Source organism: Podarcis muralis, chromosome 9 (genome assembly GCF_964188315.1).
Source record: "Podarcis muralis chromosome 9, rPodMur119.hap1.1, whole genome shotgun sequence".
Lineage (NCBI taxonomy): Eukaryota > Metazoa > Chordata > Lepidosauria > Squamata > Lacertidae > Podarcis > Podarcis muralis.
In genome coordinates, this window is record NC_135663.1 from 38,659,366 (window position 1) to 38,803,544 (window position 144,179).

General features: G+C 40.8%; 1 protein-coding gene across 1 annotated transcript; it reads right to left on the reverse strand.

Annotated features, from left to right (window-relative positions):
• Window positions 1-24,602: 24,602 nt before the first annotated feature.
• On the reverse strand, window positions 24,603-100,788 carry IQCM (IQ motif containing M). The gene is made up of 10 exons (XM_028744559.2): window positions 100,500-100,788; window positions 97,650-97,740; window positions 93,654-93,724; window positions 84,111-84,235; window positions 81,182-81,252; window positions 73,433-73,622; window positions 70,918-71,062; window positions 65,240-65,374; window positions 41,372-41,530; window positions 24,603-25,105 (listed from the first exon to the last, which is right to left on the reverse strand). Exons 1-10 carry the CDS (start codon window positions 100,786-100,788, stop codon window positions 24,972-24,974), a joined length of 1,410 nt encoding a protein of 469 aa, XP_028600392.2. The 3' UTR covers window positions 24,603-24,971.
• Between the last annotated feature and the right edge of the window lie 43,391 nt (window positions 100,789-144,179).

Consider the following 144,179-nt stretch of genomic DNA (forward strand, 5'->3'; position numbering starts at 1 on the left):
CAGAAACACCACTTGTAAAGAACCTACAAGAGTCTTTTGGGGGAAAGGGGTAATAATAAATCTGAACTTAAAACACAAATATTAAATAGTGCAAAGAACCTACGGATCATTTTCTTTTTGTTTTTTTTAAACCCTTTGGAAATAAAAACAAAAGGTATTGAAGGAAGTATAAAAGTGTGAGCAAAGCATGCTGTTCCTTGTGCTCCTTAATATGCACAGGCCTATTAATTGAAGCCCTACATAGCATAGTCAACACCATGTTCCCCCTAGCAGTAGAAATTCTTCCCCACAGTGAACTCAATGAGTTCTACCAGGGACTTGAATATTGTTTTTGTGTTGGAAAAGCACACAGCTGATTCAGGAACCCAGTGTTTTCACTTCAAGGGTGTGCTGTTCTTATAGAGAAATTACACTTTCCCAAAAACCAAACACAGTATTTTGTTCCGATTCTGCCCCCGCCCCCCACCAATTAAGGGACCTATTTGATAGCTTGTGCACCATCTTTAAATACAAGTGCCAAGGACAACTGTTGCCTACAGTACATGACATCATGTGATATAATTCCTCTTATTCCTCATTTTGTGGTTTTTGTGACTATATATGAACATGAAACACATAATACAAATGAACTGCCTTATCCAGTCTTAGGGAAGTCCTGTCTACCATTGTAAATCCCCCTTCTGCTGTAAAATTGCTCTAAAAACACCTTAACGGAGAAATGTGGTGCATGTATAGACCACCTAATTTCAACTACCTATGTTTCTTTTGAGTCTTTTGGGGGAAAGGGGTAATAATAAATCTGAACTTAAAACACAAATATTAAATAGTGCAAAGAACCTACAGATCATTTTCTTTTTGTTTTTTTTAAAACCCTTTGGAAATAAAAACAAAAGGTATTGAAGGAAGTATAAAAGTGTGAGCAAAGCATGCTTCATGTAGGCAACAGTTGTCCTTGGCACTTGTATTTAAAGATGGTGCACAAGCTATCAAATAGGTCCCTTAATTGGTGGGGGGTGGGGGCGGAATCGGAACAAAACAGCGGCACACAGCTTCAAAAGCCTTCAGAAACTTGAGCACACCTTAATCAGCAGAGTGAATAAAACGTAACAGAAGTGGCGGACAGAGGCATATGTGAAGCACCCCAGCAAATCCCATTTCTATCAGCCCAAGGCTTTTTAGTTTCCGTGAGTCAAATATTTTGTTGTAGCTGTGCATTGCTTGCTCTATACTGGGCAGGGATGGATAGATCTTTTGAAAGGGAGATCTCAGAAAGCTGTTCCCATTTCAATTTGATCCAGAGACCCATGCAAAACTGGATCAGGTCTTATAAGGGAAGGGGCTTCCTTTCCACCCCGCAGACTGGATGCAAGCATCAACTGGTGCCAAAGAAAAAGCACTCCAGTTTACAACTGATAAAAGTACACTCAGTCCATACAACGTGCTCTCAAACCTTATGACGTGTTGCAATTATATGGAACAAAGTACCACTATCCTCTGTTTTATGTGCAATGCATTGGCTACAGAGGAAAAAATGCTACTTAGTACTTAGAAATATCCTTCCATGTTTCTGTAGCCAAACTCTACCCATGTAAATACTACTGCATTCAGTGGGGCTTATTCCCTAGAAAGTACACACAGAATTGCAGTGTAAATGTCTCTTTCAGTTTCCCTCTAAATATCTACTACAGTTCTGGTTGATGTTAGAAACTGCAACAAAGGTGAGCTCAGCTGGAGCGGACAAAACACCCATCAAGTCCAGCATCCTGTTCTCACAATGATCAACCAGATGATTCTGGGAAGCCCAGAAGCATGACCTAAGCGCAACAGCACTCTCCCCACTTGTGTTCTCCAGCAACTGGTGTACAGAAGCTTACCGCCTCCAATTAGTAGCCATTGATAATCTTACTCTTCATGAATTTGTCTAATCTTTTAAAGCTATCCAAGTTGAAGCCATTCACATTCCAACATTTTGTGGTAGAGAATTTCACAGTGTCATTCAGACAGATGTTTTCCCCAGTCCTGCCTGTGATGCTATGGACTGAACCTGATATATTTTGCATGCAAAGCATTTTTTAAAAGAAGTTGTTGTTGTTGTTGTTGTTGTTATATTACTTTAAAAAGGAGATGAACTCAAAGTGACTTACAAACACATATCCTGTCCTTCATCATAGGTGATCTCAGGGCATGTAAGAAAATTTAAGATACAATGAAAGAGAAAATAAGATCCCGTTAAAACAAGTATAGTATAACTCTCCTCTGTTGTCATGCTGGCCATATGCTCTACTGCTGCACAATAGCCCCTAAAAAAAGTGTTTGAAGGCTGACCTAAACAAACCTATCAGGCACATTTTTACTATAGTGCTCCAATATAGAATATAACACTAAGTGGTTTAACTGAAATATAGACATTTCTGAGAGTGGTTAAGTTTGTTGTCTCTGGCTACAAACCCAGATTATAGAAACCTCAGTGGGCTTGTCACACATCCAGGGAATGAAAATCTTAAACTCCATTTGCTATTAAATCCAGATGTTGGTTAGCTGAAAGTGCATAAACTGATTATTCCTCTTTTCCTTGTGGTGCATAATATATTAAATCCTCAACATTGTTTTTTAATAAATGGGCATAGCTGCAATACAACAGCAAATGAAATATCTTGAGAAGAAGATGCTTTTGAAACATACATGCAATCATGCAAAATGGAATGACAAACCTGATCATGGTTGGATAGAACAGTAAGAAATTCCTGAAATAACCCAGTGCTACATCTTTAGCTTGTCAAAAGAGATTGCCACATAGCAGAGGAAAGAAAGGTACTTATCTGGTCCAAAGGCATGGTGGGAAAATGAAGCCGCTAGCCTCTGGCTAAGGATGCTGCAGTTATCTGTGAAAAGAGATATTCATGGTAAAATAGGAAGTTTTACTGGGTCAGGGTTCTTCTCTAGATCTTTGGCCCACAACGTAGGATGTGGGCTTTGGGATGAAGAAGCAATACATGGGTGAGGGGATTTTTGCCCCAGTCCTCATTAAAATTTTCCCCTCCAAAGCTGCTGCTTATCTCAGAAAGGAAGCATCCATTGGTGGCAATGGAAGAGGGCTCTCCTAGGACTAATAGCAACTTTGGAGAGGTCATGGACTTCATCAGGACCCTGGCAGGGAAGCAAAGGCTCATTCCCCTGTTCCCCACACGATGTTGTCCTGATACAAGTCCCACCTCCTGCAGTGACTATTAAAAGTGCCACACAAATGCAACGTCAAGTGACCCATTTAGCATTATGTATGGTTTAGCACACACGTAATGTTCTCGTGAAGTCTAACTATAACTGAATTTGCTCCCGTCCTTCCCTTGCTATCTTTGTTCCTCCCCTCTTTATGTCCTCTTGTCTTTCTCTTCCCTCTCCTCCCTATGTTCATCTACTCTTCTGTCAAAATTTAGACCCTAGGTTCCTTGGGGCAAAGACATTTTTATTCATGAAAACGCATTATATAGTATATAAGTAAGTAAACTGCTTGATATGTTTCAGCCGTTAGGGGTGTTATCCACTGTTATCCTCAGAGAAGACCCATCAATATGAATGGTCTACTCTAATTTAGTTGGGTATCATCCTAGATGTACTGGAAGACGCAGCATGCTATGCATCTGCTCAGACCCAGTACAAATCTTTGATCTGTGTATCCCCAGCCATATTAGCAATTACAATGCAATAAACGTTATGGAACTGCCAGCACTTTCAAGTTCTTGCCAATCCTTACAGCTCTCTGAGATTCATTCAGTAGATTAGTTAAAACATTATAGAGAAGTTGGAGACGATGACAAAAGCTGATGACAACAACATTTGTCTGGCCCTCTTGAAATCATTTGAAAAACTGGAGGTCGTGTACGGTCTTGAAGCAAAAGTTTTATTGCTTCTTAAGGAAACATTTGCATCTCTAATAGCAACCCAATTGTGTGTCACTAACTCAACTGACTGAGTCAGATTTGTGCATTGATTCTGTCCTCATCTGCAGACCCAGAGCAGAGGATAGTTTGCAATCAGTGTTTTACATGAGAAAAAGGTAGGGCAGGTGGTAAGCCAGGAGCCAATGCAATTGAATACATGTCTATGTGCATTCAGGAAAGAGCTTTCAGGATGTCACAACTGCTGAAACTCTTTGGCTATGCAGTAGCATTCTGGAACAGCTGGTTGCAACTTCCAGTAAAACCCTTGCCAAAAATAGGGAGGGTGCTGTGTATTCCTTTACAGATCAGCACTAAAGGGGGGGGGAGAAAAACTTCTTTTTCTTTCTATAGCCATGGTCTGATCCTAGCAGTCTACATTCTTATGCTGAGAACTTTGTTTTGAATTTGATACTGTTGTGATTTTCTGTGGTTATATATGCTTTTGAAATGTTTTCACCTTTGTTAATTAGGCACTGGTTTTGCCTTGGTTTTGTCAGCTGCACTGGATCTCTTTAATGAGAGAAACGTGGGATACAAGTATTTTATTAAACTAACAAAAACAACAAGCTTTTTCATCACTACCAGTTGCCTGGGAACTTGGGCATTCCTCAAAGGATGGTGGCGATTCACAAGGTAATCTGCCCTGCGTGTTATAGCCATGGCACAAAGCACTTGCCACAGAGAGTCTGTGATAAGTATAATGTGCTCAAAGGCCTTTAGATTTCAGAATCCTTTTTGGAGTGCTACTGCTAATGAAATAGAAGAAGGTCAGACAGCTTCTTCTGAATGATAATTTGCATTATTAACACAGATTCAAATGCAGTTGAAAGGCAAGGAACTTGGGGCAAATAAAAAATAATCCATATGATCTAGCATTTCCTTTAAAGGCCTCTTAACGTAAGCCATTCAGACACATCAGGGTGGTTTCCATCAAGCCATAGATCACTGGTGGTGAATGATGCACAAGCAGAGGTCAGTGCATGGGTTAAGAACTCACCAAATATAATGCTGGACTGCATAGAAGTTATTTATGTGCACATAGTGTTTTATTTAAACTGGCTCTAACGCTCCTAGTTTTACTGTTTTCATGGTCTTTCCACAGAAAGTGGTAAACCAGCTGTGAGTAGAGAGAACACCAATTTTACTGGGAAAAGTGTATTCAGATTCTCAGCTGTCTAAAGTATGCATAAAATCCAAACTGTAAGAACACTGCACTTTTAAAGCCAATTTTCAGAATATTAAATGAATGTTTTTGACAGAGATTTGAGCTTATGGTGGGTATAAGTGTTCATATCAGTGCTCAGCTTTTGGTGACATAGCTTAAGAAAATGGGTTGGAACTCAAATGTATTATTTACTTTGCAAAAATGGGAATTCTGAATTTTAAAAATGTGAGATGTAATATTTACTTACTTACTTACTTACTTACTTACTTACTTATTCATGAGATTTACTGCCCTTTACTAGATGGTATCAGGGTGTAAGTACATAGATTGTTAAAATGACATAGTGTGATTGCTCTTTTGGGTGGCCAAACATTGGAACAGGTTTTCTCAATGTCTTCATATATAATAAAAATATAAGGCTGTCACCATATTGGCTTGTTTGGACATCAATAGGCTGCTATGCCAAATCTAGGTGATGAATGGCAGATGGGCAGGTGAGTAAGCAAGCAGCATGTTAGAAAACCACTAAGGTTGGGTTGGGTTGGAGTGAGCTGTGAGGCATTGATGAGAGGCAGATTAGGTGTAAAGAGTAGAATTATGTTTTATATACTATTTTCGGATGGAGATTCTTTTAAAGTTTAAAAGTGTATAAATCCTGAAATGAATTAAAAATACCTCCTTTCTCAACTAACTTGAAGTCCCGTTGCTCATGGAGCCAAATTCCCTAGTCAGTCAATGAGTCCCTCCGATATAGCACACTTGTTTTGTATCAAAGATCATCAATTTCGTGCATGAAATGTATGCAAATGCATGTGTGAGATCAAATTAAGGCAAAAATTTTGTTGAAAAAATACAAGGTCTGCTGGATGAGTCCAATTGCCCATTTTAGCCCAGCACCCTATTCTCACAGTGGCCAACCAGATGCCCTAAGAAAGACCCAAAGCAGGACCTGATAGCAACATCACTCTCCCTACTTGTGACTCCCAGTAATAGACACCCAGAGGCATATTGCCTAGTAGCCATTGAGAGTCATATCCTCCATGAATTTGTTGAATCGTCTTTTGAAGCAATCCAAGTTGGTGGCCTTCACTACCTCCTAAGGGAGCAAATGCCATATTTTAACTATGTGAAAAAGTCCAATTATTGCCCAATGAATAAGATGAAACAGTAGCTCCTCTAGTTTGTGCAATTCTTTTGTGCTTAGCTAGTTAGTTCAAACACAAAGCACAAGAACATAGGAAGCTGCCTTATACTCCTGATCCATCTACCTCAGTGTTGTTCACACCGACTGGCCAAGGATTTTTAGCAGGGTTCTCTTCCAACCCTACTTGGAGCTGCTGGGGATTGAACCATGGACCTTCTACATCCAAAGTAGATGTTCTACCACTAAACCACAGCCTTTTCCCAACTAAACTGCATCTATTCCCCCAGGAGTCTGCAAGGACCATCACTGCCCTTTGTAATTTTATTCAGGGTATAGAAACTTCACTCACAAGATCATTTCTCCTATTAAATTAAGCATATAATTTTATGCTGATCACTTTGACTTTCAGTCATATGGCATCTGGATTAGATTTCTACAGTTTCCCAGATATTAAATCAAAGACAGTGTTAGTAACAAGAGACGACATCTGAGCCAGATTTGGAAACCAAGGTGCCCCCAGTGGCTTCCTTAACTCCTGCAAAATGAAAGCTATTTGCTGAACTCCTTTTGAAACAATGACATTTTCCTTCCAAACATTTTGCATGATGGGCATGCATTTGGGGGTGTAAAGACTTGCAGAATAGGAGCTATTTTGCAGCATTGTAAATGGGTGGAAAGGAACTTGCTTTCCTTAAGATGGGTATGTTCAGTGATTTTTTTCTGGGGGGACACAAGGGTATGCATACCCCTATTTCAATATGAGTAGGAAAATGAGAGTACCCCTAAACATTTTTTTAGAAAAAAGAACTCGGTATGTTACATAGAAGCCTCCAGGGAACTATGATGACCAGAGAACTGTTTCCACCCAACTTCATGTCATGAGTTGGAGCCAAGAGAGATAATAAACTTCTTTGCTAGCTTCCTCACTGGTGACAGAAGACCTGGATTAAATGAGACAACAGCCACATACAGCAACACATTTAAATCATACAGATGCTTCCCTTGAGACAATTCTCTTTTATGCTGAGAGTCCTAGAGAAAGTGAGAATCTGGATGCACAAAATCCATATTTCAGCCTTGCCTTACTGTCTCACCGGAACCCAAATTCCAGTTCTGCAACATCTCTATTTAAAATTGAAACTCACATGCTGGTGAGGTAAAACCACCAACTTTGGACACTCTGCTGTAACGTGACAATAGTTTCTTATTAGCTGTACAGGAAACCATGCCAGGCTCTCTCTGAAAATAGTGTAGTGAAATATGAACAGGAAATAATGCATTAATATAAATTACAAACATAAAAATATTTAGTGAAGAGCAACAAACAATCTGCTTGCTCAGACATGGATTGGCTGCTCTATCAAACGAAGGACTTACAATTATCACACTATGAAAACTATCAGAGCTAAGAGATGTCTTAAAAGAACTGCAAAATGCAATCTGTTCACAAAAGCCTTATGATGCTTCTTCCAAGGTATAACATAATAACAGCTGCACAATTTTTATGCAAGGCTTTTAATAATAAGGTACCATGTGTTTTCTACAAGCAAGATTTACTTAAATAAACTTGTTACAAACCCTGCAGGAGCACTTAGACAACAAGCGGAACATCAACAGAAGGGAAGGTGTTCTCTGATGGACATTCAAAAGATCAGAACCACAGAACTATGAAATTTCAGAGATATCTGAAATGTTAATTTTCTGATTTCTCTGTTACTAGAGTTTATGTAGCATCACCGTCCATTAAAACATACCTTTAAATGTGTAGGAATGTGTGAATATGCCTCTGAAAAGCTGAAAACATCTTATTGGAAATTAAAGAGAGGAAGAAAATAAGAAAATGGGGATAAGAACTAAGAAAGAAAAACTAATATAGCAGCAGCATATTCAATTTAATTCCCAGTTTGAACATGGAGACTATTTCACTTATTTTCATTTTCATTTTATTTTTTGCTTGGGTATTTTGCCTTCATAGTAAGGTTACCAGACATCCCCGTTTCCCGGGGACAGTCCCCGGATTTACAAATCAGTCCCCATACAAAATCCATTGAAGCTGAAAAGTGTCTCTGGATTCATTGGGGGGGAAATCTGGTAATCTTACTTCATAGGCTACCCACACATTGATTCCAAAATGTTTTATTCCTTGTTCTAGCATTGACAATATCCATTTGCCCACAGCCAGCTGAGAGACAAAATGATCCATCATGTTAGAATCATTATTCTAGATTACATGACAAGAATGGAGATCAATGTAGTTTTCCTACTAGACGTGGCTAGCAAACAATAATCCACCCGAGACTTAAATGTGTTTATCCCATTGAAGCCAATAGGTTTACCAGTCAATCTTATGAATGCCTACACAGAAGTAAACCCCATGATGTTTAATGGGGCTTAGTCCAAGTATGTATAGGAGAGGAGCCTTAATTGCAATTTACATTAGGGGTTTTTACTGGGACTCTGCCCAATGTTCTCCTGTTTCAGTTTTCATGTGAAACTCAAGTGCTTTAGGGAGGCAGAAATGTTCTTTCTAAAACTTCTTTAATTGTGGGGCATGTTCACATTTTTTTAATGAAAATCCTGATAACGGCCATTATTTTATCTCTCTGTTCTTGCTTTGGCACAATTCCTCCTGTGTAATTACTTCATAGGGACGCGGGTGGCGCTGTGGGTAAAAGCCTCAGCGCCTAGGGCTTGCCGATCGAAAGGTCGCCGGTTCGAATCCCCGTGGCAGGGTGCGCTCCCGTTGTTCGGTCCCAGCGCCTGCCAACCTAGCAGTTCGAAAGCACTCCCGGGTGCAAGTAGATAAATAGGGACCGCTTACTAGCGGGAAGGTAAACGGCGTTTCCGTGTGCGGCTCTGGCTCGCCAGAGCAGCGATGTCACGCTGGCCACGTGACCCGGAAGTGTCTCTGGACAGCGCTGGCCCCCGGCCTCTTGAGTGAGATGGGCGCACAACCCTAGAGTCTGTCAAGACTGGCCTGTACGGGCAGGGGTACCTTTACCTTTACCTTTAATTACTTCATAGACTTCTTCTAGAGCAAGGACTCACCCACACTTCAGCTTTTCCTGTGCCTCAAAAGCGCAGGTCCAAGTGGTTTTCCACTTGACCCACACTTTCTAGACACAGATCCAAGCAGATTTGACACAAAACAGTGAATTGCTGTTTGCTCCGATTGATGGGAGCAGAGGGGAAGCAGCAACACAAGAGGAAGTGTGGATAAACCCTTAGTAATATAGGTAATCCCAAATATTCTGAGATCTCATAGCAAATGAGAGGATGTTTCTGGTATTTAGTAGTTTGGTACAATTAATGAGGCACTTGTATGTGAGTTCACACATGCAGGCACATCACACAATGGCAACAATGGCAGGCAGTGACTGACTGTGTACATACCTCAAACAAAATGTGATACAGTAGTCGGAGAACCTTTAGACCAGAAATTTGTATATTAAAAACATTTAGCCTTGTCTCAGTTTCCAATGAACCTGCATACAAGTTCTCCTAAGAAATACCAACTTTGATTTGCTAACAGAACGATCTCGTTCTCATTTGCTTGTCCTTAAGAGTCTCTGATGCAACTGAATACAAACATTAAGCTTTTGTAAAGAATACAGTGTGTGAATGGCGAAAATGTAGAATAGGTGGTTTTTGCATATACAGTACTTCCATTGACAAACCAATCTGGAAACTGATCAGATATGAATGGAAGGCTCAGAGCAAATCAGGTTTTCATGTCCTCAATTGAGTCTGGATTGGCTCCAGGAGCTAATCTGATGTCAATGAAAGGACTATACTGTATTCATTTGGAGATACTATTGCTGTAAAAGCTGCTTGTCTGGATTTTAATTAGGGAACTAAAAACAACTTGGGTGGATTATATTTTAATGCATCTATTGAAGCTTTATTAAAAGATTGTGTGGGTTTTTTTCCTAATGATCAAAGGTCAGAGGTTAAGCAGGATACTATTAAGAATATTTTGGGTTTTATTTTATTTTTTAAAAAATCACTTGTTTTCGTTTTGATCTTGGCCTTTGCTTGTCTTTAAGATACCTTTCTTTCAAACATGATTCAGCATTTATAAGGTTTTAAGTCACACTCAAAACCCAAAGATATTTCCCATGGGAAAAGAAACATACCAAGATAAGCTATAAATCAGTACTTTGTACCCATAGTGCAGCAAAGGCAAAAATAAGAAAAATTACTGACTAGATGGAAGAAAAATAGGCCACAAATTTATTGTAACTTTCAACACATTGCAGTTTGGCAGCACAACAGGAGCCGTGGACCACCTATTGGTGGCACCTGGGGGAAAGAGTAGCATATATTGCCAATAATAAATGTTGGAAATGTAATGTGGCTGAAGGTACCTTTTACCACCTCTGGTGGACCTGCCCGAAGATTAAAGCATTTTGGGAAATGATCTATAATGAAATTAAGAAAGTCCTTAAAAGGACCTTTCCTAAGAAACCTGAGGCTTTTCTCTTGGGCATGGTGGGCCAATTGGTGTTAAAGAAGGACAGGACGTTTTTTATGTATGCCACTACAGCAGCAAGGATCCTTTTAGCAAAGTATTGGAAGACACAAGAACTACCCACGCTGGAAGAATGGCAGACGAAGGTGATTGACTATATGGGACTGGCGGAGATGACTGGCAGAATCCGTGACCAGGGGAAAGAGACAGTGGAAGAAGACTGGAAGAAATTTAAAATATATCTTAAAAATTGTTGTAAAATTGAGGAGTGTTAAGATGTCAAGGAGTTGGCAAATAGAGAATTGCAGCTGTAATCAATAAGTTAAAGAAGAACTTAAAAGAAATTTAATTGAATAATTAGTTAATTGGAGGAGTTGCTGAAGAAATGTAAAACAAGGATGCAGAAAAGGGGAGGTATGGGGAAGTCCGGGAAGTAAGGTGTATGAAAATAAGATTATGAAGTTATACATGTTTATATGTTTGTATGTCTGTGTATTGTGTATTGTTTGTTTTTATTTTGTGTTTGGAAAACCAATAAAAATTTATTTAAAAAAAAAAAGAAAGAGTAGCATATATTGAATGCCCATAGTTAGTAGGCACAGTTAGTGGGCACAATGGCATTTGGAATTATGGCCAGCTTCCCTCTCCTGCATTTGGTGAACACGTGAGAAGGGTGATTTGAACGTCTCTTTACTCTCCTGCTGTCACTTTAGCCTTCTTCATACCTTAGAAGCCTGACTAGTGAAACTGGGTGGGAATCATGAGGCCAGGCAGGATGGCCCTACTCACCTGCCTACAATATAGCGAAAGGTATTCCAGTAGACAAAGTTCCTGGTTGCATGAAGGTGTGTATTCATCTTCAAATGAACACATATACAAGCTTACTTCAGTATTTACTACTGAATGTGCTATGTGGGAGAGGAAGGGACTACAGCCCCACAAACTGGAAACCTCATTTGCACAGTGTTGGCATAACTTCTCTAACTCCTTTTCCCCCTAAGCCATAGAGGCCGGCCTTTTAACCATTGCTTGTCATTTCTCAGTTCTTGTTAGTCTTATCTGCAATCTTTTAAAAAATGGAACACTGCACCGATAAATCTAGCTGCCTTTATTTGTATTGCAACAATGCAGCATACTGCAAAGGGATGCCTTTCATTGTACTGTACAATGATGCTACTTGCGAGTAGATGAATTATAAAGAGTACATTAACGTCTTTCTTTCAAAGATCCTTGTGCTCGTGGAACTAGCAAGGGAAACCACCCAGTCTAGAAGGGGATTGTTGAGGCCGTTTCACCATGGATTCCCCTTACTGGATCAAGCTGCTCATAAATATCACCATTTCCAAGGAAGGAAATAATATTGTCATAGGTACAGAGTAGTATTCCACTACGTTTAACACAGATTAGACCAATTAAAATTAAGAGGCCTAACTTAGTCATGTTTATTAATTTCTGTGGGTCTAATATGAGTAAAACTTACTTGAATACCACCCATAAAATTAAATTTTGTAAACTCTCATTGCATTATCTTTCAAGAAAATGTGCATTTAATTGACTCATTTTTAGCAATTTCCTTCTTCTGAATTTACATCTAACATGTTTATGTCCTTCAAAGCTTTCAAAATAACCATAACTTTAAGTAGTTTCTCTGGCCTGTAGACATATCCATGCTTCATTGTTATTGGAAACATATCATTAAATTAATCATGCTAGCTTTATGGAAGCAAACACCATGTTGAGATTTCAATAATCTGGCATAGGGTAACCAACTGTGCTGAAAAAGTAAGCCAGAACTGCTGCTCTCATGTGGCAGCTTGGTATGCTTAAAATGCAGGAATTAGCAGGAGCAAACACATTTTGGGGACTTTGCAGAGAAATCACTTTGGAGTGGCAATATGAAAGAGGGAAATAGCAGGTGGGGAAGGGGCCAAGCAGCTTGACCCTCCATCACTTCTCTGCTCTGAATTTTCCACTGCTGGAGTTGCTTTTCATTAAAGACAGCATTAGCCGGCTCAGATACCCATGCCCATGCGTTTAGACCTAAAGCCTAGAGTGAGCGCGTTTGCTGGTATTAATCGCTATGTTTGCCTGCTTTTTGGCTCCTTTTCATTTGCTATCACCCCCCACTCTCCAGCTTCAGACTCTTTGCTCCTTGGAGCAGTAATTTGCCTTTCTTTGTTCATGTGCCTCAGTAAAATTTAAAACTCATATGTTGCTGGTGCTAAATGAGTAATAATTATTTGCCTGGTTTAATGTTGTCAGTATTTTTCCTTACAGCAAACAAGTTTCTCTGAAAGCAGAGCAAAAGAAAGAAAGAAAGAAAGAAAGAAAGAAAGAAAGAAAGAAAGAAAGAAAGAAAGAAAGCAAGAAAGCCTACCCTGGCCAACACATGTATCCATTTCAGCACTTAAATCTAAGCATAATTCTTTACAAGCACCTTTGTTATGCAGGGCTGGATTTTTATGGGAGCAGAAGAGACTGAGGCCCTCTGGTGTTTGTGATCTGTGAATATTTATACTGTACTCCTGAAACTTTTTACCACCTTTACCATGCTGACTGTTTTCTAGTTTCAATCAATAACTGAGGGCTGCAATATAATACTTAATGGAAGTGTACTGGACAATATTTTTTATTTTTAAAAATCCTGTGCATACACGCTGGAAATTTTCAGTACAGAACACAGAAGATTTCTTACCCATCCACCTACAATATCTGGCACTGTGTTTTTCTTAGTGTATGACCAAATCCCCTATGCCCTGATTCCAGAACTTGCTGCACCAGTATAGCCTGAACATTATGTAATATATACTTAATTTATTTGCAGAATCTAACTCCTTAAACTAGTGGTTATGAAACATTTTAATCGTGTAGCCTCCCCCTTAGCAAATGGTCTGATACGCATTGTGACCACACATGGACACAATAGGTTAGGTCACTGGGTCACATTTATTTAAACCCCAAACAGATCTGCATTGTGGGTACAAGGTGTGGGATCTATATCTAACAACCAAACTTTGGGCAAGCTCGCCCTCCCTTAAGCCCCACTCTTTCAGCTGAGTAGGGAGGCCTTCCTGCTACACCTCCTCCTTCTGGGGCCCCATAACTCTAAGCAGGTGTTTACAGCTTGGCCTCAAAGGTGCTCCCTAACCATGTCACACAGCCCAACAGTCCTGGAGGCGGGTCTTGGGTCTACATCCTTCCTCTTTAAAGGTGCTGGGAGGAGCACAGAGAGAAGAAATGCTATGGTGCATCTGCTTCACCACAAGTGGACGTCTTCACTGCAACAAAACATGTCTCTCCCTTATTAGTCTCAGCAGTCACATCAGGCGCTGTAACCTTCCTGAAGTTTGACTTTACCTCATAACTTCCCACACCTGTCTGCCACAGAAGCTTGGTCACCTTCTTCATACACAGAAATAATAATTTCAAGGAGTCACATCATGTCTCTCCCCCTTCCTTCAAAAGGGCCCACAAACCAGTAGGCGGACATAAATACTACTCTCTGGTGGGGCAATTTCCAATTTCCCACCCATTGCTGCTGTCAGCACTAGCCTTCTGGCCATCACCACCTTAGATGAGGGAAGAGCTGGTCTGTCCAAGCAGAAGAAGGAGGAGAAGGAGGCTGAGCAGAATGGTGCCCAGTCCATTTAAAGGGCCTGCCACTCCACCACAATGCTGAGCCCCAATAAGATCCTATTGGAGTATTGTCCCCCTCCAACATGGCAGCCAACACTCACTTCAATGTACTTGTTGGGCTGTAAATAACAAGCTATGTGAAGAAACCATTGGAAAGGTATGTTATAGACAATTCACCACTTCCACAAAACCGAAAGCTCAGTAAAGTGAGGTGAATGTGGGGCACCTTTTCTAGGGACACCAGTGAGTGAGATTTCAGTCAGTAGTTATTTTATGTCTAAAGAAAAAGCGGTTTCATACTTTGTCCTATTACTCACCTACAATCAGTACCATATATGTATCCGACAACAATAGTTTCATAGATACCATGATGTTTTAGTTTTATAAGTCATGCAGAACTCATAAACGCTCTTATGCTATTAACAACAGCAGAGTGCTGTACTTTATCTCTATGAAATAGATACACAGAAATAGTTATTATTTAGGTATTTTTAGTGATGTACTATTACCCCATCAACCCCAATTGCTAATACCTTTTAATACCTTTTCTTAAAATCAAAGAAAAACAAGCAGTTCATGAAGAAGAGCCAGCTTGCATTTTATTAGGATGGTTACCTTTCCTTTGTTAATGATCTTAGGAGGACTATTTTGGGAGGCTGTTGTGAGAGAAAGTGATGAGAAGAGATACAGCCAGACATCAGCCCTCACAAACACACTTGAAACAATGTGCTCTCACAGTTGCTTAAAAGTCATGGAGCAGCTGCACTGAAACTGTAAAATCTGCAGTTTCGGTATGCCAACGATTTTCAGTTGGCCTTAATCAGAAAATAACACAATTTTCATTGAAGTTCTCTGCAAGCTAGAAAAACACATTAGGGCTGATGAAAATCCAGCCCAGAAAAGAAACCATCCTGCTGAATGAAAGTTATCAGAGATCTACAAGTGAGACACTAAAAAATGTGGCAGGGTGATGGTGCTCCAGGTTCAAAATTCCAGGCAGCTGCTTACATTCCCCCTCCCTCTTGGTTTTCTCCCTACTCCCACATTTAGAGAGCATTCCATGGCCACTGAGCATGATCAGCCCTCACTGGGTTATTTTTGGGGTTCTCTTCCCTTAGGGTTCTCCCCCTCCTAAATCTTAGGGAGGGCACACATTGCCTATTCCTGATTTACACAATGACCTATTTTCAAGTTATCTCAGCACTATGTTTCCTCAAGTTAATAAATTTTATCCATAGATAGAAAAATAGCTGGCAGTGAGATTATTACATATTCTTATTTTACCACATGGGACGCGGGTGGCGCTGTGGGTAAAACCTCAGTGCCTAGGACTTGCCGATTGCATGGTCGGCGGTTCGAATCCCCGCGGCGGGGTGCGCTCCCGTTGTTCGGTCCCAGCGCCTGCCAACCTAGCAGTTCGAAAGCACCCCCGGGTGCAAGTAGATAAATAGGGGCCGCTTACTGGCGGGAAGGTAAACAGCGTTTCCATGTGCTGCGCTGGCTCGCCAGATGCAGCTTGTCACGCTGGCCACGTGACCCGGAAGTGTCTGCGGACAGCGCTGGCCCCCGGCCTCTTGAGTGAGATGGGCGCACAACCCTAGAGTCTGTCAAGACTGGCCCGTACGGGCAGGGGTACCTTTACCTTTACTATTTTACCACATAATATATGTGGGTGAAAACCCTTAATGAATGGTATATAAGTTTGCCATCAAAAGCAGGATTTTTGATCTAAGGTCTGCTTCTCTCTCTCTCTCTCTCTCTCTCTCTCTCTCTCTCACACACACACACACACACACACACACACACACACACACACAATTGCTGCCACATGGAAGCCACTTGAAATTGCAACCATGTGATGTAGCAATTGCCCACAAAGTGACACCATTTTATGACATCATAAAATATTCTTTGTTGGGTGGTCTGTGGGCAGCAGCATGAAGAAAACTGTATGGTAATTAGCCATCTTTTTGAAGTTAAGTTTAAATTGTGGCAAAATTGTAACATACAAGCATGCAAAATCCTAAGGGAATGCTGATATTATTTAGTTGTCTGAAGAAACTGTATGACATTGGCTTCGGAACTGGACCTATCACCCCTTCCATTCCAAATATCAGTGACAAAGCCAAGAGTAGTGGCTGTAAAGTTAATTGACTATTGAACTCCCTTTGGCTGCAATCCTAGGCATATTTTCTTAAGGGAGTAAGTCCCATTGAATTTTGTGGGGTTTACATCTGAGCAAATGCACAGGATTGGGTTGAATCCTCAGCTTGGGTCCAAACTTTTGTCCACTACAAATGATCACTACAGGAAAATATTCTCCAAACTAATCCTAAAGTTCAGGTGATGAAAGTTGCAATGGCTAATCCTGTCACTCACCTCCAGATGTTCAAGGGGCTTGTTTACATGGAGGCTGGCCTAAATGCATAGACTTCTCTATGAACTATCCCTGAAAAATGAAAGGCCAGAGATCATACATAACACCCCATGTACAAGAACCTATGCATACTTGAGTGCATGCAAAAACACTCAATGCAAACAAGATCTTTTAATATGTGGAAGTTTCTGATCTGAATGACAAATCAGGTAGCAGGATTTTGTAGCAACCTGAGACTTGTGGCAACAAGAAATAGCTTAGGATGAGCTGTACTAACTGTTGCACTAGTCTAATGTTGCAAACGGTGGATGAGATCCATTGGATCTTCACTGGAGGAAGGTGGGATTTTTGCCAATTCCCACTGCAGCCTGCAAAAAAATTATTTAGCGGGTTGGGAGGAAGCCTCTGAATTAAAAAAAAATTAAAATTGTTTTTATAGATGACACTAGAGTAAGGAGAGAGAATTGGCAAAAATCACCTCTCCTCCCATTCCTCTAAGAGGAGTTTCTACTAGATTCTTTACATGCATAATAGGACACCTTCCTTTCATGCAATTAGCAAGTCAGGATCCTTCCCTTTGACATTATGGGCATATTCATATAGGCAGGAGAAGTTTGTTTTGTGTTATGAACAACATACCAGTTCCTGATGCTCTGCTCATTCTACTCTAGTATTAGAAACATTTCCCAAGACTGGGCTATTCTGGGGCAAGTAGAGATGCACGCCAGTGGTTTGCCTGCTGACATACATGAAATGGCTCTCTATGTGCTAGAAGTACAGTTTCCTATCTTATGTATTACATTATTGTGAAGAACTTAAACACACACAGACACGCAACAGCAGTTTCCAGCAATCAGTGCAGGTGTTGCAGCTCACCATGCATGTTGCAGAGGAGACCTTGGTAAAGTCAGCTGAACAAAATCAGCACGGGAAGAAAAAACTAATAAATACACTGCAAACTGCTGTGTACAAACAGAGTGCAAGGTGCATCCATCAAGATACATTTTTATTGCAACAAATACAATATGGTAATTGTTGCTGGCAAGCTGAGACAGCGTACAAGCTAATCACTTGTAAATACTAACTTTAGATTTTTAAAGAACAAGAGAAAAACAGCGTCTAATTAAACTTAGAAGATTTTTGTTGTTGTTTCTGTAGTGTGTACATAAAGGACACGATAAGGTTTAGTGTACTGTGCGCTTTGAGCAGAGTACTAGATGTTCTAAATATAGTACCTACTTGAACACAAGATAGATGTTGCAGAAGAGTGTGGTGCTTGGAGGCACAGTGTCAAGGAATCAGTGGGAAAATCTCTTGATGCAATTTTTCTGACAACAGATTAAAACGTTAAGGGTACTGAGATAGGATTGTAAATAGAAACGTGTAACGTTATTCATGCAGGTTTACCTTTTGTCTTAAAGAACCGAAACGATACAAATCTGCTTATTTTAAAAGGAAGACTGCTCTGTGCCTGTGTTCTATAAGAAGACACTAAAGGTGCCATCCTGATCCACAGAGCTTACTAAAGTACCAGTATTTGCTATTGTTATCAAGATTGATGCTGGTAAAAAGCTTGTATGCATGAAGACTGTAAAATGCGTCACTGGCACTATAACTAATATACAATGATCTGCATAAAAGCACACTTTCCATTAGATGATATTCCTGTTCAAAGAATAGTGCACTGCAACATGCTATACTTGATTACTAACTTTTTGTAGTAAATCTTCAGGCTTCTGAGGCAGCATGATATTGATTTTTTTATATATTAGTGGATCCGTTACTATATATACTAAAGTAACATTTTTACATGTAACTGTGTGTTTTGTACTATTTTGTTTAAGTTGTCTATTGCTACTTCAGTTTTATGTACACCGCTTAATATATATAAATTATATAATCTAATCTAATCTCAGTGTCAACTGCTGGGAGCAACAATGAAGGAGCTATATAGCCTTCCTGTTCTGACCTATCTGGATCAGCTACTTAGGGTAGCAGTGGGGAATCTTCAGCCCACAGGCCTAATTAGACTTTGCATGGGCCTCAAGTGTGGAGAAGGTAAGGACAACGCTGAAGGTGAGCTTTCAGTTTTTCTTTTGCAAGTGAGGCTTTCTGACAACACCAATCAGCTGATTGGCACTAACAGGGAGACCCATGGCAATCAGCCCCTTGAGAACTCTGAAGTGCAGCTGAGGGGGCTGTCTTTTCAAGTGGTTTGCCTTGAAACCACCAGCTGAAAGTTTCAATTTAGCAAGTGCCTTCAATGCAAACTGCTTCTTGCTAATGGCCGTTCCTCACAAACCACATCTACCTGCCCACGTGTCGTATGCAAGCACCTTTGAAGGCAGGGTCCCAGCACCGATCAGTTGATTGGCAGTGGGAGTGCACATGCAGAGGGACTTGCTCCATTAGTGTGAAGTGGCTTGCATGGAAACGAAATGCAAACACTTTCATGTATCCAATCTAGTTTCACCAACAGTTCTTCAATCGTACCTGGATTAAGCTTCAGTTAATAGGCTCTCATCCATTACTGAGAGAATACATCAATATAGCACATCCACTGCTGTTCATGCAGATTTGGAGCTGTGTGTCATCAGCATATCGCTGACAAGATACTCCAAATTTCTGGGTGATCCCACTCAGAAGTTACATGTTAAACAACACTGGAGAAATCCACGTTGCATGAGAAATGGGGAGAGGGATAGGCCCAATGGTCAGTGGTCCAGGACGTCCTGTACGTTAAGGAAGCAGGTTCGGAGTTTTGTTAGTAACTGTACCAAAGTCATAAAAAAGAAATGTGACTGTAGATAATTTGCATAAACCACCAGTTTCAGTTCATGCAATAAATTCGTTTTAGAAACTCTTTTGCCTTACTCATAGTATGGATATTTATACCACTAGCGACATCCAATATTATGATACAGTTATATTTCTCTCAGCTGCAGGGGTAAGACTTGAACAGCTCCACTATAAAAACAAACCCAGGAGTTCTTCTGTCGGTATAGTTCATGGAATCTTAAGCTAAAAATAGCTTAAAGGGGTTCTTGTTTTGTTTTTAAGACTGTTTGAGTCCTTCACAGCAGAAAAATAACAGCTTTGCTGAGAAACTAAACAATGGGCAAGTGAAGAGAATATTGGGAGATGATATCTTGCGGGGGGAAATAGAATTACATCTGCACAGAAAAGCAAACAGCTCAAAGAATATCTCAAAATAATGATACCATCTGCACAGGGGAGTATAAATAGCTCAAGGGATATCTCAAAACAAGAACAGAATTCTGCAACAGGCAGCATGGAAGAAAATATATTTTATAGGTATTTTATAAAAGGATAATATACTGCTGTGGAACATGAGTGTGTACAACTCGGTGAAATCACTGAAAGATTAAACTGAGTTTCTGCCCCACAGGCTGAAATAAACTAACAGCACTTGGTAAATTTATGTAACGAGGGTCTTATGGTGGTTTCTCATAAGCTGAGCTGCAATATTGGTAGGAAACACAAACAAGAGGAAAATGTACAATACATGAAACATAATCTCTTCCAAAACTGTAATTCATGCTGAAGCAGTAGCAAAAAGAACTAAAGAGTCTATGAAGAGATTGCAGCTGATTTTGCATGGACAAAGAGGTTGTCATATGAAGTTCACTTGTGAATGTATCACAGGGGACTGTTTTCCATAGTATATTTGTTGTTGTTGTTATTACTATTATTACAATTATTACAATTTATTACTGGTGCACAACAATATTGTTTTTCCTAGCACAGCAATATTTTTATTATTATTCCTATTACCATTACCATTATTACTGATTAAGTAATTAATTTAGATTCCACTTAATGTCCAAATAGGCTTCTAACCCCTTTATGAAGTATAAAAACCAATTCTACAAATATTGAAATATAAACATCCTTAATTAAATACACAATATAACAATTATATTATTGAGATTCGCAAGTATCCGTGCCAATAGAATGGAGCACAATCACCAATCCAAGCTTTGTGTTTCATACATTCATTGCAAAGCTGGGGACCCTTTTTATCAATTCTATAGCAGCACTTTGAGAATACATGAAGTCCAACCATTGCACTGTGGGTAGAGGGAAGTGAATGCATTCCTGTGTTGACTAGGAAACTAGGGAGTGCTTCCTTCTTTCCTTCCAGCACAGTGCTAGAAGAGACAAAGAGTCACTCAACTGCCTATGTGATATTAGGTGTGAGGCAGGTACAAGATATGGCTGGGCCAATCTGATCAGAGTACCTGCAAAGCTCTGAGCATGGCACCATGAGTGAAAGAGCTGTGAGCGGTGCCAGGAAGCCTTGATGATCAGCTGATTGTCTGGGCTTCAAAGTGCCACAGACCAGGCTAAAATGAGCCACCTGATATTATTGTTGTGTCCCAGCCACCTGCTGAACTTGGTCTGCAGGGGACAGGGGAGATAAGGACCCAGTCTACCAGACAAATCTGGTTCCTCACCCCTGGTTTCTGCAACATGAGGGACACTTCCATTTCTTCCTGCATCATACAGCTGTCTTGAGAGCCACCATATTGCAGCACAGCAAGATAGGAAGAGTCACCTGGTCCAAGGCTCTTGGGCAACTCACCCTCCCCTGTGCTGCAGCCTATGGGCCACCGCAACATGCCGTGGGAATATAGGAAGAGTTCTCTGGCTGTCTAAACCATTGGAATATTCTCAGTTATGCCACGACTCACTTCTTCTGTGGCTGTAATGTTTGTAAACAGCACAGAAACAAATTAAAGGCACAGCTGGAGGTTTCAGGAGAAATGTGCCTCCCTGCTTTCCTCTGAAATATCACCTTAGCAAAAGCTCAGCTCTGTACTATGTGCCAGTGCATTAGGAGCAGAGCGAATAAAGTCTTTTAACAACCAAGCAATACCTCTGAAGACAGATAACCATGGTTATAATATTATTTCCTGGTTTTACTATTCCAATCCTGTTAACCTGTTCCGTTACAATAGAGTGAAGCTGTTCATTTTATATATATATACACTCCTTCCCTTCCATCCATTGGTGCTTTTCTTTGCTCTTTTTTATTATGTAGGTACTCATATTTCTGTCCTTGGTGTGTTAAAAGATAATTCATACTGATAACAGCATTGATGGGATTGGCTTCCAAATTCAACATATAATGTTTTCAATATATTTGCCTGGTTTTTTGTGGTGGTGGTGTAGTGGATTGTTCTTTTTTAAATATAGCTTTGAAAACAAACTTCTGTCTTTGAAAAAAAAAATATTGCTTGCACACCTGTTCCTGTTTATTTATTTTTTTTTAAAAAAAAAATGTTAGCAGCACATACACACAAATCTCACAATGGGGGGGGGGGAGAGAACAGTGGGGTTGATCCAGACTTTACCTTATACGGATGGAAAGTATTTTTCTTCACATGGAAGGCTTTGGATACAGAGGGAAGATCCCACCAATGTGGGGGGAGGGATGTGATATTTGAAATTCTCCTTCCCTCCACAACTCCCAGCACCACCAGCCACACCATACCATAAACCATCATTTTGGTATCAGTTTTCTTACTCAGTCTTGTCTCCTATTTAGGCTCTAGATTAACAGAGGCACTAAAATCTCAGGTGGTCAATGTTTTTGTTTGTTATTGTGTCATGTATTTCTTCATTTTTATATTGTAAACCACCCTATGATCTTCGGAAGATGGATGGTATAGCAATTTAATTAATAATAAAAAATGATGAAGCAACCATGCAGAAGAAAACCAACCGTTCAGTTTAAAAGGTAGCACAATTCTAATCATCTTCACTACAGTATGTTGTACTGTTTCCAAAAATACTCTGTAGCAGAACTCAATCACAAACTGTGGAGACAATCTCTGTGGGCAGTCAGTATATCCCAGGAGTGTGCCTGTGTGTGCAGCAGGAGGGCAGCCTGGTGGGTGAAGGATGTGTGGAGAGGGGACTATAGCTCAGAAGTAAAGAAGATGCTTTACACATAAATGTTCCTTGGGTGAATTTTTCACACCTCCAGTCATGAGGATCTCAGCAGGGCTCCATTAGACCTCTGCAGAATCCCTGATAGCAAATAGTTATGGGCTAAATGAAAAAATAGTCTCTGATGCAGCTCCTGATCCAATTCCAGTTATTTGGGGTCGGTGGCTTTTTTAAATGAGTAGGTTGAATAATACATTTAAAAATGCATGGGTTAATCCTGATAAGATCATTTTAAATGGACAGTAATTTAACTCTAGAATATGGATGGGGTTGAAATTTGATTCTGTTCACATCTGAAGGCAAGCTTATCAAATTTGCATTTTCTGAAACCATACTTGAGACAAAACACTGCCTTCCTTCAAAATCTGCACTTGAGATGCAGTTCTTCAGCAAGTAATACATATAAAAATATGTATACTGGGATAAAACGTGTAAATAAATGTGTATATTAGTGAAGATAACATTCAAAAATGCATTACATTGGGGAAAATTGCTTTGTAAGGCAACATAAAATAAAAATGTGTATAGTAGAAACACACAGCAAAAGATTGGTAAATTTTCATGAGGACTTTTTTAAAAAATCACAAAACAATGTAGAAATATGGAGAACAGAACTTAAGATTGGAAAAATGAGGAACTGGGAGAAATAAAATTGATATATTCACCCATCCCTGCTTTAGAATACATAGCTGGCTCTTTTTTTCCATTGAAGAGCATTCCATTCACATTTCTATGTTAATGGAATTTGATTCAGTATGATTTCATCCCCCCTCCCATCAGAACTATTTGTAGAAAAGTCGACTTGGAATTTTGAAAGGAGAAGCTCTTAAACTGGAAAATTATTCAAGTTGCCTGCCATCCATGGCCTTTTTATGTTGATACAATCTCATATATTTTTTTAGTACTGATCAGGAAAAAAATTTGGTGAACTGCAACTTTGGGTGCTTCCAGGCTGTTGCATCTTTGGGCAGGATCTAATCACATACCATCAAATTCAGGTCACACAGTTGCGATTGATTGGGAGGTCTGGCACAACGAACTCACTTCCCCCAAAGACCTGATTTTTTGCGATAAGGATCACGACAGGAACATGTGCTGGAAAGTGTGGGAGAACACTTGCTTGACATAACAGTATCTAACCTCCCCGCAAACAAGTCAGGACAAGTGCTCCCTAAAAAGCCAACATTGTCTAACCTCCCTGCAAACAAATCAAATGAATTCTCAATAAACACTGCCCTTCAAAACCTTGGGCATAATGCTTTGTTTTGTTTTTTGTTTGGAGGGGCTTGCTTGTGATCTTACCATGTCTTTAGGCTTTGGGGGGAAAGATCAGTGGGAAGCAGTGTTTTTGAACTCAGTTGGGTCACTGGAACTTTCTCTGCACTCCATTCTAATTTGCAGTTTTGCTATAATAAAAGCCCCAGATATATTGCTACTGTCTAGACATTTTATCTGAAACAAGTGTCCTTCGTAATCCCAGAGGACTTTTCTATTTTATTTCCAGTAAATCAAAGTCTGTGAAGAGCTTTGGTTCTTATTAAGACATACCCTTCACAGTCCAGTGATTGCCAACAGTGGCAAACCATTGACAGTTCATTTACATATAAGTGATGACTTCCATCAGGTAGTTGGCTCAAAAAACTACAATGGACACTCAGAGAGCATATCCAATATTTCTTGCTCTTTGATGAGGATCAAGTGCCAATTTATTTATAGAAAAGTGACTATTGAAAGGTAAAGGCTTTCCTTTACTGACCTTACACCGTCTTTTTGCAGATTTGGGGAATATATTGTTAAAGCGCTTGATGCAAGTTAGTTTGTTTTGAAAAGCACACAGAACAACTTTGAGATCAAAAGGCACCAGAAAGGCTGTAAAATTTCTCGGGCAAAAAACACTGACACATTTATTTGATGTTAGACGCTGCCATACAGAATACAGAAAGACAAAAACAAAAGAACAGTGCCTATTATGATCCAAACAAATAAGCATGGGATTTTTTAATTTTAATTTTTTTACACATTAGGTTTCTAAATCCTACTGAAATTACGGTTTCTAACAGTATAGGAATCTAGTGTATAGCATGGGCTCAAGAGTGATGTTTCTGTTATCTTCTGTCTACATCTGATGATTTAAAGATGAAATGCTTTCCATTGTATACTGGGAATTTTCATCAGAGGAAACTGAAGTTTGTTTACAATCCAGTATCTTTATAATCAAATTGATGATGCCATTTATTACAACTGGGCATGAATTGCATCCTATGTTAGACACTGTTCTCTGTTACAGCAGCAGCTTGGTTTGCTTCCTGTTCTTTGCTCTTCCTTTCTCGCATTGATGCAGCTACCAAAGCTCCAGCGACTCGAATATCAGCTGCCTTTAATATTGGATGTCCACCCACTGTAACACAAAATCAATAGATTTATTGGTATATTAAGAGCATACAAATGAAGATCCATCTCAATTGAGGACAATGCGGACAAAGGTTACTGTGGTGTGTTGTTTTGAGTTTGTGGGTGCCAAACTCGCATTTGATCCCTGGATCCAGCAAGCGTTAAAAGCTAGTCAAACCAACCTAGCTTCCTGAAGCCCTGGATCCAGTAAATGTTAAAATACACGCCAAGCTGGCTTCCTCTTGAGATAATGGGCCATTAAGAGCACAAAGGGGGTTACAGATGTAGATACATTCTGTATAAACTCATTCCAAATGTTGTCATATTTATCCAAACAAAGTCTATGTCTGTAAGAAGTCCAGTCAAAAGTTGTGAGTGCTGCCATATTGTTGATCCAGTGATTATCTTTATTCTTCCAATTCATCAGTATCAGTCTTTTGGCCACTTTACCTTCTTGACAATCCTGTGAGGACAGGTTTACTCTCCCAACGTAATCCAGTGAGCTTGCTGGCTGGGCAGGGATTAAAACCCACAACCCACTATGCCACAACTAGCCGTGTGTGTGTGTGTGTGTGTGTGTGTGTGTGTGAGAGAGAGAGAGAGAGAGAGAGAGAGAGAGAGAGAGAGAGAATATAAACTTTAGTCCCCATGGTCACTTTAAGATGCATCTTAAAGCAACTTGTTATCCTTGATTTTTCCATGAGCTATTTTGAATATAACTTTTTAGGAAACATTTTTTTAGGAACTTTTTAGGAAACTTTTTAGGCAACACAAAAACACCACCACCAAAAGCATAAATATTACTGTAAAATTAACAGAGAACACCCTAATAATGCAATGACTATCATCAAACTATTTGATAAAGAAATGATGCAGCAGAAAAGCTGACAACTAGAGGGCAGGAGAGATTCTCCAGACATAGAAAACTAGTGAGCCCATGTTGTGACAGCAAACTCTAAATAATTAAAATTGGCCGCAGTCGAGCAGAGCAAAAACCATGCACAAGCACAGTTGGAGCAGAAAGAGAGTTTGGTTGTCCTCACTTCAAATGCTTCAGGAATACTTCTCCCATGAAGATGTAAAGCAGAAGAGGAAGTCATAGAACCATTCTATAACCATTTAAATGTGGCTATCCACCAGAAAAGGAAATATTCCATCTAACTGCTAAAAGGCCAGACATCCTTTACCTTGGTGAAGAAGTAATCATCTCAGCAGAAATGAAGATGTAGCAACATAAAATTACAGCTTTCAGAAACTGAGTGTCCAAATATTGTGAGTGGCTATGAATATGTTCCCCCTGTACATTCCTGCTGACAATAAAGCTCTCAAACAAAAGCAAATTTGAACTGTGGATATGTAAGTCTGCAGTCAATTTGTTCTTCACAAAAAGAAAATTGTGAAGTAAAATTGCAGATATGTCCAGATGGTTGTGATTTACCAGTACAGTTTGAAGTGTCATTTTAAGGTCATCCCAGGAATGTAAACTGTGTTAAGGCTCTGAACTGAAACTAATGTGGCTTGTGGGCTAGAGCAACCAGATTGGTCCTGCAGCAGTACAGAAGAACAAGCCTTGCTTAGGAAGAATCTGCATGGCTTCTGTAAAGGTGGCTGTTTCCTCACTAATCTTTTAGAATTCTTTGATGTGTCATTAAGCATTTAGATTGGGCTAAGAAGATTACATTTGTATTCAAAGATGAGAACATTTCCCCAATAATATTAAGTGGGATTGGTGCCATTTTACTTTATAAGGAAAGAAACTAGGAGGACGCACCATTTTAAAATATTTTTTATAAGAATGGCATGGGAAAGTGAATAAGGAATATTCAGTGTTCAGTACTTCAAAACACTCTTCTCCTTCTTCTTGTTCTTTGGCGATCTTCGTAGCCTAGTAAGATTGTCTTCCATAAAACACAGTTTTAACAATGAGTCTGTAAGTGCCTGTGGAGGCCAATTCTGGAACCACACGTCCTTCAAAACACTACACCACAACCATCCAATGAGACTGATTAAACATACAAAATAGAAGCATTTCTTCATGCAATACATTAATAATATGGTTGACACACCCCGCCCCCCGCCCCCCGCCCCCCGGTTGCTGTGATAGGCAGTAGGTTAGATGGGTTTAAAAAGGAATGACACATTTATGCACAAGGGGTCTAATCAGTTCAGATTCATCATGATATCAAAAAAATGGAACCTTCACATTCTGGAGCAACCCACCCCTGTTTAGCAGATGCCGTTATTATATCTGATTTGCAAATTTCCAGGGACATTTGTTTGAAGAGTGTCATGGGGTAAAGTGCTGGACTATGTGGGATCTTGGCCCAAGTTAGCAGTTTTCTAACACAAAAAAGTCTCTGTAAAAAGCACCCTAAGCCAAAGGGGGAAGCTAGAAACCAGAATGATGAAAGAATAAAGGAAAGGAAACAGATGGAAGACATAACTGGAAGAAGCCACAGACTGAAAAACCTCTTTTGGCAGTATGCGTGGAAAACCTAACAGAACTGCATAAAAGATTCTAGTTACAGTTATGAAGTTATAATCTGTTACCACCTTCTATTCTCTCTGAGAGAGAGAGAGAGAGAGAGAGAGAGAGAGAGAGAGAGAGAGAGACTTGAGATATGTGAGAAGTAAATTTTACTTTGTGAAGAAATTAGTTAAAATTCTTACCGGGTATTTAGGGTTCAATTGAATAAATTGTTCATCAGACTTTGATGCGAGAATACAAAGACGTTTCAATTTCTAAGTGGGTTTCACATACTAAGCTGTTTTTCCACTGAAGTGGAAAACAGCTTGCTGTAAGTCCTGAATAGGATCTAAAGATCAATTTTCAACAGCAACAGAAAGGGGGTCCAATCTTTTCCCCAAACTCTTCCCCTTAATATTAAGGCAGAAAATGTGCTAGCAGCAGTAGGAGAAAGAGAGGATTCTCTCCCTTGCACCAATATTCCTCCTACACCAGGGTAGTCCAGTGTGCATGCTGCCCTTCAGGCCTTTCCTGGTGGCCCTCAACAATATTTGATGCTCTCCCCAAAAATATTTGATGCCTTCCCAAAGCCGGGTAAGCAAGGCGCTGGTCTTTGGCAAGGAGGCGTGAGGACTCTGGCAGGATCCTAAAGTCCACCCACCTCCTTCTCAAAGCCTAGGTAATGGCTGAGGGCTGGGTGAGACGTCAAATTATGGCCTTGCTTCCCACACACCATGCACAACAAGGCAGTGTACGGCCTGCGGGTTCTCTGTCAAAGACTCCATTAGCCAATTCCCCACTTTGCACTCTTGGATGCCACTGGCGAATACATATGCCCACTGCTTATAACAGCCTCTACTCACAGAGGCTACAAAACTATTTCTGTACAGCTTTGGACCAAGATATCTGAAAGATTGTCTCTTCCCCTTATATACACAACAGGTCACTGTTCTCTGTGAGAACAATTCTCTAGCAGATATCATCTTATCACAATGTAGGATTCAGGCCTTCGGTGTTGTGGCACCTCTCCTTTGGTATTCCTTCCCTTTTAATATGAAACTGGAGCCATCTCTGTGGTCTTTTTGATGCCTACAGAAGACCTTCCTCTTTCTACAAACCTGTCAAGTGGAGATATTTCCCAATCTGCATCTGGTTTGCAATTGATTGTTAATTGTTTTATCAATTCTTATGTGTGGCCCTGGGCTTCTTGGGGAAGAAAGGCAGGATATAAAACAAATATATAAAGATCCTCTTCGCAGATCCCAAGAGAGCCATCTACAGTAGCTATTCCTTCACCCCGTCTCCAGTGCAGAGGGCATCCATTGACTGCTCCTCTCTCACGAGCTCTCCTAAGCGAGCCTCACTTCCACAACACACCATGGCAATTCCGCCTACATCATTTGTGGGTGTGTAGGTGTACATGCCAACCTAGCAGTTCGAAAGCACGTCAAAGTGCAAGTAGATAAATAGGTACCGCTCCAGTGGGAAGGTAAACGGTGTTTCTGTGTGCTGCTCTGGTTCGCCAGAAGCGGCTTAGTCATGCTGGCCACATGACCCGGAAGCTGTACGCCGGCTCCCTCGGCCAATAAAGCGAGATGAGCGCCGCAACCCCAGAGTCGGCCACGACCGGACCTAATGGTCAGGGGTCCCTTTACCGGTTACCTTTAGGTATACATTTATCTATAGTGTTATTATATGGTTTTGTCACTAGATGGCACTGGACTTAGTTTATCTGCTAGAGTCAGAAGTTACCTGTTGCTATTCTATTTTTGCTTAAGAGAGGCAATCAGGAAATGTATATATTTCACCTGATGATCACAGGGTGGTTTACAACATAAAACGTGCAGCTAATGTATATTCTTAGCCTTCTGTGACACAGAGTATGTAAGCCCATGAGATGGTTGAGATGCCTTGGAAAATTCTGCTGGGATTTACACACTCAGTTTTCAATGCCAGCCACTATCTATCTTCTTCTTCTTGGTTGGTTGGTTGGTTGGTTGGTTGGTTTGCTGGTTGGTTTGCTTGCTTGCTTTATATTCCACCCTTCATCAACAGATCTCAGGGTGGTTCACAAGATAAAGGCTCAAATAAAGAGAAACAACAAAGCAATAACCTACCACCCACCTCTGGGACACAAGGCAGGCACCACCAAACGCTTAGGGTTTCTTGCATATGGCAGGTGTGAGCAAACTCCCTTCTCATGTGTTAGCAAAGTCACTTAAATAACAAAGAAAGAGTCCAGACACACGTCTCTAATATTGTCTCCTCCACTGTGGTGAGATATATTGGAGTATTATTTAAACCACATCCACTTCTGTGACAATCCATAACTAGCCACCCCATTTGGGGAGAGTGAGTTGATCCTTAAGCTAAAAAAAGTAGCTGTTTTATATAGTTGAAAAGGTAACCCATTTGAAAATGTATTAATGAAAAATGCTAAAATTCTATTAATCTTAATAGGATATCTACAAGGAAATTCAACGCTTAGTAAGGACACAGCACAGCATTTAGAATGTATTAGCAAGAGGAGAAAAAAAGTAAAGACTTGTTATTCTTTAAGCAACTCAAATGCAAGATAAGATCTCTATTTATTAAGAAATAAGGTGATAGGTTGTGTAGCACTAATTAGCAAATAATTTGGAACAGAATAGCAAGGCATGACTTTGGCTCCAGTGCAGTTCTTATGCCAAAGTATCTTGTATATATTATCACTTGTTCTAGTACAAAGTCAACAAACAATTCAGGCCAGCTCAGGCATGCATACATAAATACACTAATTTTTGTATGCCTCTTCTTTCTATATTTTCCCAATGAGAAACTTTGCCATTGAATAGATATGTCTCCCATATGTTGGGTGTTGCATCTCCCATTTTCGTCTATTTCCCCAATGATAAACTTTAGCACTGAGTAGATCATAAATTCTACGTCAACGTTTTTGTTGTTGTTGTTGTTGTTTTAAATGCAAATGATATTTCTGGATCTCTGAATAAGAGTTTAAAGCTGTGATGTTGGTGGCCATTTTTTAACCACCTTCACATTTTGAGATTTTCGGGTGGCTCACAGGACACAGGTGGCGCTGTGGGTTAAACCACAGAGTCTAGGACTTGCCAATCAGAAGGTCGGCGGTTTGAATCCCCGTGACAGGGTGACCTCCCGTTGCTCGGTCCCTGCTCCTGCCAGCCTAGCAGTTCGAAAGCACGTCAAAGTGCAAGCAGATAAATAGGTACCGCTCTGGTGGGAAGGTAAACGGTGTTTCCGTGCGCTGCTCTGGTTCGCCAGAAGCGGCTTAGTCATGCTGGCCACATGACCTGGAAGCTGGACGCCGGCTCCCTCAGCCAATAAAGCGAGATGAGCGCCGCAACCCCAGAGTCAGCCACGACCAGACCTAATGGTCAGGGGTCCCTTTACCTTTACCTAATTTATTACTATATAGTTTTGGGTGCTAAAATTCTGATGCAATCCAATAGGAAGTACAGCATATGAAAGAACATGGCTAATCTCTACGGATAAGTTTGCACATAATTCTGAAGTACTTCTGTCCATCCTGCAAAGCTGCCCTAGTTCCAGTAGTTTGTACTGCCTTGACATCTGCCAAGCAGCTAACCAATAATTTCTTTCCAGCCCTATTCTCTTGGCCATTCTGTGGCTCAGGCTGATCCCAAGCTGGTATCCACATCCCCAGGAACAAAGGAGATTCAGAAGGGTGGTGAGCATCATAACCTACTGTACCAGAAGAACATGCAAAGACTACTTGCTGACCCAAACCATTTATTAACAGGCGTTATCCAAACCTATATAAAGCATGTTTCAAAGACAACTTTCAATTGCCAAAAGAGAGAGCATGCAATTAGTATTTGAAATAATTGTGATTACATTTTGTGCTAATATTAGCATTGGGGGGAAAAGAACAACAATCTCAAATGGCATTATTATCAAGGCACTCAGCTGGTGACACAAAGCAGGGGAGGGCTGATCTTGATTGTTTCTTACATTATGATGCTCTGCACAAACAGAAACCCTTATATAAATGTAAAGTGCATCAGAATTAGTATTTATATGGTGGCATTGATAAGAATTTCATGCTTCCTTTGGGGTGTCTTGTCGTAACAGAAACAAACTACTGCAATATTTGCAGTGAGCATCCATTAACACAAACTTTCTAATGAGTCTCTCTGGTTGTATACACTGACAAAAGGAAGATTACTTTCTCCTTTCAGTGATTATAAATCTTCCCGTAAAGTTTTAGACTGTAATGTTCATAATGAAGAAAATGTGTCTATTTTGATCCAAGGAATTCAAAATGACAATCAGCCATTCACAATGTTGTCATTTAGATTTTGTCAACACTGGAATTAAAGTCTCCAAAGCCTTTCGTGTGAATTTGTGGCCATGGTATAAAAATGTTACGACTGAAAGTTACGACTTTTCAAATTTCAGTTATAGCATGTTTATCATACCAAGTGCATGAATCCACATATAAAGTACTAGAAGCCTTGTACATGGAGTTGTTTGGGAATTCTAAGAAACAACAACAAAAATCAGTGCAGTTTTGAAACCTGGGGTTAAAATCAGTGCTTTGAAAGTGTCAGCTTGTAATCTTGTTTCAAAATGTAGATGGAGACTTTAATTCCCTGAGCTTCCCACAGCTTCTGTATGCAAATCATACAACCCACAGATCGATTCATACCTGGAATCTGGAGTCACATCCCAGAAGATAGTTTAACTGCTACAGAAATAAGTCAAACTATTTGCCCAGCCCCCACAACCACCCTCCAGATGTTTTGAACGGCTATCATCTCCAACCATTGATCACACTGTTTGCAGCTAATTGGAGTTCTGGTCCGAAACATCTGGAGAAGGCTGAGCTAAGCTAATACTATCTACTCTGGCAGCATCTCTCAAAAGCTCAGGTAGACTTCTCTCCTAGGAATACTGTACAAGTGACTGAACCTAAGACCTTCTGCACAAACCATGTGCTGTACTAATGAACTACAGGTGCTTCCATATACTAGGACCCCATTTCCCCCCAAGAAAGCTTGGCGGGGGAGTTAAGGGAGGGGGAATAATGAATTATGAAAAATGCTAAGGGAAACTCACCCATCATTAATACTGACTGGATATATTCTTTCCTAAGCCTCCTAGTAATTTGGTGGCGCTGTTGGGGTTGCATGGGAGCTAACAAATGTCTGCTGTAACACTGGAATCTGATATGTTTTTTAAAGGGAAAAAATGAAACAAAACAAGCTGTTTCCTGTGCAAAATCTGTGGTGTCAGCAAGAGAATCAACAGTGTTAATTACCTATATAAAAATTAAATTTCCTTAGGCAAACACAATTGCTAAGGAACAGTGGCAACAGCAAGATCACAGGGCTATTTTTATAAGATGGCTATATGATTAACAGACCATTTCCCAGCCCAAGGAACTGGAAACTTCGCAAGAGGCTGGTTTGTTCGGACACAGCATTGTTCAAGCTTTAAAACAGAGCTGCTTTCCAGCTCTCCTTCTTTTGGACTTAATTCCACCATTTTGAAGAGTCCAAGGATCACCTTCCCTTAGTCCAGTTGGGGAATGAAAATAAAAATAATAAAGTCATTCATGAGATTACAATACAGTTCCTCTGAGCTATCTTCTTTTTCACTCAGAAAAACTTTCTTGTAAATGTAATTCATTCCATTTGCTTAGCAACAGCTGCAGTTTTTATTACTGTAACAGAAAAATATCAGATGTAGCCTTGAAAAGCAGAGTGACAGGGACTCTGGCATATATTCTGCCACACATACATATTAATGTAAATGGTCTGCCATTGCTATTTTTTGTAACTCACCTTTTAAAACACTGTATAGTTCAGCTTGCAATGACAGAACATTTCCCATTCAATCCATGCAGGAACAAATACCATACCATGCCACAGATTTTATCATTAGGAATTTCAACATTTAAAAAGAAGTTAGTGCAAATTTATTTAGTTAGGCCTCCATTACTGATTAAAAGCCCTGTTAGTTATACAATATAGTTGAACTTCTAGAGTCATGGAAAGCAGAATTATACCATATGTTGATGAAATCAGCCATTGTAAGGTCATATTTATGGCCCTACCATTAGGTAGAGTGAGCCATCCACCTCATGAAGTTGATTTGGGGTGTCATGAAAGGGCAGCAAATGATTAGTTGATTACAGTGCAAGACTATACTTGGCTACTTAGAATTAAACTCCATTATGAAGAAGAGGCATGGAAAAATCTGTGGGTAAAAGTGCCATATAAATATCGACGACAACAACAAGAGAAAGAGCCCTTAAAATTGTACACAGCTGGTATTTAACACCTAGATGCCTAGCTAATATAAAACCAAACTGTTCTCACATGTGTAAGAGGGGATGTTCCATTATAAGAACATATCAGCACATGTGGTGGGAGTATCCAGAAATAGAAAGATACATCTAGGTATTATTTATTCCAAAACAGTTCTAAACTTTGGATATATGCTTTGGAAGACTGATGGTTTTACAAATTAGTCCAAAACATGTCATTTGAACGCAAACCCCACTAAACCTAAGATTCATAACAAGAGTCCAAAGTTTTCCTTAGATTATCTAGTGGATGCATGGGCCCAGAAAAACTATTAAACTCTTGCTTCTTTAACAGATGATTATCAAGGTAAAATTCTCTCTTGGATGGTAAACCAGTCCCTGAGTCATATCAATTCAGGCTGCAGGTAAAGTGTCATGTGACAGATGTTCCTTCTAGTGCTCGACTGAAGTATTCTGCAAAGAAGTTTTGATGGGGCTGCAAATCACCACCCCAACCTCAAGATTTGATTAACCTCCAGCAATTCAGCAAATTCTCAGAATCTGGAGGAAATGGTCCTCCTTTGAAAGACAAGGAGGCCAAGGGCTTTGTCTTTTCTTTATTTAATGCAAGAGAGAGAGAAAGGGAAAACCCTCAACCACTTCATTTTTAAAGGTAAGACCATGCTCCTGCAAGATACCCCTCTCACTTTTCATGGAGGGTGAATGATTCTGAAAGTAAGCGGGGGACGATGCAGTTCAGCAGTAGCTCCTCCAAATGACACAATCCTTCAAGAAATAACACTAGTAAGTTCAACAGAGAGGGGTAACTGCGGCATAATTTTTGTTGCTCCTGTCTTAAATGGGAGGAATGTGGTTGAAATACTATGACTTCTCTGAAATAATATAGCCAGAAAGTTGGCCAGTATGATCAAGTGTAGTGCTAGGTTTGACCAAAAAACTGATTCAGAACGTCAGCTCTTTACCTGAAGGCAACTTGTAATTTTTCAGTGTCGTCGTCTTCTCTTTCAAAAAAAAGTGTTACTAGTAGCAACCTGGGGACACGGGTGGTGCTGTGGGTAAAAGCCTCAGCGCCTAGGGCTTGCCGATTGAAAAGGTCGGCGGTTCGAATCCCCGCGGCGGGGTGCGCTCCCGTTGCTCGGTCCCAGCGCCTGCCAACCTAGCAGTTCGAAAGCACCCCCAGGTGCAAGCAGATAAATAGGGACCGCTCTGGCGGGAAGGTAAACGGCGTTTCCGTGTGCTGCACTGGCTCGCCAGATGCAGCTTTGTCATGCTGGCCACGTGACCCGGAAGTGTCTCCGGACAGCGCTGGCCCCTGGCCTCTTAAGTGAGATGGGCCCACAACCCCAGAGTCTGTCAAGACTGGCCCATACAGGCAGGGGTACCTTTACCTTTAGTAGCAACCTACCTTACTATTTGTTAATAAGAAAGTATGGTATTTAATAGTGCTGTATTTAAAACTGATACACTTATGCTTAACAAAGCCATCAGTGGAGCAAAGTCAAAATCCAGCATTCTAATCTTGGAATCACACAAGTGCTCCAATATCCTGTTTCTAAGATACCAAACAGCAAAATGCAAAAGCCACAAACTTCACATATACACTAATCAGGACTGAACTGGCCATTAAAGAGATCTTGGGATTGTGGTGGATAGCTTGGTGGAAATGTTGACCCAGTGTACAGCAGCTGTGAAAATGGTGGATTCCATCATTAGAAAAGAGGTTGGAAATAAAACCACCAAGATCATATTTCCATTATACAAATATATGGGGCATCTGTGCTTCAAATATACTCATTATAGATAGCTCTAGTCACTGAATCCCACCCACCCCCCAAAAAAAAACACTACTGTGGAGCTGGAAGCAGGACTACCTATTTCCTCATTGTAAAAAAGGTAAAGGTACCCCTGCCCGTACGGGCCAGTCTTGACAGACTCTGGGGTTGTGCGCCCATCTCACTCAAGAGGCCGGGGGCCAGCGCTGTCCAGAGGCACTTCCGGGTCACGTGGCCAGCGTGACAAAGCTGCATCTGGCGAGCCAGCGCAGCACACGAAACGCCGTTTACCTTCCCGCCAGAGCGGTCCCTATTTATCTACTTGCACCCGGGGGTGCTTTCGAACTGCTAGGTTGGCAGGCGCTGGGACCGAGCAGCGGGAGCGCACCCCACCGCGGGGATTCGAACCGCAGACCTTTCGATCGGCAAGTCCTAGGCACTGAGGCTTTTACCCACAGCGCCACCCGCGTCCCGATTTCCTCATTGTATGAACCTTCAAAAGCTGCAGGACAGGCAAGGTGATCTTTATTGTTTGTTCCTCCTACCTTTGGAATGTATCTATACACAATTCAAGATAGGTAAATGCCCAGTAGACAAACTTGCATGTTATTTATTTAAAAAACAAACAAAATGGAATGCACTAATATACTGAAAAGTATAAAATTTTCTGATCATGATAATGTTGAAATTAATCTCTGGCAAAGCTGTAAGATCCTTAGGAAAGACCAAGGCAGAGATAACAACTGAAGATGGGAGGCATTGGTATTCTCCATGGTACCACAAATGTAACATGCATTTCACTTTGAGGAATATACAAGGTTATTTGCATGCTTCCGTCTCAGAAAGAGTGAAGAGGCAAGGATGTCACAGTATTATATTTATAGATGTGTTTATCAGGTGCAAGGAACCCAGCAACTTTTTCTCTTCAGATATATAGGCTATCATTATATAGCCCTGCAGTAAATACTAAATATATTTCCAAGCTCAGTTCCATCAAATGAATAGCAGAGTGGTGGAAATCAATCTTATCAGTTGTTTTTCTGTTCCAAAGACTACAAGAATGAATCACAGATTTGACATTCCTAAATTTATTGAATTGACTGCAGTTTTGAAGCTGTTCTTCTGTCTGATTAGTCAGGAAACAGTTGTCTCAGAAGGGGGAGAGACATACTACTCTTATTTCACCAGAATCATAATGGCATACTTTCACAAATGAATATGTTTTTCTCAGTGCTTGAAAAAAAATAGAAAATACTAATTTTTTATTTTTTTTAAGTCTCAGGATTGCTGGTAGTTCTGAAATTTGATTTAGTGGTTGTTCTTGCCCCGCTCACTTCATCACAGAGGAGATATCAGGTTCAGACCTCTGGTGCCCTTATGTTTCTCTGGACCAGGATGTTTGTCTAGCTTTTGCCAGTATTGATGTAGAGTTTCACCAGTCCTTTGTTTTCATGTAATGCATGCCGGTTCTGATTGTTAGAACCACAGATGAAAGATTTGGGTGTAAGAGTACAGATCTATACACCTGGACTCTGATCCAGCACATTTTGGCAGAAATTGAAGAAGTGTTCAGCAGTGGCAGAGGAAGCCTCTCGTGCACCTGGGGCGGCACACCCAGGGGCGGGGTGAACCGCCCTTGGGGCGGCATGGGGCGTGCGGTGCCCATAGGGAGGGACAGGACAGGGCGTCCCACCTGCTGTCCACCCGCTGCCTCCCCCCCCCCCCCAGCTATAGGGCGGCTGAGGCCCTGCAGTGCACCCCATCCCAGGACGGGATTGGCGGTGCCCTTAAGGAGGGACGGGGTGCCTGGCCTCAGCTGCCCTACCGCTGGGGGGGACAAAGTGCTACCATTTTGTCACCCCCATTGAGGTGACACCCGGGGCGCACCGCTCCCCCCTTTCTATGTCCCTTGTGTTCAGGATAGGTGGCTCTGGGTTGGGTATTTTCAACCTTTAACACCTTGTCCAGGGGCCCACTCAAATCAAATTTGGTTCAGAACCAATCTGAAACAAGCAGCTTCCCATTCTAGGCAACACACACCACATTAGCTCCTCAAAGAACAGTGGCACTTCTAGCATGTCTGTTTTAGCCAACTCCAGAAAAAAACCTCTCAGGGCTCTGCCCAAATTCAAACTGCAAAACTGCCTTCTTTTTTCTGCTAATTAGTAATGCTAATATTAAAGGGATTTCCCCTATCTAGATCACCTATATCTCGAGGGAAGGGGGTTTAGGCTGTTAGCCTCTAGCGCCCATTTTTAGTATTCATAAAAGTGACCTCTAACACATTCTTAGCAACTGCCTTCCCTCCCTTCTTTCCAGCAATCCACTGGAAATAGGATAACAAAGGAAAGTAATGAATTATTCTGTTTAGGTAATCCCCTTCTTAAAGTTGTATTAATTTTAATAAAAGTATAATGTTGAATCTGGGATGTCGAACATTGTTGCATTTGCTAAGATGTTTTAAAAGCTAAATTTGATTTAGGGGAAAGCTCTACAATGCTTAGTTTATGATGTTTAATTCATTTCTAGAAAAATAGCTCAATTATTTTTCTAATCTTATTATAACTTTACTTCTCTCTCCCAGCAAGATAATCAATATTTGTCTTCACAAGTCATTCTCAACAAAGAAAGCCAGGAACTAAAGGAATTCATATTCTTCCCTTAAAACTACCTCTGAGATTGGCATTGCAGGATTCCGCTTTGAGTTTGCCTCAAAGACTGATTACCGGAGCAAATCTGATAAATGTATGGCTGCAGCATGGTTTTTATGGTTTATAGTGAAAATCATTAACAACCAAATGCCATGTGTAATTGACAAGGAAATCCACACACTGTATTACAAATAAAAAATAAATTTAAACAGAAGTGCCACCGTATACAGCAGAGTAAAAATACAAGCAGTATCTTCAGCACGATAGAAACAAGACATAATTCTGAGTGTATGCAACTGACAAACACACTGAAATCAGAATTGGGCTTTATAAGCAGCAGCTTCATGTTTTCTCCTCATCATTCCCCTCATAATACCTGTCAAATTGCTCCTCCACTCTCCCCACAAGTGGCAATCAATGAATAGTAACCAGGCAAAAATCTCACACAGTTATATTCAGAGTTCCTGTAAGAAAAACTCCAGTCAGGGGACACTGCGGACAGAAGAAGAGTAGGAGGCCATTTTTTTACTGAGACCATTTTCCCCTCCCCCTCCAGGTGCCTGAGCCTTCCCAAGGTCTGCTCTGGAGAGTGGTGGGACCTTGCAGAACAGTGTGGTAGGTGGTACAGCAGGCTTCAAGAGGAAAAAGGAGACCAGGGAAAAAAATCCCCTCCCTTCTCCTTCATCCAGTAGGAATGTCCACAGGAGCTCAGTCCCTTCTGCAAATGGGAGGAGCCCTTTCATACGGACAAGGGCAATTCTGGATTCCACCCACAGTGTACTGATAATGCAACACTAGTTTTATAATACTTGATATTACAGAGGAAGAGAAAACACAGTTCTTGCAATGTTTAATCCCTGTCTGAGACTTGCATTTCAAGTAATCAGACCAAATGCTCTCTTTGTAAATACAAAATAGAAATCTGTAAATAAAATCCAATTGTTTGTGTGTACACACAACTGATGAAAGTTTACTGAAGTCATCAGAGCAGATTCAAGAAACACAAAAAGAGAGTCTGGAACTTGTGCCAGCGTTTTTTAAGTATCAAGAGTGGATCATATAACAAATGTCCAGTGCTATCTTTCCAAAAATGTTTACAGGGAGAGCAGTTGCTGTGCTACAGAAAGACTTTCTTTAATAGACTAATCTCTTTTCAAGGCAACTCCTGCAGTTCTCTTGTCAACTAGTTTAATAACCACTGTAACTCAGAAAGATACACTATCCAGTCATCTAGGCTGGAATTATCTATAACTACTTTCTGAAGAAAACCTTGCTGTCCACAAATGGTGTTAGTAAAAGCCCACCAGGCCAAGTTTAAGGGTGAGAGAGAAAGGAGTGAAGGTTCATGACTCTTGTTTTGAGAGACAAAAGACTATAAGAAGAGGCCTGTCGGATCAGGCCAGTAGTCCATCTAGTCCACAATCCTTTTCTCACAATGGCCAACTTGATGCCTATGGGAAGAAAGGAAGGAAGGATTCTCCCCTCCACTTCAACTAATGCTGCTTCCCCCACCCTGGTACTCTCCAGATTTAGACAACAACTCTGATAAGCTCAGCCAGCATAGGCAATGTTCAGGAAAGGATGGGGTTCTAGTTAGCAACATATGGAGGGGACCAAGTTGGGGAAGGCTTTTCTAATGTTTGTAACATTGCTACAACAAGTGGTCTCAAGGGGTCTGGGATCTGTTGTTTTCCCAAAATGCCTGCCGTCCATAATAAGACTTACAATGAGAGCCAGAGAACTATTGGGAGGAATTGCTGTCATTTCAGAATCTGTAATCCAAGGTGGGAAATTATGCAGTTCAGAAGCATCCCTAATGAGGAATTTGCTTCATATAAAGCTCATTTTATAATTTTAATTGTGGGGGCAGCATTCTTTGTTTAAATTATGTAAAGAAAATGCAGCAAAACACTTCCAGCAAATTAGTTGCTCCTGAGGTACTATAATACCTATCTCCTCCCAGTATTAACCCGTATCGCACAACAAACTTGGAACTGCTATATCATCACTCTTATGAAAAGAAATACAAACATTAAATTAATGGAATGAGGTGGAAGAAAATATATAGTGCCGTCCTAGTTTAGAATGCCTTTAACATGAAATTAAATTGTAAGGCTGTGACAGAAGCACCTCCATGAGTGAGAAGCCACTACTGAGAAAGGCCTGTCACAGGTCAGCACCAGCCATGCAGCTCTTAATGCGGGCTGCCTGAGTTTATTATGATACTGCTATTCTCTGTCATTTTCTCTGAACTGTAGGCCCAGTCACGAAATTAAAAGATGCCTGCTTCTTGGGAGAAAAGCAATGACGAACCTAGACAGCATCCTAAAAAGCAGAGACATCACCTTGCCAACAAAGGTCTGTATAGTTAAAGCTATGGTTTTCCCAATAGTGATGTATGGAAGTGAGAGCTGGACCATAAAGAAGGCTGATGGCCGAAGAATGGATGCTTTTGAATTATGGTGCTGGTGGAGACTCTTGAGAGTGCTCACTAGAAGGACAGATCGTGAAGCTGAGGCTTCAATACTTTGGCCGCCTCATGAGAAGAGAAGACTCCCTGGAAAAGACCCTGATGTTGGGAAAGATGGAGGGCACAAGGAGAAGGGGATGACAGAGGATGAGATGGTTGGATGGTGTTCTTGAAGCTACCAGCATGAATTTGATCAAACTGCGGGAGGCAGTGGAAGACAGGAGTGCCTGGCGTGCTCTGGTCCATGGGATCACGAAGAGTCGGACACGACTAAACGACTAAACAACTGTAAGGGAATCATTCAGAAGAGCATTTGTCCCTCTTACAGTGAAAATTTAAAAGTTTGCCCCAACTCCTCTGCTAACTGAAATTCAAATATTTATAAAGATATACTATCCTTTAAACAAATTCGAGAAACTGCTTGTCCCCTTCTGTCTCCAGGAAGTGATTTTGCTGAAAAGCCTATAAAATACTAACTGCATCTAAACAGACTACATCAATTTCTAATCAAAACAGAGGTATGAATACAGATGTAGATACTGTACAACACTACTAGAAAAACCTTTGACTATTCAGAGCCTGATTTTATATATAAAATCTTACCTAAATATTTGTAACCATCTTCCCCATCGACTATTGGCTTCAGCCAGGTTGACCTGGGAGCAGCTGCAGTTATAAGCTTGAGACCACGAGGTGGATACAACATGAAGGTCATTTCAACTGCTTGAGACTTACTGATGCTCTTTATTTTTGAATCAGCACCTGAAAAGTGCAAAGGGCTACTTTGTGAAAGCAGTATTTTCAGAGTGTTCAAAGCATAATTAATTTTTAAAACTCACTGACACATAATAGCTACATGGGTTTGAAAAGGGGAGTAGCATAAAAGGCATGTTCATGGAGAATAGGTCAAGCAATAGCTAACTCTTAGTCCTGACTGGCTACAAGGATATTCCAGATTTAAAGCTATAGGGTCGTATCTAACATAGTACTATGTGAACATTCCATCAATACAAGGATTTCCTCTTGCTCAGTGGCATTTTTTGCTCCCTCTCCTCCTGTTGCGCGTTTCCTAAATCTGTTCTATGAACATTCCCCCAATGCTCTGGAGATTGAGGGTGGGATGCAGAGCATGCAGTGGAGGAGGAGATGGGGGAAAGTTCTGTTAAAACAAGCAAAACCCCTTGAACTGATGGCAATTGGGTACCACCCTTCGATTTAAGGCTCCCAATACTAGCTGCTAGGGAGAAATAGCAGAAGGGAGCTATTGCCATTTTGTTTATTTGCAAAACTAAATGTACTGTTCTCCTTCTATGTGCTTGGCATGGCAGTAATTCGGGATCTAGTTGGGATGATGACGACAGAGGCATCACTGACACCCAAAATCACATCCTCAAATTCCAGCAATTATGGCACTAAAGTTGCATCTCAGGCAGAGGAGATTTTGTTTATACCACTTTTTGCAGTTCAAAAACTGCTCAGAGCAGACACAGCTAGTTCTAAACAGCAACTAGCAACAATTAACATGCAACAGTTATTTTTTTTAAAAAAACAACAACCCCACAATAATATTGCAGTAAGAAGACAGGATGAAGGGCAACAAAATCTGCATTGTCCTATGGAAGCAAGAAAATAATTAGCCTGGGCCTTATAAAAAGCTAAATATAAATTATATAGATAAATAAATAAATATAGCTTATTTAAAAGAGCAGAAGATGTTTTAAGGGTCAGAGCTGGGATAAAGTCTGTGATTTAGAGTTTGTAGCTGAAGTGTGAGTTTAATAGACAGGCTCTGGTGCTTGCTGAAATAATACGGTTTTCTGAGGTTCATGTTCACTGGTTAGTATGTTTGCCACTAATGGTCAGTAGCAGTTTTGTTCTTCTAATGGGTGTCTCCTCGATTGCATGGGGCTTTAGACAGAGTGCGTGTTCACAGTGGAGACAATGGCTTGTAAAATGTAAAAGCGCTGAGGTTTTAAACGTTTTTTTGAGTAAAACCTTGACCATCTGTTAATGAGCATTCCATGTGTTTCCATAGTTTGACAGCATGTATAACAATTTATTTCCCTGATTTGCATTTTTAGATTTCCTCAATGCACTTTTCTTTACATTTTATATGGTTTGGTGGTTTCAAGAGGCGATAACAATGTTGTCCAATTATTGTTATTCTTATCTTTGTTTATAGCTCCTGGTGAAGGAGTTTCAACTAACTCTGCAATGTGTGAGCCAAACAAGCACCCCATTACATTAAGCACCAGAACCTGTCTGCTCTCTAGTCTACTGACCCTGGTGCTTTTCCCATCTTCCTGCTCACCTCCATCCCTAAGTGTCATGCTAAGTGTCAGCAGCAGATAGCGAGGTAAACTGAGGCAGGACATTCTGTAACTGTGATTTCTATTCCTTGCATTATGCCAGAAACCATTTTTCATGGAATAGGATGTTCCCAACTGTGGCGTTTGTATGCAGCCCCCGGTCGTCTCACAGGCTATTGACCCGTACACCACTAATCCGCTGCCACCATACCAAGTTCTCCCCAGTAAATCACTTAGTCTCAGTCAGGTTCTCAAGTTAACAATGAAGATTGTATTTTATTGCAAACACAAATAAACTTTAAATGCATTCGAAACACTGTTACCCTCTTAGTCTTATTTTATCCTGTCTCTAACTCTTCTACGTCCCCTCACACAAGAACCAACTGCACTAATTGTCTCCCTATTTCCATCTGTCTGCCAACTGCTTTCCCAACTGCTTTTTCCCAACTGTCTAAACCTCTGACTAAGCCTTTTAAAAACAGCCTCTGGCTTTTCTATTGGTCTACCTATTAACCCTTTCTCTCCCCCTGTACAGACATTTCCAAAAGAACAGGCAAACGTCATACCGACCCTCACAGAACATTTGCATCATGTGACCTGCCCTGTGCCCCCTAACAGAGCTTGCTGTCCTTAGGCAGATGTCTCATCATGACTGATGGAGTAAGATTTAACTGCTACTCCAGTCTGTCTATGGAATGGGGCGCCATTTTGCCCCCTGCTTCAAGCATCAAAATACATTGGGCCAACCCTAAATACATCAAGTACTAAAAGGATTTTCAAGGGACGCGGGTGGCACTGTGGGTAAAAGCCTCAGCGCCTAGGGCTTGCCGATCAAAAGGTCGGCGGTTCGAATCCCCGCGGCGGGGTGCGCTCCCGTTGCTCGGTCCCAGCGCCTGCCAACCTAGCAGTTCAAAAGCACCCCCGGGTGCAAGTAGATAAATAGGGACCGCTTGCTGGCGGGAAGGTAAACAGCGTTTCCGTGTGCTGCGCTGGCTCGCCAGATGCAGCTTTGTCACGCTGGCCACGTGACCCGGAAGTGTCTCCGGACAGCGCTGGCCCCCGGCCTCTAGAGTGAGATGGGCGCACAACCCCAGAGTCTGACAAGACTGGCCCGTACGGGCAGGGGTACCTTTACCTTTTACCTTTTAAAAGGATTTTCAGCCATTCCACTATGACTAATCAGAATTGCCTTAGGAACAATTTCCAGAGACAGTTTTGGGAGATCCAACCATACATTTAAAGTACGTACAACCCACATTTAAAACACACAACTTTCCCCAAAGAAGCTAGGGGAATACATAGCTACAGTTCCCAGCACCATTACTAAAAGACAGTTCCCAGGATTCTCTGGTGAAAGTCATGTGCATTAAATGTGGGTTGGATGTGTTTTAAATGTATGGTGTGGATCTGCCCTAAATGTGCCATGCCATGCAATCAGCTCTGTTCATAAATACAAACTTCTGACTTACCCTTTCCTTCTCAGATTCCTTCTCTGTTTTAACAAAACTAAGCTGTTTTTGAATTTATGTCCAAAAGTTTTGGTCTCAATTGGTAGTCAAACTAGTTTTAAGAACTCCTAAATATAAACTTTGAAAATTTGTTATCACTAAAACAGAGGGTTCATTTACTTCGACATGAAAAAAGTGAATGTCATGCATTTTTGTCATGTCATTTTTATTGAACACTTCTGTTCATTAGTAATAAAAATTATAAACAGAGCAATTCATTCATCAAAGTGAAAAATTTTGTGCTCGTATACCAAGAAAAGGGGAGCCAAAATAGATTGTCCTAATTCCTAAATTAATGGAGCATCTGTTGCTTGGTTACAATGTTTTCTACTTAAGCAGGAATATAATAACTGCAAGCGTATTAATGAAGACTCAGAAGGTCAGCATTAACAGCTGAAAGGTGAAAAAAAATTAGCAAAAAAAATTATTCAAATGCAGGTCAGCAAGGGGTTGTGATTTAAGAAAATAAATAAAAAGTTAGAACTTCCAATTTGGAAATGCCATTCATTAAGCCCTATTCTTCTGTCACAATATAATCCCCTTTATGATCATGTAACAGAAGGGAAGGGATGATATAGCAATATGTGAGCATGTTATGCAATAGCTGCTCCTCCCAAACTCTGTGAAGTGTCAGTGAAGCTGCTGTAACTTCATAGCATTGCAATTTGGGCTGAACTGAATAACTGAAAGGCTCCTCTAGCACCTGAGGAACCTCTAGCTCACAGGCCTAATTAGGTGGCAGGAGGTGTCCTTATTTGGACCATGAGTACATTTTCTGCAACCCACACTCATCCGCCCCACACCAGACATCACATATAGGAGACTTATAATGTGCTCTCGTGTTTTTCTTGCCAAGTGGGGATTATATTTGGTGTCTTTTAAATCTGGTGTTAACTGCAAGACCTGCTGGGATTGGTTCCCACTCAGGAGGGCTTGATGACCATGTACCAAGTGTCATGAGTCTCATGGAGAGGTCATTTGGTGGGGGGTTGTTAGATCCTGAGGAGGAACTGTAGGAGATTGGGGAGTTACAGCTGGACCACCTTAGGAAGGGTCCTAGCAAGGTACAAGAAGTGAACTCGGGACCCCAAGAAGCATCTGAGCCTGGAGAGGGAGACAGTAGTCCAGAGGGCAGAGAGCTGGACCCAAGGGAGGGACCAGGTGGGTTGGCAGAGAAGTGGCCATCCAAATGACATTAAGCTTGACTGCTATGGAGCCACCTTAGGTACTTCCTCCTTTCAATGAGGAGCTCCCACCTTCTGAGATGCAGAGAGAAACCAGGAGAGAATGTGGCAGCTGGAGGGCAGTATATGGAATAACACTCTGTAAGTCTTGGACGGAAGTAAGTGGGCCACCTCTGTAATGTTAAAAACAGTTGCCTCCCCTCTGCAGAACACCAAGCACAAAATATATTTTCCTATACAGTACTAGTGCAAGGATCCCATAGGATCAGCCTTTTTATTTCCTAAGCAATGGGATAAGATAGATGTGGGTGAGCGATATTGGAAAATCAATCTTTTAAAAATTATTTTTAAAAATTGGCATTGTTATAATGAGGCTGTTATTGGAACGATATTGGAAAATCAATAAAAAATATTCAGTAAAGATAGCTGTGGGTGACCTGCATGTGGAGAGTTTTAAACTCTGTTGAAATTAATAGAAGTAATACATTACTATTTCGACCCATGTTCCCAATCACGTGTGTGTGTGTGTGTGTGTGTGTGTGTGTGTGTTCCTATTGCAGCTAATCAGTGCAATAATCAATCCAATCCAGTGATCAATTTTCAACTCTCTCTCCAAACCACATGAATTTCTTTTAAGTTTTGAGTAAAAACTGAATTACCTTGCCATGCTTCAGTAAGCCATGTGATAGTCGCAAGAAAATAGACAAAATCCAGGGGAAATTTAATTCCAGGTTCTAATATCTAGGAGCAGCCGTACTACCAAAATCACTAGCTAAAATTCAGAAACTACTAAAGCACAGCTAAGAGTCCTGGGGTGGGGGTTGGAAGATAAATAATATAATCTATCTGAAATAAGCCCAAAACAGAATGAAAATGCACAAACTGCCTGATCTATTACACTATAAAGCAGTATATAGGAATCATGATGAAAGATAGTTGACACATGAACTAAAGCTTACCAGAAGGGGGAAAATGCTTTTCTAAAGGCCCACTCTGACAACTCTGTCTCCACATGACAGCCAGGAATTTATATTCATGTTAATGTAGGAAGTCTTTCAAAATAAATTGTGGTGATTCCTCTTGCAAACAGGAGCCCCAATCCAAAGGACCATAACGAAGATGACACACTCACAGATTTTTGCTTAGCTAAAATCCCACTGATTAGCTAATCCTAGTTACATAATCCATAATAATATATTGTCCTCCCCAAAATAATGACTGCTAAGTCATTTCTAGAGCTGTGAGCAAATGGCCTCTCATAATTCTTCATGTCATTTGTGGATGGAGAAATGGGAAGCACCACTGAAGACTTTCCATATTTAAAAAAAAACAAAGAAGCAGAAAGCACTTAGAGAATATGCACCTAAGCATTTGGTTATAGCAAACATAAGAGCAAATCAAGAAAATCTCCCACAAATGTTAATTCTGTGGCCAGGGCAGCTGTTTACCAGCTCCATCTGGTACGCAAGCTGAGACCCTACCTGCCCGCAGACTGTCTTGCCAGAGTGGTTCATGCTCTAGTTATCTCCCGCTTGGACTACTGCAATGTGCTCTACGTGGGGCTACCTTTGAAGGTGACTTGGAAACTGCAATTAATACAGCTTGACTGGTGACTGGGAGTGGCTGTCGAGACCATATAACACTGGTCCTGAAAGATCTTCATTGGCTCCCAGTATGTTTAAAGCCCTAAACGGCCTCGGTCTTGTATACCTGAAGGAGAGTCTCCACCCCCATCGTTCAGCCCAGACACTGAGGTCCAGCGCCAAGGGCCTTCTGGCGGTTCCCTTGCTGCGAGAAGAGAGGTTACAGGGAACCAGGCAGAGGGCCTTCTTGGTAGTGACGCCTGCCCTGTGGAACGCCCTCCCAGCAGATGTCAAGGCAATAAACAACTATTTTACTTTTAAACGACAAGTGAAGGTGGTCCTGTTTAGGGAAATTTTTAATATTCGGTTGGAAGCCACCCAGAGTGGCTGGGGAAACCCAGCCGGATGGGCGGGGTATAAATAATAAATTATTAATTATTATTATTATTATTATTATTATTATTATTATTATTATTATTATTATTATATAAATGCACAATCCATAACATATGAACAAATAAACGCTAAGTCAACAAAATGGTGGGCAGTATTTAGAGAGCATTCTGAAAAATGACTTCCTTTGGTGGGTGAGGAAAAAAGAAAAATGTCAGGGGGAAAGTGCCTTCTAGGAGATTTCAGCTCAGCTGCAGTTTTCTCTAAAAACTTCTCAATGGTTCTCCCCTCACCCTTGTCTCATGGGATGTATAACCAAATAAGTTCAAAGGCATTACTGTCAAGGCTCCTGGCTGACTGCTGGTTAATAGCACTGAATAGTCAGCTGACAGGAGCTAATTGTTAGTTAGGAAACAGAACTTGGTCCAAGTGACATCCTGCAGCTGAGGAAGGAGCAGGTGTGAATGTGTGCATTTACATAGAGAGGGAATGATGTGAGTTGGCTGAAGACACCTTGAGAGTGCAGAGCCTCTATGTATGTTCTAATTGTACATGTTCAAATAAACTGAATATTAAAGAACATGCCAGTTCTGTCCCTATTTTCCTTACTTTAGAATGACATTGATCGACAGAAGCTACACATGTTTGATGACTGCAAACTTGGCGATAAATCAAATGACCAAAGTATTCCCCTCCCTTCAGTTGTTTGGACTGCAGCAAAAGATGGATGACATGAGAGTGATTTTCTCATTCTTCTGAAAGCTGTTACCTAGGTCATCTGTTAATCTTCCAATTATGCAAAAGATCATGAGTCTTATGGGGGAGGGGAGAGAGCAAAACATAGGGAGGGTAAAAGCACAAGAGAATCCATGAATGAATTACTTGAATCCGTGAATGAACGAAGAAGCGGCTATTGCTTAGAGATAAATGTCAAATAGATGCTGCAGTTCTGCATAAAGATCACAAAATTTTGTGCATCTCAGTCTTTGAATTAGGACCTATCCAGGAGCAGCAATTATAGTGCTATAGATGTTCTTTCCTATGAAGCAAAATTGTGGCAGACTAGCCACACAACCAATCACAATGCTGTTTTCTGGAGGCTGTCTGTGCTTTCGTCCATCCACGCCAATGGTGAGATGTATCCAGATTGAAAAACTCTCTGTGCCTTTATTCACACCCCTTCCATTCCTACATTCCACCAACCAGTAAATGCTGGAGTTATGAGTATGTGTACAGGTCACTGACAACCCCTGGGAGGGGGAATGGGGGCAGGCTATATAACATCTGGTATTCTGGAAAGTAGACCCTGAGGGAGATTAGGAGAATAGATAGCAGGAACATTCATTCATTCATTCATTCATTCATTCATTTTAATGTCATTCATCCAAAGATCACAGGGTGGTTCACAACCTAAAAATACAAAATGAGAACACAAAATACATAATAAAATGAAAACAAAAATAAACCAATAACCCTCACACCCACCCACAAAAACATTTAAATGGCTATAGAATGTTAATCATCCAAAGGCCTGGTTATAGAGAAATGTTTTTGCCTTATGCCTAAAGAACTACTTGAGGTAACTGTGTTGGTCTGAACCATCTGTCATGTTAGAGACCACAGTGACAAGCCACCTGTCAAAAAAGACAACATAATGGCTCAAAGTGGATGTCACTCAGCATGCGCACCACTCACTCTACCTGCCACACATAAAAGCAGTAAATCGTGCAAAACAATGAACATGTTGCTGAGCCAGTCCATATATTTCACAAATGTCAGAATTTCTGTGACAGAAAACAGCACTTTGAATTATGAATGTAATATTCCATAATAGGGTCAGAGTGAAAACGACGCCATGTGGAAGCATCTAGAAAAATCCAGGGGGAGCCAGACAGCAACTATAGTACTGTACTACCAAAGGTATGTATGGAAGGGCCAAAGACCTCCCTATAATAAAGGAATGTATTTAAACCACTGGGATTTTAAACAAAGGCCTGCTGTGCCTCTGGCCTCTTTGGGGCTTCCTCCACCCCCCACTGACATCCTCTTCAGGCTCTGTATAGCTACTATGGGACTGCACACAGATAGTATGTTACTGGAGCTTAGCCAGAGAGAGAGAGAGAGAGAGAGAGAGAGAGAGAGAGAGAGAGAGAGAGAGAGACTCCCAGTTGAAGTCCTTAAAATATATGTTGCTAGCAGTACTGTAGTTGAAATATATATAAAAATTAAAAATTGTCCAATAGCACTTTAGAGACCAACTAAGTTTGTTCTTGGTATAAGCTTTTGTGTGCATGCACACTTCTTCAGATACCAGGCATGCACACGAAAGCTTATACTAAGAACAAACTTAGTTGGTCTCTAAAGTGCTACTGGACAATTTTTTATTTTTATATATATTTCAACTGTGTCAGACCAACACCTGAAGCAGTACTATAGGTAACTGGGGAACAGAAGCAGAAAGTAAAGATGATAAAAAGAAAAGGATCAGCTAATGACAGAGAGGTCATGACCATGCAAATGTTTAACATATTATACCTTTGATGACTGATTTACTTTCATTTCCTCTGATTGGCAGAAGCAGTAGGTTTCTATGTCTTATGGAAATCAAATATATGCCTAACTACCAGACAGCTGGTCATTTATTTATTTAAACTATTTTACCATCCATTTATGGAAAGTATGAGTATTTTCAGAATCCAAGATTACCATGGGAACGAAAAAATTTGAATCCCTAAGGGTTGAAAAAAAATGGTTATGAAATATGGATGGCTAAGTATCCAAGTCTACAATAGCTCTAGTTTTATGAAAGTGTTGAAAATTGCCTTTTCAATACAGTGTTCTCTCTAACTATATTTGTCATGTTTGTGGTCATGCTAAGCTACAAAAAACCTGAAACAAACTCCACAGAATAACCTGTGAATCATCACTTCCTTTACCACTACTTCTATAATGCTTATCGAGAAAGATGACTACTTTCATTTAAGATTCCACGAAAGAAAAGGAGAATGCATTGGAGCTACATGAACTCTGAAGGTGTTGCTTGAGGAAAGACTGAAGAAGCTTTCTGAAGCAAAATGTTGGAAAACAGAAATGTGCATGGGAATCATTCCCTGAACAATTTGGTACTGGGATTCCAAAGAATGTATAAGCTTGGATTCCCCCCCCCCCCCACTAATAAAAGCAGTGCTTTTTGTCTATATAAAAAAAGTTTAGGGGTACTCTCATTTTCCTAATATTGAAATACTGCCCCTCAATGAGGCCAAACTTAGATTCACAAAATGTTTAAGGGTATGCGTACCCCCAGAAAAAAAGCAATGAATAAAAGCATTTGTGTTCTTAAAAAAGCATAGAAGAAAATTACCAGGAAGCTGACTGTGAACCTCTATTACCTGGGAGTAAGCGCCATTAAATAGGATTTATATGTCTACATATTATGGGTTCTGTGATATAACAATCATGATATTAGCATTACGCTGACATCCAATACTGTCAGAAACCGCATTACATAAATATTTTCTTTTGCTGGTGGGTTTTGTCTACAGCACACAAAATTTGTTAGTTTCATCATCCAACTAAATGCCATAATTTTTGTAATGATTCTGTAGGAACCATTAACAGACTTCCATTTTGAAACAGTATTTTTGTATTGTTAAATTGCAACAAGGAGAAGACCATGATGGGGTGGTCCAGAAAACAAAGAAATCTTTTAATCAAGAATATAGACTGTTCTGGGTTACTTCTGCTTCATTTTCCTAGCCCACACCTCCACCCACCTAATGCAATATAAGGAGGCCACTGACGGAAAGCAGAGCTCAATCATCTTAACAGTTGGATTCACCATGGCTGTGATCTGATCTATTTTTTTCTGCAGCTTAACTTGAGTCGAAAATGTCCCTCAGAACTGTAATTTCCTTCACTTTGACTGTGTGGGGAAGTAGGATGTTGCACCAATGCATTGCAATTCCTTATTTCATTACATAATAAAATACTTCAAAAGTAGCACTTTTGGAGCTGTTAGGCATTTATTTACCATGGTGGGTTAATCTTGTTCAGGGAGGTATAGCAGCTCAATAATGAGCGCTACAGTATATAAGCTAATTGCAAGGATAAAACCAAATGAATAATTACTTAACTCCAGAATGGGGCCTGAGGGAGTTCTTCTTTAATAAAGGTTTAACTCACCAGTGATAATGAATGCAATCTCACATACTACTGAATAACACTATTAGCATAATGGCTGAGATACAAGGACTATAATTAGAACTTAACAGAAATGTTAATTACCCACCAGTAGGGTACTGAATGGAAAGGGAATTTTTTATCCCTACCCATAAAATGGACTTGTAGGAGACTAGTTTAATTATTCATGCCTTCATTTACCTATTCACCAAACCAGAAGATTAGCAGGTAAAATAGCTTCTAGGTTATTTTTCCAAATAGAAAAACCAATAAAAACTTCATTTTTAAAAATAAAGTTGAATTTTTGGTTTTAGGTACTGTTGCAGCCTTAACAGCTGGAGGCCAAGAGTAGGGGTCTATATCAAGTACCCCTGCCCGTACAGGCCAGTCGTGTACGACTCTAGGGGTGTGCACCCATCTCACTTAAGAGGCCGGGGGCCAGTGCTGTCCAGAGACACTTCCGGGTCACGTGGCCAGCGTGATGAAGCTGCTCTGGCGAGCCAGCACCAGCGCAGCACACGGAAACGCCGTTTACCATCCCGCGGTACATATTTATCTACTTGCAATTAAGGGTGCTTTCGAACTGCTAGGTGGACAGGAGCTGGGACCGAAAGACGGGAGCTCACCCCGCCGCAGGGATTCGAACCGCCGACCATGCGATCGGCAAGCCCTAGGCACTGAGGTTTTACCCACAGCACCACCCCTGTCCCAGGGGTCTATATTAGTGGGTACCAAATTTCATTTTTTAAAAAATGTATCCAAAATTACACCAGATTGCAAGTCAACCATTCAAATTTACTAATTTATCAATTGTTTCAGGAATAAAAGAGTGGAAGTATTGTATTGTCTGCTGAGACTGAGGCTGTGTAAGTAAGCAAATAATTGCCCATAGAATTAAAGTTATAAAAAATAAGTAGATGACTAGAAGCTCACAAACATATTGGTGAATCAATACTTGAGGGCACATGCCAAGAGGGATCTCACTAAATTTGAACTAATGTTGTAGAATGAGGTTGCCTCGGGAAAGAGATAAGTTTCTGCTGCATAGAGGGAATTACTGAATTTATCAACCAGATACCTCATAGGTCTTAAAAATCTGGAAAACATATTTCAGTATTACCATACTGGACAGTAAATGGAATAACATGTACTGTAGTATTCTAAGCCATATAAATCTATGTTTGAATTTATAACAGAATATTCACCGGTGGCATCACATATTGACACAGTTGCCCTTTGTAATATCTAAGGCAGCACCATTATGATTCCATATGAACTGACCTGGACCTCCAGTCATCATTTGGTGCCCCTCTTTATGAAGGGCAGCAACCCAAGAAGTTCTTTTCTATGGTGGCTCCCTGCTTGTGGAATGCTCTCCACAGGGACAGCATATCTTTAGGATAGGGTTACCAGACATCCCTGTTTCCCGGGGACAGTCCCTGGATTTGCAAATAAGTCCCTGAACAAATTCCATCCCCGGAATGTCCCCGGATTTCATCTAATGTCCCTGAGAAACACAGCAGCGGCAGTCTCAGCAGCCCGGAGCAGTTGGCTCTGGCTGGCTTCAGGAGCTGCTCGGAAGTCCCCATATGGTGGTGGTGCAGGGGCTCTAAGATGCAGCTTCCGGGCTGCCTCCACCTTCCCTGACCCCAGCAACTAAGCAGTGAAGGGAGGCTTCATGCTGCCAATCAGAGCAGCTTCCCAACTCCTACTTGCATGCAAGCAGGAGCGGTGCGGGGATCTCTCAGCTGTGAAGGGAGGCTTCACACTGCCTATCAGAGCTTGCGTGCAAGCAGGAGGAGGCAGGGATCTCTCAGTTGAGGGTTCCCCACCCCCTCCTGCTTGCCCGCAAGTAGGAACGGGATTGGGGGTGCTCCAATGCGAAGGGAGGCATCGCGCTGCCCGAGCCTTGCTGCCGCTCTCAGCCCTCCTTCTCCGCCTTCCATTCCTAACCCACCACACACCACTTCCCCACCACCGAAGAACCAACAACTTGGGCTGCCCAGGCTCATGGAGAAAGGAGATAGAAGCCTCAGAAGAAGGGGAAACGTGGCGGTTGAGGTCAAGGTGGCAGCCGGCCCTCTGCCACCACCATTGCTGCAGCATCAACGTCCCAAAAATGTAGTATGTATGTATGTATATATGTATAGTGTCTCCGGATTCATTGAAAAAAATCTGGTAACCTTACTTTACGAGCCAGGGGAAAACATTCCTCTTCTCCCAGACCTCTGGCTAAGTAAACTATCTATGACCCTTTAAAGTGTGTGGGGGGGTATTGTTTCCGTTTGTTACTATGGTATTTTTTGTGTTTTTGCATTATAAACTGCCCTCGGATGAAGGGCAGTCTAGAAATTTAAGATCTTGAAGACTTCTGTGCCAATGACTCTGCAATGCTCACCCCTGAATCTATGGGAGAAACATACTCAACAACTTAATTCCAAAAAACTTATCACATGGTGATTGGCGGCAGCTAGGATGTCTATAGCACAACCATGGAAGATTCTTCAAGGCCTACAAGTATATTTGTGGTATAAAAACCTATGTGGTATGGTGGGATTTCATTTCTCATGCTGGTACTATTCATCTCATAGACTCTTTGTCACCACTAATATGGGATATATGGCTGTCTTAAAAGCTTTCATTTGCCGGTGTTCCCTCATGTTTTCTCACCTCATGGATAGCAAAGAAAGTGATGTAAGGCCCTTTATTCGCATTTTTACTATTTTTTGTCTTGTTGTTTGTATTTTGTGCATGATTGCAATAAAACTCTTTTTACAAACCCCGATAACTGTTTCTACTAACAAGCAGACTTCCTAGATATAAAATCATGTTGCAAGTTATCACAGCTAGAATAACTTGCAAATACGCCTTGTTATCTAGTTTAGAAACAGGCTTTCACTATATAATTCTTGACCATAATTAGTTGAGTTTCTGCATAAAGAAAGAAACAAGATGTGTCTCCTTAACGTCAGAAATGATGGAAAGGATACAGTTAAGTCTGTCTTAAGTCTTCGGGACACTTGTTCCCAATTCCTTCTCCTCTTCAATTTTTTTATACTACTAATGCTGCTGTTTATTTATATACCTCTTTTCAGCCTTCTACTTGTCAGTGAACAAGGCATGGCCTTCCATTTCAAGGAAAAGGAATTATATGAGCAAAGGCATCTGTGGACCCCATTGTACTTTAGTGAAGGCATGTCCATATCCTTGACACATGTTTTTTTATCTCCATCGCCTTCCAGCTGGCCTCCCTTAACTGTCCTTGAGTGACATTATTATTTTCAGGTGCCCTTGACTACAGAGGAGTGCAGGGATCTCTGAGGAGTTAAGTGTCAGATAACACTCATTATCTCTACCAATATTTAACTGTAAACACTTCCTTGAAATAGAATGCAATCTTTAATGTAGCTTTAGAAGGAATAGCATGCATTACGCCATACAAACTCAGCAGTGGGTTGACTTTTTCTTTCTGAGCATGGAAGAAACTAAATGTATATATTTGTACAGAAGATGCCACAGGGCAGTTTCGGTATTTTGCAGCATGTTATTTCCTCCCCCGTCCAGTAGACTTCCTACCAGTACAAAATCACAGTGGAAAATAAGATTCAAGCTGCCTCAACCTTTGCCTCCTGCCATCCATTCAGCAATCCAGCTGTTTTAGCTCTTAACCCTCTTTCAAAGAATTTCTGACTCATTGCTTTGGCTATACTGTAACAGAAGTGCTCCAACTGTCGAGGATTTGAATATCTTTTAAAGACTTTCAAGCTTGCTTTTGCTTTGGGGTTTTCTGAGTAACAATGAATAAAATGACCTATTTGATTAGCTTGCAAGTTCATGTAAATATAACACAGCCCTTGGGAGTTTTGAAATCATTTTTCAACTAAGCAAGGTAATATTTTTTTTACATGTAATTGTCTTTCAGAATGAATACACTTTTTTAACCTCACAAAAAACCCCAACCCACTAGACAATGAGCGATATCCAACCAAGTCAGAGTACACCCATTGATTTAGATATTGCTAATTATGCTATATGGCTGAAAGAACATGTTAAATTAACATCCCACTTATTCAGAATTAAGCCCTGGTATATTCAATAGGGCTTATTCCCCAAGAACTAATCTTAAATGTTAAACTGGAGCCATTGTATCCAAGCTGTTATTTGTATAAAATTAACAGATAATATTGCAAACTATTAACAGGGATGAAAGAGTGGATACATAAAAAAAAATACCTTAAGACTTTCACCACTTCTTTCATTTTCACAGATTCTTTAGTCATGAACCACTATGCATGAGTGCTCACAAATGCGTGTTCAACTTGTACACCATACACTGGAATTAGCAGCAGTGGTTGGTGTGGTGGAGCAGAGCCACAGAGTTGCCCTCCTGACACTGGGGAGCAACCTTCAATCTACCTGGATGAGGATGGGGCTGAGTACAGCTGTGGTGAGGTTGGGGCTACACAGAGCCAACCTGGTGCACCCACTAGTACAGCCCTAATCTCACTGCTGCCCTGTCCCATTTAGGCGAGATGCTGCCACACTGGTGTCAGGATTGTGACCCTGAGGCTCTGCCCGTCTGCATCAGCCATAACTGAGCATTAGTGTAAACTGCCCAATAGTCTTGAAAAGTGTTTGGGACTTGCACAGGAGTGCAGTGTGGAGCTGCAGCAGATTAGATTATGTCCTATAATTAGGGCCATTGGTATAGTCTCAAAAAGGCAGCACCTTCCATTTAGATCAGACCTTTTTGGCTAAGCAGGCCAGGTCCCCACCCCACCTGTCCCCATCCCTTTGGGCCAATTTTAACAGGTGGACAGGACAACCCACTTGCCAATCTCCTGACAGATGATTGACTGGTGGGCTGTCCCAACTCCCTGTCAAAGTCCCTCGTGCAGCACCTTCTAAGAGCTTCAATGCCAGCAGGCTGACAGGTGCTTGGGAAATACAAGGAGCATTGCAACATGCCTAGCACAGGACTAGCAAGACTGCTCTGTAGCGATTGGCGCACTATAAACAATTATTAAGAACTGTTCAGCTGTTGCTATTTTTGCTATATTTGTTGACTTGTAATGGATTACATTTATTGCATTGTTATTTTTCTGTTGTAAGACACCCTGGAATGATTTTATGAAGGTCAGAATAAAAATGTTTTAAATAAATAAATACATAAAGTTGATTCACAAGATCTGCTGTTGAAGATGCTGTGCACCTTTATACCCTTGTTAGAGCGTGATCAGATTTTGATAATGCACATAATGAAGATAATTTTGTATTCTTGAAGTGCTTTTCTCACTACAAGTGCAACAGCTGGCGTGTGTTATTTCTCTTGCAGTAACTTGCATCCATACAAGTGTATGCATGGCTCTGTTACAATACAGAGCACATATTTACTGACTAGTCGAATCTACAGTAAAAACTGAGAGACACAGCAATATTTAAGATCCAGCTAATTATCATTTGGTTGCAGGTGACTAATAGCTTACTTCAGTAATCCACCACTGCGCACGCACACAAAAGTGCTACTGAAGGTTCCTTCATGAAAATAATCCTTATTTCTTTTCCAAGTTCACAGCTGTGTACACTGCAGGCAGTAACTAATGAAACACTTAAAATATCTGTCTCTTCATACTCCAAAAGCTTATGAAGCTATGAGCCACGTGGAAGGTCCAATTCTGCTCTTCTTGCTGAAGATAAAAAATTGTTCCCTTCTCCTCCACTTTCAGGATTTGGAAACAACCATACTACAGTGTCTTTTGCATTCTCCCTTTCCAAAGATAACTTAGAACTGATTGCGGTAATATCTGTGGCAGCTACCTTGCTTTTCTTGTAGGTCCACACTTTATGTTGCTTCGGATGAAATCCATTACCTTTTCACTATCATCCACGCAGTAAATGACTGCTCATGCTACACTAAGATGAAGCAGTGTTTCATAAGGGCACTCTAGGCTATCTCTTTCCATTTGGGGAAACAGGAGGAATCACCAATGACGGGCTGTTCATTGCCCATTTAATGCCATCCCACAGGCAATGCTTGTAACTACATTGTCAATGGATTTTTTCTTGTCTAATAAAATTGGATTTAACAGAAAACAACGACCAGCAGATATGAGCCTTACAGCAATCAGCAAGGGCACTCCCAGACACCAATCTCTTGCCTGCCTGCTTGAAGCAGAAGTGGGAGATCATAAGCTATGTAGAGGCAGTACCATGGCACACTCCTTATTGTGCATGTTTTTCTAGTCACTGCCTCCTGCACCTCCTGTTTTATCCTAGAGCATGGAACAAAGAATTGCAGAAAGCGCTCATGTCCTCAGTTGTGCCAACACAGAGATTTCCCATCAGGGATGGTGGAGCAGCTCAGCCCAGCTATGTAAGGGACTCTACTGGCTCCTCAAGTCACTTGATTCCCTAAGGGCAGAAAGGGCAGAAAGACACTATACCCCTTACACCTGCAAAGATCCAGCCAGCTGTTCCCTTTGCTTACAGAGTAATATAGTGGTAGCAGAAGTAAGGTGCCTGGATGCTGACACTGGAGTTCCCATTTCAAGATCCCCAGTTCCTCGCCTGATAATCTGTAAGGAAAAGTTTAATTCAAAAAAATCCTTTATTCTACCCTCTAAGTTAAACATCTTTCCCTCTGTCATAAGCAGAGTAAGTGCTAAGTAGACGTGGGAGGCTCAGGTTACAGAGAATTTCCTCGCCAGCAATAATATGACAGGAGATGGCAAAGGTCAATCTTTATCTGAGTGATGTTACATGTTCAGTCTACACACAGGGCCCCAGCTGTCAGAACACAGAATGGTAGACTAGTGGTGCTTAGAAGCATTCAGCCAGCTTTCATTCCTTTAGAGCACTCTCATTTGTGTGTAATACAGGCGGGCACACACACACAAACACACACATACGTACGTATATTATTGTAAACCTGAGGAGAAGGACAGTTCTTTTTAGAGCCGTTTAAGACACTCAGAGTGTTTTAAAGGACAAGCCACGCAGCATATACTGTGTATGTTGAGCACATTGCAATCAGGCATACTCTTTTTTTTTTACTAAGCAGTTTAGAAAAACTAATAATTTATTTCTGAATAACTTCTGAATAACTTTCCACAAAAGCAAAATTCTGTTTAAAGACGTGTAATATTAAGCTACTAAGTTATATATTGTCCTAATCCCTTTGTTGCATCTAATGGAACAAGCAAACCATTGAGGTGCTGGCACTGCTGTGCACTATAAACTGGTATAAAGCATTTGCTATGATCCACCAAGGAAGAACCATGTGTTTATGCCAATCTGGAAATGGAAAATTTATGTTGTGCCCCACCTCCCTTAATTCCCTAAACTATAACATCTTACATTTCTCCCATGAAAATAGGGACATCCCATTCCATAATGATAATTTTACTATTTATACCCCACACATCTTATTGGGATGCCCCAGTACTCCGAGCAGCTTCCAATATATGTAAAAGCATAATAAAACATTAAACATATAAAACCTTCCCTATCCAGGATTGCCTTCAGACAGCTCAGGGGTTGGATAACTCCATACCCTCCAACATTTTTCCAATGAAAATAGGAACATTCTAAGGAAAAGTGGTACACTCTGGGATCAAATCAGAAACTGTGATGGCTTCTCTAAATCAGGGACATCCCTGAAAAATATGGATAGCTGGAGGGTTTGCCTAAACACGAGCTTATTTTGCTTAATGGTAAATCCTGCCCTATTGCCCTCCCAAAGCAACTTGCTGGGGGGGGGGGGGGATGTTACATGAGACAAAGACTGGAATTGGGCTACAACCTTTAATGTTATGCTTTTTCCATTAGGTTTCTCAGCACCACTGTTGGTAACGCAAGACTTTGAAAAAACATGCTATAATTCAAAAGGCTATGGATAGGGTTGCTAACTTTTTTCTTTTGACAGTGCTCCAGCACAGTGCCCTTAAATAGCAGTTAGACATATAGAGAAATTTCCTCATCAGTCCAGCTCCAAGCCTTCGAAAATTTCACCCGCTAAATTTCTACAGGTCAGACAACTGTGAAAGGTATAGGAGTTGTGCCAAAAGAGGAAGATGACTCAAGCTGTGGCTGTTGCCCAGCAAGAGGAGCTGGCATCCATTTTTCTCACATAAATTACCTCCCTAATATAGTTTGCTTAAGGGAGCCATTTACTTAGAAAGAATTTTGAGAACAAAGTTCTATATAGTAGTTATGAAGATCTACATTTTGGCTTGTCTCTTGGAAAGATAAAGTAAAAGAATGTTTATCTGGCTGTTTAATTCTTTTCCCCAAGGAGCTTCAAGCATGCCCTCTCCACCATAAGTATAATACATATTCCACTCTGTAGACTATAATACAAACTCTGTAGAGAGGTCCAAGATGCATAATTATCCCCTAACAAGAAAAGAGAGAATAAACATGTATATTGGACTTCCGCACATACAGCCCTCTGTGTGCATGAGAATCACACATTTGAATGTATAAGCACCTGTGTGCATAGGGATCCACATTCAGACTAACATTTCAAAGAAAGCAATGCAATGCAAATAGGTATCTTCCACACTCAAATGTACATTGGATGCATATTTTGATATTTATCTAATTTATGCTGGTGATACTTGGATGCTTGATGCACATAGATCAGGGGTCAACAAACTTTTTCAGCAGGGGGCCGGTCCACTGCCCCTGAGACCTTGTGGGGGGTCCTTGTGGGGGGCCAGACTATATTGGGGGGGGGGGGGAATGAACGAATTCCTATGCCACACAAATAACCCAGAGATGCATTTTAAATAAAAGGACACATTCTACTCGTGTAAAACACGCTGATTTCTGGACCATCCGCAGGCTAAATTTAGAAGGCGATTGGGCCAGATCCAGCCCCCGGGCCTTAATTTGCCTACCCATGATGCTTGATTAAGCACACAGGTCCATAGAATGATCAGGCATTTGTTTTGTTTTTAAGAATTAAGTTGCTGTAGCCTCAGTTGAAAAGGAAAGACTCACTGCCATTGCCTCAGAAAAAGTACATAGTCACGTTCTCTAATATACAATGCTGAAATCAGTCCTAGACTTACCTTACGAGCATTGCGTCAAGGGCAGGAGTGAGTGAATAACTTGGGTGGCTATTGATTTTACGTATAGATGGAAAGTTATCCAACAGCACTTTTGTACTGTTTATGGAGAACCATGAGACAATCCTGCCTATCCACAGGATTTGCTTAAATGATTAAAAAAAATAATCTAGTGAAATACAAGTGGGATTTTAAAAAGCCACATTTACCCATTCAGTCATAATAAAAGATGCAATGTTTCCCAGTAGAACCTGTGGAATAATTAAACTAATTTTCCAAAATTATTCTAGTGTATTCAATTACATATTTTAATTACTTTAGAAAAAACAACTCGCAATGTTAATGAAGGAGACAGTAGTAGGAATCATGGTAGAGGACAGGTTTCCTGTTCATGCATTCCAAAAGCCTTATTAGAAAATGTAAATCAAATATTTGATGAATACTAAGAGCCTTTGGGATGCTACAATTAACATTACCATTGTGACACCAGGAATCAGGTTGAAATATAACTGAAGTCAGTTAAGGTAAGTGGATTTCAGTGCCAAAGGGAACATTAGCTCTTTTAAAGAGGCCCCCTAGAGATTTGCCTGGCATTAAAAAAAACATTTTAACTACACAGAAATTGTGATGTAAACCAACCAAGGCTGCTAGAAATTCAAGTTAAAGCTCATCTATGGCCTTTGAAGCTATGGATGGAAACAATAAAGCATAACTGTGTTAAAACATTCCCAACGAAGCAGAAGAACACTTGATTTGAGTTCCCTTTGTCCAAATAATAATTTACCCAACCTTTTTTAAAAAGAAAACAAGAATGGCTTTGTGCTGGTATCATTGGATATCAACAATACAGGTAAAATTTTATACTTTTGAGGACTGCAATCCTATGAACACTTGGGTAACTTATCTGTGAATAAACATGAACAGGACTGGGCTGCATGGCTCATGAATTTCATCCAAAGACTTAAGTGCATGTGGCTAAAGTAACAGTATTTTTGCTGGAATCATGGATTTTTATATTAATATTTTAAGCCACTTGCCCATCAAAAGATGAAGATGGAGATCAGAAATCCAACTTAAAAACAATATTCATATAAAGAGTAAACAAAGACCAACCAGCAAAAAAAGAAACACAGCAACACAAATTTGAGCAGAAAACCAGGGGAACAAACAAACGAAAACATCCTGATCTATAAACCTGACAAATCAAAATTGTTTCCAAGGAGCATTTAAAATGCTTGTCATTTGGGGGCCATTTGGAATTCTAAGGAGAGACAGTTGCATAGCCTAAGTGCCACCACCGAAAAGGCCCTGTCTCATGCCCAAAACCACTCTGATCAGAAGTAAATGGAGAGTTCCGGAATCTACAACAACCAGTCACTGAAATTTCTCTGCCTCCCCCACTCTGCTGTTTTGTTGTTGTTTTTTTGTTTGTTTGTTTTTTTTTTTGTTTTTTTTTTCTTTTAATTTATGGCGAGCTTGGAGGTGCTGGCCTGAAAAAGTAAAAAACAAAAACACACTTTCAGAGCTCCAAGGCACTTCCATAACTTTGGGAAGTGGGGAAGTCTATACTGTGGATCACTATGAATATTACTTTCAATGTGGCCCAGTGAAGCAGTACTATTTACCTTAAATTTGTGCCTTGTCTAAAGCTTTTGCACAGCCTCAGTAGCTATCATCCTTCCATGCCCTTTTCAGCAGAAGCTTTTTCAAGACAGCAAATGGTGATGAATATTTAAAGATGTTTTTTTTTAAAGAAAACTTTGAAAAATGTTTTGATATTTATATCCCACCCTTCAACACATTATCAGGACAGATTACATGGTCAAGGAACTGAAAAAACACACACGCAGTTAGAACACATTCACAAATCAAAATTCCAAAAATGTGGGGAGAAATTAGGATGAGGAGTATTTTGGATGCATTCCTAAAAGGTCTTGCATGTCCTCTCTGCCCTAGCCAGATATTTATTACAGTCAACTGACCAGCAATACAGAATCCAAACAGAAGAAGCCCGTCACACCTTTTTCCTTGATCAGACCTTGTCAAGAAGTTTGTGGATTTTCCTGTCTGTTGCTATGCAGCCCCCTTCCCTCGAAAGCTGCAAGGCATATCATTCATGATTGCTATGGGAGAGCAATTTTCACATGGCTTTGTGTGTGAAGGGGGTTACTGTCAATCTTCAAGTTACTCTTCCTGAGTTACTTTTTCCAATGCAGTCTTACTGTCTTTTGTGAATATTTGCTTATTTACACATTTATGGGCTCAGAAGGGACACATGAAAAACAACTGGCTGATTAGGTAGCTTGTTTGTTTCCAAACACAATTCAATCTATTGGTTATGATGTTTAAAGACCTATAGGATTTGGGACCAGGATATATAATAGGCCACCTTTTGCCACACAAAAGGGCCCACCTAAGTTTCTCAGCGCCAATCACACTCTAGACTCAAGATGGTGTGTTCAGGCAGCTTATAGCAAACCATGAGCTCCATCAGCCAGGCAGCATTATTTGAGGTGGGGGTGGGGAACAGAATATGGTATTTCCACTTCATCTATCTTCATCCTGTTAGGAGTTCAGCCTACACTTGAGTAGGAGCCTGGCAGAGACACATGCCTGACTGGCATGTTCTCTCCCTCCTGGTTAAAGGTAAAGGTAAAGGTACCCCTGCCCGTACGGGCCAGTCGTGTCCGACTCTGGGGTTGCGTGCTCATCTCGCTTAAGAGACCGGGAGCCAGCGCTGTCCGAAGACACTTCCGGGTCACGTGGCCAGCGTGACGAAGCTGCTCTGGCGAGCCAGCACCAGCGCAGCGCACGGAAATGCCGTTACCTTCCCGCTATAAAGCGGTACCTATTTATCTACTTGCACTTGGGGGTGCTTTCGAACTGCTAGGTGGGCAGGAGCTGGGACCGAACGATGGGAGCTCACCCCGCCGCGGGGATTCGAACCACCGACCATGCGATTGGCAAGTCCTAGGCACTGAGGTTTTACCCACAGCAGCTTCAAAAGCTTTCTTCTGCCCGAACATCACAGCAACCAATGTCAACAGACACCGGCACACTTAGGGATCCTCAGAGTCTTCACAACTTGTGTGACAGACCTCAGCAACTTAGCATTTTGGCTAATCTTTTAATTTAATTACATATAAACACACACGGAGCACTGCAGCATGGCTCGTTCCCTCTCTCTCTGGCATCAGACAGCAAAGAGAAAAGGAATAAAGGACAATAGTCCTACTTCATGGAACACAGTAACACAAACATCCTGTCTCCGTAAGTTCCCACTCTGTGGAGTCAAAACATATACTGTCATGTGATAGACAACAATCCCATGACTGCAATCATGGAGCAGGAATTCTAACATCCTCCCCCAGTTCATGAGCTGTGCTGCAGTCATCTGTGTAACTGCAACAACCATACAGATGTCATACACACAGTATACCCCTGTAGCACCCGTTCCACCCTTGGAACTACCCGCAACTGGTTTAGCCTTGGGCCTCACCATCTTGTACTTCTGACTAGTCTTGGCATCATAGCTCTTATCCACTGCTCTTAAGGTAAAGCCACAACAATAAGATACAAAAAAAAAAAAAAAAAACTAGAATGCCTGGAAGATTAAGGTGGCTTGTCCTCTGAGGGTTTTTACTAACAGATCTGGTTTTATAGAGTGCACAAAGCACTACACTTAACAATGCATGTGAAAATGTTGCATAGCCACACAACACTCACGACACAGAACACAACAAATTGCTCACAAAACTACGGGGGGGGGGGGGAATGATAAATAAATAAATCAAATGCTCTCTTTGGTCAGAAACCTCTACACTTATCTCTCTGAAATATAGCAGGCTTCATCCCCTGAGAAGAGCCTACATTGCCTGCAGTTTCCTTCAAATGGGGGGGGGGGAGGCATTTATTGATGTTCTCATTCTAGTCAATAAAGAAGCCATCCAAGTCTTCAGAAAATGAGGTGCCCTCAGCTCCAAGATGAAGCACAATGTCTGTCCAAGCTTCTGAGGGCAAGGTGACCCGGCTGTCCAAGTGAGTCAGGTTCCAAGCCCATTTTTGTTTTTTATACAGCCCTAACAACCACTGGCTCATTTGAATTACTCAGCAGCATAATGTAGCTTCTAAAGATTACTTAAATAAACGAAGTGCACATTCCTTCAACAATTTAACCCCCCCCCCTTGCCTAAGAATAGCATTCTCTACTGCCTCTGAACAAAAACATCCAGAAAATCTCTTACCTTCTAATACCATTTTTATTGTATTGTTCATTTCAGCCAGGGTTGGGAAAAGGCCACAATCTCTGAAGAATTTAGGTAGCTCATTTCTATCCATCTCTTTCAAGAAGTCTCTCTTGGTAAACATCGTTTCATAAACTAGAATGTAAAATAATGTATATGTACATTTTTATTAGGTGAGAACTTTAATAAATCTTGAATTTTCCGTATCATATTAAATCAGATCTTTTTAAATTAAATTAAATAAACATTATTTATGAGTAGTATTTTTCAAAATACTAAAGTTAACAGCATAGTTGCATTACCTTCTCAAATGCAAAACAAATTATACAAAGCAAAGAATGTGTGGGATGAGGTGTCATCCACACATAGCATGGTATAGGGGTGAAGTATACTATGGAAAATGGTCTTTCAGGAGCTCTTGCAATTGCAGGTCTTAACCCTCCCATAGACTATAACTCATTGCATAAATGGGAGAGAAAGCTGGAGAGAGAGAAAATTCTCTTTCCTCATCTTTCATTGATTCCACTGCTGCTCCTATTCCCTACTAATGGACAAGAGAAGGAACAGGGAAGTGCTTTGGAGGGCTGGGGGTAGGTTGTGGCTTTGGGGGGCCAGGGAAGTAGAATTTGCATTTTTTATTTTATTTTATGGATCAGCTTTAGCTACTCAAAACGATTTTTCTAAAGCTGAGTGGTTCTTATTCAACAGCCATAAGTGCTCAGAGCAAAATAAAATAAATGCATTCTGTTGTTATACAGAATTATCTCCAGATGAGATATAGGTTCAATTATAGTGTTTATGAGAAGACACTGGAAACTTAGGTCTGACGCCATCTCCATAGGTGAAATCAAACAATGTGAAATCAAACTCTGTTTCCACTCAGGCCAACAAGGCTGTTAGCTCATCAAAACTGAATGTATAATATTCTTCCTTCATCTCATCTCCAAACTCTGGTGCCTGGTAGACACCTTTGTGGAGTTTCAGAGCTTTCAGGACTTTTGAAATGGGACTAGAACTCATTTAAGAAAACATTTGGGACACCATGCATGAAAGCGTTGCAGAGGAATGATATGACTACTAGGAGTGGAAGTGAACTGAGTCACCAAGGTCTGTTTCTGAAGGCTGTGCATTTCTTCTGGCCATCAAGCAATAGAAGAACAAGCTGAAGGGGAGGAGCCAAAGTGCTCCTTTCTTGTGACTAATCACCTAGGGCACAGCCTGTGGCCACCAAGATCTGCAGGTCCAATAAGAATATAAAGAATTATATAACTGGACCTCTTGTTAATGCTGTTGATTATGAAACCTGAGACAGTGTAACATAAAAGTGTGTGCCTTGGTAAAAGAACAGTCTTTCCGGATATAATATTTTACATTTTTTTTTATCAGTAGTGTGCTTGTTTTATGTAAGTTTTAACAGTGGATTTGTGATATTGCTTTAAAAAGTGGGGGGGGGGGGGGTTGTGCAGTACTTTTAAACTATTTGTGTTTCATAATGGGTAATACCAAACACTCAGGTAGTCTCGGACTTATCTCTCTGTATCTAAATCTAAAGAGAGCAGAATTGAGTCTGGCCCCCCTGTTTCTCCAACAATCCCCTTTGAGTTTTAACGTTCCTGTTAGATATCCTTTTGCAGTATTTGATTCAGGTACTACAGGGTTGGCAGTGGCTTCCGACCAAGCTGCCACACTTTCACCTGAGGCATTTAAAGCTGCTCCTACACCTGACTCGGATAATGTCGTTATATATCCATACCTGAGGCAGCTAAATTTGCTCCATCTAATCCAATTTCTAATAGTGAGGATGAGAACATTTTGGGTAAACTGTGTTACAGACTACAACTCTGTGCCCAGGTAGAGTTGCTCCCAATAATGTCACAGTGTTGTCAGGTGTGGAAAATCCAGAGTGAGAAATCAACTTGTCATTGTCAAAAGTACACTTACAAGTCAGGGGGAGGCATATCCATCAGTCCTACCTCTCTCAGATAGTCCTAGATGTACACCTGATGAGGCAGTTGCCACAACAGAGGCCCTGCCCCCAATCTTGGCTTGTGTATGCTCCCTATTTGGGCTGCACAAAAGCAGGTGAAGACTCTGCCTCTGTGTAACTGAAATATACTCAGAGTCGAGAGTAGATTTCATGCTCTTTATTCAGCTCATAGTGGTGAGGAGGAATGGAAGTTCCCCCAGCATGTCTGCTTTATATACATTATTTACACAATGGGCCCCAAGTGATTGGCTAATTCCGGGATTCACCTGTAGGCCAGTCAGGTTGCGGATTCACTTCCACCTGGAGCTGGATTGGGTGGCTCCTGTGGACCAATCAGACTGCTGCATTCTGAATCCTATTGTTCTAGGACCAATCAGATTGCTGCCTTTTGGATCCTATTCAACTCAGTACATAACAGTAACCTTCTGCTCCTTCCGCTTTAATCCTCTTATGGTCCAGGAAGACAATGGAGCAAGAGAGGTGGGGGCAGGAGGAGGCGGTGTAGAAACCCTTGACTCCCCACCAGCCTAACTTATCGTTGCTTCCTTCACTATCCAATCCTCCTGCATCTTCTCCTGCCTCTGCCTCTTGTCTTCTGGCTGTTACAGGTTCCCCCCATTCACTGATCCCTTCTTCCAAGTCAATCTCCAACTCCACTTCTCCTGGTGCCCACCCCTCAGTATCCATCCTGTCCCTGACAAATAATATTTCATGCCTTGTCAAACTATGTATATATTTCTTGCTACTGTTTCTATATAAGGCAGAGGGCCTTCTCAGTGGTGGCGCCCACCCTGTGGAATGCCCTCCCACCAGATGTCAAGGAAATAAACGATCTGACTTTTAGAAGACATCTGAAGGCAGTCATGCTTTTAATGTTTGAAGTTTTATTCTGTTTAATATTCTTTTGGGAGCCACCCAGAGTGGCTGGGATAATCCAGCCAGATGGATGGGATATAAATATATTATTATTATTATTATTATTATTATTATTATTATTATTATTATTATTATTATTATTTCCATTTTCACCATGTTGATTCCTCCACTATTGCAGTCTGCATTCAGAGAGTGCCGCTCCAGGTCTGTCTGTCTGTGTCTGTCTCTGTCTCTGTCTCTGTCTCTGTCTCTCTCTCTCTCTCTCTCTCTCTCTCTCTCTCTCTCTCTCTCTCTCACACACACACACACACACACACACACACACACACACACACAAATATTCCCTGGATATGCATGTACTGATATAAGATATTCAGTGGTTAACTTCATCCTTTTTATGTGTAACTGTACCTATTAATATTTTGAAGATGTAGGCAAATTCTAAGAATTGGGCCGGGGGGCAGGGAGGCTTGGTAATCTTATCATTAAATAAGAGGTAGTCACTGGGTTTTATTTTATTTTTTTCATTTCATTTTACAGGACAAGCTTTCTACCAGGATGCTGAGGGTAGCCAACCTGCTATTTAATTCATCAGCAGCCAACTCATATTAAAGGTAACACCAACACCAAATAGAATTTGCCTACACCCACCCACATCAAGGACTAACACACACACACACACACACACACACACACACACACACACACAATTCAGAAAATAGTATGAAAATTGCAGATTTCAGCCCAGCACTAGATCTCCTTGCTGTCACTAGATATATTCACTGTCAACACAGAATGGTATGATCACTGCTACTTCAGCTACTTTACTAGTTCCACTGCTTAACTTTAAAGTAATACTTTATATTTATCTATTACCCCCTTTTCAACATTTAGCATCGCTAGTGTGATAGATGCTGCTATATCAAGCATAGACTGTTGCTTTGCCACATTGGCCATATGTTCACTCCATACTCTGTGCTGGAAAATGCCTGCCAAGCGCCTCATTTTCCTTTGTAGATGGACCTGCCTGTTTCTCAAGCTATCTCACTGCGAATACTCAGATTGAGTGACTTGCCAATTTGCTCCATCGCTTCCTATCGCTTGCCAGTTTGCTCCATCATTTCCTATCTCAGGGTCAATGTAAACATTACAGCCTCCTCGTGGAGACTGCCAAGAAGACCTTGGCAGCACTCCACACAGTGCACATCATGTTTCAGCATTTGCTAATGCATGTGTCTCCTCAGTCACATGTAGTTCCTGTGTGCCAGTGCCATTCCTGCCAAGGACATGCCACACTGATACGCAAACGTGGCATGCCCTTGGCACTCAGTAAGTTGCTTTTGCATGCTGTGACCATCACCTTTCATGTGGAAAGACTTTGCGGGCAGCTTCCATAGGGGAGATACAACATTCAGACTGGAGCTGAGCTAGCACAAGACTACAGAAGACTGTGGTGAACCTAGGAATGCTACCAAACAGCAGTGCACAGTAATTTTCACTGAAGAAGCTGAGGGCAAAGTGGATGCTGAATATTTCCTCCACCTGTCACTCCCTATCCCCTCCCTGAGTCCCTTTCTCAAAACTTCCCTCCAGCTGGACTTATTTCCCATTTTGAATACCAGACTGGAGTGGGAGAAGCATATGGAGAAAGGAGTTGGGGGGGGGGGCAATAAAACAATGGACAGCATTTTCAGCAAAGCTCTTCCACCCTCTAATGGTAATCACTAAATCCACCCCACCCCCTGTGCTTTATTACTGTTTGGTGGTGAACTGCATTGGAAGATATAGGACTCCCACCATCCCATGCAGTTCTAACCACAGAACCTGACAGAACACACAGTTGTGCATCTCAGTGCTCAATTAACTAGGAAGCTCCTAGTGTTGCCTAAATCAGGGGTAGCCAACATGGTGTCCTCCAGAAGTTGTTGGGACTGTCATCAACCCCAGTGGCTAGGGATGATGGGAGCTGTAGTCCAGCAACATCTGGAGGGCACCAGGTTGACTACACCAGTCTAAACTGGCCAGCAGGTGCTTCCCAGGGTCTCAGACTGGGTTTCCCCCATCATCTGCTACCTTATCCTTTTAACAGGAAACTTGGGACAGTGTACCTGTGTTCTACCAGTGAGCTATGGTACCTCCACATAAGAGTCTCATAATGTTAATACAGTGGTACCTCGGGTTAAGTACTTAATTCGTTCCGGAGGTCCGTTCTTTTCTTTTCTTTTCCAATTCATAAAGAAGAGTGTATTTTATTTCAGACTTAAAACAAAACTATTACAGCATACCAAACGGTGTTCCTCTTTACTTTCTTAGTCTTATGTTCCTCTCTCTATCTCTGCTACCTCCCCACACTCAGGGACCAACTGCCCTAACTGTCTCTCTATTACCAACTGCCTTTCCCAACCAGCCAACCCACCCAAAAACCAACCAACAGGTCCGTTCTTAAACTGAAACTGTTCTTAACCTGAAGCACCACTTTAGCTAATGGGGCCTCCCGCTGCCACCACGCCGCCGGAGCACGATTTCTGTTCTCATCCTGAAGCAAAGTTCTTAACCCGAGGTACTATTTCTGGGTTAGCGGAGTCTGTAACCTGAAGCGTATGTAACCCGAGGTACCACTGTACATAAGCCTGTATTTCATCTGTGGTGGAAAGGTCTTTGAAACAATACTGTAAGCTTTGGAAAGCACAAGAGATGGTTGCATTTTCTGGAAATCTGAAATACTGAGATATAGACAGCATTTTAAAAAGCAAGAGGTACTGCAATTTCAATAATGGTTTGCTCTGAAATATAATATAACATAACCAATACATACATCTTTTGTGGTCAAGATAGTCTTCTATTTGATCAAATATTAGGGGTGTAGTTGGATCCAAGATTCCACATCGGCGTTTAATGCGAAACATCACTTTGCGATATTCCTTTACAACAGCTAGTAAACTTGGTCCATGGCTCCTAGCCTACAATTACGCAAATATTTTGTTTTCATTTATTTAAAAGGGAAAGGATTATAAATTATTAGTGCGTAAGGTAAGAAACTCTTAGAGGTGGTGAACAGAGACAAATCCCTTGCAAGTGTGTACAACCACAACTATGTCACACATACATCTAAATGAATGTGATGAGGCAAGTATCAAAGTCTGTTCAAACTATTGCAGAAGTTCTACAAAGCAAAAGTGAAAAAATAAAACAAGAAGCAACAGGTGTTAGTATTTTGGTAGGGGGGGAAAATATTACCAATCTGCAAGAGCAGACACTGAGATACAGGAGAACACAAGTAAATATTATATGTACTGTATTTTTCGTCCCATAGGACGCACCGGCCCATAGGACGCACCTAGTTTTTTTGGGGGGGGATTCCTTTATTTCCCCCCAAAAACCAGGTCGGGGAATCCAAACCAGGTCTGGGAACAGCGGGATGGCGGCGCTGCGCCTCCCCGCTGTCCCCCGAGCTTGTGGGGTTGCCCGATGTCTGCCCGAAGCACGGGGCGATGTGCTTCAGTGCTCCCCGCGCTCCGTGCAGCAGGCTGCGGATGTCTTCACGAAGCGCGGAGCTGCGCCAAGCCCTGGAGCGCAGGCAGCTCCGCGCAACCCTCGGGAGCCTGGCGCAGCTTCACGCCCGGCTCCGGAGGGTTGCGCTTAGCTGCGCCAAGCCCTGGAGCACAAGCAGCCCTGCGCAACCCACAGGAGCCCGGCTCGGCTTCGCGCCGGGTTCCGGAGGGTTGCGCGGAGCTGCGCCAAGCCCTGGAGCGCAGGCAGCTCCACGCAACCCTCGGCAGCCCGGCGCGGCTTCGCGCCGGGCTCCAGAGGGTTGAGTGGAGCTTCCTGAAGCCTGGAGAGCGAGAGGGGTCGGTCCTCTCATAAAACTTCAGGACAATGTAAAGCAACATTAGAAAAAATCTTCAAAACCAATGCAGGTAGATTAAAAATTACCATTAACTACAACCAGATATGGGGTACTATACATTGACCCAGTTCTCATGTAATAGTAAGCCAAGCTACAATTAACGAGTAAGAATAGGGACACACAAATTGAAAAATCATATCTGCCTTGCCTCTCCCCCACACTACCCAGAAGTCATGGTTTGGCTTAGAGTTATGTGTGAACCTGGGTTTGTGACTTCTCTTCCCCAAGCAAACAAGCCAGGAACACATGGTTTGTTTAGAGTGAGAAAAGCTTTGACCTTGGTTCACACATAATGCTAATGCAAACCATTGCTTGCGTCTGGATAGCATAGCAGCAGCAGGACTGGGGAAGAAGGAAGCATATGTGATTTTCATTTTCTATAACAGCACACTTGATCATTCACACTAAGCCATACTTATCATTATATGCAAACCATTATATACCTGTAAAGGTAAAGGGACCCCTGACCATTTGGCCCAGTCGTGGCCGACTCTGGGGTTGTGGCGCTCATCACACTTTATTGGCCGAGGGAGCCGGCGTACAGCGCAGCGTACAGAGCAGCGCACGGAAACGCCGTTTACCTTCCCGCCGGAGCGGTACCTATTTATCTACTTCCACGTTGACGTGCTTTCAAACTGCTAGGTTGGCAGGAGCAGGGACTGAGCAACAGGAGCTCACCCCGTTGCGGGGAATCGAACCGCCAACCTTCTGATCGGCAAGTCCTGTACCAATGTTTAAATTAAACATTACCAATTGGTACCAATTGGTACCTGTACCTGTACCAATGTTTAAATAAAGGGCACAGGTATTATATCAGAAGCTGTGGGCCTTCAGTCTATTTTACTGAGATTGTGGCTTCAGGCAGTATACATTAAGCTACATAGAAAGCAGCCTTATAAGCACATCAAGCTATTTATTTTACACACACACACACACACACAGAGAGAGAGAGAGAGAGAGAGAGAGAGAGAGAGAGAGAGAGAGAGAGAGAGAGAGAGAGAGAGATCTACCATCCAACAAATCAGATTCCTGCCTATCAAATTGCTGGAATGATATAAGGGCCCCAGTCCAGAACGTTTTGCCCCTAGAGGCAAAACAAAAACGCTGCCTCCTGCCACCGCCACCCCTGCTGTGCACCAGCCACTGCCCACTGCCACCCACCACTGCTGGGAGGTGGGCATTTGGGCACAGGCAGCACGTGCCTAGTGAAGGAGGACAAAGCCAAGAAGCACAGGACACAGGGCCAGAGCCTCCCGCACCAAGACAACTGCCTTGCCTTGCCTCATGGCAGTGCCAGCCCCGGATAATATTAATGCATAAGAATCTTCATGGTCAGCTGATCTGCCTAAAGCAAAGGGTTCATAGTTAAGCCTAAGCATAGCAAGCCTAGCCACGGCATGTCACCTAGCTTCTGATACAATACCTTCAGCCTTAATCTCTGCATTTTGCAACGAACAAGCCATCCTCTGATTGTTTTCTGAATAATAATGGCAGATGAAATATATTTATCCTTGGTTTGTCTTTTTCGGAGGTTTTTGAAAGCTTCAAAGATATCCAAGTGTGGCCCAATCCTTTTGACTTTCTCGTGAACTATACTGAGCGTACGCCTTCTCCTACAAAATATTTTGTTAAAAAACAGAAGAAAAAAGTTTAACATGTATGGAAACAAGGATGAATGCAAATGTTAACAAAATATACATTTCCACTGAAATACAGAAAACCATCTGTATTAATTGCATCCATCTGCATAAATTGCAAAGTTGCAATTTATACCCATTTCCTCTGAATCAATCTTTTTAAAGTTGAGACTCTAAAACAACCCCAACATTCACCAAATTTATGTGACTAATTTGAATACATGGGTCATCCTTAAATCTATATTATTTTTCATACCTTTCTTCACACAAACCCTTTTAGTGACTGCATAATAATAATAATAATAATAATAATAATACATACATACATACACACACAGACATGTGTTGGAAATAGTAGACTGAAAATTCAGGAGAACAACAGAGTAATAGTTTTTCTAAAGCAGTTTTACACCACTCTTCAGCCAAAATAGGTTCCCAGAGTAACTTATAGAGATCAGAAATGTCAGCCCACAGACTTCCTCTGTACAACTCAGTTAGTGCTCAGTCATTGTTGTTGTTTTTAATAACTTTTTATTAGCTATTTTAATAAGCATAATGCAAAGACTGGTCCTGCCTCAAACCCCAAGTGTTTCTCCCTGGCTCTCCCAGAGTTGAATGTGTCTTTATACTCTGATAATGCCTCTTGCTTGCCTGGAAGGAGGATGGAGAAGGGTGAGTACAGAAACCAGCCTCCTGTTCAAATGCACATTTGTTGTTCTGCCAACTTTTGCCTCTGGCCCTCCCCACCATCGGCATGTGGCCCTCAAATAGTGGCCCTTGCCCTTACTATACAGTAATCCTTCAGCTGGCAGATCTTCACCACTGGATTGTGCCTTAATGTAGAAGAAAAGCCGAAACAAATTAGAATTCTAAATTCATCAGGTTTAAATGAAGCCCAATGTGGTTTTTCTAAGGTATAATATTTGAAATGACTTTTTTAAAAAAAACAACAATAAAAAAAAACAAACTGTACTTTCATCTACATTGATATATATATTACTTGAATTAAACATTTTGGTTCAGCTATTGCCACTAATTAGTTTTGGCTGATTGTGAAGTATTTTGTATGCCCCATTTATAAAAGCTGTTTACCCATCTGTTAATAGGTTGGAAGTGATTAAGGGACATTTATTTTGGCTGTTGTAAAGGCCAAATAGATTTTGAGCTGAAAATATGTGACTAAACCAGCTGGAGGGGTTGCCAAGTTCAAAATCAGATGTCTGCCTCCTCCCTCTCCAATCACCTACCAACCCACATTCTCTCAAAGCAAATATTCTGCCTCCTTTAACAGGCCCAGCCTTCCTGTTTTGTCCAAATGTAATTTCTAGTGTAATTGCAATTTGCTTTGAGTTGGCCGGTGTCCTGTTAAACTGAGCCAAGAGGCTTCCACTTGCTGCACAGTGACCTTGAAGTAGAACTTCTGCTACATTCACTGAAATTGTGAGGACCTTCCATCACATATGGGTTGTAGGCCTACTGGGTACAGTTGCATTTTTTTATTGAAGATGGCATTCATCTTTTGGTGGTCTTTTCTTCTAAACTGGAACAGTTAGAGGGTTATACAAAGAATGCAAGGTTTAAAAACAAACCACAGCATAAAGAACATACCTAAAAGTGATATGAAGAGAAAAGTTTGAACATGATGTTATTGAGAAAGAACACAGCAAGGGCTCTGCTGCTGCATCAGGCCAGATGTTTATCTAGTTCAACGTTCTTGTTAAGTTGTGGGTGAACATATCAGACGACACAGTGATTCTTCAAACAGCTCTTGTTTATTCACAGGCCAGAACAGAACTGAACTGAAGGGTTCAGCCAGCCTGCTTATATAGAGCTCCAGTACAACGTTACTGTAACAACTTTCTGTAACTATCCAATCACTGAACATCACTTTTGATCCCTTATTTGCATATGTGGACCTGAACTATCTACAGTATCCCCCTGCTAGCCCAGGGTGAGAACTTCAGTACATAACAGTTCTGTTCCCACAATGGCCAACAAGACAGCACACTCCCCACCTACAAATTCCAGCTACAGGCCTAGTGCCCCGCAACAGCTCATAGAATAATCATAGAACTGTACAGTTGGAAGGGACCACAAGGGTTATCTAGTCTAACCCCCTACAATGCAGGAATCTTTCACCCAACATGGGGCTCAAACCCACGACCCTGAGATGAAGAGTCCCATGGTTTGACAACTGAGTGGCCATCTACTTTTAGACAAAACACAGACAGATTTGGCCTAGACATGCTCATTTTTAGCTAAGAATTGATTGTGTGTGTGTGTGTATTTGTACTACTAGACACTTATTACTTTCATTAAATGATTGGTTTGTTTAAAATATTTATAACCTGTTATTCGTGTTCAAAATGGTATCCCACAGAAGTTCACAACATAAATGCTTAAACCAGTAACATCATACAGCAGGGTAGAATTGCCTCTTATATTCTGAACGTAAGAGAGAAAGCTCAAAAGGAAAAACAAGAAATTATCACTTTTCTTCAAATGATTTGTTATCATCATCGTTTACATGTATAAACCCTTTTATCCCAAGGGATTGCAGAGCAGTATACAAATATTCCAATCAAATGCAAGATACCAGAACGTAAATGTTAAAACCATAAAACCAATAACCATCACAACTTTGTTCAGTAGAACACAGTGGGATTTACTTTTGAGTATATATGCATAGGATTGCACTGCACATTTCTTCCCATCCCAAAGATACATGCACTCTCAAAATCCACATTGCTTTGCAACCATTCTCTCTCTTCCAACCGACCCACTCACTCTTTTGGAGCGGGACTAAACAGATAAGGAGAATGAAGGGGAGAAAAAGAGGTTAGGTGGGACTCCAAGAATATACAAATCACTGCCAGCCAACAGAGTATGACATCATCCACATTCATTATATAGTTCTAAAACCTTTCTTAAGTATTTAAGTGGTAGATTGAATTTATGCCACATAAGACAATTTGGATGTATTAAATCACTGATGGCCTACCTTTCGTGCCAAGTGTGTGTCACAAGTCAGGTTCAAAGTATGAGTTAGAGCCACTGCAATATGTGTGGAGTACCTGTGCAGCTTCCCTGCCTCATCCCAAGGTCATAGTGTCCCTTGTGTGATGCTGTCTTGCCCAGTGACCTGGAGAAGTAGGCAGCAGTGGAGAGCAGGCAGGCTGTACAGGCCTAGCTCTCCTATCATAAGGCCTGCGGCTCTTTCTGTCGCTGTCCAGTAGCCATGTTTTCACATCACAAGAAGCCAGGATTCCTGGCTTTCCAGGACTTACTGTGAACGAGCATCTTCCTTTCATGTGCACAGGTAAACCCAAACGATGCTAGCTCGTTGTGGCATGAAAAGCCAGGATCCTGCCCCAGTTGTTCTCAAGCAAGTCAGAATTCATAAGCCAACTTCAAATCCTGATTTGCACTCCTGGTTTGCTTAAGAGTAGCAAACATAGATTTCAAGCTAACTATAACTGGATTGTTTTGAAAAAGGGGTGAGTGAATGGATTGTATGCGCCAGCATATTGTTCATCCACAGTAAACCAGTAATTTCAATTTATTGTGATGCGTGGACATGGAAAGTGTGTCTCAAATATGAACATAAGGAGAGCTTGCTGGATCCGGCCAATAGCCAATCTAGTCCAGCATCCTGTTTTCACAGTAGCCAACCAGATGCCTGTGGAAAGCACAACAGCAGAACCTAACTGAGCACAACCGCACTCTTCCCACTTTTGAATCCCAGCAGCCTGCAGTCAGAGCTGCTTGTGCAATTTTCTGGAACCTATACAAAGCATTAACCATCCATACATTTCCTGCTCTTTATTCACCAACATAGTGTAAGATCTTATAGAGCAGGTTGCCCACATGTGAAGCTATGAGGAGGCAGACAAATGGCAAATAATATTTTGCGCTGAGATTTCAAGTGTTCTATCGGTGCTGAAAGACGGTTCGTGAATGCCAGATATTTTTATGCCACCTACAATATAAACCTTAAAAATTAAAAGAAATCCATCAAAGGATCGTCACTTTCTTGGTACCATTTTACGGGAAGTTCTGTCAGCCTACTAACTTTAGTGATTCAGCATCTTTGAACTTCAGCAGATGAAAGGATTATCGCTGAAAGCATATTAATCTGCTGAGGATTAGCAGCAAACTGTTGGAGGACTTGAACAGAGAATAAATGGTTTATTTATAAACTGCAATAGGGTAGCAAAAAAATTCATACAATTTGTGCTGAACGAGAATGCAACATTTGGAGCACTAAAGCTGAAAGAGACAGAAACCAACATATGAACAATGTACGTGAGCTATACCATATATATTTATGATGGACCCAGGCAGCCCAGTCCTTTTATGAAAGGATGATACGGCTTTCCAGACTGTCACAGGCCCAAGCTTAAGTCTTCTACCTCCCTTTGTCCCACTCTCTCCTGCTTCCTGCAATTATGAAGGTGAGGCTATTTTATTTATCTGCTTTGAATAGTAGCTTCACAATTTCATTAAGAACAGAGATTCAAGAAGCAACTGTTGAAATAAAGAATCGATTAGGGGAAGGAACTGAGTACAAAAGGTATGTAGCTCTCTTGGGGCTACCAGCTAAACATACAGAAACCAGGATGATGCCACACAAATGAAAATATCAAGGATCCACTCCAGGGTGGAATCTACACACATATTTAAAAAAACACTGTGAAAATGCTTTTTTAAAAGCGTTTTGAAAAATACATTGAATTTGGCATAGCTCACTGTCACCATCTAGTGTCACATTTTTATATTGCACTTTACAACACATTTAAAACGTTTTATTTGCAGCTGTATTGCTGAGTCCCACATCTTTCAGAAAAGTTGCAATTTTATGATAGAAAAGGGGGTTACATAATTCTAGTAAAGGTAAAAGGTAAAGGGCCCCTGGACGGTTAAGTCCAGTCAAAGGCGACTATGGGGTTGTGGCATTCATCTCACTTTCAAGCCAAGGGAGCCAGTATTTGTCCACAGACAGCTCTCTGGGTCATGGGGCCACCATGACCAAACCGCTTCTGGTGCAATGGAACACCGTGACGGAAACCAGAGCACACGGAAATGCCATTTACCTTCCCGCCACAGTGGTACCTTATTTATCTACTTGAACTGGCATACTTAAATAATGATGATGTTTTGTAGTAGAATACAAAAAAAATTGATGGGGGGCAATAACTATACCACAATAGATGGTAAGTTCAAAAAGCCCCCTTACCACATTAATGTTGAGGGACGTTGTGTAATAATAGTATATTCCAATATAGTAATAATCAACAAGAGTAGCATTACCAGAGTTAGTTTTATTCCTTCTCCCTTCCAATCTGTTTTCCTCTTATGCCATGTGTTTTTTTGGCTGAAGAGTGGAATAAAAATTCTTCAAACAGATAAATGACAGAATGAACTAAGAGATGGCTTTTGTTTAGCCAGAATTCCCTGTGAAGATGCATTAATATCGCACTCCATATCTTATGGGATTGAATATCACATCAACAGTTCTTTTCAAAGGTTAAGTCATTGTGACACTTGAGTAAAACTAAGCTCTGGAGATTTCTAATAACTTTTTGGAGAGGAATTTATTATCATAGACATTCCATTACTTAGCTTTAAGGGTTAAAAATGCAGACACACATAACACACACATAACATTACACAAAGATCAGTAACAGAATAAAGAATCTCACTTATTACAGTTTCTACTATGTCATGCTTGTGGGACAACTAGGTCACTAATTATTATATCTCATATAAATTATGTATCACATATACATCATAATCAGAAAAAATACAGTGCTTTTTTTGAATTAGATCAGATGTTTTAATGGCCTCCGCACAAGAAATAAACAGAAACTATGGTGCAATATACTGTATTTGCACAATGATAGATCTGATCATATAAACCAGGGGTGGGAAACTTGTATCCCTCCACATTTTGTTGGCCTTCAATCCACATGAGCCCCAGCCAGCATGGTCAGGGATGGTGGGAGGTACAGAGCACCCACATCTGTAGAGGCAAGAGTTCCCTGTCCTTGATACAAATAAATATTTCAGTAAACGCGGTTTCAAGACAGACTAATTAAGGAAGGCATATAATTGAAAATGCAAAGCTTGAAGCTTATGTATGTCAAACTGATATAAAATAGGCTTAGGCACATTAGGGGGAAATGCACTTTCTTCTGTTTTCATTTGTTACATTTTGTAATGTGTTCCTGAACGGCAGCTGAATTTAAGAATACTAAACGGGAGCATTAAAGGGTTGTTCCAACTTTTCTGATAAACATTGTGTCAGAAGGTTGGGTGAAAAACGTGACATTTCGATTCTTTTAACACAACCAGCTTGCAAAATGTTAATGGCATGACACAGCAGAGGATAGTACCAACCACTGATAATGTCTGTCTCTGTTTTAGTGCCAGGTAATGGCATAGCCCAATCCAGCCCAGTCCTTGTCCACTAATGCTCTCCATATGGTATGCATGCCCTTCACAGACTATTGGGAAGGGGAAGAATAATCTCATTCCAGAGTGGAGTTCTGCACACCATCCCAGTGTTCCCCTGAATTTATTGGATTTATTTTTTATTTGGTTTTACCCTTTGGATAGGTTGACTTTATAGGAGCCTTCTGGTCATAGGAAACAGAAGGCATCCGTATAAATTCCTTCCTTTATTCTCCCCAAACCCAATTGGGAACTGTAATTCATCAAGGTTGCTATTCCCCTCACAGAACTACAATGCCCACAGTGGATTAACAAGCAATTTCTCTTCCCAGGGAACTCTGGGAATTCTGAGGAGAATAGGTTTCTGCCAACAACTCTCAGGACCCCTAAGAAACTACAGTACCCAGGATTCTCTGGGGGAAGCCATGATGGTTTAAAGTGGTGTGATACTGCTTTAAAGGTGTAGTGCAGATGAGCCCTCAGTTTAAAGAGAATAGCTAGGTATTAGAGCGATAGCAACTCCCAGGCACTCTCCTGGTGGTTCACCCTGAGAAAGGACTTTCCCTTTGCCATTTCTCAGTGTAAGGGGCTGAGGGTAGGAGGGGAGGCATGGAGACTGCCACTACGGCAAAATAAACCTAAGAAGGGTGGAAATAAAAAGGAGGCATGGAGTCATAGAAGGAAGAGGACTTGGGGAGGCAGGGGCAGAATCTCTTGCCCCAGCCCTTGATGCTGTTCTCACCATTTCACATTATGACTCATTTGGCCTTCAAGCACCCCACATATTCAGCGGCTTGGGTGGCAAGTAGCTTGGCCTTCCAGCACAGCTTCTGTTTGCATGTTTGATGCCAATACTTAACAGCACTGTGTAACAGCCCTAGGATCCACTTACCAGTGCAGAACCTCTATATCCTGCAGAGTTGAAGTGCGCCTTAAATCGTTACCAAAAATAATTTGAACCTGTTCCTTTCTTTTGCTTTTGGAAATTTAAGATACCTGACATTTAAAACACACACACACACGGCAAACAATCCAATAGCAAACTAGGTTGTGTCCTGTTTCAGAAATATAATTGAAAGCACCTGTAAGATTTCTTTGAAGGCTTCGGAGGCTCTTCAGAGCATATTTTCACTTTAGTTTCTCGACGGCGCCGCTGTGAAGAAAAGGACCGATTAACAGAATTGTTCAGGAGACATGCATGAGTATTCACTGTGACAGATCTTTCATGGAACAAAATGGTCACAAAGGAAGGGATACCCTTCAAATATATATGAGACAGCTACCTAACCACACATAAATAAATATTATTTTAAAGCATAGCTAATCCTGGGTGAAGGAAATTGTGCCAGAATGAGATCAATGCGATGAGGATGTAGTAGCAATTGCAGTACTGCTGTCACACACTCACTTCCCTGTTCATGCAGGAAGAGGAAGTTATATAAGAATCGGGGAATTGCCCCATTCACCAATTGCCTGGCTTTTAATTATATTTGTTTGTCAGGCCTAGGGATGCAATCTGATTCTAGGTACCTGTTCTGATTACAATTATAGACTCATCACCTGTACTGTTCAGTCCTTCAGTTGTTGTTGTTTTTAAAAATATCATTATTGTTTACATTTTTTAATAATGATTTCAGAGTTGGCTGCAAACTCAGTGAGCTAGTAATTGCCCACTGAAGTATGCATATTGCCTCAGGAGTACTGTGTGTTCAAGTGATGAGGAGGAGCTCTCTCTCTCTCTCTCACACACACACACACACACACACGTACGTACATACGTTACTGTTTTTTGACATTTTTTATTGTCAGCTGGCTGGCATATTAACAGCATATTGCCAAGCAAATGAGTGACGTGTTTCAATGGTTATAGGTTTGGATTTTGCAAAGGGAAAAATCCCTCCCACATCACGCACCACCCTCCCACTGCAAAGAGATTGACTCCTTCTTGAGAAAGACACCTGAAGTATTCTGAGCTGAGCCAAGGTCACATTAGTTCTAATCACACTTGTGTATTTCCACACACTCATTCATCATCAATATTTTAGGATACAGAGGTTTTTCCTCTTGGTCATAACATGCTCAGTCATAATGGGACTTCCTATAACATTGCAATAAACAATGTAATTAGAAAATATATGCACCAAACTCACATTTTAACACTCCCAACAAGCAAGTAAAGTCCATTTTTGACTACATTAATAAATATGATAGATTTACATTAAGATGCATGCCAGCGGCTGTGCTTTCTGTGTCCATTCAGCTAAGGGGGGTAGGCGGTATGTGAGAAAGGTTAACAATAAAATTCAAAACCTGAAGCACCTGATTAGGCCCACAAGCCAGGGGTTTTCCAACCCTGTTGTACAGCGTTGAATTTGCAATGAAATATCTTTGGATGGCCAGGTTAAGGGCATAAAAAAGACTACCTTGAAGAAGAAGAAAAACTGTTTATCATTGTAAGAAAAATAGGACAAACCGAAAGCAATATTTATTCAGGCGCCACCCCTCTAATTATTGCTAGGTTAGAGTATGATCCCCGTGTATTCCACTATACAATAAATCCCTTTAAATGAAGGGATCCCTTCTGTAAATGAAGCTATATACGATACTTCTGTAAATAAACCTCAGTGAATAGCCTTTCGCAGCTGAATGATTGGGTTCTATTTCCACAAATTCAGCTACAGAGATAACAGCCTCAGAGAGATAACATGTTAAATGCTCAGTAGCAAAGTTCAATAAATGAATTGGCTTTGTTTCTACATGAGATTTGCTGTTATCTCTTAAAGTGAGTTTGTTTAAATAATTACTTAAGGACTCAGCAGTTAACTACTCTAAATGAGGTGCTTCTCTCAAATTAAACAGCACAGTGCTAGCAATTTGCTTCTCTAATTATTATTATGACTTTAATTGAAGGAATATAGTATTCTGATTTTCCTCCAGTGAAGTGGTGTGCCCCTTAACTAGTGTTAATATTGATGGAACTGCTCTGATATTCTGAAGATATCATCTCATTGATTGTGGAACTGGTAAATTCAGCACCACATAATATAGGGAACTTAAGTACACTTTTTTGTACCTAACACAGGGCATCTTAAAGAACAGAGTTCATATTCAGTGACCAAAAACCTGCAGTTTAAAGACCAAAGCTAAGGCTCTTATGTTGGCTCAAGCTCTACAAGCCAAGAAATTGGAAGCCAAGGCAAATGCCTTAAGAGACATGTCCCGTAATTAGGAATGATGTCACAAATTGTACTTACTTACAATTTACACTCCACACACCCACCTTCCCCTAGTTTTTCAGGCTCAAATTCAGATTGGGATGAAGATGTGCCTGGGAACAGCAAAGATGCCTCATGCTGTGGTCCTTATGAAGCAACTGGGCCTTACTGTACTGCAAAATAATTCTTCCCTTGCATGAGTTGGCCTGTACTTGTTTGTTGGATCAGTGTGAAGTAGTGCAAGGGGGCTTTCAGCACAGGGTGGAGTGTGTGGAGGTGTTCAGTGGGGGATTCTATATATATGAGAGGGTTCGTGTATGAGAGGAGATTATAAGTAAAATTTAATTGTGGTGAAGGCTTCAGTGTAGAGTTGGATGTTTGATTGTGAAGTTTCATAGTGTAGCAGGGGTGTAGGGGAGGAAGAGGGCAGCAACCCAGAACAGAACAGTAGCATAGGATGAGGGAGTTAAATCTCCACCCCACATAATTTTCTCTGTGAGAATCTCCACCTTTGCTCTGTTTTTTATTTGCCCCATTAGGAAAAACATATTTGCACATCAAGTATGGCCTGAGGTTTGAAAACATACAGCTAAAGCTCACTAGGTTCACACACATGAACTCCTCTATTCTTTAATATGAACTCTGAAGACTTAAGATTGCTCTCCACAAGCATACACAGATCAAGACCACGCAATAAACTTCTGTTCTTCATAATCCGGCTCCATAGTGTCAGAGCATACTTCCTAAACTCTATGGGACGCTTCAGAAGCTGCGGGGAAATCCAACTATGACTTACCATCTTGTCCCTTTGCCTTTTCGTTATTGCTTTCAGTCTTTCTTGATGTTCCTTACTAGTGAGCGATGAGTATGGAGGCATAGTATCTGATAATACTACCCCTCTCCAGTCTTGGTATGTTCTTCCTATTGGGAAGATCACTGAAATTTACCATACATCAATGCCGTAATAATCAAGACAACACAACTTAGTAGCAAGATGTGTGTGGGCAAAACCACATCAAATGATGCAAACTGAGTAAAAGCATACTAGACTTTTATTTTTAAAATATTTCCAGTCTTTCTGTCTGATGCTATAAGGAGGAGAATCTGTGGAAGATGAGCCACATGCCTCTGCCAGAGCTCTGAAAGAGGTCAATTTTCAGCAGGTAACATTTTTCCCCTTACAGTTTTCATTGTAACACACCTGTGGGTATTCTGTGACCTACAGAGCTTCTAAAACAGACAGTGGATACTTTGGAATACATTTCTTCTGCCAGTCTGACACAACCCCCCCCCAAAAAAAACCCAACCATGTTCATATTTCCATCTTTATGCACCTCATCTGTTCATTCTTGGCTGCTGAAGGCAAAATTGTTAAACCGGCCCTAGGAATCCAGCATGGACATCAGCATTGACAACTGGCAAGTAAAAGGCAGTAGAGGGCTTTATGCAGCATGAGTTATAACTATAGCTTCAGAAATGCTGAGCCCAGAAGCGTGAGAATGGCCAGTCAGCTGACCCAGGTTTCAATAGAATTAAACACCAATTAGAACCATTACTGGGAAAGACATCAGGTCCTATTCAAATGTTTTGTTATCCTAGCAGAACCTGACCATGCCACCACATAGCTTCCAAGTGTCCCGATTTCCCAGAGACAGTCCAGGAATTATGAAAATCATCCCACCTTATGATCTGATCCTGGAATGTCCCTATTTCCCCCATCAGTGCAGCCACCATCAAGTTCAGGGAAAAGGATGAGCCAACGCTTATCCCAAGCAGTGGTGGTGGTGACGGAGTTGGAGACAGCTGCGAGGGAGAATCCTATTGCCTCTCCACGGCCTTTCCTTTTGCAGAGCAAAAGGAGTCTTGACTAAAAAAAGGGGGGAAATGCTATGTGTGTCTATGTCTAATAATGGCCCTTTCTAAAATATATTTATTGCTGTGTGTTTTTCTTTTTGTAAATCTACCGGAGAATAAAATAAAATCGGGACTGAAGGGTTTTCACAGGATGGTGGAGGGTGTGTGTGCTGTGTCCCATTGCTGTAGTGGTAGTGGACCAGGGGCCAAAGATGTCCCTTCAACTCTCTCTGTCTAGCCTTTAGTGCTCTCATCAACTGTGCCCTCTCCCCAGGCCACACCGCTCACCTGACCTGCTTTAATGCCCCCCCCCCCTTTGAGTGTGTCCTTGAACTCTGGTAGTACTTCTTGCTTGCCTAGGTGGAGAAAACAGAAAGCTGTTTATGTGTAAACTGTTGTAAAATTAGGATTTGCTGCTCCACGCATCTTTGCCTCTGGCTTCACCTATCCTTGGCACATGGCCCTCAAAAGCTTGCCCAGAAGGGAATGTATACCCTGATCTGAAAATGGTTCCCCATACCTGCTCTACCAAAACCAGAAATTATAGGGTTATGGCAGGCCCAGTTGGGTTGAATTACAAGGCCTATATGCTTTACTATGTCAAAGCAACAACACAAGTGTCATTTTTCTTGTGATGTTGTTAAAAAGATAAATACTATATCCTTATCTTGTCAGTGCCAGTCAAAAGCTCAACTGCAATCATTCCATACTTGTCTAATTCCCTTCCCCAAGTTAAACGCTTGCATGGTTATAACAGTAATCTAATCCTTCAGAGTCTTACTTCCGGCAAAGCAATAAAGAACTGGGAAGAACCAACCGATTTCAGCAGCACTATTCCTCGGTGACCATTTAATTCAAAATTTGTGTTATCTTTCCATAAACTCTCACAATAGTTTAATACCTTTTTAATTGGACATTTAGCTTTAATCTTTAGGCACTTACAAACAATTAAGTGCTGGAAGATAGAATTAACAGCTACCAGTTTATCTGTATAATTAGAAAAATGAGGAGGGAGGATCTTATGTCAGTTCAAATCCTAATTATTTGAATAACGGTGTCGTGAAGGGTTGATTTGGACAGTTTAGATTTCACCTAATCGAGTTGTCTAAAATGGAAGAATATAATTGAATAGATCAAAATACTGTATTTCTAAATAACTTGTATACGGGGCTGAATTCATGTTCATTTTCTTTTGAACTGTAAATAAAGGAAAATAACTCCATATTTGCACAAACATGGCTATGATGTCAAATCACTAAGTCATCTATAAAAAACCAATACATTTCATGTATAAGTTCTTGCAAATCAGAAATCATCTATAACAAATAAAACTTGATAAGCACTGGATCTAAGAAGCTACTAGATGTAACAGACTGCGAAAGTGATCAGAATTCCAAATAGCATTGCAACTGATAATGTAAGATGCAATATGGCTATTAATGGTATGGTAATGTGTCATGTTTTTAAATGGCATTTATTTCCAGGAGGACTGTGGTATCTGAGAAACTGGATTTTAGCTGAAGAAGTAAGAATCAAATTGTGAGCAGGAACATCCCTTCACTGGGTGCCAATTCCACATGGTGAATAAGAGGTTGCAACAGACCTGCAGAATTCAGCCCAGCTCTTGTCAGCAATGTAAGGGGCCCAGAAGGCAGGCGGAATTCCCTCCTTCTATTCCAGGGCCAGCAAATGTGATGCTATCCAGATGTTGCTGGACTACAGCTCACATAAATTCTGACCATTAACCATACTAGCTGGGGCTCATGGGAGTTGCAGTCCCTGTCCCTAACCAAGCCCTCTTTCAATTCTAGCAGCACATAAATGAACAGAGAAATTCAGTCAGTTGGGCTAGAGCAGAAGGGAAATAAATACGGAAGCACTCAGGCAAGGAGAGTTGTCTTCTAATTCCACGGAGCTTAAGAAGTTGGAAGGGAGAAGAAGCATTAACTGCATGCGTTCCAAACACATGTTCTAGTGCCTGCTGTCAGTCCACCCAGGATGTCGTACTTCCGCTATTATGGTTCATCACATGCACTGGGTGTGCAAGGCACAAGTTCTCATCTCAGGTCAGGACACAAGTCAGCTACCGTATTTTTCGCCCTATCGGACGCACTTTTTCCCCTCCAAAAATGAAGGGGAAATGTGTGTGCGTCCTATGGGGTGAATGCAGGCTTTCGCTGAAGCCTGGAGAGTGAGAAGGGTCGGTGCGCACCGACCCCTCTCGCTCTCCAGGCTTCAGGAAGCTATCCCCCCAGCCCAGCAAGCTCCCAGAGCGATGCCAAAGCTGCGCGCAGCTTCGCCATCGCTCTGGGACCCGTTCTGGGGGCTGGGATCGGGGGAAGCTCCGGCTTCCCCTGCCTGCAGCCTCGCAAGCTCCAAGAGCGATGACGAACATGTGCGCACCTTCGCCAGCGCTCTCTGACCCGCTCTGGGGGCTGGGGGTGGGGGAAGCTCCGGCTTCCCCCGCCCGCAGCCTCGCAAGCTCCGAGAGTGATGGTGAACGTGCGCGCACCTTCGCCATCGCTCTCCGACCTGTTCTGGGGGCTGGGGTCGGGGGAAGCTCTGGCTTCCCCCACCCCCACCCCTGCAAGCTCCGGGAGCGATGGCGAAGGTGCGCTCACCTTCGCCATCGCTCTCGGACCCTTTCTGGGGGCTGGGGTCGGGGGAAGCTCGGGCTTCCCCCGCCCCAGCCCCGCGCCTGGGGGGGGGAATAATTTTTTTCCCCTTTATTCCCCCCCCAAAAAAAAATCTAGGTGTGTCCTATGGGCCGGTGCGTCCTATAGGACGAAAAATATGGTAATTCCAACAGCACAGGCTGCGCAGGTGCAATTGGCTATATCGCACTCAGTATATGCCCCAACACTTCCTTCCCTTGTGCTATGCAGGCAACTTTATGACTACATTTCACCTCCCCCCCACCAAAAAAGTGCTCTCTGTATGCCCTTTCAACACCTACTGCATTCTTTTTTAAACTGTTTTCCCTGTGAATTTATTGATATGCCACAAGTCCAGTATCACAGTCTGCATTCACAGTTATATTGCACTTAACGTATGTCTAGAGGGTTCCTTTCCTTGTACCAGGCAAACAATCACATGACTGCATATCTCTTTTCTTTTGGCAGAGTACTCTAAATATCCTCAGAGTCTGCCTGTTCTGCCAGCATGCACGGCCAGCTACTGTCTGCAGGGCCTATTTCGTTGCAAGGCATTTGTGATCTGGTTTGCTCAGTGTCTCCCAGCCCTTGCACAAGACATACTGTACAGGAAACATCACACAGTTTGACTTATTGAATGAGGAGTGCCAAACAAAGGGGGGGGGCATTTTTTTGGATTCTATATGATCTACTTAAGTGTCACTATCTCAAAAGAGGCATTCTGTTTGTGAAAGAAAAAAGTAAGAAAGTCTGTTCGAAGAGGGCACCTGCCAGTCATGGATTTGTGGAGTACTTGAAAGAACAATTATTGTATTTATTTCTTATTAATTTATTTATTTATGAATTTATTTCTTATATATTGAGACACTCTTACAAACAAATGTTTTGAAATTAAGTACAACCAGGTTAATTACAACGAATAAATTAATTGCTCCCCAAATAATTGGGGCAGCTTTTTAATCAATCAAAAGATATTTAATTGCTTAGTCAACTAAATGTTGCAGCTGATATACATACAGATGAGCATATTTCAATCTGTTCATTCACATACATACACACACACACACACAGAGAGAGAGAGAGAGAGAGAGAGAACACCTGGCCCACAAAGTTAAGAATTTTCAGAATTGTTTCATCTTAAAACCAGCCAATTTGTGTAAGACTCACAGTGGCAGTGAGTTATGGTACTAAAAAGAATCAACAATTTACCAAGTACAGCTCAATTTATCAAGCTAATATCCAGTTACCATCAGCCTCAGAATTATTTATGCAATCCAGTGCACCACAAGCAGAAAAAAGGAACAATCAAGTTATACCACCCTAAAGTGCATACAGACCGAACCATTCAAAATTGCAGGGAATGGAGCCAAGACCTATTTTATAACGAAAGGGACAAATTATGTGCCAATCGAAGCAGTCAATCCAGTGCCATGATAAATTCCATCCTACTCGTAGGTAGCTATATCTGTATCCGTTGAGCATGAAAAGAAAACCCACCCTGATCTGTCCAAGGAAATGTCAACAAGTGAAGTCAATTATACTAAAAGGAATGAGTCTCTACTGAGGCAGGGCAGGTACCTTCCATCAGTTCATTTCAACAGATGATTTCACTCCATTTCCATTTTGTTCTCTTAATTAGGCTGATACCATAATATCTGAGATACCTGCCAGAACAAGGACAAGTGCCAGCCTGCAATACCTCTAATGGCAAGTACTTCCTAACATTATAATTATTGAATGATTCTCATTTTGGGGGCCAAGCGACTAAGTGACCACGTTATGATAAACATGGCACTGCTGATAGGAATGGTTACTTTTAATAGCTCAAAAACATACACCAACATTTGCTCATTTCTTTATTTACAGGATTTATATCCTGCCCTTCATCAGAGGTAACCTTGAGGTGGGTAACAGCAATTTAAAATATGGCGGGGGAGCACTGGCATCCCACACTGAATTCACATTGTTGTGATGAGGGGGGACACCTCTTCAGGTAATCAGGTCACAAGCCATTCAGAGTTTTTTTATGTCAAGGTGAATGCTTTGAATTAGGTTCATTCATGGATAAATTGCCAGGGCAAGTGTTCAAGAACTAATGTTATGGGGGAGTGGAAATGCCATCAGAACTACCTGGAGTTTCCAAGCCATCTTCAAGAATAGCCACATATACAGTGAGTTACACTGAATAATCCAATAGCTGCAGTGGCACATAAAAACAATTTCAAAATAAGCCTCAAGGAAATATAGATAATAAGTCTGGAGGAGATATAAATAGCATTAGAAGCAATCAGCAGCATCTGATTGTAAAGCTGGCTTCTGCTCATCAAAAAACAAATATTAACCCTTACCACACAACAAAGGCCCAGAACACCCTTCTGCCTTAGCCCACAGTCATGTTACTTACCTTTGTGTACATTGAATATTAGCTGCTGGGAAAACAACAGCAGGGAATGGGCGACTGCACTTGTGTCCTGCTTGTAAATTTCCAATAGGCATCTGGTGGAGCACTATGGGAAACAGGATGCAGGACTAGATAGGCTTTGAGGCTGATCTTATGATCTTAGAGAACTATTGCCTCCATGTCCTGCATTTGGGATGTTCAGAAGCATCCAGCTGGCCACTGTAAGGAGGAGAAGGAGGCTGAACCAGGTGGACCTTTCCTCTGATCTAGCAGGTACTTCTTACTTCTTATTCTTTCTTTCTTTTTTCATTATTGGCCATCTATTACAGCAGAGAAACCAAATGAAGAATGGACTTTCCCCCTAACTCATTAACCTGACTCAGAGTATAGCATATTGATGATAAATGATGGCATTAATCTTAGAATATTAATTTCATCAAATTAATTTTAAAGCATTTGATTAATTTAGAATGGGTGCATCACTTTTATTTGCAGAGATGAAATATCCTTAAATGCACCAGTCAGTCAGCCTTATATTTTTAGCGAGTGGTGCTGTATCAAAGGTAAATCTTGTTTGTTTATTCTCTTCAAAATGTACCAGACAGACAGAACAGAGAAAAATAAAGCTTCTGAAAGATCACTCACAAAGGTTTGCTTTTCAGGGGTTGATATTACAAGCAATTAGCGTGACATTTAATAAATGACATTTCTAAGAACTGCTAGAGCTGACTTAACAGGCAAACAGAACAACCTTGTTTTGTTTCAAAAGGCAGTTGCATTGTAGCACATTTTATGCAAAACGTCTGTGCCAACTCATGTTTAAAACATTTATGTGGATGAAATATTTGGAATAAACAGCCTTTGTATACATCCAAATTACGGTGTTCTCTACTTAGTGAAAGTGTTGAAGAGATGACTTGCCATAAAACAGGAAATGTATTTCCATATCCAAATTAATTTGTATGCATTTACTGCAAATAACTGGGCTCACCGAGCAATAACAAATTGATCCTTACTTAAATTAATGCAGTTTTTTCAAAGCATAAGTCAAGTAATGAAAAGAGACACAATTTTCTTACATAAAGATGTAAAGATGTAATTAATAAAGATAGAATATTTAGTTACACTGTGGGAAGTGTGATGAGAAATGTTGCCTTCACACCAAAAATATGAAGAGCATTGTATCATTTGGGATAATGTGGATTTGCTGATACAGTTAACTTGTGGATCTTCAACTGTTGAGGATCTGACAAGTAGATTGAATCACACACACCAAAATGATGGCTGTCATTCCTCCTGTTCAGCACCAAGAATGACCAAGCTCATAACTATTTCCAGACTTCTAAGAGGAATATGTGTATTTTGTGACACAAATGCTGCAGTGGGAACCATCTAGAGCAGGGGTTGTCAACCTGGTCCCTACACTACAGCCTACTAGTGGGTGTTTCAGGATTCTATGTGGGCAGTAAGGGGTTCTATGGCACAAGCTGAATCCTCCTTCCATCGAGCACTGGTGGGCAGTAAGAAAATTTTACCATCAAGAAAGATGCATTAGGGAGCGGTAGGTATAAAATGGTTGACTACCCCTGATCTAGAGGAAAGGGCTCTCCAATTACAGAATACATGTGGTCAGACGTAGTCTTGCATACAAATAAATGCAAGTGGTGGCAGGTTCACACTGGGACCATTAGGAGAGAAGGTCCAAGCATCAGGTGGAGCCAGAGCCAATGACAGGAAGAGCCAACTGATTCTAGTTTTGTTATCATCCTCCTGCCTGCTAGGCTCTGCAGGCACATCCCAGAGATTGAGGTGGAGGAAGCTGACAGGCAGGGACACCCCCTGGATAGAGTGTAAAGTGTTAGGATATTCCATTCCACTTTAAGGAACAGGCATGATTGCTGTGTGTCACATGTCTGTTTACACTCCAGCACAGTATGCTGGGAACTTCCGTTTTGTGTATAGCTTTTGCTTATGCTGTTTTTTTGCTTTGGACACAAAGGAGATCAGACATGTTTCCTTTTGTCCTGATGTACGCTGAATAAACTGCTTGTAGATATGCTCACACAGCCTCTCCTGCCATTTCTGTTTGAGCAGCGTTTACTCTGATGAGTAGCGTGCCCTAGCTTCTGAAGCTCAGGTAGCAGATTCATGCTGTACCAAGGACTGGAGTTCACCCGGCACACCGGCCGGTGGGCTGGAGCCAGCTGGGGGCCTGCCAATTGCCCCGGTTTCCTTGGTTGCATGCCAACATAAAGAAGGCAGGCAGGCAGGTGGGGGTCTGGCTGAGGGCATACCTGTTAGTAGGTCCATTTGCTTCCACTGTATACAAAATCAACATGAAGCTGCATAAACGGGATAAAACCATTACCTAGCTCTGCCACACGAAGGCTAGCATGGTTCGTACATTTTGATTGCACCAAAAAAGCATTGCAAAGAGTGGCATGAGAGAGTAGCCTCCACTGTATGGACCCAGACTTCTGTAGGGGCACCACATTACATAGAGACCTGATTTGCATTATTCTTTCCTTCCCAGAAAAGATGAAGACCATGTGAATAAGGGCTCCCTTGCAATTGGGTGCACATTCAAGCTTGGGTCACACTGGAGGCTACTGGATATGTGGTCCATGCTATTTCAGCTTCGCCTCCAACTGAATGAGGGCAATCATGCTCTGTACCTGAACGGCAAAACAAAAATGTTGCTCATCTTCTTGCCAGTTTTTCCAGTCCTAACTTTTCACCAGCTACACAAACTAGGAGATGAGAAACTGTAGCAAACTTGAGAGATCTGGCCACTGGTGTGCATAGAGACAGAGACAAGATAATATATAGGAAGACATGCCCATGAGCATTTTCAAATCTGGGAAGAAGTATGTAAGAGTAAAGCAAGCAACTGAGGATTGATGAAGGAAGATCTGGTATAATCTAGCAACTACTGTTTGGTTGTCAATGGGCAGAAGTAAAGTTAAAATACTTCCCTTTTTTGAAGAAAAATCATAGTTTAGATAACAAACCTCAATAAAGTATGGGTAATAGCCATACTCAGAGTAAGTTCATTGAAATCAATGGACAAACTCATAGATCCATTGAAATGGACCTGAGTCCATTTATTTCAAAGGGGCAGCTCTGAATATGGCTAACATTAGGTGTCACACTGTATTCAGAAATATTGCTGTGTGTGTGTGTGTGTGTGTGTGTGTGTGTGTGTGTGTGTGTGTGTGTTTATCTATACACACAAACATGAAACTTTCAAAATGTATTTCAACAAAAAACCCTTTCCCTATGGTCATTATCCATAACTCATTCCTTCAAAAATATGTCACTTCCACCCCTAGGTAGAAATAGTCTTAAATGTACAAAAGTATAACATTTTTACAGTAACTGGCAATTATTTAAAATGAAATGAAACTGCTAAATAACAATAAAGATTTACCCTTCTGAAGTTTTGGAATCCAGGCAGTCTGATTTTGTTCATTTGAGGATAATCCAAGCAAATTGCTACGGCTAATTAAATACAAAAACAAACATGCACAAAACAAACAGCCATTATTTCTTTTTTTCTTTTTTTATCTTTCTACTTAAATAACTTATGTACAATTTTTTTTTTTATTTTTTAAAGGAACAGAGCAATGTGTTTTGTAGAAACAGTGGTACAAGTACATGCCTTTTATATAATCTCAAAAATCGAAACATTTCATGAACAGTGAGGAATTGCTTGAAAAAGCATGTGCCCTGCAACCACTTTCAGTGCTCTAATGGAATTGAAAGGCAAGCAATACATTTTAAAAATAAAATAAAAATAAATAAAACTTGGTATTGATTTTTGCAAACATACTGTGTTCCGAGTCTGAACTGTGGTTTATGCTCGGAAATAAAGTTTAATAGCATCTGTCCATTCTCTAGCTATCTGTAATGCAGATAACTCTACAAGAAGGAAAGCCGTCTGAGCCGCCGTTGACATTCCCTTCTGTACAAGTGGGTGGAATTGGGCTAAGCCCCATAACCAGCACAATGCCAATCTGCTTTGTGATCTGTTCCAGAAACAGCACATCAACACTTCCCCATTTGCTTAGGATTGAAGGCAAAAGCCACCGTTGAAACATGGCAGCAACTTCACATGAAAATGCTGTCTGGGTGGGGAGGGGAAAAGCTAAATGTCAAACTAAAGCACTTATGTTTTCATGAAATATTAATTTTTCATTCAGATTTTCTTGAGACTGAAGTGTGTGAGGTGTCATGCAGGGCATAATGAGAAAGGAAGGAAGGAAGGAAAGTTTTCAGAGACTATCTGCTCTGGAATCAGTTATAAGGTGCTAGTTTATTTTATTATAATATTCTTATATGTACTGGGCAGAACCCACCCAAAATTAAATACTACCAATTTGAGTTAAATAAATTATTATTATTATTATTATTATTATTATTATTATTACTTTAATTTATATAACACCCTTTGTCAAAACATCCCAGGGCAGTGTAAAACCTTAAAAACACATAACAGAATATCAATGATAAAAACATAATAAAAACAAAGTTAAAAGCATACAGTCAGACGGCCTAATAATAAAACAATTATCGTAATAACAGTCCTGTCCCCATCACTTTTACAGACCACTTTTGTCTCAAAGTCGTTTACAACCATGCAAAAATGTAAATGGATAAAATTCAACAGTAAAACCAGTTGAAACAATTAAAATATCCAGTTCCATCCTAGGAACATAAAAGCCTGAGCTTGGGAGTCCTGCTTACTGCTTATTGCATTAATTTAGCTCCATCAGCAATTAAGCCTTTAGCTCTAAAGAATAAAATCCAATAACCTAGATTAGCCCCCAAGAGCCGTGATGAAAAAGTGGGTCTTTAAATGGACCTTAAAGTTAGCAAGGTAAGCCTGATCTCACTTGGAATCAAATTCTCTAATTGGGGGGCTGCTACTGAAAAGGCCTTGTTCTGGGTGCTCACCAACCTGATTGTTTTTACAGGGAGGCATTTCAACAGGGTCTTCAAATTAGATATTATGATATGGCCAGACTGACAGTGCAGACAGTCCTTAAGATAACCAGGTCTCAAACCATTTAGGGCTTTAAAGGTCATAACCAGCACTTTGTACTTGGCCAGAAAATATAACTGGTGAGATAGTGGTGTAATTTGTTCCATCTGCCTGGCCCCTATAGTAGTTGGGTGGCTTCATTCAATCAGAATAATTCCCCATTGGACTTTTGGATCTAATTCTGAGAAAACATGCATAGAATTGGGCTGTAAGAAAATCATCAAAGCTGACAAATTCAAACAGACATTCTTACGGATGGAAAAGATGTATTTATGAGTTAATTTTAAACTGGATGTGTGAATTGGCTTTATACAAATTACACCAACTTGAGCAAAAAGAATCAATGCAAGCATACAGAAAAGAAATTGTATACAAGTTATAATTTTGTTATCCTTTGAGTATGTATGTGAAACTGCCAAAAGCCTATATGCACAACTACACTGTTCACTGTGATCATTCATTTGCACAGTATTCTTTTCAAGAGAATATAATTATCCCACAAAGCAGAAGCGAAGAATGCAAAAATGCATTCATCTCTCTATATTCCAACATTTATTTTTCAAAAGGGACTTTCAGAATTTCTAGAATACACCATTTTATTGTCAGTCAGTATTAGACATTAATAAAGAGATATGTTAGAAGCAACATGGCTCAACTGGGAGTTGTTGTTTTTTTTAAAAAAATGATCGTCATGACAGAATGTTTGGAATTCATTAAACTGTTGAAAGATTAGCAGCTCAAAACACCCTCCAAAACTGTGCATAAGTAGAAATAGATTACAGTACCTCTATGACATTTCAAATTATGGAACAAAGGTTCTGAGATGACCCCCATGTTTGAGATCACAAGCAGAAACAGCAGCTTTAAAGCAAATCGCCGGTTGCCTATGGCAATATAACTTCATTGGATGAAACTATGCAGTGGCTTGTTGTATCATAGGGCGGCGCTGCTGATTGACAGCAGCAGCATTAGAGCTGTCTTAGCATCATCATAAGTAGTGGTTACCAGCATGAGCTATGTGTCACAGCTGAAATATTTACACAGCTATAAATACTGAGTACCCTCAGTAAAGACTATACAATTTCCCTCCCTCCCCCGAAATATGGGGTTACAAAACTTAAATGGCTAGGCAATAACCATTTGCAAATAATATTTGCCTATCTTAAATCATTGTGACAATGAGGCAATGGACTCTGAACATTTAGGAATTGAGTTATTTTCATACCAAGGCTGTGATTCTATATTTACTCTACTGGGAGGAGGTCCAATTGTGCTCAATGGGCCTTATTTCTGACTAGACTTCCAAGTTTGCACTGCATGTGTTATTGCTGTCATAAATATTACTGGTCCAATAATGTCAGGAGGAAAAGTGGAAAGCATTTGTTCAACTGGGATACAACGTCCACATGTAGATGTAGAGGACTAAGAACACAGTGTTTTGAACACGTTTTTTCTAAAATGTGTCCCCATCCTTCCCTGCCTTGCCACTGCATCCCTGGCCCCCTCACTAAATGGCCACCAGGCCAATGTTGGAGACGATGTGCAGACAGGCAGCACAACCCATCCTCATGAATCCTCTGTGCCCTCCAGTGAGGGCTGGGCTGGGGCAGCAGGTTTTGTTCACTCTTCATGCCCCACCTCTGGTCCCACCCAGCTCATGTGCTTGTACGCCCCGGGCACCAGCAAAGGATGCAACACCACTGACTGTCTCTCTCTCCTCCTGCATGCTGAGTAACTGCCTATGTGCATCTCTGTGTTGCAAACTTTCTCATCTACATCTAAGCACACAAGCAAGTAGCCAAATTACAGCTTATCTGTTGAGTCTAATACCTGTGATCTAGTCACAAGGCTTAGTTACAAGATAGCCTACCATACCCAGTGAAAATTTGCTTGCTATATGTCTAAAGCTTATTTTACAATACAATGCAATTAAATACAGCATTTATGTACAATTAAACTTGTAGATTCGACAGGCCCGCTGACTTCAAGGGGACTTCTGATATATAGAATTGTGCTGTTAAATAATTAAATGAACACATTCACCATCAGAATAGTTTCATTTAAATTATGGATACATAGCAAGTGAGATTTCCTTTTCTAAATTGTAGTAGAATTCTGTTGTCAGAAAATTGAAAAGTTGCACTGGTTATATAAAATTGTAATTTTTAATGTATTTTTAATCTTATGTTGGAAGTTGCTCAGAGTGGCTGTGGAGACTCAGCCAGATGGGCAGGGTATAAATAAATTATTATTATTAATTATTATTATTATTAGCCTGACTTAAAGCACAATAAGAGCTCAAGATTATTCTTTGTACCCTTTCAAAACGAATTGCAGTAGAGATAAATATGAATTGCTATTCCAACCATTTCAATACATTACCCAATGGATAGCTTTTGTTTATCTTTCTCACGTTCCATGGCTCTACTCAGTGATCCAACCTCGGTAAATACATCACTTAGCCACATTTTCTCTATCAAAAGTAGAAAGGGGAAATGTTTTTTTAAAAAAAATAATTAACAATGATAGGAGAGTTGCACCAAATGCAGTAGTTGATATTGTTATTCCAAGTTGGAAAGCGTTTAATACATTTCATAAAGAAGCTACCGACATAAGAACAAACTGCCAACTCAGGCAATTCACATATGTAGATGTGCAATTAATTATGGATTCAGACCACTAGTCAAGTAGGTCACACACACACACACACACACACACACACACACACACACAATTTCTTTATTATATATTTGTAAAGCAAACCATTTTTAAACGTAAACAGCTTCAGAAGCTGGGCTTACAAGGGATGTATGCACAAAATTCTTGTTTTTAAATATGCAAGACCGTGGGAAAAAAATTCTGGAGACTTCAACAACATGCATACGTGAAAAGAACTCCTTCTGTTCTCTTCCCACACAGAGAGGAAAGAATTCTGGATGGAAAATTACACCAAAACTACCATGAACTTCTGTTTCATTATATTTATGGCATTCACTGAAAATGAAGTTACCATATACCCAAGCCACATCAAAAATGTGTATTATTTGAATACTCCTTGAAAGGGGCATTGCAATTCAACATTGCCCATGTTGACTCAGAAGTCAGCCCCACTTAGTTCAACGGGGTTAGTTGCCCAGTAATTGTGTAGTGTGCACCTTATCCTGACATTCTTACATATAAAGCACTCCAGTTTTTGTCAAAGGCTCCAGACAAAAATTATTCTATTCTGCTACAGGAAAGCCTGCTTGTACTTGAAAGGGAAGCTAATTGCTTCTATAAATGCATGTTACAAACCATTACCATAAAGGGCAGAGTGCCACAGATGCCATTCCTATGTCCACTATGGGCTGCACTCAGGGCAACCCTGCCTGTCATTGTGTTTTTGTTCAAGTCTCAGCTGCCTTGCAAAAGCAAAGCTGAAATTTCTGAGGTGAAGGAGTGTCAGAAAAGTGGAGGCAATGCTGGCCAGAAGGACAGATGAGAGAGAGGCGAATGAAGCCGAGTTGGCCACAGTCATGAATTAAGAAGAGCCATCCAGCTACCAGATGAGTATTACACTTGATGCTCCTGATGAAGTAGACACTATTCCATGAAAGCTTGTGCTATAATCAATTTGTTGGTCTTTAAGGTGCACAAGACTCTTTCTTGTTTTCAATTCTGCGATTAGGGGACTGCTGCTGAAAAAGTTCTACACAGCATATTACATATGCAGACATGGAAATTAACTTGTTGGATTACTTTGCATCAACCAAAGATATAGATTTATGAATAAAAGGTGTTTGTAGAAATCTAACTATAATGTATATGTCCCAATTAAAATACTTGGATATAAACACTCCTTTTGTAAATACATCAATTTGCAACTAAAATCCTTTGGTCATTTCACAACCTCTAAAACAAGATTTTTTAACAGGTGCATACAGACTCAATAAAAGTATAACAATCTTTGAGCATTAAAAAACCCCTGAGAATTTCTCAGAGCTCAACTTTTATACACAAACACACATATATACACACACATAAATAAATTAAAAGGATTTTACTTTTTGAAATATAAAGACAGCATGGAGAGAAGTAAGAGCAGAAAGGCCTCTGTGGAATATGGTTGTGTCAGCTTTTCTTCCCAGTTCTGTATTTGAGTTTCAAGCATTATGCATACTCCACGAAAAAATGTCTGTACAAACACACATACCCTTTCTCAACTATTCATAGCCAGCCTTTTTCATTTTGTCATATAGATTTCCTGTTTCCACACCTGTGGCTTGCTGGGGTAGACATCAATTGAGCTGCTCACATGTAGAACAAGAAGATAAAAAATGTCTCTCTTTGACCTAAAGCTCTAGTGTATTTTTAATACACCATGAAGAGAAAAAGGCTTTATTGTCTTTTTAAACTCCACCCATTCCTGACAAGTATTTTTCACATATCTTTCTCCATGCCATTTGGGTTGGCTACACCAACTTTTCTCTTTTGTTAATCAGGCACATTAGGGCAAATGACCTGACAAAGGCCATATCTAGTTTGGCCCTTTGTCCTATTGAGTTCAGGGAATTACTCCTGAGTAAAAACACTTAAGGATGGGCTACAAGCCATAAACAAGCTATGGAAAATAATGTCTCATAATATATCAGGGAATCCCTCAAAATAAATTCTGAGCTGCTGGAAGGAACCGTGAAGTCACTTGTTATGAATAGGAGTCTGCCTAAAGGTAGGGCCAGCTTTGAGGTAAAGCGAGGTGGTCACCTCAGGCAGTACCTCATGATTTGGGGTGTCATGAAAAAGCAACAAATTATTAATGATTTATCATTCTTGTATTTTTTCTTCCAGGAAATTGGGCTTGTGGGGATTTCTTCATCAGCATAGCTTGACCAGCCTTAGGTTCATTTCTAAATGAATAAAAAATAACAAAAGTACCATATGTTTGCAGTGAGCTCCCCTTCTAAAGAAAGTTAAGCCTCAGTTAGTGCTGTCTGGGGCACTCATATGCACCAACAACACATACAAACATACAGAGATATAATTGTTAAATAGGGTAGAAATAGTGCGATGACCACCTTTGAAGCATATATGAACAGTTGCAGCAAATGAAGACAATGCTATTAACTTTCACTGAGGTTTGAATTCAGCCTAGCTGAATTATCTCACAGTAGGAAGAACATCAAAACTTGGTCAAGAGTGGTATGTCATTCTATATGAAACCATATTAAGTATATTCACAAATATATATCTCACCTTTTCCCCATCCATACTCCATCTTCGTAGGACAGGATTTTATACCGCTCAGAGACCTCCATGTTTCAGAGTGTGGTCTTAATGGCAACATGTCTAATATTTCTTCCAGAGAGGTCTTGTTAAGAGTTTTTGCTGAATGGGTGGGTTTAGTGCCCACATAAGATGATAATTTAGGTGGTGCACTAGTAGCTCTTTCTGACTCCCCAAGGATTTTGCTATGAAAATTCTGGTCACTCATATTTTCTGTGGGCTCCTCGAGGATATCGCTAAGAATTGGGTGCATCGCCATGTTTTCTGTTGACAAAACAAATGAGTAACACCATCACCAATTTTAGTTTGAAATCATCCCTCTTGCTCTGTGCTACTTTCAAAGCCATTACTCTTCAAATGTTTAAGTACGGAACAGTTTTATTTAGCTATAAACCAGGAAAAAAAGGGGGGAGAGACATTCAGAGTTAAGCCACACATTTGGCTCTCAATTTCCTGGCAGCCAATGAAAACAAAGAAACATACAAGATAACATAGTTTCCTTGTCCAACAGTAAGAAGCTCACAAACACATTTGATGTAACAACAAAAACGTCAGCTGTTGCAAAAGTACATGGTGATTTGGATTACCTCCTACATGCTTTGAAAGAGAAAAGTGCAAGCATCTTCTCTCTTAACTTTCATCCAATTTTGTAGGGTACAGTGGTACCTCGGGTTACATATTCTTCAGGTTACAGACTCTACTAACCCAGAAATAGTACCTCGGGTTAAGAACTTTGCTTCAGGATGAGAACAGAAATTGTGTTGCGGCGGCGGCAGCAGGAGACCCCATTAGCTAAAGTGGTGCTTCAGGTTAAGAACGGACCTCCAGAACGAATTAAGTACTTAACCTGAGGTACCATTGTATTTGCGAGCCCATGCACTAAACCCTGTCCCTGGAGCCTCCCCCCCCCCCCGCCCAGAAATGAGACATGACAACAATATATGGGTTTTAATTAGGCCACAACTTTGTTGAAATTCAGGTGTAGGAACCTTGGCATAGGCCTTGGAAGGTATCCCTCTCAATGTTCAATGGAAATGTTCCAGACAAATCTCAGTCACGTCCATTGAGGACACATATTATCTTATAGACTACCATTACATGATTTGCAATAACCTTGGATTGCTTAATCAGCTCTGTGTACACTTTTTGGAATCTACATGTGTAAGAAGCAAGGGTCATTAATCTTCATTAAGAATAATGCTAGTGTCTGTGGGCTATAAATACCTATGTGATGTATTAGGTTTCCTTCTGCATGCTTATTTTACATCTTTATTCATCTGTCCTAGTTTAATAATTATATGTTAAAAATAAATTATAACTTTACACAGATACAGAAAGGGGGGGAAATTGAATAAGTATTCATCATTTCCCTTTCCAAGTTCTTTCTTTCTTTCAAATATATTAATTACATTGGTTATGTACAGATCTAGCAAGTCTTTATAATTGTTGGAGACACACACAAACTACATTAAAATACCCCACTACAAGAGTAGCCATAGTTTCTCCTGAATTCAGCACTTCCAAAGATTGGGAGGAACCTTAAGGATGCAATCTGAAATCTTATATTGAGAAGACTGAACATTATCTGCCTACAGTATGAAAGCGTATTTTTTTGTTTCCACTGGTGTCTCTTCACCACAAAAACCTGCTTTTACACCACTGACTTTCCATGTCGTCATCTTTTAATCATGGGTACTCTGCCAACATTTCAATTTTGAGCAGGGCACTGCTTAAACCAAGGATGGGGACCTGTGGCCCATCAGTACTAACTAGCATGTTCAATGGTCAAAAATGATGGGAGTTGTAGTCCAACAACATCTGGAGAACCACAGTTTCCCATCTCTGGTTTAAACGCTATTCCTTACTATAAACTCAGAGATATGATATATGGGTTGGATCTAGACTTATTCTTGCTTAAACTGGACCTGCCAAAATAAATGGCAATTAAATTATGGCTAAGGCTGTACTCTTAACCCCACTCACCTGCAATTAATTCAATAGGACTTACTTCTGAGTAGAAATGGTTAAGATTATGCAGCAAGTAAATCATATCTTAAGCCCCATTAATTTAACTAGGGCTGGATCTACACAGATATTTTAAAAACGCTATGAAAATGCTATAAAATATATACCGTATATGCAATTTGCCATTGAGCACTACAGTGCTGTCTGATGTCACATTTTTATAACACACTTATAATGTTATAATTTCAGCTGTGTAGCTGAGTCCCTAATCTTAGCATGATTAAGTCTGGAACCAACCCTATATTTTTATCTCAGAGGCAGGTGGGTTTGTAGCAGTCATATTTCATTTTTCCTAAACTTTATATTAGTCATCTTTCACTGTTTCTTAATTTTATTTTCCACAGGAAAATAAAGAACTGGAAAATGTTCAGAATAAAATCCTGCTCAGAGGTAAGTCCCATTGCGTTTTCCCAGGTCACTGTGATTTGGATTACAGACTGAGAGTGCATTCCTCTGCCCACTTACCTGGGAATAAACTTCACTGAAATCCAAAGGACTTACTTCTGAGCAGACATACGTAAGATTGCACTGTAAGTAATTAAACTGAAGTAGCCCAGCAAGAGCAATCAGTTGCAATTACATTATTGATTTTTTTCACTCTAAAAACACCACAGCTATGAGTCAACAGTTGACAAATTGGAATTTTGAGTATTTCTTGTCTCCATTATTTTTCTTGTAATACTACAGCTGACAGTGCTGTCTTTGTTCATATTAAAACAAGTGTGTTTTAAATGGCTAACACCATAGCTTAGACTGATAAATAGAATGTGTATGTTTATCCACTTTTGGACACATTTTCCTTCTTGTTATCCCTCTTGACTACACCCTGTATATCAGTGGTGGGAACCTGTGGCTCTCCAGTTATTGTTTGACTCCGGCTCCCATCAGTCCAGCCAGTATAACTACTGGTCAGGAATGATGGAAGTTGTAGTCAAGCAACATCTGGAGGGCTGCAGGTTGCCTGCCCAGCTTAATAGCTTTTGACAAATTAACCTCTACAGTAAAGATTATTGTCTGAAATACAGGCAACCTATAGACAATATCTGATTAGATTTTAACCCTCCCGTGCCATCTTTTGTATTCCCATTTTGGCAAAACAGAATTTGCAAGGCCTAATTTGAAAAATTCAAAAGCAAAGATGCCTGGCGTAAGTCTTCAGCATCTTGGCAGAGCTCTCCTAGTTTCTTGAAACAGGAGCTGGTTGCGGCACAGCTACTGTTGTTTGTCGCAAGTCAGGTTTGATTCTGTTTTCTTTTGATTTCACCAAATAAGAAACATATGCTTCACAAACTTGATTACTTTCGCAATTCTTGTTCTAATAATTTGTAAAGTAACAATAGGTTTAATTCAGCTGTATAGTTACACTTTTCCTTACCTGTTCTTCCCTTTCCTGACCAATACCGAAAATAATTACTTCTTCCAAGTTCACCTTAAGTGGAGTATGGCATACTGCAACATGTCGATGCCTATATTGTAATCTGAAAATGAAGGAGAATAGATTAGAATAATTCCTTTTTATGCTCGTCAGAACACAGATCTTTAAGATTTAATGACAAATTTCCTTCTGCATTTGAAATGTCAAGGTTAACCATGGAAAATAGTCTTGAGCACAATTACCTTTGTACTCTAGGCTAGAAAGTAGGTCAGTTTTCGCCAGCTGATAATAGATGAAACTATGTTTTTTGGAGCAGGGGGTGTTGCCCAGTAATTGCAAATTATGATAAAACAGCCCAGTGGTTTGACACTCTCAATCAGTTTTGGTTCACCTGCATATTCAATAGCTGTCATAAATTTTCATTTCACCAATCCCTTTCTCTAGAAAATGCCTCACTAACATTTGCATGCATTTGTTCTGGTGTAATATTAACAAAAAGGCTTTCAGACAAATATTTGGAAGCTTGGACAGGGGGCACATGGAAAAGAGCCATGATCCTGCCCAACCTCAACTGTAGCCACAGAGAGAGCGAGAGAGAGAGAGAGAGAGAGAGAGAGAGAGAGAGAGAGAGAGAGAGTACTCTGACAGCTGAGGTACATACTAGAAACCCCAGATCTGACCAGCTATCTCTCCCCACATTTTTAATGGGGAACAGCTAAAGTACCATGTCAATTTGCTCCTCAAATTTCTCTTGTTAAGGCAGCTTTGCCTTTCATTTTCATTTTTTATAGAAGGTGGAGGGAGCTGTCCAAGGGAGCAGGCATTTGACCAACATTTTAAAAATAGATTAATCAATTTATTAAAGCCTTTGTTGCTGTATTAGTGGTGCTCCAACTGTAATCACTGGAACCAATGTTCTGTCAGTTGGACTGATAAATTTGATTCTGGTATATGGAAGGTTTGGTTTCCTTCTTTAAAAAAAGAATAGGTCTTGATTATTAAGTTATCTTTCACTTCCTTCTTGAAAAGGCACATATTGAGGGCCTTTTTGGTAATATGTGAGTGTATTTAAGTTTAATTGGGTGAAAGATAGATGATCAATCAATTAAACATTCCTTGTTTTATGTGGATATTGCAAAAGGCTCTCGTTCATGGAAAGAGAACACAATTCCATTTTCCCCCTGAATAAATCAGCATTCTCACTACCTTCAACGCCCAGTGTTATTGGCCCATAGGATGATTTTCTACCAGATCAAAGGAACACACTGCTCAACTGAAGTGGTGTAGTAAAGTTCCTGTCATCATGAATAAAAGTGCTTTTTAAGAGATTGATTGTCACTAATAACTTTGCTTTGAGAGAATCCGCATCCTAAGTGTCACTAAGGGAAATGATGACAGGCTTTTGGGGAACTGGGGATAACGTGTGTTTTTAGAGCAGGGATTCAGAAAATGAATACTTAGAATAACTTCTGCTCTTGTTGACACATTTTCACAGATCATAGCAATGAGGAAAGAAGAGTTTGTTTCCTTCAGACATACCCAAATCCCAGTGCAATCAAGTCATGTTGAATGATATCACAGCCTATTGCTGGAAATTCAGTTCCTATTATTGAATTATAATCCCCCTTCGAGGCCTCAATCAAAACTGGGGATTTTTTTGTATTAAGTACATGACATATCTGACACGCAAAGTATAAATGGCATCCACTTACCAAACACCCCTTCTTCTCAAGGGGCCGACATTATGTTATGTTATCACAAATCCACAAAACATGCAAGAGACCACTTATTTAAGAATAGAGAGTTCAGAATTCTACAGAGCTGAGAACATAGCATGAATACACTTTATTTATAGGATATTGTAGATCAAAACAGCATTTTTGGAAATATAAAATATATTATGAATTAACTGCAGTTGCCTCTTCACTGTATCAGTAGATCACATATAGGGACATTTTAGAAAAGTAAAGATGAAAATAAAATTCTTATTATTATGTTGCAGGCAGGTTATTAGGTTGTTTTTAAGACTGATTATAACTAATTAGAACAGGGTTACAGTAGCAGCTCTGGGTGGGTGCCCTTAAGATTTTGGAACAGTTCATAGTTGCATGTAAAATACTTGATTTCTCATCACTTGATTGCTCAGTTCTTAAGTTCATTCTTTCTCTCCATGTAGACATGTGGCAGGGGAGCAGGACCATGCCTCAACGTTTACATGTTCAGCAGATGTGTAAGAATGACTCAGTGCATGTAGACTTGTCAACAAGCCAACAGTAAATCACACTGTGTAACTTGGAGTTAACCCTTTATCAGCAAAAACAAGATGTGCATAGGAGTGTCAGGCCTAACTCGTCTCTGCCTCTTGGCCTCTCTCCTCTCCTGCTTCAGTTTCTGCCTCTGATTCTGGACTTCTCTCTGCCACAGACTCTCCCAGCTCACCAAGCCCTGTTACCTCTTCAGCTTCCGACACCTCGTCTTCCCAGTCTTCTCCCTCTTCTCCCTCTGACCACTCATCATTGTCCCTGGGCTCTGAGCCTTCTTCCCTTGGGGGTTCCCCAGCTGGTTCCTCCCACCATTCTTCTGTGTCCAACCAGTCCATGACAAGATCCCCATGCAGTCTGGAACCATTGATATTCAGGGTTTCTAAACATATGACAGAGCCATTTCATGTATATGTTGAATGTACAGAGGTCAGAACCCTAGCCATGTGTTCTGTGTACACCTGAAGGGAATGAGTGAGCACGACTTTAAGCTGTAACGCTAAGCAAATTTCTTTGGACATACATCTCCCTGATTTCAAGTAAGCACACTTACGATCTCGTGGCACATGACTCACCGCAGAATGCATGAACTTATTGCAAAAGCATTGCTTCAGAGACAAAATGAAAGTTCCAACTAAGTCATTTGTTTTGTACTGAAATTGGAGTGGCTGTGATCCTAAGCCACTTACCTGGCAATACATTTAGTCAAACGTAGCTCCAAGCTAATGTTTTTAGGGTGGGGCTTTCACTCAGAAGCCAAAGGCTCATATAAGAAATGGGAGGAGGGCTGGTCTTCCAGCTCTTTAAAATAACATATATAAAAATAGAGTCCGAGAAAAGCAGTTAAAAATACATGGAAAATACCAGAAATAGATTGAAACAGACTCACATGTTGGTATTCTACTAACCCATCCTAGCGTTCTACTAGAAAGCATCTGTGCTCTGTGACATCACCAGAAGAGCAGAGAAAAATAGAACTTTCTTCCTCCAATACTGATGGAATGTGGGCATTGATTCTTTGCATAGAATCAATGACAGAAGAACAGAGCTATTCAAGAAAAGGATTTCTGGCCATGACCTGGTCATTAAAAAAAAATACAATTATATTCACTCTTGACTGCTTTTTGAAGTGCTTTAACTTTGGAAAATTGGAACTAAATGAGAGGTCATGTTATGCTAATTGAATCCTATTATGTCAACGTAGGCTGTCTTGAGAGTACATGATCTAAAGCATATGATTCATACTTCACTACGTGTCACAGAGAGTCTGCCAGACTTTGGGCAAGTTGGGAGATTTCCCAGTGTGCAGTTTTATCTGTGAACCAGAGAGGATATTCATCCTTGCTGCAGAGTCAACACATCAGATACTGAAAAGACATCAGATAGATATGTATGCAAGCTATTTAAATTGTTAAACCACTTAAATTTCTTTATTACCAAAGTATTTATAAGACTCGCTTCTTATGAAGCTGAGGGTGGAAAACAGGCAGCAAAAAAACAGAATCTGTTACTGTTCAGAGCAACAAGGCAATGTAGAAGTCCCTAGACAGGCAGAGGGGCAACAGCTGATCTATTCTGACTTATAAGGGTAAAAAATTGTCCATGCTGTTGTGACTGTACAATAAACAGTACAAAGAGGTTGAATCTTTGCCCAATGTGCTTTAGGATGCCAGTTCAAAGCCCACTAAGGCTTGGTTCTAATTCAGATTTGAGGATTCTGCATAATCAATACTTAATAAAAATAAAAACACTATTAACATGGCTATCACTTATTTTCCAGGATGATGAGCTGCATTTTCAGCAAACCATTGTTTGTGAAGCATTCCTATTTTATTGTATTGTCCACGGCCATTTATGGTGGGGGAGGAGAGATTGGTTGTGTTCTATATTATTATTATTATTATTATTATTATTATTATTATTATTATTATTATCAACAATAAAATCATACCATACCAAAATAAATTGGTCCTTACTTTTTAACCTCTAGAGAATCTCAGTTTATATGCCATTTTTTTTTCTAGCAGAGATGATTCCCACACCTTTGTGTACCAGTATGAAATATTTGCTCTGGCTAGATCCCTCCAAAATTGGGTTATTGTGTCTCTGATCACAGCTGGCATATGGAGAATCAACTCCATCCAGCTTAGTTCTTGATCATTATCGTCAATAATTGTTTAGAAGAGCCATTAAGATATGTGCCATACATTGCATGGTTTTAAATCCCATAATAAATAGACCTTGTGCATCCTTGCATCTCATTCATTTTGAGTGAAGGTTTCAGCCATTGCAATAAGTTTTTATTTTCCTAACTGAACAATAGATTATTTGCCAAACTGATATATTGTTTAGAAGATGCACAGATAACTAACTGTATGATAGTCATTTCATGTTGAATCATAGTTATCACCTATCAGTCTTAATGCATTTTGTGGTGTCAAAATATATCACAAAGTTAATCCTATCGGCTTTATGTGCATTGCAAATTGATAAATCATGATATAAATCATATGTGAAATACATTATATATATATATATATATATATATATATATATATATATATATATATATATTTTAAAATAGATCAGTGGATAATTTACACAGATATAGAATCTGTATACAAAACTATAATCAGTAAACATTGCCATTTGGAGTTTTAAAAAACTAGAAAAGGCTAAACTGGATTTTGCTCCCAGGATTTTGGATTCATTTAGAAGTAATATTTAATTTTTTAAAGATAAAATAAAATGTGTACAATAGCTATTGCTATAATTTTCACAGTGCTTGGAAAGTTCATTTTGAAAAGGAACAAGTTATAGTTCAAGGTCATCCTGTCCAAAAATAATCTAGGTTCAATTCAATTTTACAAAACAAACTAGTTCAAGCTGAGTTCAGAATCTTACAAGCTGTTATAATGAAGTATAGGCTCCAAAAGTAAACCAGAGGCCACACACAAGTAATATGATGCCTGAAAGACAGAATATCAACTAGTGAAGCTTTTCCCATAATTGTATTTCTATAATAGAAAATGCTTGCCCTGTTTAATTTTGCCAGCCACACCACTCTTAATGGCACTAGGCATCATCTGCTTTGTTTATGTACCAGTACTTCTCACTGTAAACTGCTACTGTTGGAATAGAGTGCATCACTTCAGCAAGAAAGATACAGAAAATGCCTCATATCCCTTCCTTCTCATTGCTTAACAACAGGGACTAAGTGACTAGGCATTCTTAGAAACAGCAATGCCTCAATATCTGCCTAATAAGCATTAAAATGCCACCTGCTGGGGTGGGGGTGGGTGGGGAGAGACTGAATGTGAAGATCAATCAGAAATCATTCAGAGTTGTGCTCCAAAATGAACTTAATTCAGCTTTAGTTCACCTGGTAATATGGGAACTACTTTCAGGTGTAGTTTTTTGAACTATTTTAGTGAACTTTGTTCAACTCAGCTAGTTCATTCCAAGCACTGAATTTTACTGAGGAGATATCAGAATATAAGTGACATTTATTCACCTTCTTGAATTAATTGGAGCACTCCATCTCAACTAATCTAAGAGAAAACTGCTACAATTTATGCAAATTTTAACTTATCCTGGGAAGACATAATAGAATCAGTACTGTTTTACACCTAATTGTATAATTGGACTGAAAGAAGATTAAGATTACTAGAAATAGTAATGTCTACTATTCTGAGAAGTGTGTTCAACATCACTTAAAGTTAAGAATATGTACATTTTAGGGTATGTAGAATATATAATTCAAGATAACTTCAATAAGTAGAAGCTTCCGAGTGTGTTATTTGCCAAGAAAATAATGCCAAAAGGATCATCCACATACGGAAACAGAATGCTTATGTACTTATGAATCTGCCTTTCAACCAAGTCTAGTCCACTCTAAACTGACTGACAGCAGCAATCCAATATGGCAAGCAGAGAGGTGTTCCCTAGCCCTACAATCTTGATATCCCTTTAATCCTAGCTACTAGGGATCAAACCAAATATCATTTGCTTGCAGCACAAGTGATCTACTACTGAGCTATGGCTGCTCCAATACTGCACAGTGATTGTACTCCTGAATGTGGTGTCATGGAAACATAGAGGTGTGGATATAATGTTCCTGAAGCAAATGCACTCTACTAAAAAATATGCTAGTATTGTCAACTATATTGTCACTAGTCACCTGATGAAACAGAATATTGCAGCAAGTAATGAGGCAATATTTGGTATATATACACACTGTATTATGTATTGCTGTGTTTTTTAACCACTCTGTGATCCTCGGATGAATAGTGGTATAGAAATTTAATTAACAACAACAACAACATCTAGTACTAGTGGGACTGATTGCATTGTAAGAGGTCATTGAATCAATCCTACATGTAAAGAGACAATTACTTTTCATTGGGACTTGAAGTTTCAAGGGAAAGCGAAATTATAGAGCTTTGATACAGATGTGGCCAAGAGGTTTGTAAATTATTCATTTTATAACTCATTCCTTTGCTGGTCATAATTAATTATGATAAAATACTGCATACTAGATACTGGCATGCAGAATCCTAAAAAGAAAATTGGTTTCAACAATTTATAGCTGTCTCTTACTTCTTTATAATATCCACAAAGCACATAAGTAAACACATCTACCAGAGAGTCCTTCTTAATGATTTTGTAGCTGGAATAACTGAAGCCAGAGCAGATGAACTGACCTTGCCAAGTTTACAGACTGTGCCAGTAACAGAGCTGGGATTAGAAAACCAGATGATTAAAATTTTGCTCACTAGGATAAAACACTTAAAACGAATCATCTCAATTTCCAAAGTGTCCTCAGGTTGCTTTAGGCATAATAAATTGCAATCACATAACAGCAAACAATTATTTTAAAAATTAGGACTTAAAACATTACATCTGACACTGAAGCAGTGCAATCTCCACTCAAGAAATCTACTTACATTGCCAATGAAATGTATAATAATTGGACAAGATGTTAACATTATTGTTCTGTTTGAAAACATGTCTATTTTTTTTTAGGGGAAATGGGCTACAGTTACACATAGGACATTAATGTCACTTTTTCTACTATGCCAAACTAGACGAAATGTCATCAGTGGTGGACTTTGGGCTTTTGAATTTCAACTGCACCCTGTGCGATGCCAAAATTCCTCCCCTGTCCCCCGCTGCCACCTCTCACCTTTTGTTCCAAGTCATTGTTGTGGTGCCCTCTCAACCCAGCACCCAGTGTGGGCAAACTGGTTGCACTCCCCTAAATTCACCTTTGGCGCCATTCTCACAATTAGCAACGGCACGAATGGCTTTTTAAGAAGTAAATAGCATGTGTGGGGAATGTATTCTGGGGCAAGATCCTGGCACTGGAGAGGTGGGCGGGTGTTGGGTTGTAAGGCCTTTGCCCCCTGCTGCAGTCCTACTCCATATTTTTTTTTTGGGGGGGGGGGGAGGTTCTATTTGTGCCAACGGAAGTTTTCCCTCCAATACTAATAGCAGGTAAAGCTCCAATACTAATAAGCAGGATTGGGAAATCTGGACAGGAACTACGATTTTTTAGAAATCTGTATGTCACAAAATTCTGGACTTCCATGACAAGGAGAAAGGGAGAATTACAGGGGGGAAATGCCCAACATAACCACAAAAGAGTGCTGAGGACATTCTAGGAAGCACATCCTCAGCTTGATGTGCCCCAGACATCACACTGCACAGAGTTCTCACCAACTGAGGACCATATTTGATGTGACAGTAAGCATGACTTGAAATCACGTCCACTTAAGAAATAAAAATAGCAGGCATGTGGGGGATTTTCACAGCACACAGGGAAGGAAGTTTAATCCTTTCCTCTTCTACCCTGGTCTTGACCAACCACCTGCTACTGGTCCTGAGAGGGAAGCCTCAATGGAGTAGTATCAATGGAGGTTTCCTTCCTGGAACCAATAGCAGGCATGGGGCAGCATTTGTATTTTGAATGCAATGTCAGGGGTGGGGTTAAAAGTATGGTCCCACTCCTCCATCTGCATACTTACCATATTGGCCTGAATATAAGCCACACATGAATATAAGCCGCACCTTTAAAATTCAAGGGGGGAGGAGAGAAGGAAAAAACACAATACCCGAATATAAGCCACTCCCTTAAAATTCCGCAAGCACTCACACCCGTTCCGTTTTACTGTATGTCTGTTTCAGCAGCAATATCGTAAAAGTCAATTTTTGTAAGGTCATGAATTTAAGCTGCACTTTAACTTTTCACGGTCGGAATTGGGGAGAGGGGAGTGCGGCTTATATTCAGGCCAATACGGTATGTCCTGCAACAAAGGTGAATGGAGCTCTAGTCTCACCCACTCATCCCACATGTGCCCCAGTTGGAGATGGGGTAGAAATTTGGTTCCATTTACATGTAAAAGTGATTTTATGAAATTCACATTTTCCAAAACAATATGTGAATTGAAACACAGCTGTCCTTCAAAATCTGCACTTATCTGACCTTTGCAATGCAGCTCTCCAGCCAAGTAATGTGTGCATGTACTAGAGTAAAGTGGGCATATAAAATGCATATAAGGTGAAAATATCATACAAAAATGCATTATATCAGGGGAAATTGCCTTGCAAAAATGTGTATATGAGGCAAAATTGCATATAAAAATATATATTGGAGGGGGGAAATCATGCAAATCATTCACCCCCCCTCCCTTGCAAACTGAGGTAGAAATGTGAAGAACTGGTTAAGGATGGAAAAAGAAGATACCAAGAGAAACAGAAAATGACATATTTGCCCATTGCTACCCTAGTACGGGACGCGGGTGGCGCTGTGGGTTAAACCACAGAGCCTAGTGCTTGCCGATCAGAAGGTCGACGGTTCAAATCCCCGCGACGGGGTGTGCGCCTGCCAACCTAGCAGTTCGAAAGCACATCAAAGTGCAAGTAGATAAATAGGTACTGCTCCAGCGGGAAGGTAAACGACGTTTCTGTGCACTGCTCTGGTTCTCCAGAAGCGGCTTAGTCATGCTGGCCACATGACCCGGAAGCTGTACGCCGGCTCCCTCAGCCAATAAAGCGAGATGAGCGCCGCAACCCCAGAGCTGGTCACGACTGGACCTAATGGTCAGGGGTCCCTTTACCTTTACCTTTACCCTAGTACACATTTCATCATTCCACAGAGTGAAAGAGTGAAACCCAACACACCATTAATTGGGTTTTTAGATGTACATGCTTTCCCTGGTATGCTCAAGCAATTGGGTTATGCACAGTTTGTTCTTAACATTTGACTTTAGTTCCTTTGATGAACAATATAGATTTTTTGGCATGGATTCTGCCTAACTCAGGAAATACAGGAGAACTGTCATTATATGAACCATTGGTTATTGATATTAAATGTGTCCTACTTGTGTTCTTTCAGCTCACAGCTCTCCTATTCATCCAAACACATTCATTACACAAATGTTTTGGATGCCCTTTGGAACGTCTGATCAGTGAAGCTCTAGCATTATAAACTGCTGAATACTTTCTTAACAAGTGTGTGCCCAACATCCATCACGAAGGAGAGAACTGACTAACCAAAGATTGAAGTAATGTACAGTAGATGCCAAGAAAAACTGTCTTCTCCTGCCAAAAGTTATCCCCAAGAGGTGAATATCATTTTCCATAAGTCTGTAGAAATAACTGAATTAGTTTGTTAATGAAATACCCCTAGCTAATTTCTATGTATGATTCAACATGTCGGCGCTCTTCATAATAGTTTGGCTCCACTAATTGCATAAGAGGAAACCCATATTTATTCTTCAATAAGATTAACACAAACTAAAATGCAATATTAAAATTACTTGAGGTAACTTTGATTCACTAGAGAATAACTGTAATGGTTAAAACAACAGATTTGTATATCTTAACCTACTTTCGATGTTGAAAGTCTATTTATAATTCACTGTAATTCTACAGAATTTGAATTACATATAAAGTACACTGGGCATGTTCTGTATTAGGATGCAGTAATTATACAATGACTGTTTCGTCATCACAAATAAAGCTAATACAAAGGTCTATAAATGAACAATTTAGCTTGAAAATATATGCAGCAACTATGATTTGATTTAAGCGCAGAATTTATTAGTGGCCTCTTTTCCAGAGACAACTAATCTAAATGGGTGACATTTAATCATATTCTATCAGACTATTCTCCCACATGGAAGGTCTCCTAAGAACCACATGTACTCTACCTTGGCAGAAAGGTGGGATAGAGAAGTAAGAAAATAAAGAAAGTAAAATTTTGTCTCAGATATGTCAGTCCATCTGTTAAGATCATTGGGCTGAACTCAAGGGTTGAGTGACTGGAAAACCACCCATACGAGTCATCTTTTTCTTCCTCTCTGCTCCACTGAAGCCCCTTATGTCCCTCAAAAGCCTTTCCAGTGGATTTGGTGCCCTCTTGAACAGCGTGGGCTGTGCTGCTGAGGGGCTCCAGTTTGGCAGAGGGGATTTGTACAAGTGGAAATTGATTGTGCAAAGAGCTTTTGGAAGTCACATTCAACCATACTTTTAAATTACATTTAATGCACGTGGTTTCCCCCCAAAGAATCATGGAAACTGTAGTGTTAAGGGTGCTGGGGAATGTAGTTCTGTGACTTGCAAACTACAGTTCCCAGAGTTCTTTGTGGGTAAACATGTGCATAAAATGTGCTTTAAAGGTACAGTGTGGATGGAGTGACATGCAGCCTATGGATCCAATCCCTGTGCAAAGTTCATAAAAAGCAAATAACTTGGCCCTTTTTGTTCAAAAAATAATATTTGTTGGCCATTATTACTATTCGGGATACAACTTGAATAGAATAAGAAGCTGTGATAATACAAGCTGTATTTTTCATTTCTAAGAAGAATCAAAGAACAGTGTTCCCCATGAGCCAATGTGCTACAAAACTAAAGAGGAAAACAAGCATGTAGCTTCCTATTGTTCTCTATGATATGTCATTTTTACTTTACGCACTACAAGATTCATATACAGCCTAACAAAGAAAAGGGGGCAACCCTCTATTTATGATTTTTCATGCCTGCTTTGAAATGGAGCGGAGGGTGGCGGAACGTTTGCGTATTCAATAAGCATTGCCTTCCCTCTGAATGGACTTAGTCTGATCTCAGTGAAGTCTGTACATAGTCAAATTTGATTTCCTCTGTAACGTTAGAGCATCCACATTTCACTACATGATTCCTGATGGATTGCCTCAGAAGAGTCCTAGAAAAAATTGGTTCCAAATCAGCAGCAAATAAGAGAAACAATCAAACGAATGTCAACAAACAAGACTGAAAAGAACTGACTATTTTCACAATAAGAGGGTGGTTTTCAACATATGCTCCCTCTAATACTTTCAACCCAAAAATCAACATGGGAGACCAAAAGGTGAAGCCATCATTTCGTAGTGTAGTCTAAATGGAATCACTCTGAATTATGAGTTCAGATGTCATCCTAGAAATTGTGCCCATTTTTTTAAAAAAAAGAGGGTAGTATCCCAAATAGAAATATCAAGAGAATTATTGTACAGATCTGCCTTTCCGTATGATATATGAAACATGCTAAGTAACTTGCAGCAATACCTCAAATTTATGTGCTGAAAGCTATTCAAATATAAAATAAGCACTAACAAACGGGCAACCTTGTCAGTTGCAATGTTAATAAATCAAATTCACCAAGGTAAGCTGTGTTTTTTCTTCAAGTGGATCTATCATCAGAGGCCACTGATAATGATACAGCTACAAGTAAAATAAATGTGTTTTCCCTGACCTTGACTATAATTCAGCAACAGCTTGCCTTACAATTTTGCACTGAACACATCACCAGGTGTCACCTGAAAAAAGGCTTATATACCTGTAGATAGATGTTTTTTATTTGTGTCATCCCAGTGAAGAATTTGAGAAAGTATGCAAATCAATCTCTTTTACAACTATTGCATTTACTAGATTAGTTGATTTCTGTAGAGAGAAAAATGTTAGATTGATCCAGTAAGATTACTTCATGTGCCTTAAAATAGCCTCAGGTTGGAATGCATTCTCAGGTGTGTTCCTACCTTAGCAAAGTCTAAAAGCATCTCAAGAGGGAAAGAAAAAGTTTTACAGTATTAGCTATAAATGAGAGTTATCATCCAGTGTACAAAAAAAAATGTGGTTCGAGTACAAACTGGCATCTCCAGGCTCCTTGAAGGCAGAACAATTTAGCTCTGAGTTGAATGTGCCTTGCTCCTTATTCCTAACCTGAATATGCTGGACTACAACTCCCATCAGCCCTAGCTAGTATGACAAATGCACAAGGTGGGCAAAGGCAAACACTGGTACACTACACCTTATGGAAGATGTATATGTATGAGAATTATGTTTCCGGGTAGGCTCTCTGGGTGTTGTCTTCAGTTTTTTATGTAGACATTCACTGCAAGCTGAGCTAGTGGCTAACAAAATTTGTTTCTGGTGAGGTCTGGGAGCTTGCATAGAGTAACCTCTCCAGCTAGACCACACCTCTGACTCAGCTGATAGGTCATAGCTGTATCTCTTAAAGAGCCCACCAGCAAGCTATTTAATTTCCCCAGGCATTTTAGAACCATTGTTTTTTAACTCTGCTTTTCTTGGTTTTGCTGTATTGTCAATTGCAGTTTTCCTGTTGAAGATTTTGTTGTGTTTGATGTTACTTGTTTCATTGCAAACTACTGCGTAAATCCAAAGACTGCAGAGTAGGTTAGCCAGTGTCATAAATATATAAATAAGCACCCAAAGAGATTCATTATAGGCTTTAGGCCAGGGCACAAACAGCCTTTGAAAGCTGTGCCCCTCTGTTATTCCAAGCCAAAGAATCCATACAGGAACTTGATAGGTCTGTTGCTATAACTATACTTCCTAGGGCTTTGATATAAAACAGTGAGCACAGGGCAGCTGGGTTTATTCACACTTAACCCCTTTTTTAAACCCAAAATTGAGCCACTAAACTGTCTGGTAAGCAAGGCTGATTAGGAGACTGAGCCATGCCCCACTCTACTGCTGATTCCAGTCCATCACTGAAATTCTTTCTTTCTTTCTTTCTTTCTTTCTTTCTTTCTTTCTTTCTTTCTTTCTTTCTTTCTTTTTTAGGGCTCTGCTTGCACAGTCCCATCTGCTGGTTTATGGAGGATAACCTCATAGAATCCATTTGTGCATATGGTTCTTTAGCCAGTGAGGGATATGATCATGGAAGTGTGCTTCTCCTTAGCAAGATTGGGGCACAAGTGTATATATGACTATAGATGTGGTGTAAACATGGGATTAGATAGCTCTGCACCAGATAGGGATGCACTTCCCACATGCACAGCAGGATGAAACCCTGGCCCAAATCCAGCAAGCTTTCTGGCACTGAAAATAAATGGGGCAGTCCAAACCCAACATTGGTGCCTCATGGGGGGTTGAATCTAAGCAACAGTTCTTAGAATTACAACATTAAACACCTTCCATCTTTAATGTGCCCTTTTAAGGTAATCATCACATATAATCATCACCTGATAACATGTTTGGGAAGCAAGGACTAAAACATTTTCTCCATTTCACAGATTGACACTGAGGCACACAGTCAGATTAAGTGATCTGCCAAATTCCTAGGAAAGGGAATGAAATCATGAAAATTAGATAATGTTTTTGTTTCTGCATCCTAACTGCACCTGCTATGAGCAGATGGGGATGTGCGCAGCATATTTCTTAAGGGGGATTTGAGGCCAGACCTTCGGAAATGTTAAAAGGAGACAGCACCCCTTAAAAACTGGCTCATTTGAAAGCTGACCTCTTTTCATGCTTTGCCCGTCTCATCCATTTCTTTATGGTACTGGATCCACACATTATTCATTGATACTATACTGCTGTCTTTGTCTTCAATAACCCAACTACAAACAACTAGAAGTGTTCTCAAGTTAGAGGTCTTATAATTATGATCTAGATTAGTATTTACCAATGCAACCTCCCGTGAGCCAAAGTGAGCCCTGTGTCTCAGGTGGTGGATTGGGAAAGGTGGCAGATCTGCATTCCCTGCCCAACTGACACTTTTAGGGTCAGCCACTCCATTTTATGATGCTATCAGCTGCCATTAAGTTCATACCCACACTCCCTGCCATTCGTTGTGGAGTGCCTAGGAGGGACACCTTGCCCCTGCAGCAAAAGCAATCTGGAACCTCCAGTGCTGACATTAGAGATAAGAGATATGCTGCCTGGTCTTTAATAGTCAAAGTCAGCATTTTCATCCATGCCCACCCCCACCCCCCAGTGCTCAGGTAGATGGAAGTGTGGGGCATGGGGTTAACCCTTAAAGATCAGACAAAGGGATACCTCTGTGTGTGTAAGTGTTTGTTATGCTTGTTAATTATTGTTTTGTCTTTCACCCATTCACTTCTGCCTTTTGCCCCATACAGCCTTGGCATGTGGCCCTTGGAAGGTTGGCCACATTAAAATCTGGCCCTCAGCCTGAAAGAGGCTCCCCACACCTGCCTTAGGTTGAAAACACCAGGCTAAACACCAGAGGTAAATTCAATAAAAGGTTGTAGCATGTCAAACTATGAAGCATCTGCCAGTAAAGACACCTGCCAGAATATTATATTTCCATTCCTTTATAGCATAAGCAGTAAACACCAACAATGCTTTATCAGCTAATCAGCTAGACATCTTCTGAACTTCGAATCTGTACCATATGTTATTTTCTTAAGTTTAGGAATGTGTCTCAGGATTATGTAGACAAAAGCTGTAACCTTCTTTTATGACTCTGAAACTCTTAGCTAAAAACAAAGTGGGATTGGACCAAGCTTCCGATGAGATTAAGGCTATTGCATCTTTGCTTTGGATGCCTCCATTGGCATGTATTATTTACAAGAAATGGGGAGCAATAATAAGGTAGATTAACAAGCAGGCTGTTTACAGCAGGAGCCTTATGAGGTTCAAGAAAGCACAAGATGCCACAATAAGAATCCTTAAGCAAGAGTGTGAAGGCTTCTGTGGCAAAAAAATTAATCTATTTTTCATTAATATCTATGTCACTCCTACTCACCACTAGGGAATCAACACTTAGTTAAAGCAGGAAACAAACTTCCTTCCCACTGCCGACACTGCTAATGTCATAAAAAAGAAAACTATGAATCTCAACAATGTCAGTCTACGGTCCTAGAAATACAGTCCTATTGAACACAGTGGGGCTAACTTCTGAATAAACTTAGGCTTGCACGGTTAATGCAGTAAAAGTTTGTAAAACAATTGAAATGATAAGGAGAGCAATGTAGTCACCCAAAAGCAGTTATTGAACACATACATCCCCCACAACAATCTTTCAGATATGGCTGTCCTGCAACCAGAATTTTCAAACACTGATTTAGCGTTATAGAATTTAGCTATGTACAGAGTGTATCAATTTATACATATTCTCTCTAGATAATGAAACCTTTACAGGAAACCCTTTTACATAACATAGAGTCCATAGCAACCACTTAAAATGACACAATGCAATGCTCTGATGCAGTTGTGAACTCAATATCTGAAAGAAATCCATAGAAATCTGATCAGGCGAACACAACAGGGATTCAAAATGAAAAGCCAAGTATTTACAATTGTTGGGAAATTATTTGGCTCTTCTGTACTCCCAATGCTACCTACCAGTGAACCCTATTCCTATAAAAAATGTTATTTTCAAATTCTGTTACTGATTCTTAATGTGACAGTGCTGTGCAGCAAAGAACATTTCAGCTCTCTCTTGGATTCAGTACAGAAGATGGTGTAGCAGCACAAGCCAAGCTCAAGTTAGTGGAAATAGGGTGTTTAAGAGCTTATTGGCTGAAAGCTGTCCATAATGAACTTCTGTGCAAAGCTAGATATGCAGAAAGCCTTACAAGATTCCATCAAAATGGAATAATTTGCCAAAGAAGAAACAGTAAGAGAGTGGATTTGTCACTCATGTCATCATAAAATCCAGGATGCCGCAAATATCTAGCATGATGGGCATAATCACCTTCTGGTACTCATTTTACACAGAGGAACAAAAATACATGTATTCTCTGCTAAACGTCACTTAAAATTGAGGTTAGATAGCTCTGGATATATATGGGGTTATTTATCTCCCACATTGCAGGTGGTAACCAACTAATTTTTACTCAGAGTAAAATCAATGAACATGTCTATGTTAGGTCCATTAATTGCAGTAGGTCTACTCTGAATCAAACTTAGTTGAATACCATTCCATATTTCTGAGGAAAACAGAATACTTGGCTGATAGCAACCTGAGAAACCTTTGCTAAGAAAAGCTACAATTTGTCAGTTACACACACATACACACACTTTCAATCTTCTGAGTGTTCAGGGTTCCAGCTTATGGGGCAACCCAAGCTGCCCCATTGCAGACATCCAAATGCACCAGTAGCATTGTGGAGGGCTAGCAAGGTGTGTGACTGTGGCAATAGTGTGAACATGCGCAAACCCACTGTCCTTGCTCACATTATATCATTTGCATGAAAGTGTACATACGAAAAGGGCTTTAGTGTGCTCCCCCACCCCCACCCCCCACTCCACTGGCTAACAGTCCCCCTATCTGAGCTCACAGAAATGCTCCCAGGTGCCATTTCAGATCTCCAGGGTAGATTTTAGCATCATTTTAATTTCTGCTGCTGCAGTTCCCGCCCCACCCCATTTTTCATCATGATTATGTTGTTGTTTTATTATTGGTTTTATTGCTCTGTTTTACTGTTCTCTGCTTTGAGAATCTCTTGATTGAAAAGTGGATTATAAATTTTCTAAATAAATAACGAGGAGAAAACATGCCATCTGCTCAGGAGATGTTGGGAATAACTGAAGAGGCTCTGTTAATTATAAAACACTAAAAAAAATCAGCTCTGGTCCTTTTGAAGCCTGCAATAAAACTGTTGACAAGATCACAGCCTAAAATTCTATTTAAGCACGAAACAAAGTTTGGAGTTCAGTTCTTTCATCATTTTGAATAGTAGGCACAAAAATGTACTGGAAGTATATATCTCCAGCAGATAATAAATTAAAGGATGGCAGGCGAGTCTCCAGAGATGACTGAGATGTGAGCTGTGAATGAATAAGGCAAGGAACAGATCATTTGGATATGAAGAGGAGAAAAGGTGGAGCAACTCCATGAAGAATTTTGATAACCAGGAGAGCAGAGGAGAATTGGATTTAGGAACAGAAACAAAACGAGTCAAACTGGTTAAAGAAACAATTGGATACCAGTTTAAAATTAAGAGAGGAGAGTATACTGCAGGGCAGAGAACTACAAGAGGGGAAGTGATTTGTTGAGACAAGAATACAGTGCATGAAAGCAATCTTTGAGCATCAAATAGCCCAACAGTTTTGATAGCATCAAGAACATTGTCCCACTATTCCATAGGGGACAATGGGTAAAGTTATGAGAAGAGGACCCGGTAACAAAGTGGTGGGAGATGCAGATTTTAAAAAGTACTTCCTCACGTAGCACATAGTAAAATGATGGAACTTGCTCCCACAGGAGGCAGCGATGGCCACTAACCTGGGTTGGATTTAAAAGAGGATTGGACAAATTCATGGAAGATAAGTCTATCAAAGGCTCCTAGACCTGACGGCTATGCTCTATCTCCATAACTGGAAGCACTTATGCTTCTGAACACCAGTTGCTGGTAACCACAGGAGAAGAGAGTGCCCATAGGCACCTGGGTGGTGACTGTAACAACGGGATGCTAAAGTAGATGAGCCAATGGTCTGATCCAGCAGGCTCTTCTGGTGTTCTTGTGATGTGAATCAAATACATTTTGTGGACAACCTTTGAAAAGCAGCTGCAATTTTGTACAAGAAGGCTGCTGAAATCTTGTTTACTTCAGTGGGATTTAATCAGCCTACATGTGTGAAAGACTTCAACCAAAACACACCAACCCACCATGCCAGAGCTGAGTGAATACTTCCCCCCCCCCCCCGGCACAGAAATACTATTTTATTTTTTATTTTTTAAATAATTTTTATTAATTTTCCAAACATGTAATAAAAACAAACAATAAAACAAAACAAAACATACAAACACATAAACATGTATAATTTCATAAACTTATTTTCCTTCACCTTATTTCCCGGACTTCCCCATACCTCCCTTTTTCTGCATCCTTATTTTTCCCTTTTGACAGCAACCCTCCATTTAATTAATTGACTCATCTTCATTATAATTTCCTTAAATTTATGATTTACAGCTGCAATTCTCTGTTTCTTAACACCATAACATCTCAGCACTCCTCAATGTTACAACAATTTTTAAGATATATTTTAAATTTCTTCCAATCTTCTTCCACTGTCTCACTCCCCTGGTCACGGATTCTGCCGGTCATCTCTGCCATTCCCATGTAGTCAATCACCTTCACTTGCCATTCTTCCAGAGTGGGTAGCTGCTGCGTCTTCCAATACTTTGCTAGAAGAATTCTTGCTGCTGTGGTAGCATACATGAAAAAAATTCTGTCCTTCCTTGGCACCAATTGGCCCACCATGCCCAGGAGAAAAGCCTCTGGTTTTTTAGAAAATGTCCATTTAAGGACCTTTTTAATTTCATTATAGATCATTTCCCAGTAGGCTTTAATCTTCGGGCAGGTCCACCAAAGGTGATAGAAAGTACCTTCAGTCTCATTACATTTCCAACATTTATTATTGGGCAAATGGTAAATTTTTGCAAGTTTGACTGGGGTCAGAAATGCTATTTTAATCCTTCTGGTCCCATAGAATAGATAACAGATTTTTATTTTTATTTTTACTTACTTGGATGTCAGGTTTAGGCATCAAGTTCATGTGAAACCAATCTTGTTAATCCAGAATTCAAATCCAAGCTTACATTCTGCTTTGAAAGCCAGGTTCAGAGGGACTGAAGATAATATTAAACTGGAGGTGGGGTGCGGGGAGAGCCAGGCTGAAGCATGATTATAGCAAGCAGGAGTTTTGAAGTGCCGCTGGTACATTTATGCGCTGTTGATAAGGATGGAAGGCAATGGCCTCAGAGAAGCAAATAAGGGAAGTTCTTTCTCATATGACCAACTAGGGAGAACATCTGGGAAGGCGTTCCCAACCAGAGTTAAGCCCTTGTTTCCCAAAGATCCTTTCCAAATGCTTATAAAAGAAATAATTTTAATGCTATACTGTGTTGGCTACAGTCATGCAACAGTAGCACACATGCTCACAACAGTTTTTGTTTATTTCATAGTAGGACTTTTGGTCTCAAAACCAGGGGAGAATATGTTTGTTAGTGACATCACAGGCACTGTCCAATAGAGACCAACAGATGTTCCTGACACTCATACAATCACATTTCTCACAGCATTCATAATGGCATTTGTGAGAAAATTAGCATTTTCCAAGCAGCATGCTATTGCTTCTTTAGTGCTGAAGAAATGTGATAGTGTGCCAACCTAAGTGCTTCCTTAAGGGTCAAAATGGAAATACTTTGTAAGCTCGAGGGCGCAATTAATTTGTATGTTTCTATTTTGTAGTACAGATATTTTCCATATATTTTTTTATGAGCATGGTGATGGGAACTAAACAATACTTGGCAAAGATGTTACGCTTGCTTTGCAATAGTCTTCCTTCAAAATCATTGTTTGTAAATGAGAAAGGCACAGTCTTTGCATGGGGGGAAGCTTTCATCATATGGATTTAGCTATTAATGAAATTGGGGAGGAACGGGACATTTACTTGTTTCATTCAAAGCACGTAGTACTTTTGCCACTGCATTTTCAGAATCATCTCATATGAAGTCCATAGACATTTGCTTTTAATTGCACACACTGGAAGGGATTCAGCTAAGCTGTTGCACCACCAGAAGGCAGCACAATGAGTCCTGCTAGTGCAACGGGGCATTCCAGCCAGATGCATATGGGAAGCCCAAAAGCAGGGACTGAGCACAACAGCAGTCTCCCCATTTGTGACTCCTAGAAACTGACACTCAAAGGCGTGGTGTTGGAGGTGCACAGAGCCTCCTGCCCTCTTTGCGTGTTCATTTGATCAATGCATAAAGGGAACTGTGTGTTATACCCCTTGTGTGTTGTGTGCTGAATTCTCTGTGTGTTTTGCATACATGCACCAAGGTAAACTGGACCATAGTTTGAGTGGAGGGGTGTCCAGCCGCTTGACTGACATGCTGCTAGATAAAAGGAACCCCCCCCCCCAAATTAAAACTTCCTTTAACTTAAGACTTGGAATCTTGCCCAACCATTACATGGTGGGAAGCCCAACCCCGTGACAAATGAATGGGTCAAAGTTACAAATAAGGAATGGGGGCTCATGTCCTTAAAATTTCTATGTGCCACATAGAAACTTCAATTCTGATCTACCACCTCCTTGCTAAACATAATGCAGACATAACCATCCAGATACAAATTCAATTCATGCTCATTTTATACCTATATAGGGTCCTGCAGCACCTCAAAGAAGATTATCAGATTTCTTCTAGCGCAAGTTTTCAAGGACTACAGTCTGTCCTCAGATGCAGCTTGGAAGCAATAGTCTTGCAGATAAATGTGTGATATATGACTTCAAAGGCTGAATGTTATATATGGAGTGGGGGGAGGGCATGCCTGTTTTTTTAAAGTTATGAAAACGTACTTTCTCATATCATGAGCAACCAGTACTAAGAGGAGATCATTTCCTGATAATGGAGCAAGCCAACAGCCCTCAAGCAGCTTCCCAGTGTACTATTCATCATATTCCAATGGGCAATACAAATTTGTCATCACTATATTGACAGCTAATGGGATGCTTATTGGCACCGATGCAATATGGCACCCAGCATGAAAGGGTGGGAAGTGTTTCATGGAAGGTGCTGAGAAGTATTCTCAGAATAGCTGTATGTAAATGCCAGAATGTAGTGTCAGGTGAAAACTCGCTTTAAGTTAGCATTAGTTTCATCGGGACTTTAAGAACTGGCATGCTTGCTCTTCAGTCATACAACTTGCAAAGTGCACATTGATCGGTCTGTTTCTGGTCTGTGTTACTATCATTTTAAATAGCCTTTATACTAGTGTCCGTCCCCCCAATCTTCTGTTATATTTGTCCCTTTGTGTTTTTGCTGGTGCAAAGCGTTTAGCTGCTACAGTGGTACCTCAGGTTACAGGCGTTTCAGGTTACAGACTCCACTAAGCCAGAAATAGTGCTTCAGGTTAAGAACTTTGCTTCAGGATAAGAACAGAAATCATGCTCCGGTGGTGCAGCGGCACCAGAAGGCCCCATTAGCTAAAGTGGTGCTTCAGGTTAAGAACAGTTTCAGGTTAAGAACGGACCTCCGGAACGAATTAAGTACGTAACCAGAGGTACCACTGTACTGCTATAAATACTTTGTATTGTTAATATTGCTTTATTGGTTTATCAGATTTAACATGCCATGAGCCACCTAGAGAGCACCAGGTGGACAGATGGTATAGAATAGGCTTCCTCAACCTCGGCCCTCCAGATGTTTTTGGCCTACAACTCCCATGATTCCTAGCTAACAGGACCAGTGGTCAGGGATGATGGGAATTGTAGTCTCAAAACATCTGGAGGGCCAAGGTTGAGGAAGCCTGGTATAGAACTAACAGAACAGATAAATATATTCCATGTGTGCTCACCCATAAATATGTTTGGTCTCATTTCTATGTTATTCTTTTTTGGCAGGGGGAATAGATCCCCCCAAATATTCACAACTAAATGTATCATCTCTCAAAATATGCATTTCCAACAGTTGTTTTATACTTATGTCAGCTGACAAATGCATTGGGACATTTGGGGATCATTATTATTAAATTTCAACTGGTGCATTACTTTGAGAGGTATGGATCAAATAAGTTCATATCAGGAATCTGCAAGTGTCAAGTTCCTCAAGAATCCCTAGGTGTAAGCCCAAGACAATGGATTTTGACCACATACGAGACCTCTGTGTTGATTGAAAGAATCATTCAGTCCATCAGGAGGAAAAGGCAAAATGTAACTTCTTTTGCCAGCCTTCTTCACCAGTTTGCAGCAGCTGGGTTCCATTAACTGTAGTGGTAAAGCCAAGCTTGTTTTCTTTAGCAATGCTGCCACCTCCTGGAAGATGCCATGTTTAACTTCATCTTTCTCAATAAAAATACAATCAAATCAATGTGTTTATAATAAATATTCTAGGGTTTCTGGTGGTTTGCGGGTTTTGTTACACTCCCATTTTAAAAGGCACAACTTGTGTGCATTTGCGTTGTTTCTTTTCTGCTATTCCTGTCCTGATAACCCTATACTGTATTTGAAGTTTATGGTCTATAGGTCAAATAAACTGAAATTGAAGAGAATATTTTTGCTATGCTGTTTCTGTCTGCTTTTGCTGTCGTTTTGATAGCAAAATAACTCCTTTAAACAACTCCTTGACTGCAGTTTTATTTGTTTTTTAATATATTTTGAAAATCTTAAAACACTGAAGTCCCTTAGCATTCTACAGTGGTACCTCAGGTTAAGTACTTAATTCGTTCCGGAGGTCCGTACTTAACCTGAAACTGTTCTTAACCAGAAGCACCACTTTAGCTAATGGGGCCTCCTGCTGCTGCCGCGCCGCCAAAGCCCGGTTTCTGTTCTCATCCTGAAGCACTATTTCTGGGTTAGCGGAGTCTGTAACCTGAAGCGTATGTAACCTGAAGCATATGTAACCTGAGGTACCACTGTATTCTTGTTCCACTGAGGAAATGTTCAGCACCGGCAGGACACTGTTGCAGAAGGTCGTGCATAAGCAGCTTGCTTGTAACTTCGTTGCACCATCTGTTGTGCAACAAGTTTCCCCTAATGCAAACTGTTGCATTGGATTCCATTGTTACATAACATGGAAACATTGCACTAGTGGACCAAGAATGTTAGATACCACTCCCTGTCTTTTTACATCGCTCTTGTTGACCACCTAGTGTGGAAAGGCAGGGTATAACTGTAAATAGTTAAGAAGTAACAACAAACATATGACTAAATTATTTTATACCAAGCACTTCCTCTCTTCCTAAATTGCCAGTGTGTCACTCACTTTTCTCTGTGGTGGTGGAAATGTGTGGGTGAGCCTGCTGTGTGCCATCTGTGTGAAAGGGCTTTGCTAAGGACAACAAAACTGAGATGCCTGCATTTCATTTCGAGTTCAGAGTATTCTTTATTGGGGCTGAATTCTTTATACAGCTGCCGCACATTCAAAGATGCTGGCTGTGGTCCACAGCATTGCAGTAACACCTAGATTTCTCTTTAACTATCTCTCTTAGAATTCCCCCCTTAGAATCCTAAGATAGCTCTTTGAATTCCCACACTTTCAAAATGCAATTAGGGCAGCTTACCCTAACCTTGTGCCCTCCAGATGTTTTTGACAGCAAGTGCCATCCATCAGACCATTTCAGGGATGGTGCAAGAGTTTTTCAGAGGAGGAAACGGAAGCAAATTGTGTGCATGCACTGGGTGGTATTTCTATTGAAGGAGTGTGGATTTTTGATGTGGATTTATGGCAGCTCCCCCCCCCCCAGTTGTGGCCCCCTGCAGCCACAATAATAGTGTGAATGTGTGGTGCCACTGGTCTTTAATGTAGGGAAAGAATCGTAGCTAGAGATGGGGGACAGGGAATTTGACTCTGTCCACAGTTAAAGGTGAACAGTAGAAGAACTGAAATGGATCCATTCTTCAAAGTGTGCACTTCTCTGAATTTTGTGATGCAGTTGTCCAGCCAACCAATTTTACAAAAATTGATATATAAGGGGGAAATTAAAATTGCATTCAAAATGCATTGTTTTCTGGAAACCTCCTTGCAAAAATGTGTATATCAGTGAAAACTACATACAAAAAATGAATTTTTGCAAGAGAAATGTGCTGAGGATTTTTCATGATTTTTTTAATAATTGCAACATGCTGCAGAAATGTGGCGAACCAATTTTAGGACTGGAAAAATGAGAAACTTAAGAGAACTAAAACTGAGCTATGGCTAGGGATAGATGGATCTGTCAATCGTAGAAGAGCTGCTTTGCATGCAGGAAATCCCAGTTTCAATCCCTGGTGTCTGCAGGTGACTCAGTACATATATAATAGCCTCCTATGTACATGCGTAGAACCATCCATGCACTGACAATCTTCTTTCCTTCTCAGCCAAACTAAGGGCCAACCAACCTGCTACTTTGTGCACTCTGGGGGCAGTGACATATTGCACAATGGACAGAACTGAGAAGTGGACGAGGCCAAACCAGTCACAGGGCCTCAAGGCCAAGCCTCTGATGTCAAGAGGCTAGTTCAAGACATAAAATTGATATTTCAGTCTACCCCCTTCCAGCAACCACTCCCCCCTTAAGGCTTGTCAGAGGAAACAGGGGTTCCTAATTTTGTAAGCCTACTTATTACATTCCAATACCAAGCTTTTTTCTCCAAGGAGCCCAGGATAGCAAATGACGGAGCAGCAAAGCAAAGCACTTTAAACAAATGTAGGATTTGAAGAGACAGGGGACTCATATCCTACATTCACAAGCAAAATTTATTTTGTGTTCACTTGTAAATTTCACCTTGCTCCTCTGTTCCTTCTAAAAATGCAGCGACTGGTCCTCAAAACAGTCTCCAACTATTTCGGAGTGTATTCAAGTGAATGTATTCATTCCTGCAACTGAATCTTGCTTTCCACTGGTTGTGGGAGCCCTCAGCATTTGCTTGCAGTGGTGCTTGGGCCTGTATTGTGAGGCCTTATGGTGACCATGGAGCTCTCCTCAAAGACATCACTTCCTTTCATATGTCTGGGGAAATCCAAGGGTGGTGGGACATCTTGGAGTGTGTGAAAACAATCCCTTGGGGTTCACCCCAGCTTCCCTAGGACCCTATGATCATAAATCAGTCCAGGAGAGAACCCATAAAACGCCATATTGAACTCCTGCTTCGAACCCTCACAGAGCTACATTTCCCAACCATTTTAGCAAACTACAGTTCCCAGGATTCTTGGCGAGGGTGTGCTTTAAATATACAGTGCATCCACAGCCTTAATTTAAATACAGCTGCAATTTCATCACCTTTGTCTTACATCAAGACACTAACATTTTCAATATGACATTTTCCTGTGTTTTTATTGTTTCCTGTTTTTATTTGTAAGCCGCCTTGAGTCCTGTCAGGTAAAAATGGGGTATAAATACATTTTATTATTAATAATAAGATGATATGTTTTTTCAAAAATATTCATAATTATATGGAATAACTTCCCAAGCTTACACATACACTATCTATCCTAGTCCAACAGATTTTGGGGGAGGGGGGAGTGGAAATACCTTTTAAAATAATCACTGCAAACTCGCTTGTCTCTCCACCCATCCGGCATCACATCAAGGACCCTGACTAGACCTCAAACCTTTAAATGCAAATATAAATGCAAACCTCTCTGTAGTGTTAGGATCACAAAAGTTGAATATTCAGCCACTTGCAAAAGTTTCTGTAATATGTTGGGTAAAGTATTATTTGGGAGATAATAATCTCAGAACCTATACAGGATTATTTCCCCCAATTCCACCTAAAACTTCTATTTCACTTGTCATGAAATAAGAATTTCTCTCTAACGCATTTCCCTCCCCTCTCTTCCTCCCCCGCCCCATGTGTTGCTACAGCGCACTCTGTCTGGTTCTCAGCTTGGACTTCAAATACTAATCCGATCTCCTGGGAGGCTTTCCGGGTGATTGACAGGGAAGCTCTTAATAGCTTCTGCTGTTATGGCAAGGGAAAAAGGAAGCAGCTTGAGTAACTTGAAAAGATGAGGTACAGGTATTTGAGGAGGTCTAAAGGGAGAATCGTTTGATAAGCTCTGAAGGAAGAAGTGTTTCAGAATTTTTAAGGGGCATGATGAAATGGATGAACATCAAAGAGATGGCTGGGTTGAGCTTCCCACTTGCTACTCACAGTGTGGGAAGGGGGAGAATAGTATATTCAGCACACAGGGAGAGTTCTAGGTGAATGTATCTATTGTGAATCATTTTCATAAGTGCTGTCATAAAGGAAAAAAAGGATCTTCCTGATGTCTCATGAATCACAGCCTCTTATCTACAGAAAGGATATTACTGTTCCGAATACACATGATTTGCACTAACAGCAATGAGAGTTCATCTGTGCAAACAAAATATATAGTAATAGGAACTTGCCCTTCATGCTAAGGTCCCTGGATGAGTTACAACATTAAAAGACAATATCAAATAATTGATCCAAGTGATCCAACTATGGATAGAAATTGGACTAGAGAGCCCATGAGTAATGTAGGGGCTACTCAGGAATTCCCCCCTCCCCCCCCTGGTCCTAAACAATGCTTTTTTTCCTAGAAAAATAGATGGCGGTGGTGATGATGTTGTGCATTTTGGGGGACCTCACATATACTAAGTCATGAATCCTTTTAAGGAAAGCCTGTGTCATCCCACAAGGCAGATGAAAGGTGATGGCTGGGACTCCAGGGCCAAACTAAAAGTGATTCAGGAATTGCATGGATGCATTTACCAATGTCATTTTTCTTCTGCTGAAAGTAACCATAGGAAGGGTGATTTCAGTTGGGGCTGTGGTGAAGATAAAGGAGGCCACACCCTTTCTTCCTGCTCTACAGTTCCAATCCCAAATGCCTTCCGCTAAAGTTGTTAGCCATGCAGAGGAAACATCAGGGCAGAATATAAAAATAAGAGCAGCTTCAGGAGGAGTGAGCTGTATCAGGATCATGGCCCAGATATGAAAGGGTTGGATTTCCTTCTCCCAGCACCATAGTACCATTCAGACTAGGGGAGGAGGTTCAGGGTTGATTTTAGAAAAAGAAAAAAACAGCAGGCAAGGCATCCATGCATCTCCCAGGTCATGCTTCCATTGAGCTCATGAGCGTGATAAAATGTGAACACATTGCATTTTAGCTACTCAGTTTCACCAGCTTTCCAAGAAAAAGAAAGAAGGGCAGCTCCTTAGGTTTTTTCTGACACAAAACCAGCCCAAGCTGTCTATGGAATGGGGCCAAATGCTAAACTAAATATGATGCTAACTATTAGCAACTATTTGAACACCTTCAAAACTTTTAAAGAGGCCATCTGTGCCGTAGAGCATTGCCATGCCAGCTAACACACTTCAGCAAATCGGTTAACAGTGGAAGTTACAGTGACATTTCAAATCTCGTCATGCACTTTGACCATGAATTACCTTCCTGAATGAGTGGGATTGCATTAGAGATGCCAATAGGCTGGAGCCAAAACTAACAAGATCTTTGAAGGTCTCAAACGGAGCATTTCCTGCAAAGTCTAGTATCTCCCAGACTTGCTGCCTGGCACACTCACTTACACCATCAGCTCTGATTAACAGATTGTGAGATTTGCAATTTCCTAGGAAAAGTATTGTGTCACGACCTATTCTGGGTCCCCCCCCCCCGTGTGTGTGTGTGTGTGTGTGTGTGTGTGATCAGGCTGCTCACTTCTCATACCAGCTGCTCCACCCACCTGTTGCCTTGCATATAATATTTTCCCCCATCGTCAGATAAAGTTCTGTAGTATATTTAATCTACTGTATTTTTCGCTCTATAAGACGCACCAGACCACAAGACGCACCTAGTTTTTGGAGGAGGTAAACAAGGGGGGGGAAATTCTGAATCTCAGAAGCCAGAATAGCAAGAGGGATCGCTGCACAGTGAAAGCAGCAATCCCTCTTGCTGTTCTGGCTTCTGGGATAGCTGCGCAGCCTGCATTCGCTCCATAAGATGCACACACATTCCCCCTTACTTTTTAGGAGGGAAAAAGTGAGTCTTATAGAGCAAAAAATACGGTATATATACTTTGAATGCAACATTGTGGCAAATACCTGGCTGCAAAAAAAATGCCAAGGTCCCATGAGGAGAAGTTGCCAGAAGATGTTTGGGAATATGAAACCTTGGAGGGACCAGTTCTGTTCATCTGTTACATGTACAACTCCGCTTTTAAAGAATAAACAATAAAAGGAAGCCTTAGCAGTCTTATATGTTGAAAGGACAATGGGGAGGAGCAACTTAATAAAAACATAAGAAAAGCCTGTTGGACTGAGCCAATAGTCCATCTAGCTGTCTTAGTGAAGCCTTAGCTTGCATAACAATAATAACTAGACGTAGAACCTTAGAAATATGTGTAATCTGTTTCTCTTGAAACACTCACAGAACACATCACACTGCTCTGCTCTTTCCGCCACATTATTGCTAATGCAGGTGACCTTTCTCTAACTTTCTCCTTCCGTGTCCTGCAATTGAACAGGCCTCCACATCATAGGATGCTAGGAAGGACAAGAACTAACTGCTAAGAAGAAAAGAACTAACGAGGCAGAATGTAAATTCTTGCCTCTTTGTCTACTTTCAGGGTGCTTGAACCTTACCTGCAAGCAAATCTTCAACTAAGGTCATGTATTATTTGTTACACCTTGGTTATTTGCTTATTTGACTGCCTTGTGGGATATCTTTGGGAGAGGAAAAGGCTAAGGAGTAAACCCTACACAAATCCAGAGTGGAGTCCCTAAGATGGCTGGATGGTGTCCTGTGTTTCTTCTTCTGGCAACTGCTGCAGCCAAACTGGTACCAAACGTATTGCTCTGCTTTCCTTTGGACCACATCAGCGAGGCTGAGAAGGGGCGGTATTGTTGTCTGGGCAGCCCAGGACCTCCATATACACTGCCCAGGCTTGTGCCCAGGGGAGGTCACCTTGTTACTGATAACGCAGCAGTTTGACTTCAACCCTGGAGGTGCACTCCATTGTTTTTCGAGACAGATGGATGCCAACAATATTATTGCTTCCAAACATGAACTCTAAATATCCAATATGAACAAGTATACACATCAAGAAAGGAGGGGAGATTTCAAGACACAATGAGTAATCTTTAACAGCTATCATATATCAAATATAACATAATGTTAAATGTAACAGGCAACTAATATAGATTTTTCTTTTATTTATTTAGACTGTTCCTTCCTTCCACTATCATGGAACAACATCTTTGTCCTGCCCAGGAGAAGGAAGATTAACTCCAGCTGCAGTTTCTATCATATTGTTTTAGATCTCCTCAGAGGACAATAACCCAGCCCCTGGCTGTATGTTTCCAGGGATGCCATAAATAAATAACTTCTTTGATAACCACACACCCAACATCTGCAATGATATATTGGTCTTTAAAAGTTCATGCCATGAGATACCGCTGTGTAATCACTTTAAAATGGTTTCCTAACAGTACAATACCAAGTGATACTTTCATCCCTGTTTTCAGGAACAGGGTTTCAGAGATTTCTTTCCCCTATGCATTGGTGTAATTACTCATTTCTGATAGCAGAATTCTAAAATAAGATTTACCGTAGATTTTAGAAGGGAGGGGCTCATTAAAAAACAACAACGATATTTGTAACTCTCTGTTATTATAAAAGTGAGGAACCCAGTTCCAAAGAAGAGATGAAAACACTTTCTATCTGTGCCACAGCTGTGTAGACAACCAGTGCTATTTGTGGAAGGAATGTGTGTGCCAGGGTCCTGGGAAGGAGACGTCATTAAGTTGTATCCAATGATGACACAGGAGGAAGTGCCGCTGATCACACAAGCCACGGCACACTACTTTTGCTGATCCTTCCTGTCTACCTGCCAAGCTCTGCATCATATGCTGTTCTGCCCAAAGAGTCCTCCCAACCCTCAGCAACAGCTTATCAGGGAGGAAGGAGACTTAAATAGCTAGGGAAGATTGATTACCCTCCCTACCACAGGAGATTTGTACACTTCTATCATTGCAGCTCAGTAGTAGAGCTTCTGCTTTGCATGCAGAACATCCTGAGATTCAGTCCCTGGTATCACCAGTTAGGACTGGGAATTTCCCTTCTTGAAAGCATGGAGAGCTGCTACCAGACAGTTTAAACCAGGGTTAGGGAAATGAATGAAATCCAAAATTAGCCCATCTTCCATGGGTCATTTTTGACAGGCTGGCATGTGATTCAACTTCAAAGAAAGCATCTTCTCTCTTTCTTCTTTCTCAGCCTTGGCTCTGAAGTGATGGTTGCAAAGGAAACAGAGATGCAAGATTCTTCCTTTCCTTGAATTCAAGCCAGGCCTATTCCTGCTGAAGATCCTTGCTGAAAGTGGGACTTGCCTTATACAGTGGTGCCCCGCAAGACGAATGCCTCGCAAGACGAAAAACTCACTAGACGAAAGGGTTTTCCGTTTTTTGAGTCATTCCGCAAGATGAATTTCCCTATGGGCTTGCTTCGCAAGACGAAACGTCTTGCGAGTTCTTGCGAGTTTGTTTCCTTTTTCTTAAAGCCGCTAAGCCGTTAATAGCCGCTAAGCCACTAAGCCGCTAAGCCGCTAATAGCCGCTAAGCCGCTAATAGCCGCTAAGCCGCTAAGCCGCTAATAGCCATGCTTCGCAAGACGAAAAAACCACAAGACGAAGAGACTCGCGGAACGGATTAATTTCGTCTTGCGAGGCACCTCTGTACATGGATCAGCTCCAGCTGCAAGCTCTGATTGAGAGCTCCAAAGCAGAGCCACCTGCAGCAGGGCTTGCACCCAAGCTTGGAATTCAAACAGTGTCACATGCATGCAAGCCAGACTGACAAGGAACAATCAGGAATGCACTTGGTAGCTCTGGCTGCCCTCAGCAGCACTTATCTGTCACACATCTGAAGTCACGTGATAGCACTTGAAATGACAGCTAGGTGTGGATAGCTGAAAACCGTCAGGTAGGCCAAATGGGCCAGTCTCGTGTGCCTATTTGGCCCCTGGTATGAACAGCACTGAACTATAGGGACCAATGATCTCACTCAGCATAAGGCAACTTCCTATGTTCCTATAACTTGCACAGCCATAGACACTTTTTACTAAGGCAAAGCAAACACTGGATATAGCCAATCAGTTCATCTCAATCCCTTGATCAGGAATGGCTGGTCTGGTTTTTTGTATTCCCAATCCTAAGTGGCTTGATGCCCACCAGAGAGTCAGTGAGATGGACTTAACAGAATCCTTGTTACACAAAGCCCTGTGAACTTGCAGGTAAAGCAAGGAGGAAATAGTGGGTTTTATATATGTTTTAGAAAATACAGATAATGTACAGCTAAGCATTACAATCAAGCATTTTTTATTTTTGAAACAAAAATGTGAAAAATGTTGCAGAATTTGTTTTTCGAGTGAAATGGCAGCACTGGACAAAATAGAAGCCTGGAACCATCACAGACAAAGATAATCTTTTACTTCTCAACGGATGACCAGCTAATTTAATTACCTGGTTAAAAATAACAATGTTTTTCTGGATAAGACACTACTCAGTCTGGACCACTTTAATCCAAGTGACCTACAACTGATAGGAGACAAGAAAGAGAAAGCTTGCAAGTTGGTAGAATTGCCCGCAACTTAGTAAATACTGCATGAGAAATGCCCTTATTCTGCTGATTATATTTAATTCAAAATGTTCTGAAAGGCACCTCAAGGTAACTTACAAAAATCAGGATGCAGTGAAGACATAAAACCAAAAAGAAAAATTAATAAAGTCCAATGAAAATCATATATGTAATGATATGTGATTAATCTCATTCATTGGTATATAAGCAAAACTTTAGTTTGATAACAGGTTTGTCCAGAAAAGCAGAGGAATGATGTCTTCTATCAGGTAGGCTGAGAGCACTCAATGCAGCCTTGAGAACTCAGCAGATTTGCACCTGATCAATGTCTGGATGCCAGGACTGGCCTGTGGCAGAACAGCAAATGGCACCTCCCAGCACAGGATAGTATCCAAGGCTGGCCATGTTTCAGTCAGGGAATATTCCCAGCTGTACCTGGAGATGCCAGAATTGAACCTGGGACCTTCTGCATGCAAAGCACATGCTTTACCACTGCGCTATAGCCCTTCCCCACTAACTCTGATACAGGAAGTATCTGGGCAAAAGTCCTTGGAGGGGAAACAAGCAGCAGGTTGGGAGTCCAGTTCAGCAACCTCACCTGTGCATCCATTTTCCTATTAAAAATAAACCCTGAACAAACCTCATACACTATGCATGACTGGGGGAAGTCTACCTTTAAATAGCAAAATCTATTGTAAGCACTCTTACCTTGGTCTAGAGATTAATTCAAATCCAGTTATTTCCTGCCCTGAGGTTGTTTTTTATGGTTGTCATTTGAATGCCTTTATCTTGTTGGTTTTATTTAACTTTTGTATGTTGTTTAATAAATTAAAGTCTTCTGGTCCGTACATTTAATACATTTTGCTGATGTTTAGCACTTTTTTCTTTCTGTTTTAGATATTGTAGCCATATCTGCTTCTTCTTGGTTTGAGGTCTGGTTCCCTAAGCAGCTGGAGGAAAATCTTTCTGGGCATGGTTCCTCATCTCACAAACACACCGTTTTATTGATCCCTCTTCTTGAGTTAACTCTTGGCTGGAAAACTGTCTGATGTTCTTTTAAGTTGCTTTTTGCAGTACCTGTTTGTAAATATCATTTCTCAGCAGCACTGCCAGTAACAGGTTGGAAGATGCTTATTAAAAGGGGGTGTTGGTGGTTTTAACTCTGTGTTTTTATCAGCTCTCATTTAATGAGGATGTATCCCCATTGCTTTGAAATGACCTGGTAACAACCTGGCCTGAGTTCTGTTGATGATAGGTGGGCTAAAAATGCTGTGTGGATTGAGATCCCAAAGGCACATGACTATCAGCTTATTATGGGATAAGCACTTGGCAAATGCTTCCAGGACTGCTGCCATAACAAAGTATTTTGACAGCTTAAATATTCAGTCGTCTTGACCCTGGTTATTATAACCATTATAAAATTTTATTTTATACTCTTAAGAGATTGCTTTCAATGCAATCCAGTGTATTGTTATGAAGGGGGGGGGGCAGATACACCAAATCCTAAGTTTAGTAAAGGGGTAGAATTTAGCTCTTTTTAAAGAGTATGATGGGAAGATGCTAGGCCAGTGAAAAATACAGGCTGAGCCTATTCTCCTGTTCAGGAGACTGCCAATAGTGATGCCATTAAGAACACAAGGAGAACTAAGTAGAGGGCCATGAAGGACAATTGACCATTGTCCTTCCCCCCAGCTGAGGACTGGACAGAAACAAAAGAATTTGGAGGAAGAGGTTGTCAGGGTAACAGCGGCCTTTTATAGCAGAGACTTTGGGAGCAAGTGAAGTGGGCAGAAAGAAGGATCAGGAAGTGAGCAGAACTGCATTTCTGAAGGGTCCACCCTTTGGCAAATCTGGGCATTGCACTTGTGTCAAGTATTTCCCCACTTACACCCACCCTGAAAAGCTGCTTCTCAGGGTTCAGGGGCTCTCAAGAAAAAAATGAGACATGGTGCAGAAAGCTTCAGTAGGTATGTGGGGGGATGGGTAGTATCCCAATGTTCATGCATGGAGGCATTGCTGTAGCAGAGCCTCTAGCAGACACCACCAGATGCAACCCATAGGGTTGTGTCCAACTAAGGCTGCAGTCTTAGCCCCCTTACCTAGGACTAAGCCTCAGTGGGACTTACTGCTGAGTAGACATGGTTGGGGATAGCACTGACAGTCCTTACTAAGTCAACTGATTTCCGTGCTTTGAGATGCAGCCCTAACAGTGTAAGACTAATCATGTCTACTTAGAAGTAAGTGCTATTGAATTCAGTCCTGCTGAACCTCAGATAAGTAGGGTTAAGATTGCAGCCTAAGGCTTCATCATATTGTCTTTGAGTTCTCAGAAAGGATATATTCTAATATATGTGTCTTTTAAAACACATATTCATTCCCTTGTCGTGCTGAAGATGGAGGAGATGAGCAGGCAGTGCAAGCCTCATTCCTTTTCCTATACTGGTTGGCAATATCCATAGTTGGACTATTATATCTCTTCCCCCTACCTTGTACCTGCATCAGTTTTTCATATCTGAATGCAAAACAAGTACAGCATACAATATAAAGCAGGAATCATGGTAAGAAGTAATTCTGGAACAATCTGAAAGCTATAGTAGTTCACAAGTTGAATACATGTTGATGTATAAGGTGATGATAATGTCAACTGCGTGTTTCATTAATATGCCTGAGAAAAGAAGTGAAAGGGCAATCAGCCCCAGTTATTTTGCCTTTTTGCTTACATGCCTTCCTGATTTTAATATTACTGCAAAATATGTCATAACACCACCTTTGGGGGCATTAAGCTTGGGCTACACACTTACATGTTGGCACAGCAAGTTTTAGCATCTAGAATTCAAGATATGAAGAATGATTAAATGGGCTCTATAGTAGACATTGCAGTTTGTATACGAGAGAGAGAGAGAGAGAGAGAGAGAGAGAGAGAGCGCCCAGCTTTATGTCTAGCGTCAAACACTCTGGAGTGAAAGTGTGTAGATTATCCTTTTATACATGGGGAAATGAGCCTGCAAGACAACTTACTTAATTATTCAACTATTTAATTGTTACATTTATTTATTTATAAAATCCCTTTTCCATCTCCAGCTGCTCATCGGAAAATCTCAGAGCACTGATGCATTCATGGCTTAGGTGACACTTGAAACTTGTCTCCTTGACCACAATCCATCAGTTCTCAAAAATGCAATGTCTTTCACGGATATGTAAAATTATGTGCACTTTCAATTACTAGCTACTTTCAATCAGCTGCTTTTCGTTGCTTGACATTATTTAATTTGACCAGTCCAATTATGATATAGTTAGCTCAGACCAATAGTTTCTCGTCCGCCTCCTAAGTCATTAGCAAGACCTCACGGATGAAAATGCTTCCTATATAACTTTAATTGTAATATCAACAACAAAAATCAAGATTAATTTTCTTAAATGGCATTCCAGAAGAGTGTTGAACATGAACAGTGAAGTGAATCATAAAAACGTGGAACAATAATGGACGGGTCAAGGATTTGAGAGGGTGGTGGTTTTTTTAAGCTGCAAAAGAAATTGAGGCGAAGCGAGCAATAAAAAAAATATACGCAGTGGAGTGTGAATTAGTGCTGCAGGCAAAAGGAGAAGGGCAGCCAAAGGCAGAGTGAATTGTTCAGCCAAAGTTATTAAGGAGATGGGCTATAACAAATATATCAGAAAGGCGGAAATGAAGATAAAGTCACCCCTTTAATAAATTGGGAAAGTAATGAAATCCACAAAGCATATTCAATTGAGCTGAGGATGTGTTCAATTGAGATTCTCAACTCCTTTCTTAAAATGGCTTCAGCTAAGGAAGTTACAAGGCAGGTTACATAGAAAGCAATAAAGACCTTGTCAGAATATGCACCGATTTATAAGGGCAAAAAAAAAAAGGGGGGGACGCAGGTGGCGCTGTGGGTTAAAGCCTCAGCACCTAGGACTTGCTGATCAAAAGGTTGGCAGTTCGAATCCCTGCGGCGGGGTGCGCTCCTGTCGTTCGGTCCCAGCGCCTGCCAACCTAGCAGTTCGAAAGCACCCCCGGGTGCAAGTAGATAAATAGGGACCGCTTACTAGCGGGAAGGTAAACGGTGTTTCCGTGTGCGGCTCTGGCTCGCCAGAGCAGCTATGTCACGCTGGCCACGTGACCCGGAAGTGTCTGCGGACAGCACCGGCTCCCGGCCTATAGAGTGAGATGAGCGCACAACCCTAGAGTCTGGCAAGACTGGCCCGTACGGGCAGGGGTACCTTTACCTTTACCTATAAGGGCAAAACATAAATATCCAAGTATGCATAAATTAGGGACGCGGGTGACGCTGTGGGTTAAACCACAGAGCCTAGGACTTGCCGATCAGAAGGTTGGCGGTTCGAATCCCCGCGATGGGGTGAGCTCCCGTTGCTCGGTCCCTGCTCCTGCCAACCTAGCAGTTCGAAAGCACATCAAAGTGCAAGTAGATAAATAGGTACTGCTCTGGCAGGAAGGTAAACGGCGTTTCCGTGTGCTGCTCTGGCATTTCCTGTCTCTCTCTCTCTCACTCACTCGCTCCCTCTCATATATTCATTTTTGCTGAAGTATGCCATTCATGTCTCCTTATTTTGCCATTGTCCCAAAGACAGTGTGGCTTAATTCAGCACAAGGAGCTTATGACCTTTCATTTATATAAATATCTCTCCTCTGACAGAAAAATGCAAGTCGTACTTGTCCTAGATGCACATGCAGTTTTAAGAAAGCAAATGGATTCTAGATGCTTCTTTTTTTCTCCGCATGACTCATCCCCAGATGTCTTATCTGCTACAATAAGCAGAAAACGAAAGCGAGTAACAATTGCTAGCATGAAGCCGAGAAGTACCTAATCAACCCAATGCATACCAAAACAAATCAGCAGGAAAAGCAATTTTAATCATACTTAAATTAATACATTCGAAGTGCAATCCTGTACATGCCGACTGAGAAGTAAGTTCTACTAAGTTTAGTGAGGCTACTCTGAGTAAGCAAATACAGAATTAGAGCCTTGGGATTATGTTGGTTGTATTTCCTTAAAACCAAAAGTCATCACAAAATGAGATTCCATACATATTTGAATATAGTAAAGTGTATAAGGTCAAAAATCCACAGGTGGATTTTATTTTAAAAAAAAAAATCTATAGGATAATAGAGAGATTACCACAATTTCCAGAATTCAAATAGCACCACATTTTCCTGTTCATACTTTTACCTATTTTTTCCTCAGCAGTGGAAACAGATAAAATCACCTTATAAATCACATATTTACTTTTTGATAATAATGCATTTGGTCCTATCCAATATTTTTTTGAGGAAAGACTTTCCATTTGCAAACAATGCAATAGACAACATAATACACAATGAACAACATATGACAATTTTAGCAAATGTTCTATCCAAAAAAGCCAAAGGCGTGGTCTCAACATAGAGGACAGAAAAAACCTTCTGCAAGGAACAAGCTGTTACATTATACAGCTCTGGCCCTAAAGCATAATTTGGGCATAGGCAAACTCGGCCCTCCAGATGTTTTGGGAACACAATTCCCATCATCCCTGACCTTTGGTCCTGTTAGCTAGGGATCATGGGAGTTGTAGTCCCAAAACATCTGGAGGGCAGAGTTTGCCTATGCCTGGCATAGTTGGTTTTTAGAACCCCCATGAGGCAGTTGATGACTGAATGTGCCTGCCTCCCCACAGCTTCCTAAGTCCTCTCCTCTCCAGAGTTTCCCCCAAGCAATCTGAGACGGCACCTGTGTGAATTAATTTCTCAGCTGCTCTCCTCATGCCTCTCCTGTTTCTGGGAGACACCCATGCTTCTTCACTAGCCAGACTCATCTCTGTCTCTCTGCCACCACAGACTCTCCCAGGTCACTAAGCCCCGTTGCCTCTTCCGACACTTCCTCCCAGTCTTCTCCCTCTTTGTCTCCCCACCACCAATCCTCAGGCTCTCAGCCTTCTTCCCTTGGAGGTTCCCCTTCTCTTAGGAGAGCAACCAAGGACTCCTGTCATGCGAATGCTGGGAACACTCTTCACAGTGGACTCGGGTGTTAATGTGTGTCAATAGCAAGCTTCCACTCTGCCTTAATTTTCTGATGGAAACACAAAGCCTGGGTGAGCACCTGGAACCCCGTGGAATCTTGTCACCGGCCGGCAGAAATTGGGGGTGGCGTATAACAGCATATACCTGAAGGAGCGTCTCCACCCCCATCGTTCTGCGTGGACACTGAGGTCCAGTGCTGAGGGCCTTCTGGTGGTTCCCTCATTGCAAGAAGCCAAGTTACAGGGAACCAGGCAGAGGGCCTTCTCGGTAGTGGCACCCGCCCTGTGGACGCCCTCCCACCAGATGTCAAAGAGAACAACAACTACCAGACTTTCAGAAGACATCTGAAGGCAGCCCTCTTAAGGGAAGCTTTCTAATGTTTAACAGACCACTGTATTTTAATACTGTGTTGGAAGCTGCCCAGAGTGGCTGGGGAAACCCAGCCAGATGGGTGGGGTATAAATAATAAATTCTATTCTAGCCTATTCTATTCAAGCAAAAATTATGTCTTTGGGGGAATAGCTTCAACTTTTCCAGTGTGCCGCTTAAAAGTAATATGTCACGTGCCACACTGGTTTGGTCAAAAACCACAGAAGAGCAACGATAAAAATAAATATGTGCACAAATGGGTGGTGGCAGCCCCTCAAACTACCATACCTTCCAGTCTCTGAAAGCTACCATCTGCCCAGGTATATTACTGAACAGTTCACCCCAGGGCAGGCCTAGGGTTGAACGGCTAATGCTGTGCGTGGGAAGAGCATCTGGCTTTGATGGATTTGCTGCTGCCGTCCAACCACCTCACTTTGATAAGGCTAGCAATGCTGAGCACTGCAAAGGTTCTCTTGATAGTTTGTCAGGGCTTCGTAGCAGGCTTCTCTTCCTCACGTAGCTAACTGCACCTCAATTATTCAAAACCACTGGTGGAGATTAAGTGGCAAAACAAAAGATATGATGACACTTTGTTACATCTTTGAAATTGGACGCAGGTAATCTAGTTCCTAATCCAGTCTTTGTAGGTTCTTATAACATGCCCCATCCACAGCAACCTCTAGTTTAAAAGAGGAAGATATTAACCCAGTAGGCCAAGCATTTTAATGTTGTGAACCCACATGATTAAATGAGTAATGTTCCAGTGTCCTTAGATTCTATAGTTGAAATATGTGCCCTATTGTTTGTTTGGTTTTACATAAACATGTCTCTTTCAGAACAGAAAATCAGGATGTTTATTTATTGCATTCATATCCCACCTTTTTCCTCCAAGAAGTTCAAGGTAGCATGCACAGTTCTCCCTCTCCTCAATTAATCTCAACAAAAACCGTGTGAGGTAGGTTAGGCTGAGAGGCAGTGATTGGCCCAAGATCACCCAGTAAGCTTCATGGCTGAGTGGGAATTTGAACCCTGGTTTCCCAGGTCCTAGGTCCAACACTAACCACTACACCACATTGGCATTACTTATGTTGTTGTTGTTTCTGAGTCAGCAAATGTTGAAAGGGTTTTCCCTAGACTTTGTGGCAAGTCACTCAGTAACTGACTTGGGGAGGGGAGGACAATGTCACCTTCTTGTTTGCAAAGTAAACTATTACATAATATACAGACTTGTGTGGGTGAAAAAACTATTCATTGCAAATAAAACTATTCATAACTATTCATTGAAAAACTATTCATAACCTCTCCCCTACCCTCCAAAAACCCCAGCAGAGCAGGAAAAATAACTTTATGCAGCATTAGCTTTAAGCATTGTTAAAGCAGCTTATGTAAATACATTACATAACATATTGCATTGTGTGTGGTCTGCCTTTGAAAGCTATTCAGAAACTTCAAACTTCAGAATAGTGCAACCAGATTACTTACTGATACACAGCTCGCTAGTAGTAAAAGATTTTTACTAACTTCTGCTTTATTCTAAATACAACTCAAATGCTGGTTTGAACCTATAATGTTCCATTCAGTTTAGGACTAGGGTATCTGCAGAATCACCTACTCATATGGGTACCTGACAGTTTATTAAGATGTGCACCCATCTAAGATGTGCTGCCACCTGCAGAAGAGAGATAGCTGGCAAGTGGAGGCGGGGCCTTTCCAGTGACGGCTCCCTCATCATGGAATGTTCTCCCAGGGACACTCAGCTGGTGCTGAACCTGTTATTATCAGTGCTGGTTGCAGATGGTAACTTCATGATTGGATCACTGCAATGCACACCATATGGGGTTCCACTTGAGTTTGATATAGAAGCAGCAGCCGGTGTAGGATGCAGTGACTAGACTGCTGACTGAAGCAACGTACAGCCAGCATATAACACTTTTGGGCCAGGCAGGTTTAAGATTGTGGTAGTTGTGTCCATGGCCCTAAGCAACTCAGGGTGCAGTTACTTGAAAGATCACTTTACCCCGTTTGGCTACTGCACTCATCAGGAGATGCTCTTCTGATTGTGCCTAAGATATCTGATACATGCTTCATGACAGCTCAGAGCAGGGCCTTTAGCATCACAGCACCGGTCTTTCTTATGGAATTCCCTCCCTGAACAAATTAGATAGGCAGTGATCATATGATGCCTGCTTAAATTTTTTTTCCCTTTTTTTCCCTTTTTTTTATTAGTTTTCCAAATTTATAACAAACAGATAGAAAAAAGGAAATCAAAA

Bases quoted from the DNA above. Each gene is read 5' to 3' on its own strand.
- IQCM (XM_028744559.2), bottom strand. From the start codon at position 100,788: ATGGCGATGCACCCAATTCTTAGCGATATCCTCGAGGAGCCCACAGAA. The intron at 93,725-97,649 runs GTAATGTATTGA...GTATTTAATTAG, and splicing joins AAACAAAAGCTATCCATTGG to CCGTAGCAATTTGCTTGGAT. The intron at 65,375-70,917 runs GTATGTATTGGT...TTTACATTCTAG, and splicing joins CTATCTTGACCACAAAAGAT to TTTATGAAACGATGTTTACC.